At 37.3% G+C, this 142,482-nt stretch overlaps 3 protein-coding genes across 8 annotated transcripts; all 3 read right to left on the bottom strand.

The window, feature by feature from the left end:
- Positions 1 to 66,714: 66,714 nt before the first annotated feature.
- LOC106059491 (orexin/Hypocretin receptor type 1-like) lies at positions 66,715 to 67,743 on the bottom strand. Its single transcript, XM_013217115.2, has one exon. The coding sequence runs from the start codon at positions 67,741 to 67,743 to the stop codon at positions 66,715 to 66,717; it is 1,029 nt and encodes a 342-aa protein (XP_013072569.2).
- Positions 67,744 to 80,043: 12,300 nt separating this feature from the next.
- On the bottom strand, positions 80,044 to 116,044 carry LOC106059500 (myophilin-like). Of its 3 annotated transcripts, XM_013217135.2 has the most exons (6): positions 115,891 to 116,024; positions 93,112 to 93,261; positions 86,135 to 86,250; positions 82,520 to 82,610; positions 81,975 to 82,088; positions 80,044 to 81,087 (listed from the first exon to the last, which is right to left on the bottom strand). In XM_013217135.2, exons 2-6 carry the CDS (start codon positions 93,139 to 93,141, stop codon positions 80,902 to 80,904), a joined length of 537 nt encoding a protein of 178 aa, XP_013072589.2. In that variant the 5' UTR covers positions 93,142 to 93,261; positions 115,891 to 116,024; the 3' UTR covers positions 80,044 to 80,901. The 3 variants fall into 3 exon arrangements, with proteins under 3 accessions (XP_013072589.2, XP_013072590.2, XP_013072591.2); XM_013217136.2 differs by lacking the exon at positions 93,112 to 93,261 and having other exon boundaries at positions 115,891 to 116,044; XM_013217137.2 differs by lacking the exons at positions 93,112 to 93,261; positions 115,891 to 116,024 and adding an exon at positions 88,510 to 88,683.
- Positions 116,045 to 120,348: 4,304 nt separating this feature from the next.
- Positions 120,349 to 139,136, bottom strand: LOC106059504 (uncharacterized). 4 transcript variants are annotated; one of them, XM_013217140.2, is made up of 8 exons: positions 137,937 to 139,136; positions 134,653 to 134,808; positions 132,548 to 132,671; positions 132,305 to 132,392; positions 132,021 to 132,167; positions 131,690 to 131,757; positions 127,872 to 129,319; positions 123,415 to 123,524 (listed from the first exon to the last, which is right to left on the bottom strand). In XM_013217140.2, exons 1-7 carry the CDS (start codon positions 139,123 to 139,125, stop codon positions 129,112 to 129,114), a joined length of 1,980 nt encoding a protein of 659 aa, XP_013072594.2. In that variant the 5' UTR covers positions 139,126 to 139,136; the 3' UTR covers positions 123,415 to 123,524; positions 127,872 to 129,111. The 4 variants fall into 4 exon arrangements, with proteins under 4 accessions (XP_055890145.1, XP_013072587.2, XP_013072586.2 ...); XM_056034170.1 differs by lacking the exons at positions 131,690 to 131,757; positions 132,021 to 132,167; positions 132,305 to 132,392; ... (1 more) ...; positions 134,653 to 134,808; positions 137,937 to 139,136 and adding an exon at positions 120,349 to 122,918 and having other exon boundaries at positions 127,872 to 128,158; XM_013217133.2 differs by lacking the exons at positions 131,690 to 131,757; positions 132,021 to 132,167; positions 132,305 to 132,392; ... (1 more) ...; positions 134,653 to 134,808; positions 137,937 to 139,136 and adding an exon at positions 120,349 to 122,918 and having other exon boundaries at positions 123,443 to 123,524; positions 127,872 to 128,158.
- Positions 139,137 to 142,482: the final 3,346 nt, after the last annotated feature.

The following is a 142,482-nucleotide window of genomic DNA, read 5'->3' as shown; positions in this document are numbered from 1 at the left end:
GTGCCTAATTTCAATGAACATGTTGCTCATGATTCAGAGAAGAGACAGAAGATCAACTTAACCACTGAAACATATGTTGTGAAAAAGAGAGTTGGAATGTTTCTTCAGCTCTTAGTTCTTTTTTTGTTTCTTTCAAGTAACCCACTGTTAAGTTGTAGTTGTTTTTTAACTTTGAGGAACTGCATCTATGACTCCAACCCCTCTCCCATTTTTTAAAATCACTTTTCATGCATGCGAAATATTTTCTATTTCACGAGCCCCATTAAAATGTGAGCGGTACATGTAAGGTGTTGTAAGGTGTTCAAATATTACAATAAAAGAATTCAATATATTGACTCATTGGTGTCTGTAAATGGACCTCATTCCCCAATTGTAAGTAAACAACATTGAGCCACGTGTTTCCCGATCTCTTCTATACAAATTACGATGTAATTTTAATCAACAATGGTTATCACGTGACAATTATTTTGGCGTTGTTTTATCAATATTATCACGTAACCGTTCGTTTTGTTGAATGAGGTCCATTTAGGCAACGGGAATTTAGGCACCGGATATTTAAGAACCCTGAAATTAAGGCACCGATAAAATAAACACTTTTTATATCATGAATATGCTGTTTAAATCGTTATAGTTGCTATTTTCGATAACGTCACCAATAGACCATAGCTTAAGGATAAAATATACTTAAAAATTTTAAAATTATGTTCAAAATTAAGGTCCCTATTAAGAGTGCCTAATTTTCCGGTGCCTAATTTTTCGCCTTATTAAAAAGTGCCTAATTTACCGGTGCCTAAGTTTCCAAGCTCCTAAATATCCGGTGCCTAAATTACCGACGCCTAAATTTCTAGTGCCTTAATTTCAAAGATTCATATATTTCGGTGAAAAAGTAGAATAGACAGACAGAGAAAGCGAGATAACATAAAAAAAATGGAGAGGCCTGTCATTTAATGAAGTTCTATCCATGGCAAAAGACAGAGACTTACTTAGGACTTAGACTTAGGTCCTCCCGCGCCGTTCGGCGCATTGGGCGGCAAGCTGTCTCCATAATGATCTGTCACTGGCAATGTCTGAAGCCTCCTCCCATCTGGTGTCCACTGTTCTGAGGTCCTCCATGAAGGTGTGTCGCCAGGTAATACGAGGACGTCCCTGTTTGCGCTTTCCTCGTTTTGGCTTCCAGGTTATCGCAACTCTTGGTGTGCGTAATTCATTTTGACGTAGAACATGTCCCGCAAACCTCATGCGACGCTCAGTCACAACCTCACTAAGTGTTCGACTCCCAGTTCGGCATAGGATTTCCTTGTTTGAGATCCGGTCTGTGTAACTGACTCCCAAAATCCGTCTCAGCCATCTCTGTTGAGCCACATTTAGTCTTTTCTCAATTTTGACAGATGACTTCCACGTCTCACATGCATATGTAGCAGTTGGAATGACGATTGTGTTGAGAAGGTGTATTTTTGTCTCGAGTCCAATGGCTTGGCTAGTCCAAATAGGCTGCAGCCTTTGGAAAATGCTCCCTGCCTTTCCTATTCGACATGCTACATCATGGTAAGCATCTCCATCATTTGTTATGATGCTGCCAAGGTACGTGAACTTGTCCAGCTCTTCAAGCTTTGACTCGCCAAGTCTGATGGGGACACCCTTTGCCTTATATCCCACTCGCATACTTTTTTTTAAAAAAAGACAGAGAGGAATGGAGAAAGACCATCAACAGATTTTGTGTGGTGCCCCAACGGTTCAACAGACTAAGGCAGGGGTGGGCAACCTTTTTCTATCTAGGGCCGCATTAAAAAAAATTGGGGACTGGGGGGGGGCGCATAGATATATTGTTACGATCTCTCCTCCTAATCAGGCCTTCTGTAAACACTGCTAAACACAACACAACACATCAAGAACTAGACAGCAAGGCTCCTGTGACAAGTCAAAAACTCGCTGTCAGAGTCACTCAAATTTATCACAGCATTAATTATTATTTTTCATTATTTATTTATTTTATTTTAATTATTTCCCCATCCTACCTCCAATTTCTTCACCCGCCACACCTTTTCCTCTCTACCAGGCTAGACTTAGTCTACCACCTTGGAGAAAACTAGGCCAGTCCTTTCATTTATCTGCCCTTGATCGGGGAAAGGTAAACACACAATCTCTTTTGTCTTGCCCGCCGGATGTCTGAAGGACGGTCGCGGTTGACACCACCTTGGTTTGAATGCAAGCTAATCCTTCTCCCCCCCCCTTCTCTCACGTCTCTCTTTGATCTAAGAGATTACCCTGGTCAACACACCGCGTGATATTCCAAGGTGCGGCTCCCACCTCGAGTCAAATCCACCCACGTGTAAGATAATTCTTAGCCTAGGACATTTCCTGTGTCCGCCCGCACTTTCCAGGCTTATATAAAGTAAACCAAATCAAGCCAGACCCTTTCACTCCTCTATCGCTGTCGATCGAGTCTGGACTATATCACTTATTCTCACTCCTAGAGGAATACCTGGTGGTAAGCCGAACTTAATCACAAGTTCCATCTTAATTGCTCTGTGTATATTTCCATTGGATTTTATCATGTGTATTTTGCTTAGTTCATTTATATTTAATTAGTGCATTGTGTATTTCTCACTGGCGTAAGTAGAAAACATAAACATGTGCTATGTATATATTTTAGTATTGCATTAATCTATTAATGCTACGTTGCTCAATTGATCATTGATGCAACCATGTATATATTTGTACACCTTATTTTATTTCCTTTATCTCGGTTGATCGCCTTGATGATTTTACTATCGCACTAATACTGCGCTTAGAAAGGAGATATGAGTTATCTCCCCTGTATTGAATTATCTCCCCTTTACTCATTTTACTCTGAGAGTTGCGCCGCTTGAACGGACACACCATTCAAGCGCACTCCATTGTTCTCGACCCACGGTCATATGTAAACAATCATCTGGGTCGCTGACCACCGCCCAATTCAACCCCCCCCCCTTTTCTTTCTCTATCCACCTGTGTTGTTTATTTGAGATTATTATTTCCCCTTCTATGTACATTTTTATGTTATTATTTCCCCTTTTATGTACATTTTGATATTGCTACTATCAGCCATCTATTCTCCAAATCCCATTTGTCATCACCTCCCCCTTGTGCTCTAAAGCAATTTTACCAATCTGACGAATGCACCTCAGTCGAGGGCATCGATAAGATGTATGAGAGACATGTCCTAACTTGTCTTTATTTATCCGCAGCCTCCCTCAGGTGTCTGCCTATTGCCTATTCAGATGCTTAGTGCTATTCAGCACTGTATTTGCCATCGAGAATCACCTATTGCCTAGTTATTGGATCAACGATCTATTTGCCTGCATATGTGCTTAGTGCTATTCAGCACTGCACTTACCCACTGAGATCTACTCAACTCTACCACTTGGCGCTATCGGCATTGCCCGCCTATTCGACAGCCCACCTGTCAGGCTATTAGGCGCGACGTCCCTATAGAGGCAGATCCGTGCGAGACGTCATAGCTACGCCAACCCTCTGCAACCCACTGGACATATCCTGTCAACTACGCTGCCCACGGCAGATCAGCTCTGCCCGCAGTAACATTGTGCCCACGGTAGCCGGCCACCCGCCCTACTGTGCCCACTACAGATATTAGATTTTGGGATTGAAATTCCACAAGAACTATATCACCGGCGTCCCTCTATCCGCTAGAGCGCCACCTCCAGCTGCAGAACCTCAAGCCAGGACACAGCCAGCTGCGACATCAACAGGAATACCAGCTAAGTCAGAGGACAAAGTGACATACTCTCATTAGGTGCAAGAGTGATGATTAAACATAGAATATACTAGAGATAGATGCAAACCCTCCCCCTTTTTATTCTTATATGTATATTTATGTAAATAAATATTCTTAATTTTTAACTTTTGTATCTATCTTTCATTGCTTTGTCTCGTTGCGTGCCTGCTCCCGATTCATATGCTGATAAGTGGGGGTGTGATTGCTATCAAAAATAATCATCCCCTAGACATAAAACGTGCCAGACACACGTCACATTACCCCACCTGTCACATTTTGGCGAGCCCGTCCTGGATTTAACCCATTAGTACAGCAGGCACGAACAGGCAGCAATAACTAAATTCCATATCAATATTTTTTTTCTAAGAATATTTATAAGTATCATCACTTCGCATTATCAAGAGTGTCACTTTTGTCATATTTTAGTTATTATTATTATTGCATTTCATGTGTAATATTTTCTTGCAGGAACTTTGTGATTAACGTAGGCAGACACCACATTCCTTTTGCACTCTTTCCTATAACCAGCGACTCACTTTCGCTAACCCACTTTCTTTAATTCTAGCTCAATCCTATTATCCATTCTATCTGCCCCTCCACCATCCTAGTACCTCTCATTACCCACCCCTCATCACTATGGCCAGTGGCACATTCTCCAAAGAGCACTCTGACTTAATGCAGAAAATAGCTGAATTCAAAGGAATAGCGGCCACCCTATTTAATGATGAGGCAGAACGAAAAAAATATGTGAGAGAACGTTTTGAGGCACTTCAAAAGGAAGAAGAAAGAAAGGAAAGGGAAGAATGGGAAGCGAAGTTTAAGCGAAGAATGGAAGAGTTGGACAAAGCCCATGAGCAGAAAATACTAGAAATAAGAGAACGCTATAGACCGCAGAGATTGGAGCTGAACATCACACCGGCAAGACAAGACCAGGAAGCAGAGGAGAGCGGAACCACAGCTCATGTCCAAATTGAGTACACTGCCCAAACGGACTCAGAAGTTGCTGCTAAGGATGAAACTTTCATAACTGATATCCCTCCTCTCGACAATTCCACATTGTCCACCCAGCCCAACCCTCCTGCTCAGTCCAATAGTCCTGCAAACTGCGATGCCCCAATCCAGCCCATGCCTTCAAGCAAACCCCAACCTAGAAAGGCACCGATCCAACAACCAGCCTTGCACAAAAACTGCAACTACCCAGCACGTAAGCCTCGTCATAACCAGAACAATCAAGCCCACCGTGACTGCAACAACAGCACGCGTGGCAACAGAACTAACCTTGCCTACTGTGACTGCAACGACAGCATGCGTAGCCACAAACCCAACCGCCAAAAGCAGCAGGCCTCACAGCGCATTTCAGTAAAGACCGCGGTCCCCAAACCCTCTGTGTCTAATCAGCAACCACGTACTGATAGAACAGCGGGCGACCCATACGTCATATCAACACTGACTGTGGCCCCTGAACACACTGCCCTCGGCCCTACGAAAACGGAAGTCCTACCGGCACTTCCTCACCCTGTCTCTTCTTCCCCCGGGATAGAGACCATTCTGGTCAACGGGCGGTACGTCCGGTCCCTATTTGACACAGGCTGTGCGGTAAGCTCAGTTATCTGCAAAGCACTGGTTGATCCGGCTGATCTCACAGATAGAACTGTGACGATTCAGTCCCTTGACCGTGAGATTCCTCCAAAGATTCTTCCTATTGCTAGGGTCCACGTAGAATGCAAGTACGTACACGGCACCATTGACGCAGCCGTCATGGACACGCCAGTATATGACTTCATTCTAGGCTCCAAATATGTCCCTCTTGGAGTAGTCAACAAACCGTACTTCTCTCTGCCCGTCGGTAGATCGACGAAGCAGAGACGTGGCAGCAACCAGCAGGTTGGAAACCCTGGTCGCCACACTAACACGCCTAGTCCCGACTCATCAGCGAAGCTCAAACCACTCCGCCCTGGCATTGACACTGCTAGGAAGTCACGAGTTAAAGTGTGCCCGCGCACTCGTGAGGGTCTACTTGACCCAGGCTACTCAGCCAAAATTAAGCAACATTCCTCTGACATTGACAGTGTCAGGATGCCCCGAGGTAAGATGAACCCTTGCTCTCGTGGTCTCACTCCTTTTCATGGCTTCTCAGCCACCATTCCAAATCAACCTTCCCCTGGCATTGATAGTGTCAGGAAGACACGAGGTAGGCCGAACCCCCGCGCTCGTGAAAACACATCTCCCTATGGCTCCTCAGCCACCACTCAATATCAACCTTCCCCTGGCATTAACCGTGTCAGGAAGCCACGATGTAAGCCAGAGTATCGCACTCGTGGGGACGTTCCCCAGCAGAACTCCACATTCTTTATCAGGCCACTCTTCCCTGACATTGATCGTGTCAGACGATACCGAGGTAAGCTGACTACTTACTCTCGTGGAGAAGCGCCTCACAGCGGCTTCGGAGGTAAGCCCCAACGTGCACACGTGCCTTGGGCACCCCGCCTAAGCCCCAATCACACTCCCCAATCCGCCCCAGGAAGGAATGATTACTCACCCAATCGCCCAATCTACTCTCCCAAGCAACCCCAAAGGTTTCACCCAGGTGACTATATATTCAGGGACGGAAAGTAGACCACGGACAGACTTGGACAGACTCTCCTCCTGGCATGGCTACCCCTTATTTTGCCAGATTTTTTTTTCTAATGCTGTGATAACAACTGATCTTGAAGTTTGAGTGACATCAGTCTGCTCGCACTTTATGGATCTTTCTGCGATAGATCCATCTTGGCGGCGGCGTATGTGACAAGTCAAAAACTCGCTGTCAGAGTCACTCAAATTTATCACAGCATTAATTATTATTTTTCATTATTTATTTATTTTATTTTAATTATTTCCCCATCCTACCTCCAATTTCTTCACCCGCCACACCTTTTCCTCTCTACCAGGCTAGACTTAGTCTACCACCTTGGAGAAAACTAGGCCAGTCCTTTCATTTATCTGCCCTTGATCGGGGAAAGGTAAACACACAATCTCTTTTGTCTTGCCCGCCGGATGTCTGAAGGACGGTCGCGGTTGACACCACCTTGGTTTGAATGCAAGCTAATCCTTCTCCCCCCCCCCCTTCTCTCACGTCTCTCTTTGATCTAAGAGATTACCCTGGTCAACACACCGCGTGATATTCCAAGGTGCGGCTCCCACCTCGAGTCAAATCCACCCACGTGTAAGATAATTCTTAGCCTAGGACATTTCCTGTGTCCGCCCGCACTTTCCAGGCTTATATAAAGTAAACCAAATCAAGCCAGACCCTTTCACTCCTCTATCGCTGTCGATCGAGTCTGGACTATATCACTTATTCTCACTCCTAGAGGAATACCTGGTGGTAAGCCGAACTTAATCACAAGTTCCATCTTAATTGCTCTGTGTATATTTCCATTGGATTTTATCATGTGTATTTTGCTTAGTTCATTTATATTTAATTAGTGCATTGTGTATTTCTCACTGGCGTAAGTAGAAAACATAAACATGTGCTATGTATATATTTTAGTATTGCATTAATCTATTAATGCTACGTTGCTCAATTGATCATTGATGCAACCATGTATATATTTGTACACCTTATTTTATTTCCTTTATCTCGGTTGATCGCCTTGATGATTTTACTATCGCACTAATACTGCGCTTAGAAAGGAGATATGAGTTATCTCCCCTGTATTGAATTATCTCCCCTTTACTCATTTTACTCTGAGAGTTGCGCCGCTTGAACAGACACACCATTCAAGCGCACTCCATTGTTCTCGACCCACGGTCATATGTAAACAATCATCTGGGTCGCTGACCACCGCCCAATTCAACCCCCCCCCCTTTTCTTTCTCTATCCACCTGTGTTGTTTATTTGAGATTATTATTTCCCCTTCTATGTACATTTTTATGTTATTATTTCCCCTTTTATGTACATTTTGATATTGCTACTATCAGCCATCTATTCTCCAAATCCCATTTGTCATCACCTCCCCCTTGTGCTCTAAAGCAATTTTACCAATCTGACGAATGCACCTCAGTCGAGGGCATCGATAAGATGTATGAGAGACAGTCCTAACTTGTCTTTATTTATCCGCAGCCTCCCTCAGGTGTCTGCCTATTGCCTATTCAGATGCTTAGTGCTATTCAGCACTGTATTTGCCATCGAGAATCACCTATTGCCTAGTTATTGGATCAACGATCTATTTGCCTGCATATGTGCTTAGTGCTATTCAGCACTGCACTTACCCACTGAGATCTACTCAACTCTACCACTTGGCGCTATCGGCATTGCCCGCCTATTCGACAGCCCACCTGTCAGGCTATTAGGCGCGACGTCCCTATAGAGGCAGATCCGTGCGAGACGTCATAGCTACGCCAACCCTCTGCAACCCACTGGACATATCCTGTCAACTACGCTGCCCACGGCAGATCAGCTCTGCCCGCAGTAACATTGTGCCCACGGTAGCCGGCCACCCGCCCTACTGTGCCCACTACAGATATTAGATTTTGGGATTGAAATTCCACAAGAACTATATCACCGGCGTCCCTCTATCCGCTAGAGCGCCACCTCCAGCTGCAGAACCTCAAGCCAGGACACAGCCAGCTGCGACATCAACAGGAATACCAGCTAAGTCAGAGGACAAAGTGACATACTCTCATTAGGTGCAAGAGTGATGATTAAACATAGAATATACTAGAGATAGATGCAAACCCTTCCCCTTTTTATTCTTATATGTATATTTATGTAAATAAATATTCTTAATTTTTAACTTTTGTATCTATCTTTCATTGCTTTGTCTCGTTGCGTGCCTGCTCCCGATTTATATGCTGATAAGTGGGGGTGTGATTGCTATCAAAAATAATCATCCCCTAGACATAAAACGTGCCAGACACACGTCACATTACCCCACCTGTCACAGCTCCACATAATCTGGTACTTTAATAAGGGTCAAATAAAACAGCCAATATGACACAATAGGCAACACAATCAACTACTACAAGGTTAGACTGTATATCACGTACTAAACTCATAAACTCTACTGTCTCTTCCTGGACTCGTACGTTTCACTGGAGAACTGCACCAGGACCGACTTCATGGCCGACTAACAGTCCCGGTCTCCGGTCTTGAACTCCGCTTTCCTACACACTGTGTCTCTGGTCTGCGCAGGCTTATGATCAGATGACCATAACACGGGCGCTATTCACGTGCAAAGTTCATGCCAGTACTGTTCCTTGCCTTTCAATATAGCACGCTAAACTGTATTACTGGCCTGTGTCACATATGTCAGCTGATCACACACAGTTAACCCTTTTGCGTCGAGAATAGGGTTATAACAATATATTGCACTACAATGGAGGAATTACAACAAGAGTTAGCAATTTCTTGAACTAATTTTACGAACGATTTTTTTTATTATTTAGTTGTTGTCTGTTTAGATCACAAAAGTTCACCCAAAATATATAGTAGTACCAGTACCTAATAACATAAAGTATATAACTGTTTACTCTCGTGCATACTTTTCTAGAATCTTGGAACTAGCTAACTTGTTTTTCTTGTGACTGCTGTCAATTACAGTCAATGATCATCGATCTGTTCTAACACTTGACAATTTTCAAACAAAAAAAGGTTTGTTCACAGACGAATGTGGTTCCAAATAATGTGAAAGTTTCACAGCAAAGTTTTTTTTAAACTCCCGCGAAAGAACTGGCTGGAACTTCCTTTTCAGATCATAATTTGCTTGGAGGTATTTCCTCTGGAGCTGAATCAGCTTTTGCACTAGATGGTAAGCTGAGGGTATTGAAAACTGGTTCCAAGCTCTTGACGTCTCAAAATTTGCTTTCAAATTCCACAATCAAGGAATCCAAATATGTCTTGTACTTTTCAACCATTTCATTAGAAATACTTTCACCTTTCACCAATGAAAATAAGAAAACCTGATTTCACTTTCTGGCCTCAAGAAATGGAATAGCTTTGTTTGAAAAGATTTTAGACGCACACACATTTCATGTACAAGCATGTTGCAATGCTTCCGATGATAAACATAAAGTCTTCGTTAGAAATATTAATAACACAGTCCTTCAAGAAACCTAACAATTTCTTCATTGAGATTTCATATTAATCTAATGCTAGGCCAGTGGATGCTACTGTGTTACCGAACATCAGAATGTTTTGTTTCCAAATCTTCAATTACTTTTCGGAACATCCAGTCGGGGCCGGCTTTAAATGATTGGAGGCCCTAGGCAAAGTGAATTTGGTAGCACCAAATAAAATAGAAAAATATAAATTAACTGCAAAAAATATAAAAGTAAGCAATTTATTAAAAATCGAGTGTACTTCAACAATAACAGTCAGGATTGGTTTCGGTATTTCTTCTCTAAATTAGACACAAAAATGAGTCTTGTACGAGGCCGGCAGCTGCATAGTTTGCCTAGGCCAAAACTTCCTGCTTTGGTAGTATCCTTTTTACTTCATATTCAAAGCAGCTTTGTGTAAACTTTCCCGTTTATAGTTTATGGTTGGGAAATTGTTCTTTATTTTACTAAAATGCCTCTTTTTCTCAGTCTAAGCACGGGCTCCATCAGTTGTTACCCTTGCCATCTTGTACAAGTCAGTCCAACTCTTTCAACTGTTCTTCATAACATTGAATAAATACTGGCCTGAACTTGTGTCTTTGACTGAATTTTTCGAATTATTGACAATTAAAATAATCTTAATTTACTTTATAAACTTTTAGAATGACCTTTAGAGACATTGTTTCTTTAGCCTCTTCATTATAAGTGATAAGAATCAAAAGTTTTAATAAATTAAAGATATTTACAATTATTTATTTTAAATATATTTGCATTTTTATATTTGTGTAATGTGTGGGCACACCTGATTTCTTTAGGTGTTCGCGGGCCACATAAAACGCTTCGGCGGGCCGCATGTAGCCCGCGGGTCGTAATTTGCCCACCCCTGGACTAAGGGATAGTTGAAGATGAAGGAATCCTGTGTAAAGTTTCTCATCATGTTCTTGATCTACAGATCAGTTCTAAACTATTTCTCGTGTTTTTACAAAGATTATATCTGTTTATATCTCTGTCTGGTAAAAAGTGTGCACAAGTTATTTCTCTCACACCCATTCTCGGATCAAGCTGAAACTTTCACAAAATTATTCACTGGCATAGATAAGACATGAATTAATAAAAAAAAAAGTAACCAACTATCAATTAATTAATGGTAATTAATTTTTGAAATATTAAAATTAAGGTGGCAGAGTGGCAGACTGTGCTTTAAGGTACTAATGCGCAATAGTATTAGAAACAAGATGTTTTACTTCATTTATTCTATCATTCTGGCCAAGTAATTATGCACTTGGAGGCGCGATGGCTGAGTGGTAATTCGCTTGGCTTCCAAACCGGGAGTCCCGGGTAATAAGTAACATTCTGACATTAGAATTAGTACTTTTCCCTTTCACTACGTCAACAGCAGTGAGGCTCTTGTCTTCTCAGAGACCAGAATAGGAGTTAGGAAACAATAGGAGCCTTAGCAACAATGATAGTATAAGTTACCAAGGAAAAGGCACACGGACACGAAGTATAAGCAGAAACAAAGGACAAAACAAAGACGTCGTTTGCACTTTTGGGAGGGAGCGCTCGTTTCACTGGATAGATACAGCTACAAAGGCTTCAGTGAGTGATAGCATTCTAGCTGATGGAGGAACTTTGGTTGTGGTTAAATTGTGCAGATTACTTTCATCAACACGTTTCAATATCTTCGTTGAAAGGATAAAAGGCGATGCTTTTGAGAGTTACGAAAGTACCGAAAGTATAGGTAGAAGGAGAAGAATGACTCAATTACGCTTTGCGGAGGACACAGAAGGTCTGTCAGGGACACAGGGAAGCTAGCTCACTTGGTGATGTGCACTTGAAAGTATTGAAGAGTTGAACCGAAGGCTCTTAAAACTCTAAGCCAGCAAAAAAAAAAAGAACAGCTGCCCTCCGCCAGCTTGTCTGACCAAGTGTTTTGTTGTGGTGTAGCTATGGGCGGAAGAGGGGGGATAATTTGAAAATCCCCCGGGCTCCACTTAAGGGGGGGCCCCCAAATGAGTGTTTTTTCACTAAAAATTAATAGTTACGCAAAAAGCAGAAGCCCACAAAGAGGTCGAGTTCTCCGGGACCCCAAACGATGAAAAATTCCTAGCTACGTCCATGTTTGTTTAGGAGAGTTCCAAACATGTGTTTTGTTTAGGAGACGTCCAAACATGTGTTTTGTTTAGGAGAGTTCCAAACAGGTGTTTTGTTTAGGAGACGTCCAAACATGTGTTTTGTTTAGGAGAGTTCCAAACATGTGTTTTGTTTAGGAGAGTTCCAAACATGTGTTTTGTTTAGGAGAGTTACAAACATGTGTTTTGTTTAAGAGAGTTACAAACCTGTGTTTTGTACTGGAGAGGTCCAAACCTGTGTTTTGTACTGGAGAGGTCCAAACCTGTGTTTTGTACTGGAGAGGTCCAAACCTGTGTTTTGTACTGCAGAGGTCAAAACCTGTGTTTTGTACTGGAGAGGTCCAAACCTGTGTTTTGTACTGGAGAGGTCCAAACATGTGTTTTGTACTGGAGAGGTCCAAACATGTGTTTTGTTTAGGAGAGTTACAAACATGTGTTTTGTTTAGGAGAGATCCAAACATGTGTTTTGTTTAGGAGAGTTACAAACATGTGTTTTGTTTAGGAGAGTTCCAATCATGTGTTTTGTTTAGGAGAGTTACAAACATGTGTTTTGTTTAGGAGAGTTACAAACCTGTGTTTTGTACTGGAGAGGTCCAAACCTGTGTTTTGTACTGTAGAGGTCAAAACCTGTGTTTTGTACTAGAGAGGTCCAAACATGTGTTTTGTACTGGAGAGGTCCAAACATGTGTTTTGTTTAGGAGAGTTACAAACATGTGTTTTGTTTAGGAGAGGTCCAAACATGTGTTTTGTTTAGGAGAGTTACAAACAGCTGTTTTGTTTAGGAGACGTCCAAACATGTGTTTTGTTTAGGAGAGGTCCAAACATGTGTTTTGTTTAGTAGAGGTCCAAACATGTGTTTTGTTTAGGAGAGTTCCAAACAGGTGTTTTGTATAGGAGAGTTACAAACATGTGTTTGTTTAGGAGAGTTACAAACATGTGTTTTGTTTAAGAGAGGTCCAAACATGTGTTTTGTTTAGGAGAGGTCCAAACATGTGTTTTGTTTAGGAGAGGTCCAAACAAGTGTTTTGTTTAGGAGAGTTACAAATATGTGTTTTGTTTATGAGAGTTCCAAACAGGTGTTTTGTTTAGGAGAGGTCCAAACCTGTTTTTTGTTTAGGAGACGTCCAAACATGTGTTTTGTTTAGGAGAGTTCCAAACATGTGTTTTGTTTAGGAGACGTCCAAACATGTGTTTTGTTTAGGAGAGGTCCAAACATGTGTTTTGTTTAGGAGACGTCCAAACATGTGTTTTGTACTGGAGAGGTCCAAACAGGTGTTTTGTTTAGGAGAGGTCCAAACATGTGTTTTGTTTAGGAGAGGTCCATACAGGTGTTTTGTTTAGGAGAGTTTCAAACATGTGTTTTGTTTAGGAGAGGTCCAAACATGTGTTTTGTTTTGGAGACGTTCAAACACGTGTTTTGTTTAGGAGAGGTCCAAACATGTGTTTTGTTTAGGAGAGGTCCAAACAGGTGTTTTGTTTAGGAGAGGTCCAAACATGTGTTTTGTTTAGGAGACGTCCAAACATGTGTTTTGTTTAGGAGAGTTCCAAACAGGTGTTTTGTTTAGGAGACGTCCAAAAATGTGTTTTGTTTAGGAGAGTTCCAAACATGTGTTTTGTTTAGGAGAGGTCCAAACATGTGTTTTGTTTAGGAGAGGTCCAAACAGGTGTTTTGTTTAGGAGAGTTTCAAACATGTGTTTTGTTTAGGAGAGGTCCAAACATGTGTTTTGTTTTGGAGACGTTCAAACATGTGTTTTGTTTAGGAGAGGTCCAAACATGTGTTTTGTTTAGGAGAGGTCCAAACATGTGTTTTGTTTAGGAGAGTTCCAAACATGTGTTTTGTTTAGGAGACGTCCAAACATGTGTTTTGTTTAGGAGAGTTCCAAACAGGTGTTTTCTTTAGGAGAGGTCCAAACCTGTGTTTTGTTTAGGAGACGTCCAAACATGTGTTTTGTTTAGGAGAGTTCCAAACATGTGTTTTGTTTAGGAGAGGTCCAAACATGTGTTTTGTTTAGGAGAGTTCCAAACATGTGCTTTGGTTAGGAGACGTCCAAACATGTGCTTTGTTCAGGAGAGTTCCAAACAGGTGTTTTGTTTAGGAGAGGTCCAAACCTGTGTTTTGTTTAGGAGACGTCCAATCATGTGTTTTGTTTAGGAGAGTTCCAAACATGTTTTTTGTTTAGGAGACGTCCAAACATGTGTTTTGTTTAGGAGAGGTCCAAACATGTGTTTTGTTTAGGAGACGTCCAAACTTGTGTTTTGTTTAGGAGACGTCCAAACATGTGTTTTGTTTAGGAGAGGTTCAAACATGTGTTTTGTACTGGAGACGTCCAAACATGTGTTTTGTTTAGGAGAGTTCCAATTATGTGTTTTGTTTAGGAGAGGTCCAAGCATGTGTTTTGTTTAGGAGACGTCCAAACATGTGTTTTGTTTAGGAGACGTCCAAACATGTGTTTTGTTTAGGAGAGTTCCAAACATTTGTTTTGTTTAGGAGAGGTCCAAGCATGTGTTTTGTTTAGGAGAGTTACAAACATGTGTTTTGTTTAGGAGAGTTACAAACCTGTGTTTTGTACTGGAGAGGTCCAAACCTGTGTTTTGTACTGGAGAGGTCCAAACATGTGTTTTGTAAAGGAGAGGTCCAAACATGTGTTTTGCCCCTCACCTTCTTTTTTGTCTACCTATCCCTCATGTACACCCAGACCTTATTGGTAAATTGACCTACTGACCATCTGAACTTTTAGTTACATCAGAGAAAGAGTCTTAGCCTTTGGTGTATTCACTCGAACGACACAATTTCTTTTCTTTGTTGAAGAACCTGGCGATCGAAAGGGACACATCAAAGATGTCACTTTGAATTCAACAAAGAGCAGATTATCTTTCCCCCATTGAAATAATTAGCCCCTGTGATCAACAGGTGGGGTTTATCCAGTGGGAATAAGGTAAAAAAAAACGTAAAATGAGGGGTGCATAGGCGGTGTAAGGTGTGTGACACGTGTGCGACCGCCCACGGCTTCGAGGTTCAAATGTGTTCACTCCTCAAAAATTAATGCATTACTTAAAATTACATTAATTTCTTAGCCTCTTATCTGGCAATTATCTGGCACAAATCACAGTAAATGTATCAAAACATCAGGATTTTTGGTACTTTTATGTTTTTTCTAATTGATATCTAAATTTGTTCATTCGATACGGGAACACATATGATTAACAGCGTGTACACACTTATCTAAGCCATCACATTCAGAATGAATTGATCACTTGTATATCGGTTACCAAGTCATTTGTTTGGTATAAAGGGTAGAATGACAGTTCATTAACCTTTGGTTCACCAGGCCCAAACATCCAATTAGATGAACATTCAATCACCCCCATTAGGCCAGGCTAAAACTGAACCACATCTTCCTAACAATGACTTCGTTCATTCCTTCTGAATACTAATTCTCACTCCATAATGCAAATTTTGTGTGCTTGAAACAGATGTTCTGGATACAATTGGATTCTGCAAGTCTAAAAAGTGCAAATAGATAACGTGACGTTCAAATATAGCTTAACATAACTTAACTTTAGTTTGTACAACAGAAACACCACAACAAAAGCTTCCTTTTTAATGATTTTTTTTTATAGTTTTATCGCAAAATATCAGAAAATCCTATTTTAAATATCGTTTCTAGTTTTTACGATATTAATGTGACCATCGAACGGAGAGACCACACAAAACTTGTTTTTACGATATTAATATGACCATCGTTTCACTTGTCAACACAAAAGATACTTTGCTGTAGTTGTCTTATAAAGTTGATTTGTACCCTGGCTTTATATTGCCTATTATGTCAGGAACAAACAATTTTTTCTTTTTTTTTTTCTGAACTTTCAAAAAAAACTGGCTACATTTTAACGATCCCCAAAACTTGCTTTTTAAACCGTGATGTACTGGAGATGTTACAATACAATGGGAAATAGGCTCGCTCTCTTTAGGTTTCGTTATCTCTCTTTCTCTTTCTTTCACTTTCTCTCTTCTTCTTTCTCTTTCTCTGACAACCCCTATTTTTTTCCACCCTGCGCATCGTAATGTTCTCGGTAATACACCTTGGCTTGAATTGGAAGGATTTACTTTATAAGTCACCCCCGTCCCAATTGATACATACATGCACACATACTTTTTGGCCGTAAATTTTAGTATCACTTTTACTATTCCCCTTTCAACCCCCCCCCCCCTTTTTCCAAAAAATTAGTACTATGTAAAAATTAAAGCTCTCCTTTCAGAGCTTGCGATCTATACTGAAAATGATGTATAGGTCATCTGTATCTGATGACCCACGGTTAACGAGGATGTCACGTGGCCAGCACAACGACCAACCGCATTTACTTTTCCCCATCTAGTGTCAGGTACCCATTAGAGCTGGGTGGACTCGGAGGTGCCCAAGATCCCGAAATTAAAAATCCCAGTCTTCACTAGGATTCGAACCCAGGACCCACGATTCGTAACCCAACCGCTTTACCGCTCAACCATCATAAGCCTTCTTCGAAAGCCTCAATCAATGATCCATTTCCGGTTGCCCACAGATTTATTAAGGCAGATATCGATTAGTTTTTATTAATTGTAGTTGTCTATTGAACTTCTTTTGAATGCTTCCACAGTACATTCATTTTACCAAATAAATCAGTGGTCTTCATCCTTTTCTGGCCTACCGTCCCTTTTTCGTATTTTTTCTTTTAAAAATTCGCTAGCGCCCCCTCTAAGAAAAATACTTATAAAGAAGCGTGAGAAGCAAATTTGAACAAAATATCACCTATTTATTAATTTTTATGCTGTCAATAACACTTATCCCGCATACATGGAGACGACCGCATGCCAAAGGCGATCTTCTTTGGCGAGCTTAGAGTAGGACGGAGTTACAGAGGTGACCCCTCCCCCCCCCCCCGTAAGCGCTATAAAGATCCACTCAGGCGCCATTTCGCCCTCACTTGCATAGAGGAAAGCACCTGGCAGCAGGTGGCCCCTGAGAGAGACAGTTGGAGAGCTGTTACAATAGCTGCTGGACAAACATTTGAGACTTTATTTGAGACAGGCGCAAAAGGCAGAAAGAAAACTTAAATAGGCTGCCAGCAGACAACGGCTTTGTCTGCATAAAATTCGGGAAAATATGCAGGTCGCAACTACGTTTGCGTAGTTATGAGAAACACTGCACTCAGCCGTAAACTTCGGAATCGAAGGCAAAAAAAGTCAATATTATCAGTATAAAAAATTTTGTCAAATACATTGATTATACACCAAAATTAATCTCATTTTCATGACTGTTTTTTAAATCCTAGGAATAGTCCCCTTTTAAATTTTTGAATATTAGGGTCTACTATTTTTAGGTTTAATTGTAAATTTAGTTTTATTTTTTAATACAAATATTATTATTTCTGAATTCACTACAAAAAGAAATTAAGCTAATGGGAACCATGTGCCTCCCACAGTCTGACAATATTAGAAGTTTTAAGCTTTAAATTAGTCAAAGCAGGGTGAAGGTCTCCTCTAGTCGCTACATCCAGTCTATTTCTTTGCTTATTCATTAAGTTTGTTACGCACTAAATCTAGGTTAACCATGTATGTGATGGAAAAGCTAAAACATAATACCATTTTTGACCACAGTTTTGTAATTTTATTGAAACATTTAAATGCTGCAGCATCTCTGTTGTGCCTCCAGTAGCGTAGCTAGGATTTTCCCGGGGGGGGGGAGGGGGCTTGACCTCTTTGGGGGCCCCTGAATTTTGCGTAACATTTGAAAATTAATTTAAAAAAAGGCTCATTTGGACCCCTTCTTGTCAAGTGGGGGCACGGGGGATTTTCAAATTCTACCCCTTCCTCCCACTCACCCTAGCTACGCCACTGTGTGCATTCTATTTTTACATTCTTTTTTACTGAAGACATAATTTTGTAAATCCATTTTTTCCTTCTTCTCAATTTGAACATTAGTAATAGATGTTTAATAATTGTCATTTATATTTATTTTATTTTAGAAGCGAATCGTATTTTCTTCATAGAGCATTGTTATGTGAATAACATAGATATCGGTGGGTGACCGGTCATTTCATCCTTGGCCACTTCATCCCCGGTCATTTCATCTTTAATTAAATATTTTTTACTTATTCATTGTTTAGTTGTGTTGTTAAGGTTTTGATTATAAGACCTCATTTCATCTAATATATAAATAGGATTATGTAGAATGCCTTTTGATGTTTTTTGTCATTTTATTAATGCGTTTATAGTGTTTCCCCTTCCACTTTACATTCTTAATGAGAAATCTCATAATATATTGTTATAAACCTGTGGTGGTGGCACAGATGGGGGTAGTGGTGTGTGTGTAGTCAGCCGACTCAAATCGCCCCAGGCCAACGGTTGACGAGCGGTCAACCGTGACGAGCTACGACGGTCAACCGAGACGAGTGTCAACATGAAGGTTCGAGTAGGATCGGCGTCGTGAATAGAGCTCAGGAGCGTCACGAGGGATGTAGTCATATGACCACCCAGAATGGTCGAGCGACGTTCTGCCCGGTTCTAGAAGGCCAGCAGGGACCCTATATAAAGAGCGAAGGTATCAGAGACGAGTCAGTTACAACTTACCGATCTACAGTTCGTTACTACGGCTCAGTACAAGTCCGAGACGAGACAGAGAGACCAGTGCAAGAGTTGATACGGCGGCACGGCTATTAACTTGAGAGATATTTGTACAGTCTTGTGTTACGTGCTACCAATTGTACAGTATTGGCTGTTATTTTATGGACATTAAACTATTACGTTATTTGGAGCTCTGAGTTGTCAAGTTCTTTCAGTTGGTGGTGTCGTGTGGAGCAGTTTGCAGAGAGCCTGGATAGTGAGATTCGTAACAATATTGTAACTCTAGTTGTGTACTTACCTATAGCACTTCTATTAAATGTGGGGGATGTAATATTATAATATTACCCTGCCCATGACGTAATGATCAAAGGTCAAGGTGTGGTGGAAATAGTGGAAATTTTTTGAGAGATGAGAACGATAAGAATACTTATGATCATGCTGCTGATAACTCCTGACGACCATCTTTCACTTATTTTATCTTTCAAATGATCTTTCTTGAAAATGGGCGCGTCATTTTTAGCCTTGAAATAAGGTTTTATTTTATTTTTTTCTAATAAATGCTGACTTCATCCATCCTTAGGATATCATGTCGTCTATATAAGTTTTGCGTTTATTTCTTTTCAACATTAAAGTTATAAATTGTGCTATAGGCATTGTTAACAAAGCGAGCAATAACAAACCACTTTCGAAATCCAGCGAACTTCAGTTTACAACAGGAGTCTAACATCTTTGTCATTATTTGTTTCACAAAACTGTTGAAAGACGAAATTATTTTCGGCATGGGTTTCTATTTTATTTACAATTTTATAATTAGATTCAAATAAAAATGAAATTGTGAACTTAACTTTTCTTGTGTAACATATATATGAAAGCCTGGGCATTGTTTATGGTCGGAACGATGTCGCCCACACAGCAGTTCCCCCCTCTCCGCGCAACTGAAGTAAAGTATCATAACTTACAAGGTGAATAGTGGATAGATCTGTTCTTTATTCTACATTACTTAAGAAGCCACTGTAGAGTCCAACCACTGATGGTTCCCTATATGTCGTCATAAGCTACACAACTAGACAATTTTGAAATAATATTTGATCACTAACAAAAAAAAATCTTTTTGTGTAAGTGTCACATATCATTAGTCAGACATTTTAATTATTTTGTTTCATTTGGTTATTTAAAATGTAGCTCGGGTCGAGGTAGAGTTGCAAGACCCAGCAGACCTAATTAGCCGGGTTTTTGTCTGGAATTCCCAACCATGCACCCATTGTATAAGAGAGAATTTCTGATTGGTTGGAGATGTGAGCTAAAGTTTAAATATCGTGGTTTTGATTGGAAGGAAGACAGGAAGAGGTGTGGCTACGCTACGAGCTGAAAAGAAATTGAAATAATTCCCCAGTCTAGAGCCGATTCTCATTCTGTGTAGATCGTTTAAAATCCAGTAGAAATCTTTTGAATTTTTTTTTATCTTTTCCAGTAGAAATCTTGTGAATTTTTTTTATCTAAGTCACAATTTATTCATGTAATTTTTGTATATTGCTGGTTCAAGTTTTAAATTAAAAGTTTTCTGTATTTGAATTTAGAAGGATTTTCGCCTATTCATTTCTAGATTGCATTTAGATCTAGATATAACATACTCCTTAGCAAGTCACAGTAATTCTTCTAGACAGCTGACATCTTCTAATCCTCGGCATCACGGTTAGAGGATCTTTATCTAAGAGGTAAAAGTTCATTCAAGATCATTACTACTTCAAGAGCTTATTCATCGTGACATCTATCATCATCAAAGATCTTCAGTGATCGTGATAGAATGGCATTTTTTACTCAAGTCTTAAAGATCTATAGACCGTAAGACATGGCTCCATAAAGATCATCAATGACCGTGATAGTAACAAATGTTGTTGTTTGTTTTTTTTTTAAATAATTTTAGTTTTAATCAATTTTCAAAAAATATAAGACTTTTTTAAAAAAAAAAAGCTATGCAGTTTTCTAAGAGGCCATTAAAACATATCCTGCTTTGCCGTTTTTTTTGTTTTTTTGTTTTTTTTTAATTGTTTTAATAGTAGATTTTTATAATTGTTCAGGAATATTTTGAAGTTACTTTTGGATATTGCTCTATGTTCGTGAAGCCGACTTGGTTTCATAACTTCATCTGAAAATGACGTCATTCAAAGTAGAACATACTTTTTTTCTAGTGCGCTATTCACTAAAACTCTCGGTAATATTTGTTTACATACCAGTGAGTTTTCGTAACACTTTACCAATGTTTTTTGTTTTAAAAAAAGGTTAAATTATTCTATCAATGTTAGCTTTAACGTTTTTTTCAATTAACATTTATATATCAATATATATATATAGATAGATAAAATAAACTATAATCTAAAAGGCGCATTACCTACTTTGTTTATCAAATCTTAGCGCGCAAGATCAAAGTACACTAGATACCCTCCGATTACAGCAAAAGAATAAGAATTTAAAAATAGAAAATGGAATTCCCGAACTCAATTTCTAACGCTGTTTCGGTTCTTAAATTAGAAGCAAACATAGACATAAATAAATATAGACTGGCCGATTAAAGAGTTTTATGAAACGAAAATTTGTGACTTGCAATTTTGTGTACTTTATTATACAGCATTTATGAGCAGTATAAAAGTTTAATATTCATATCTATTTCAGCCATAACCTATATAAGTATTACATTATTTTCACAAGTGTTTTTTTTAATCTCTAAGAATGAAGATCATGCAATTTTTCGTAATTCGGAAATCCGAATACAATAGATATAGATGTTTTCAAGTTACATAAAGTTACTTCCTTCGGCCAGTCTATATTTATGTATGTCTATGGAAGAAAACTAACTATAATTTGTCAGCTTTAATTTTGAATAATTTTTAGATTTGTTTTGTTTCAGTGCACCTTTATGCCCAGCGCCCCCTTTTGTGCCCAGCTCCCCCCCAACCGCCCCTTTGGCTTCCAGCAACCCCCCTCCCCAAATCTCGAAAGCGTCCCCAGTGGGGCGATAGCGCCCCCGTTGAAGACCACTGATATAAATTATTAAACATGTGAATTTATAAAATAACACTAGTCCCATCCATGAAAACACATTTAATAACCCAACAGGTATGTCACTAATTCCTTACATTCATGCAAATTAAAAATAAGTTGACTTGGGTAAGAAGAAAGAGAATATGCTTTAAAAATACAGGAATAGTTAGCAAGGGGATCTGGGGGACTGCTGAGAGCTCCCCCAGCGCCCCGCCACCAGACACTTTTATGGTTTTTAAAACCAAAATAAAATGCACATTCTGAGGTCTCTACTGCTATTAAAATTTTTAGTTCAAAAACCTAATCTGCTTTTCTTACTTTCTTAGGACTTAGGGTTAGGGTTCGGCGCATTGGGCAGCAAGGTGTCTCCACAAAAATCTGTCACTGGCAATGTCTGAAGCCTTTTCCCACCTGGTGTCCACTGCTCTGAGGCCTCCCATGAAAGAAGCAGGACGTTTTGGCGCAGCTGTTTTTGCGCATGGCACGTTTTGGCGCGTAATGTTTTGGTCACATAATTTACGTTCAATGTATTATTTCTGTAAAAAGAATCTTACATATCTATGTTTTGTTTGTGTCGAACGTATTTTAACATGCACAGAACAGGAGATATTTTTTACCTTTTATTTTTGGTAATTAAGTTTGTTATTTATCTATTGTTAAATCACTAATATTACTCAAGATCAGGCTGCCATCCATACTTCACAGTATGCGTGCATGAAATAGACAAAGATATTAAGAGTTTTTTTTCGTTGGGGGGGGGGGGGGGGGTAGATGCAGAATGTATACTTTGTTTATCTTGGTATGATATAGTGGAAAAATCTGTTTATTATACATTTTTAAACACATTTTTATGCACAAAACATTAGTAGTTTTTGTACATTATATATAAGTTATTTAAGTAATTATTTTTTTTATATTTGCTAACAAAACTTATATTATGTGAACTATTAGAAGTCCATTAATCAATGTGACTTATTTACTGCATGTAAATGTGTGTTTTTGTTTCACATCATTTTCTTTAATAATCCTTGGGCCGCTCTCGGAATTAAAGTTTAAGATTATAAATTCACACCTAGTGATGTCAAGAGGAGTGCTAGAAACAGATTATCGTCTAACTCACGAGAGAGGGAAAGGGTGGAGGAAAGAGTATATACAAGGAGTGAAATGTGCCCAGAAGAAAGGGGGTGAGATAGGTGTCACAGTCCAAAAGAGATGATCGCCAGACGTAAGACGCCAACGACCAGTGATCTGTTCTGGTTTTGTCTTCATTTGTTGGAATTAACCTGCGTCAAGGGGAGATGTCCCCCAAATCACCCCTAACCCAATTTCTCAAAATATATTTTTAAAGAGTATCTCAGCTTGTTCGTATATTAAACTAACGTTAATTCATTTTGTTTAAATGTCTTTTGGAAAGAAATCGAAGAATGTCCTTCAGTGTGCTTAGTAGATCTCACATATAATGAAAGGGGAGGGGATAGCATGTCATTACTATTCAGGAATCTGAATTATTATATATTCATGAAATAAGCAAAACCTTTATATAAAAAAAAATAAAACATTCACTGGACGGTGTTAGAATTCATAATATACATACATTATAGTCTTACTTTCTTAGACTTAGGTCCTCCCGTGCTGTTCGGCGCATTGGGCGGCAAGCTGTCTCCACAAAGATCTGTCACTGGCAATGTCTGAAGCCTCCTCCCACCTGGTGTCTACTGTTCTGAGGTCCTCCATGAAGGTGTGTCGCCAAGTAATACGAGGACGTCCCTGTTTGCGCTTTCCTCGTAATTGCCTCCATGTCATCGCAACCCTTGGATTTCATTTTTTTTTAGTTTTTAATATTATAGCAGAGTGAACTAAACATTGTTATAAAAACTACGTGCTTATCAAATTATAATCAAACTAGACATATGTAACCCGCGACCCGCGGGTCTTTATTTGCGCATTACTTTTGATATAGTCACTGAGAGTGTTTTGTAAACAATTAAACGAAATAATAATGTAATAAGTAAAGCGAATGTGTCAATGTAAAAATAGTGTGAATGAAGCTATCAAATCAAAATAGCTAATAGGCTTAATTAAATCCATTTTTTTTTTCAAATTAAAACATTTGCTTGTAGGCCTACATATATTTGATTAAAATTTGAGATGAATAGACTAAATTTTGTATGTTCATGTGTATAAAGTATAAAGTAGATCTTGAGGTAGACGTAGATCTAAATCTACACTAATCTAGAGTTCTGTGCTGCGCATGCGTGAACTTTTTTTCATGAATGAATAAAGGCCTATCTCAACACGGCTACGCAGCTTTAGCGAACAGCGAACGAATGTATTGAAAATGCGTTAGAAAAACAAATTTGAATGTTAATTTGATTAAAATATCAAATGAATGGACAATAATTAGTATGTTTATGTGTTAAAGCATAAAACTATCTTTGCGAAAAGAAGTTTTATCATCTTAGAGTTCAGTAAGAGTTTTAGACCTAGGCCTAGGAATAGACTCAAACCTCAGAAGAGAGATGTGTTAATGTGTAACCATTTGGTAATGTCTAATGAAAGAATGTTCGCCAGGAAATCTGTAGATATCAGGAACTAATTTATGTAAAAAATGCTTTTGAATAATCTAGTGGATTGGATTTATATGTATGTTAAACTTAGCTAATGATCCTTTCACGTTATTTCTCTTTCGCTACGAAAATAAAATTAGTTTTGCGAAAATGGGTTTACCCGAAGCCGATACATTCATATCTATTAAAAACGAAAAGAGCGATAGCTTTGTTAAATGAATGGGATTATAAAGTGAACAATTAAACGAAATAATGTTTAGTACGCGATTCATGAATGACTATAGATCTAGGCCTATCTCAACTCGGCTTCGCAGCTGTCGTAAACGAATGTAGCTTTAGAAAACCAAATTTGAATGTTTATTTGATCAAAATATGAAATGAATGGACTTTAATTAATATGTTTATGTGTTAAAGTATAAAACTATCTGTGCGAAGAGAAGTTTTATCATCTTAGAGTTGAATTAGAGTTTTAGATCTAGGGATGGGATTATAAAGTAAACAATTAAACGAATTAATATTTAGTACGCGATTCATTACGGTATTGTCTAATGAAAGAATGTTCGTCAGGAAATCTGTAGTCACAGATATAAGGAACTAATTAATGTAAAAAATGCTTTTGAAACACAAAATTGAAGGTTAATTTTATTATAAAATGAAATCAATGGATCTTCTTTTGTATTTTCATGTGTCAAAGTAAAAAACTATCTGCGCAAAGTGTATTTCTTAAAATTAGATCTAGGTCTAAATCCTTTCTATCTTTTCTCATGTCAACATTGTAGACATGGCCTAGATCCATAAAATACTATAGCTTTAATAGAGTCGGACAACTTTATTTTTTTTGAGGGTCTTAAGTTTGTTTTAGGGCTACAATACATACACTACGGTCTAAGTTGGTACCCAAGGAACATTCCTGCCTAGTTTTATCAAGATTGGTCAAGCGGTTTTGATGTCTATAAGTAACATACATACATACATACATACATACATACATACATACATACACCTCACATTCTACTTTATAATATAGATTATATTTCGCGTCAAAACGTCACGTACCGCTCCATGAAAGTGTGGCGCCATGTTAAACGAGGACATTTCTGTTTGCGCTTTCCTCGTAATGGCCTCGATGTCATTGCAACTCTTAGTATGCGTAATTCATTTTGGCGGAGAACATGACCCGCAAACTCAAGCGACGCTCTGTCACAACCTCACAAAGTGTTCGACTCCCAGTTCGGCATAGGATTTCCTTGATTGAGACCCGATCTCTATAACTGACTCCTTAAAATGTGTCTCAGCCATCTTTGTTGAGCCACATTTAGTCTTTTTTCAATTTCGGCAGATGACTTCCATGCTATTCACAGCACTTTATTACTGGAGCCCAGCGACTGGTAGAAATGTGTAACCTATCTTGGAATTTTGGGGATTATCGTTTGCATTATTTATTTGTATAGAAGAGGGGGGGGGGGTTAACAGCAAACTCGCCGGGAAGGGAATTCTAAACTAACCCCCCCCCCCTCTTTTTGGCTGCGTTGGGGCAAGTGATGGTTTAATATTTAAATCTCACCTAAACTAAACAAAATCAAAGCAAAAAAAAAAAAAAAGTTATATATCCTCCATTCTCTCTCATTCTTTTCAGTGTCCTTCACCTTTCTTCCTTCCACATCTTTCTCTCACTCACACACACACACACACACACACTTATTCCGGCTTGCACTCGTGAGATAATAAAGCCAGTACAGTGAAAGAAAAACAATTATATTAAAATAGCCTTGAGACCAGAGATAAAGTTTTTCTATGCAAGCCTTGACCTTCTGCCGCCCACCCCCAACTTCTTTCTCTCTCTCTCTCTCGCACACTCTTGCTCACACATGTACACAACATAAACACATCAGCTTAAAATGACGCCATCAAAACAGAATGTCACTCTAATCTCGTGAGCCACATACAGGACGACCCAGACCTATATAAAGTACAAACAAACAAATTCCAGGCGTAGCCAGAAGTGCGCTATTTACTTCCTTGGGGAAACCAAATTAAGTATCTGGCTCCCAATCAATTCATCACTATGACCCTGCTCGTCAATCTGTTCCCCCCTCCCTCTGGTCGAGCATCTAAAACTTCCTGACCTCAAGTCTGAACACTTTGTTTGTGAAACCATAAACTTCTCAAGAGGCCGGACGTTTGTTTACTCATAATCGAAAATGAAAACAAAAATTTCCCCCAGGGTTGAAGACAAAATATAAATAAAAAAAAAGAAGTTCGACTTCAAAGACAGGCCGTAATGAATACAAACCAACAAGAAAGAACTATTATTGAGGCCATGTCGAAACAGACTGACACACAATCAAAACAAAATATGCGCAGTAAAGAAAGAGGAGTGGTGGGGGGGGGGGGAGTTCCACTCTTAAACTGCCAGCAATGCATATCATGAGAATCTGTAACAAACTTATTTTGTTTTTTATTAATTGAAAGCATAGTTTGTTTATGTCTCTCTACATCAGTGATTCTCAAAGTGGTCTATATACAGGGCCGGTCCTACAGGTTGCCAGGCCCTATGCGAAATGGATTGCGCAGGGCCTGGCCTGGATAGGGATAAGGATACTAAGGGAAAATTACGATTTTGTTTTGTTTGAAAATAAATACGTCTTTGCATTTTGTTCAAACTTTACTCAGAACAAAATCACGGTCAAATTAAATTACGAGCCATCTACAATAAGCCGATAAACATTCAGATCTGCCTTTTAGATTTTACTATCGATTAGCAAAAGATTGCTTTTGATTTTTTTAAGAGATCGAGATAGATTAAGATCTATATTTACATGCCACAGACAATTACAGTAAATAAAGTATTGGAACTTCTTATTTGGTTAAAATTCCCCTTATTATTTTTATTAAATGAAAGCTGACATTGCCGTTTTATTAATCGCGAGTAAGATTAGTGTTTTCATCTTAAATGGCACCCAAAATGACAACATTTTTCAATGTTTAGGACATTTTTATGAGTTTTCAAGATATTTTAATAATTCCAGGAGATTTCTAGGAGCTCATGGAAAATCAGGAGACAGCGGAAACCTGTTAAGTTAAAATGGTTTAATTTTATAATTTACAACTAGTGTTAGCGCGGGGCCCACTGCGGCCACATAGGTTGCAGTGCCCTAAGGCCGGCCCTGTCTATATAGACCCCCCCAGGGGTCTACGAAAGTGAAAAAATAAATTGGGGCTCTACTATAATAGATTTTTTTAAGCCTAGCAAGTCGTAACTTAATTTTTATATGCCATTTCAAACACTAATATATAATTTGCATCTCAGTTAATCCTTTAAATATTTATCCTGCAATTCGAAAAGAAACTTGTATTTCATTTCAAGACTTATTTAAGGAGCTTCATTTTGTCTACATGGAACTGATGTTTAACAAAAAAAAAATGTACAGCGTAGATTATTTAAAATTGAGATTCGTTCCTTCCTTGTCAAACAAGCGGTTACCTAACTGCCCTTTAATGATGATATAAAATTAATTACCCTGACAAAATAGATACAGATTTGAAAAACTTTCGAACAGTCAAAGATAAATTCATAATAGACCAACAAAATCTCTCTTCGACATCATATAGAGAGGATGGTGGTTTGTGAGCGTCTTACAAAATCTCTTTACTTACAGCGAAATACAAAAAACACTATAGATAAAACATTGAATTTACCAGTCTGATATTATCAAAAGAATTTCTTTAAGCAACAATACATCAGTTGCATGAGTTACAAAATTAAAAGCTTCTTATGTAATTCTTTGCAAATGACATATACTCAGTTTACAGTTTTGGATCAAGAGCGTCATAGGTTCTGTTCCAACAGGGTGTAGCGCTGTGTGTTGCAAACTACCTAAGGGTGGCCGGCTCCTTATTTTTCTTCAGAGTGTAATCACAAAACCTTTCCCATGTTTGAGTATAGTTGCAAGGCAGCAAAGTTTTGAATTCAGTTTTCCATCTGTTAGGTGGGTAGTAAGCCAAGGCTAATGAGCCATTTCTGATCGAAGCTTACTGGTTTAGGCGCCAGTTACTCGCCTTCGCCCCTTCTGTTAGGTGGGTAGTAAGCCAAGGCTAATGAGCCATTTCTGATCGAAGCTTACTGGTTTAGGCGCCAGTTACTCGCCTTCGTCTCTTCTGCTAGGTGAGTAGCAAGCCCCAAGGGCTAATGAGCCATTTCTGATCGAAGCCTACTGGTTTAGGCGCCAGTTACTCGCCTTCGTTCCTTCTGTTAGGTGGGTAGCAAGCCCCAAGGGCTAATGAGCTATTTCTGATAGAAGTTTGCTGGTTTAGGCGCCAGTTACTCGCCTTCGCCCCTTCTGTTAGGTGGGTAGCAAGCCAAGTGCTAATGAGTCATTTCTGATCGAAGCTTACTTGTTTAGGCGCCAGTTACTCGCCTTCGCCCCTTCTGTTAGGTGGGTAGCAAGCCCCAAGGGCTAATGAGCCATTTCTGATCGAAGCTTACTGGTTTAGGCGCCAGTTACTCGCCTTCGCCCCTTCTGTTAGGTGGGTAGCAAGCCCCAAGGGCTAATGAGCCATTTCTGATCGAAGCTTACTGGTTTAGGCGCCAGTTACTCGCCTTCGCCCCTTCTGTTAGGTGGGTAGCAAGCCCCAAGGGCTAATGAGCCATTTCTGATCGAAGCTTACTGGTTTAGGCGCCAGTTACTCGCCTTCGCCCCTTCTGTTAGGTGGGTAGCAAGCCCCAAGGGCTAATGAGCCATTTCTGATCGAAGCTTACTGGTTTAGGCGCCAGTTACTCGCCTTCGCCCCTTCTGTTAGGTGGGTAGCAAGCCCCAAGGGCTAATGAGCAATTTCTGATCGAAGCTTACTGGTTTAGGCGCCAGTTACTCGCCTTCGCCCCTTCTGTTAGGTGGGTAGCAAGCCAAGTGCTAATGAGTCATTTCTGATCGAAGCTTACTTGTTTAGGCGCCAGTTACTCGCCTTCGCCCCTTCTGTTAGGTGGGTAGCAAGCCCCAAGGGCTAATGAGCCATTTCTGATCGAAGCTTACTGGTTTAGGCGCCAGTTACTCGCCTTCGCCCCTTCTGTTAGGTGGGTAGCAAGCCAAGTGCTAATGAGTCATTTCTGATCGAAGCTTACTTGTTTAGGCGCCAGTTACTCGCCTTCGCCCCTTCTGTTAGGTGGGTAGCAAGCCCCAAGGGCTAATGAGCCATTTCTGATCGAAGCTTACTGGTTTAGGCGCCAGTTACTCGCCTTCGCCCCTTCTGTTAGGTGGGTAGCAAGCCCCAAGGGCTAATGAGCCATTTCTGATCGAAGCTTACTGGTTTAGGCGCCAGTTACTCGCCTTCGCCCCTTCTGTTAGGTGGGTAGCAAGCCAAGTGCTAATGAGTCATTTCTGATCGAAGCTTACTTGTTTAGGCGCCAGTTACTCGCCTTCGCCCCTTCTGTTAGGTGGGTAGCAAGCCAAGGGCTAATGAGCCATTTCTGATCGAAGCTTGCTGGTTTAAAGCGCCAGTTACTCGCCTTCGCCCCTTCTGTTAGGTGGGTAGCAAGCCAAGGGCTAATGAGCCATTTCTGTTCGAATCTTGCTGGTTTAGGCGCCAGTTACTCGCCTTTGCCCCTTCTGTTAGTGAAAACACTTCCGCGGACCCAATATTTGAGCCTTACGTGAAAATTCCTTTATTGGGGGGGGGGGGGTCTACCGAAAACCAGAAAACATGGCAAGGGGTCTACGAGTCAAAAAAGTTTGGGAACCACTGCTCTAAGTGATCAAATAGATGAACATGTTGTTTTACCTTTACCTATCCCTTAGTCTATTGCACCATTGGGGCACCATGCAAGACTAGTCGACCACCTTTCTCCATTCCTCTCTGTTTTTTGCCTAAGTTAGAACCTCTTTCAACGGCAGGCCCGTCCATTCTTTTATGTTGTCCTCCCATCGCTTTCTCTGTGTGTCTCTTCTTCTTCTTTCCCTGGCACTGTTCCCTGAAGGAAGGTCTTTGCGAGCCCCGATGATCTTGTAATATGGCCATTGATTTTTGGCTTGCGTTTTTTCACGATAGTTAGCAGGTCATCATGGGGTCCAATCGCTGCTGTAACCCTGTCTCTAATCTCTTTGTTTGTGATGCGGTCTTTGAATGTGACACCTAGGATCCTTCTGTAGCATCTCAATTCCATTGCTAGGATCTTCCTCTCTAGCTCTGCAGTCAGCGTCCAAGACTAAAATGCATATTAAAAATGTGGCCATCAGTCTGATTTTAGTACCGAGGGCTAAGCTTTTGTATTTCCAAATTATTTTAAGTTTTGAAAGGGATGCTGTGGACTGTGCTATTCGGGCCAGCAGTTCAGGTTTCGTTCCCTCATCTGAGTTAATAGCTCCGAGGTATTTGAAGCTGCTAACACTAGTTAGCTTTTCACCTCCAATACTGATGCCCCTTTTGGTTATTGGTCATAATTAGGGTTTTTATCGGCATTTATTTGCATACCATATGCTGCGAAAGTCTTGTCAATGCGGATCACCAAGTCAGTTAGTTCTTCTTCTGTCCCTGCTAGGCCATCAATGTCATATGCAAAGCGCTAGTTAGTAATTCTTCTTCCTCCAATGCTTACAGTACCTTCATAGCCACCGAGAGCATCTTCCATTATCCTTTCAAGGAAGATATTGAAAAGAGTTGGCATGTTGTTTATGTCTCTCTGAATGATCAAATAGATGAGCATGCTGTTCAACAGCTGGTTGTGTCCTTGCGGTAACTATAAGGGAAGAGCAGAGAACAAACATCTCTCTATAAAGCTTTTATCAAGTTGAACAAAGCTTTCCATCTGTCAGAGGATGTGGTCTGTTTGCCGTAGTAGAGACACCTGGCAGTCCAAATAAACTAAGGAAACTAGTGTCAGCTTTTCATGAAAACATGCAAGGCAATGTACAATTTGACATTTCCGCCTCTAGGCCATTCTCCACCAAGAGCAGGGTAGGAAAAGGATAGGTTTTGGCCTCAACTCTTTTCGCTTGGACTTGCAAGCGCATTTATATCACTAAAAGATGGTGTTAGTATCCCACATTTGGTACGATGGAAGGCTTTGTAAGCTGGGCCGACTTAAAGCCAAAACAAAGAGACGGCGTATTCTGACTTCGAAATCGCTGTTTGCCGACAAAAAAATGTAAAAGGCTTGTACATGTTATTTCCCCCACACACTGTCTCGGACCAAGTTGAAACCTTGGACAATTATTCATTGGCATAGAAAAGACATAATAAATTAACAAATAACCAATTAGTCAATTAATGACAGGTAATTTTTGTTTTGTTTGATACCAACAAGGGAAATGTATCCTTTAGTATTCACAGATACGGCTAAATATGTAGGCTTTGGTCCTCTTAGATACTTAAACAGTATTAAACACATTATCTCCCCCACATTCATTCTCGGATCAAGTTGAAGCTTTAAAACAGTGTTTCCCAAACTGTGTTCCGCGGAACCCTAGTGTTCTACGAACTACTGGAATACTTAACTTGTAGGCCCCCGCGTTAATTGTTCCGCTAACTACTCAGAATGTGCGAAGTATTCAATTAAGGAAAAAGTTTGTCCAACACTGCTTTAAACAATTATTTATTGTACCTAACAAAACATTAATCACTTTAAAAAGTTAACCAATTAGTTAATTAATTATTGGTAATTCATTATTTTGTTTGATATGCAATAAGGGATATAGCTTCTACATTTTTAAGGTTTAGTTGTAAGTATTTTTTTTTTTTTGTATTTTGCTTGTTTTACTTTATCTAGCCATATTTTTGCTGCTAAGCTGTAAAATCGTTTGCAGTCTGTGCTAAGGAAAAGCAGCTTGCTGTTTTTCTTTATTGCATTACAATGCCAAATTTTGGAGATAAAGAGGGTATGATTGGCAATTTTGTAATGCTGGGCTGTAATGCTGTAGTTTATAAAAAGGAGGCGGTATTCCTAATTTGTTAACTAAGGTGATAATAAACTTCAGAGAAAGACTCCTTAAAGTGCTTGATATTCAGGATATGTTACTTGTCTTCATATTGTTAACTTGCTGCCCTGCTAGACCCAGCTATTTTGAGATGCGGATGTTATTGTGGGCTATTGTACTTTGCAACTTTTTTAAAATTAAAAGTTTTCTATTTGGTAGTTTCTTGCCACGTTTAGTTTTACATATTTTTAAACCAATCTAAGACTTAAACATTTTTATGAACACTATATGTTTAATTTAAAATTAGTTTGTCTTCAGCTCCAATACAATATTCACGAACTTCTACAATGATCGGTACGTTATCAAGGAATAGTTCTGAATTCTCAACCAAAAGTACTGGATGAAGTACTAAGAGTAGTACTAGAGTGCTCAAAGGTACGGAGAAAAAATGAAAAACAACATTGTTTTATTTCAATAGATCATTTTAGAACCCAATGACTAATGAAATACCTGCGTTTGTTTTTGACTTAGATCTACGTTTTAAAACAAACAAAAAAAGTTAACATTTTCTGCTGAGTTGATTATCTATATATACAATTCTCTTCGTGGCACACCACGCCTAAGTCATGGAAAAATAACTCTTTTAGTTCTGCAAGTCGGAGTTATCCCACGTAACTTTCGCGGCGACCTAGACAGAGAGCACGGTTCAAAAAAAAAGAGGAGGGGTGGGGGAACAAGTAATTTTTCTCTTTACATTCTATATTTGACTGTATTTTTTACACACGTCAATATCTGGGGTCATTAAAATAGTTGCATGTTGTTTTTTTTTTTTGTTGTTGTTTTCTATAGCTTTGTTTTGATTTTGCCCCTTCGCGTTGTCCTTCGTTTCCTAACCATGGCCACTTCTTCACATATATTTCGTGGAGTCAACAGGATTTCAATGTAGTCAAAATTCCTGGATCAGATAACTTTTTATTTCTATCAGTCGCATATTTCTGGGAAAATGGCATCGACGAAACTATTGCTCTCGAATTTCGCAAGATGGCTGTAAGCTTTGTTTGCGAACATTGAGATAACTATGACGACGCCCTGTCCGTTGTTCTTACTCACGGAAGCACAGCCATGCACTCTGCTCGACAATACGCTTTCTACATGAATACTTCCCTCGTTTATGGTAGTGAGCAGTCGTTTGTCCTAACTCACACCATTTGGACTACTGTGTCTTTCAGGAAGTTTCACTCGTCACTAAATAGCGGCGTATGCTACGTCGTGGGTCTACTAGTACTGTTTAGAGATGGGAATCAAACCCAACTTTTAAAGTTTGGGTTCGGTTCGGTTCGGTCAGACTTAAGTTCGGGTTTGGTTTGGTTCGATGACGAGTTTAGTTCCGGTTCGGTTCGGTTAGGTCCAAAGATCGAGTTCAGGTTCGGTTCGATGTTATGAAATTAGGTAATAGAAAAACTAGGAACATGTAATAATCTTTAATTCAATTAATTATTAGATAAAACAGAAATGTAAAACTTTATACAGTCCATGGGCGTAGCCAGGGGGGGGGTTCTTGGGGTTCAAACCCCCCCCGAAATGAAATCCCCCCCTTGGGGGGGGGGGGAGTCGGAATTTAGTGACTGATTTTTTGCTTTGATTTTGTTTATTTTAGGTGAGATTTTAATACTAAACCATCACTTGCCCTAGCAACAACCAAATGGGTTTGAGTTTGGGTTTGAGTTCAAAACCCCCTACCAGGGGGGGTCGAGTTTAAAAACCCCTACCAGGGGGGTTCAAGTTTAAAAACCCTTACCAGGGGGGTTCGAGTTTAAAACGCCTACCAGAGAGGTTCAAGTTTAAAAACCCCTACTAGGGGTTTTGAGTTTAAAACCCCTTACCAGGGGTTTTGAGTTTTAAACCCCCTACCTGGGGTTTTTGCAGTTAACTCCCCCTCTTCTATAAAACAAAACAAAAAAAAATGCAAACGAAAATCCCCTAATTCCAAGAGCACAGTTAAGGAAGATTTTGATTTTAAAACCCCGTCTAAAATTTACGATAAACCCCCTCTTTAATATAAAAAAAAGCTAATTACGCACTCAAAATGTTATGAGCGTAGCTAAATGGGTTTTGACTCAGTTTTGAGTTTGAAGGTAAAAAATACCTCTTTTTAATAATAAAAAAAGCAAATTATACACTAAAAATGTTATGAGTGTAGTCTATGGGGTTTTGAGTTTAAACTCCCCTCCAGTGGAGTTTGAAGCTCAAAAGTACCTCTTCAATTTAAAAAAAAGAAAATTACTCACTCTAAAATCTATGAGCGTAGTCAAAGGGGTTTTGAATTTAAACCACCCGCCATCTTCAGTGTAAGAAAAAAAGCAAATTACGCACTCAAAATGCTATGAGCGTTGCCGAAAGGGGTTTTGAGTTTAAACCCCCATTCAGAGGGGTTTGGTGCTAAAAATACATCTTCAATATAAAAAAAAAGCAAATTACACACTAAAATTATTTGAGCGTAGCCAAGCCAATCGGGGGTTTTGAGTTTCTTCTACAGATGGCTTTTTTTTTAAAGTTTAAAACCGCTCCAGATGGTTTTGAGTCTAAGATCCCCCTACAGAGCATTTGAGGTGGAAAACCCTCAACAGAAGATTTTGACGATAAAACTTCTCTTTTCGATATAAAATCTAAAGCAGTTACAGTTACTTAATTCCAAGAGCGTATTCAAGAGAGGTTACTTATTTTTACCAGTGGCAGGGCTCCATTAATAAACTGCAGTGAATAGTCATCTACCGAAATCGAAAAACACTAAATATAGCTCAACAAAGATGGCTAATACAGATTTCAGGAGTCAGTTATAGAGATCGGATCTAAATCAAGGAAATCCTATGCCGAACTGGGAGTCGACCCCTTAGTAAGATTGTGAGAGAACGACGCATGAGGTTTGCGGGACATATTCTCCGACAAAATGAATTACGCATAAGAAGAGTTGTAATGACATCCTAGTACAACTTGACGCCACTCATTCATGGAGGTCGTCATGGTAGGTGGGAAGAGGCTTCAGACATTACCAGTGACAGATTTTTATGGAAACTGTTTGACGTCAAATGCTCCGAACGGCGTGGGAGGGTCTAAGTCAGTAAGAATAGCACATTAGGTTTTCGAAATAAAACTTTTTAATAGCATTAAAATGGACTGTAGATACCTCAGAACATGCATTTTGTTGGCTTTCAATACCAGAAATAGTGCTTGGCGGCGGGGCTTCGCCCCGCGCTAGGGAGCTCCTGGCGCTCCCCCAGAACCCCTTGCTAGTAATGGAGGGGAGTCCACAATTTTATGGAAACAGCTTGATGGCAAATGCGCCGAACGACGAGGGAGGGTCTAAGTCAGTAAGAATAACACATTAGGTTTTTGAAATAGAACTTTTTAATAGCAGGAAAATGCACTGTAGATACCTCAGAATATGCATTTTGTTGGTTTTCAATATCAGAAATAGTGCTTGGCGGCGGGGCTTCGCCCCGCGCTGGTGGAGCTCCTAGCGCTCCCCCAGACCCCTTTGCTAGTAATGTCGGGGAATCTACAATTTTTTCACTAACTCATGGAAGAACCTATTCTAGGGCACAATAAACGTCTTCCGAAAGAATGAAGGGTCAGAATGTAATTAAGATTATGTACACACACACCATGGGCGTAGCCAGGGGGGGGGTTCTTGGGGTTCAAACCCCCCCCCCCCGAAATGAAATCCCCGGGGGGGGGGTCGGAATTTAGTGACTGATTTTTGCTTTGATTTTGTTTATTTTAGGTGAGATTTTAATACTAAACCATCACTTGCCCCACCACAACCAAGGGGATTATGAGTTTAAAACCCCTTACCAGGGGGGTCGAGTTTATAACCCCCTACCAGGGGGTTTTGAGTTTAAAACCACCTACCAGGGGGATTTGAGTTTAAAACCCCCTACCAGGGGGGTTGAGTTTAAAACCCCCTACCAGGGGTTTTTGCAGTTAAATCCCACTCTTCTATAAAACAAAACAAACAAAAAATGCAAACGACAATCCCCAAATTCCAAAGCACAATTTACGATAAAACCCCTCTTCAATATAAAACAAGATTACAAAGAGAGTTTGTGTTACACAAACTCAGAGGCGGCCCCCGTCGAAGTCGGATCCCTGTCGGATCTGCATATTCGCAAATAATATTCAAGAGGTGATTTAATTTTGATGTAAAATGTTTTACACGTTTCGGATGTTCCTTCAGAGTTGAAGATATTTACTTCCTAGTCCAAACCTCCCGCAGGACGACGGGGGATGGGAGCGGGCAGGGTTTGAACCCTGGGCCATCCATAAATCTGAACGACAGTCCAGCGCGCAAACCGCACGACCAGGCAGCCATCCGATGGTCAAAAGTAATAATGTTTCAAAGATTCATTTGCCGTAAATTTAAATTTAAATTTAATAAAAAAAATAGTAGATTAGTTTTAGTATATTAAAACATTACAATATTGATCAAAACTTTTGGAAATGAAAATCTACACTTTTTTTTTTACACTTTAAGTTTAGAAATTGAAATTCTACATCTTAATCTAGTCTATTTTAGTCTAAACTAGATACTAGACTCTAAAATAATTTTAATTAGAATATAAATCCAGATCTAGATATACTGTAATAAAAATCTAGATCTAGTTTAAAAAATCTAGATTAGATCTAAATCAAGATATCATTCCTTTTTTAAACGCGAGTCACATAACGAGGCTTAATAAACATTACTATACCGAGTTCTTTTTTCATTTCATTTGAAGAATTAATTCCATATAACGTCAGAGGGAAAAAAAACACTACGTCACACGGCCTAGCTAGACTAAAAATCTCCTTCATCTATAAGAGCCATTTATCGAGTGTTCATAGACTTAGGTGCACCGAGTGCGCTCTTTAAGCATTTCATTTAAAGAATTCATTCCATATGACGTCAAAGGAAAAAAAAAACACTACGTCACACGGCCTAGCTAGAATAAAAATCGCCTTCATCATTACGAGCCTTTTATCGAGTGTTCATAGACATTGGTGCACCGAGTGCGTTCTTTTAGCATTTCTTTTAAAGAATTCATTCCATATGACGTCAAAGGAAAAAAAAAACACTACGTCACAAGGCCTAGCTAGACTAAAAATCACCTTTATCAACACGAGCCATTTCTCGAGTGTTCATAGACATTGGTGCACCGAGTGCGTTCTTTTAGCATTTCATTTAAAGAATTCATTCCATGTGACGTCAAAGGAAAAAAAAACACTACGTCACACGGCTTAGTTAGACTAAAATATGTTTTCATTAATACAAGCAATTTTTTCGAGGGTTAATAGACATTGGTGCACCGAGTGCGTTCTTTTAACATTACATTTAAAGAGTCCATTCATATGACGTCAAAGAAAAAAAATTCCATTACCTCACAATAGGCTAGTACCGGTACCATAAAAAAAAATGTCTTTATTTACACGAGATATTTAACGAGGGTTCATAGACATTGGTGCACTGAGTTCTAATAGATATTATTTAAAAAGGATCAAAGCCACATTGTTTTTGCGTTTTGTCTGTCAGTCGGTCTGTCCGTTATCTTGATATAAAAAAAACAACTAAAAGTTATTAAAAATTGATTAACCTTTATTTTACGTTTCAAAACATCGCAATAATTTTTAGGTATGAACACAATTGAAAAGTTTATATAATAGATTGTTCCGGATGTTTGTATAAATAGTAAAAGAAAAAGAGAATTTCAGATAAATGTAATACCGTTAATTAAATTTTTTGGATGGTCTCGTATAAAAATGAGATGTACTACAGCCACGTGGAGAGATTTTCATACCTTACTTTGGTGTTTGGATTCTGTTTTCCTTAAAAATCGGAACATAATATTAACGATAATTAGATTTTTTAATGTTTTAGGTAGAAAGTTAAATGTACTGTAAGAGAGTAGTGAGTTAAAATATTTTTCATAAAAATCCATTAAAACATTATTTCGTAAATGAGAAGATTATTTGTTTATTAATTAGAAGAGGGAGTTCAAACAATTATTTGGCGTTAGTAGATTTTTAAATAAATTCGGAAATTTCTGGCGACGATTTGTAAGAAACAAAATCCGGAACTTTCTTTATCGATTACAAAACTTCTATGTTATGTTTTACAAGAAAATTAAATGTCTAAAAAGTAATTTTCAGTAATCAATTCTAGTAAATTACTTTTTTTAAAAGCCTTATGCGATTTCAAACAATCATTAGGCATAATTCATGTTTTATAAAACAATATCCGGAACATTTTTACACTTAATGAAATATAAGTCAGTATAGAGATTATGATTTAGCATTAATATGCTATTTACATAAAAAACGGAACAACATATTATTGATAATGTGTTTTTGCAACGTTTAAGCATGGAAATTGAATGTAATATAAGTTAGAAGAGCAAACAAACATTTGTTGGCGTTGATTAGTTTTGCACAAAAAAATCCGGAACAATCAATTTTAGATACTTAAAACTATTGAGATGTTATGGGAGGAACATTAAAGGGTAAATCAGATTTTCAATAGCTTTTAGAGTTCTAGTTTTTTAAATCTAATCGTGACGGACAGACCGACCAACAGACAAAACGCACAAAAATAAGCTTCTTTTATTCGGATGGGGGCACTAAACAAAAAATAAATAAAATCTGATTTTTAAAAAAAGTTTAAGGAATTGGTTTAGCACCTGATCATGTTGCGACGTTACGCTACTGCACGAAAATCGCTGCATAAAAAGTCCATTTAAAAAAATGTGCGTGATATTTACATACAAAGTGCATTATTAGCCTTTATAAACAAACAGAAATGTTTTCTTTTAATTTTAGCAGCTAGTTGACCAGAAAAAACGTCTTTAACTATTATTTGTATTTGTTGTAAACATTTCCTGTACATTTTAAAAATATATTTGACTTAGTGATACTGAAAATACACAAAAATTGTCCATCTTTGTTAGCATATTGTAACATTGCCTCCCTTACATTTACGTAATTGTTTTAGAATTGGTGTATTTTTATGAAAAAATCGCTTGCATAATTAATTTTATAAATTAAACGGTTTGCTTTTAGAAAACCAAAAGTAGCCGTTGCACCTAAACTTTTCAAGCCGGATTTAATGATGAAATAATATTTTTCATATCTCTTCTAGTTTTTGAGATCTGAGTGTGACAGACGGACAGACGGACAGACGGACAGACGGACAGACGGACATTTTGCACAAACCTAATAGCGGCTTTTTCCCCTTACGGGGGCCGCTAAAAAAGCAAACTACACACTCAAAATTGTATAAGCGTAGCCAAAGGGGTTTTGAGTTTAACCCCCCCCCCCCAACCTCTCTTCAGCAGGGTTTGAAGCTAAAAAAAATACCTCTTTAATATTTTAAAAAAAAAAGCTAATTACGCACTCAAAATGTTATGAGCGTAGCTTAATGGGTTTTGAATCAGTTTTGAGTTTAAACCCCCCTTCAGCGGGGTTTGAAGGTAAAAAATACCTCTTTAATAATAAAAACAAAGCAAATTATACACTCAAAATGTTATGAGTGTAGTCATAGGGGTTTTGAGTTTAAACTCCCTCTAGTGGAGTTTGAAGCTAAAAAATACCTCTTCATTATATAAAAAAAAAGCAAATTACTCACTCTAAAATCTATGAACGTAGCCAAAGGGGTTTTGAGTTTAAACCCCACGCCAGCGGGGTTTGAAGCTAAAAAATACATCTTCAGTGTAAGAAAAAAAAGCAAATTAAACACTCAAAATGCTACGAGCGTTGCCAAAAGGGGTTTTGAGTTTAACCCCCCCCCCCTTGAGGGGTTTGATGCTAAAAAATACCTCTTCAATATAAAAAAAAAGCAAATTAAACACTAAAATTATTTAAGCGTAGCGTATTGGGGTTTTAGGTTTAAACGCCTCTCCTACATATGGCTTTTTGAAAAGTTTAAAACCCCTTCAGATGGTTTTGAGTTTAAAATTCCTCTACAGAGTGTTTTGAGGTGGAAAACCTCTATCTTCAATATTATTCTAAAACAAACTACAGTTACACATTTCTACCAGTGGCGGGGCTCCATTAATAAAGTGCAGTGAATAGCCATCTGCCGAAATTGAAAAACACTAAATGTGGCTCAACAAAGTTGGCTAAGACAGATTTTAGGAGTCAGTTATAGAGACCGGGTCTAAATCAAGAAAATCCTATGCCGAAGTTGGAGTCGACCCCTTAGTAAGATTGTGATAGAGCGTCGCATAAGGTTTGCGGGTCATGTTCTCCGACAAAATGAATTACGCATAAGAAGATTTGCGATGACATCCTAGTACAACTTAGCGCCACACAGGTGGGAAGAGGCTTCAGACATTACCAGTGACAGATTTTTATGGAAACAGCTTGACGGCAAATGCGCCGAACGGCGCGGGAGGGTCTAAGTCAGTAAGAATAGCAAATTAGTTTTTTGAAACAAAACTTTTTTAAAAGCAGGAAAATACACTGTAGATACCTCAGAATATGCATTTTGTTGGCTTTCAATACCAGAAATCGCGTTTGGCGGCGGGGCTCCGCCCCGCGATTGGGAAGCTCCTAGCGCTCTCCCAGACACCCTTGCTGGCAAAGGCCGGGAATCTACAATTTTTTCACTAACTCCAGGAAGAACCTATTCTAGGGCAAAATAAACGTCTTCCGAAAGAATGAAGGGTCAGAATGTAATAGAGATGATGTACACACACACATAAATAAATATATTTTTTTGTTCGTGGGGGGGGGGGGGGGGCTGGGCGGGGGGGGGGAGAAAAAAATACCCCCCAAAACCCTCCCCGAAAAAAAATCCTGGCTACGCCCATGACACACACACATAAATACATATAATTTTTTTCCCGGGAGGGGGGGGGGTCGGGGGGGGGGGATAAAAAAAAATTCACCCCCCAAACCCCCCCCCCCCCGAAAAAAAATCCTGGCTACGCCCATGATACAGTCAGTTGGTCATTTTAATTTCCAACACTCATGTCGCGGGCCACATCACAGAAAAGATGCTAAAATCATTATTACATAAACAAGATTACAAACAAGCTCAGAGGCGGCCCCATCGAATTTGCCAATGGACCAGAAAGATAGACTAGATATAGAATTGGAACTAAACTAGATCTCGATCTAGAATCTAGACTAGATCTAGACTTAATAGACTCTACATCAAGATCTAGAACTAAATCTAGAATCTTTACTAGAATCTAGACTAGATTTAATAATAATAATAATAATAATCTTTATTGTCCGTATGGAAATTTGTCTTACTATTTGTGCATAACACCAATGAAAAAACATTATAACTATAAGAAACCAAAGTGTACATTCACACCAGACTCACTTATAATTTACAAGTGACAAAGTTTATACCAGATTGTTTCTATTTAATCATTTGATTGCCAGGGGAACAAAAGAGTGTTTGTGTCTGTTTGTCTTTGCTATCGGTGTCTTGTATCTCTTTTGTGATGGTAAAATCCCAACAATTTCGAGGGGGGAGCGAGGGATGCAGACACATAGGAAATAATAATAATAAAATCTCTAGATATATATATTGGAGCAGTTGCGTCACTAGGGGGGTGCGAGGGGTGCAGTCCGCACCAGTCGACACCATTTTGGGGATGACAACCAAGTTGGAAAAATTATATCTTGACAATCTACAAATAGAATCTAGAACTATACTAGAACTCGTTTGACTTTACACTTTTAATCTTAAATTACTAGACCTAGAGCTAGACCAATAGTATGATCAGGATCAGTAGGCCTACTACTGGGTAATAGTACACTTATACTATTCGCATCAGATTCACTTCTTAAAGTGATAATACTACTTACATAATAAATAAATCTGCACCCCTAAGCTATAAGAAGATATGCTATTTCCTTAATAGATTATACATGTATTTTTTTTTCAAATTATTTAATACAATTAAATCTAGATCTAGTCTTGCCTGTTTTTGGTCTAATTTAGATTGTTGTCAAGTGCATAATGAGGATATGTCATAACTGTGCGCAATAAAAGTAGTTCGTTTTTTAAAACTTATCATTAAAACGAAGTTCGTATCAAAATTATAAAAAAAAAATAATTTCAATCAGTATTCTATTCAATGAGTTAGTTAATAAATGGAAAATATATTTTATAATGATCCGTTCACACTTTTTCCATTGTGACCTTGGAAGTAAATTATTTGTACCAATGCGCAAATCTGTGAATGAAGCTTAAGTTATTAATGAAGAAGTATGTGACCTTTTTAAAAAAAAACTTACCTCCCCTGAACTTTTTCATTTAAAAGTAGTGAATTTTTTTGAAAAATCTGGTTGCATATGTAATTTAAAAAATTGAATGGTTCACTTAAGAAAAAAGTAGCCGTTGCATCAGAACTTTGAAAGGTCTAAAATATCATGATGCCCGATTGTCAATATCTTGACATTCCACATAAAACTAATAGCGTCTTTTCCCCTTTCGGCGGCCTCTAAAAATAAAGCACTTTATTAGAAACCCATGGATATATTTTTTTTTTAAATTTTCCCTTTCAGACCTTACAATCTATAGGGAAGATGATGCAAAGGTCATCTATTTCTGTGGCCCACGGTTAATGAGGGTGTCATGTGGCCAGCACAACGAACTACCGCTTTTACTTTTCCCCAACTAACTACCCATTAAAGCTTGGTGGACTCAGAGGCGACCTTAAGATCCCGAAATTAAATTTTCAGTCATCTTCAGGTTTCTAACGTAAGACCCCTTGGATCGCAAGCCAAGCGCTTTACCACTCAGCCACCGCGCCTCCCACGTGAATATAATATTTACACTAATTCATGGGATGTAGGAACTTTATCCAAAACCAACTTCTGAAGATCTCACTGCATTGATGAGACACCAAGTTGAAGCACTGAATCTATCGTATGTTAGGCGATGACGCCACAATGGTTTAGCCCCTGCTAAATGAAGAGTTGCAATCTCATTTCGAAGGCGCGTATGTCAGACTGATTCAACTTCTTGCCACAGAGGTTCCGTTTGGCCTGACAATTTTTATAATAACTCTTGCTGCCAGTTTGTTGTGTCATCTAGATAGTAGTCACTCCCACTAATTTCTCCCAAAGAAAAGAAGCCTCCTACTCCATGATGTCTGAAATTTCTTTGTGCAGGTCTTTTCAAGTGGTGGCCCCATTGCATATTCTTTATAGCAGAAATCTTTTCTGTGATTTAAAAATTGCTTTTCGTACTTCGAACAAGTAGCAAGAGTTGAATGCTATCCGATATTTCGGCGCTAATGGTAAACATTTCCAACTCTTCTGCTCGAACTCCTAGTTTTTAATTGACATTTCTAATTGTCATACGAAAAAGAGTGGCGGCTTCAACTGCATTCTTATTTTCATGACACATTTCTTCCATCACTGATAGTAACGTCCTCTAAAGCATTTTTAGCGTCCCCGAAAGTGGAAAAGACGCTTTTAGTTTAGTGTGGAATGTCTGTCTGTCTGTCTGTTCATCCGTCCCGTTTGGATCTCGTAAACTAGAAAAGATAGTGAAATTCCGACATCATAATATTTTACACCATTCAAAGTTCTGATGCAATTGCTTTTTTTTTCTGAAAGCGAAAAATCTAATTTTTAAAATTACGTATGCAAGCAGTTTTTTTTTTTAATACACCATTTTTACAACTATTCACTACTAATAGTAACAAAAACGGGAATCTCCTTAGTAGGGGAAAACACTATATATCATATTTTTAACACATTTATGTTAATGGTTTGAGATTTTTTGTCGAAAAATATTTTTTTTACATTTGTATTGCTAAGTCAAATTAGTTCTTTTATACTAACTACTACATTTACACACAAAAAAATGTTTGCTATTATTTTTTAAGAGAAAAAATTTATTTAGTAAGCATATATGTTGGACATTATTTAAAGCAATAATAATAAGTAGTTTTTCATATTATTGCATTAACTGCAGCGTACTATACTATGTGCAGAACTTTATACTAACGGAATTATTTTTTTTACGGAAATGCTATTTTCTTGAGGAATAAGAGATAGTGTCTTTACAAAACAATTAGAGCAATTATAAGATATTAGTTAGGCTAGATTCACATCTAACCGCACATTCACTTTCACCTATCCTTTGGTCTGTGGACCGCTGGGGCACCACACAAGATCCGTCAACCTTCTTTCTCCATTCTTCTCTGTCATTTGTCTTGGATAGAATTTCATTCTGATGTTCTTTCTGAAAATATTGAAACCTGCCTTTTTACCTGCCTTCGGGGGCCGATTTTTTGCCGGTGAACAAACCTTGCTCCTCTGTTCTCTGGCATTCTTCAAGGTGACCTGCCCATTCTGGTTGATCAGATGACTACATTTCTCGTGACGCTCCTGAGCTCTATTTACAAGACCGATCCTTCCCGAACTGTTTTGGCTGACCGTCGTAACTCGTCACGGTTGACCGCTCGTCTAGCGCTGGCCTAGGGCAATTTGAGACGGCTGACAACACACCTACCACTACCCCCATTTGTGTCACCACCAGGTTTATTACAATATTTTAAAATGCATATGATAAAAACTCTACATAACTTTGCCCATGTTTAGATCGTTATCTTATGTAACCCCCATAATTACCAGCGATTCCTTTAAATTTTCCCAGCAAATACCAGGTACCCATTTAACTGGATCTGAATTCAGGCATCATGTCTAGAAAAAACATTCATCAAGATTCAAACTCACGACCTTCAACTCAGGAGTTGAACTCATAACCTTTCGGATAATCGGTCCAATTTTTATGTTTACTCCATAAAAAAGAGAATTTAAAAAATTCAATTAAGCTGAAAAAGAAGGTGTTTTGTGGTGTTTTGTGTGTGTGTGTGTTAAATTATAACTAGGTATAAAACTAGACTAAATTTGCGTTAGTTTCTAGAAATAAGATATCATCTTTCTTTCCAGCAGACATCCTTGTTAAGACTGCTTAGGTCAGCTGTTAACATCTCTTGGCGAGTTTTGTTGTTTAAAATACAATCCGTGCTATGTGATTGGTTGTAAGATAAGATTTAGAACTATTTACTGTCACTCCGGTCACATTGATTTATTAATAAACAGTGACCCACTGAAGTGCTCTTTTATTAGAGTCAGTCAGTCAGTCAGAACAGTTTCATTTTTTTTTCTTTTATGTATATCACAATGGTTGTTATTATTTTATTTCTGTAAATAATTTGTTGAACTTGTATTCACCCACACTTACGCCCTGACCTTTCCAGTCTATTCTAAATCCACCTGCATATCTATTAACCAATGTGGATTAGACAATATATAGGGCAGATGATGTTCAGGTCATCTGTTTTTTTTTGGCCAACGGTTAACGAGCAGGGTGTTATGTGGTCAGCACAACGACCAACCGCCTTTACTTTCCCCAACTAAACCCAGGTACCCACTAGAGCTATGTAGATTCAGGAGCGCCCTAAAAATCCCGTGTTCAAAATCCCAGTCTTCACCGATATTCGAACCCAGGACCCCAGGTGCAACCAAGTGCTTAACCACTCAGCCACCGCGCCCCGCTTGTCTGAATCGAGGTGACAATTTCAAGCCGGGAACAGTGACGTTGTTATCTGTGTCAATGAATGACTTTAGAAGAATCCATGATCAACAGGCCGTGTTGAATGAGATGTAAATCTGATATCTTCATCAATACATTAAAAACAAATAAAAAATAAAATAAAGAATAACTAGTTTAAGGAGCCCTAAATTCAAATGTAAAAACAAACAAACACCAAAAGTTACAAGTCTTCTCCCCCCCCCCCTAAACATAATGCGCAGCCTCTCCTTCTCCATCACAAAAAAAAACAAACATGGAAAGCAAGTTGTAGATCTAGAACTGTACAAAACAAACTGCTCTACAAACCTGTTTTTTTTTCCCTCTTGTTTCTGTACCCGAGATCTAAAAGTACATTGTCATCACGTGGGTCATCACGTGGGTCATCACGATGTCCTCAGGTTGTTTGGTCCTACGTTCTACTTTTTTTGTGTCAACTCTCCATTGTCTTATTGAGTTGACCAACATTTCAACGCGGACATTCACCTTTCCAGTCGAAACTAACGAACAGTAAACACCGCTGTTGGCTGTAACAGTTTACAAAGTTGGAGACACAATTATCTCATATATATATCTTATCTTCTTATCTTATATAATACAGACGTTACTTCAAAAAAGAAGATGATTACATCCTACGCGTCATGCATTTAGTCATGCATATTAACCAATGACTTAAATTCTGCCAAGTCACTGGTTTTCCTGGCTAGCTCAGGCAACCCATTCCATGCTCTAATAGCACTAGGGAAGAAGGAGTATTTGTACAAATTTGTCCTAGCATATGGGACGAGGAATGTGCCTTTATCTTTGTGTCTTTCAGAGTATTTTATTAAATTTTGTTTTTGTATTTGAAGATTATGGTTCAGTGTTTTATGTATGATTGCTACTTTACTTTTGAGCCTTCTGTCCTGAAGGCTTTCTAAATTTAGTGATTTTACTAAAGGTGTTACTCTAGTCAAATGTGAATATTCGTTTGTTATGAATCTCACTGCTCTATTTTGTGTCTGTTCCAGTTTCTTAATGTTTTCTTGAGTTGAGGGGTCCCAAACGGAGGATGCATATTCTATTATTGGCCTAACCAAGGTTAAGTAACATTTTAGTTTTATGTTCTTATTTGATTTATAGAAATTTCTTTTAATAAATCCTAATGCTTTGTTTGATTTTTTTGTAGTTTCATCAATATGTGGATTCCATGATAGTTTTTCATTTATTATAACACCTAGGTATTTTGCGTTTTTAGTCTGTGATACTGGTTTGCCATGAATAAGATAAGTGGAATTAATTTGTTTTAGTTTTTTTGTTACTCTTAACAACTGACATTTTTCTGGGTGGAAAGACATGCTCCAATTTGATTCCCATTTCTGTAATTCATCTAATTCTCTTTGTAAAATATCTGTGTCTTGTGTTGTTTTTATTGTTCTATATATTATGCAATCGTCTGCAAATAATCTGACTTTTGTTCCTGAACTAATGCAATTTGGTAAATCATTTATGTAAATTAAAAATAGTAGTGGACCCAAGACTTTACCTTGAGGTACACCTGAGTTTACTGTTATCGGTGTTGATTTAGAGCCATTTATTATTACAGTTTGTTCTCTCCCTATCAGAAAGTCTTTAATCCACTGATGCAGTGGACCATTAATGCCGAAATATTTTAATTTTTTAAGCAAACTATGGTGGTGAACTTTGTCAAAAGCCTTAGAAAAATCTAGTAAGATAGCATCTATTTGTTCACTATTATCTAAACCTTTTGAAAAATCATCAATTAGTCCTATTAGTTGTGTTTCACATGATCTATATTTCCTAAAGCCATGTTGGTATGGTGTGAGGACATTATGTTTGTCTAAGTGGTTTATGATGTTGCTACATATTATGTGTTCTAGGATTTTACATGTGATGCTGGTAAGTGATACTGGTCTGTAGTTCCCTGGGTCAGATTTTTCTCCTTTTTTAAATAGGGGGGTGACATTAGCTTCTTTCCAGTCCTTTGGTACTCTGCCCTGGTTAAGTGAAGCCTGAAAGAGTATTTTGAACACTGGGGCTAGCTCATTACTTAGTTCTTTGAGTAATCTAGCTGGAATACCATCAGGTCCAGAAGCTTTATTTGGTTTGGTGTTGGCTAATAGTTTTTGAATTCCATTTTCTTGTACTACTATATCTTCTATGTTGTCTACTTGGTTCAAATTCAGTAATATGTCTTTGTCTCCTGGGGCTGAGAATGCTGATGCAAAGTATTTGTTTAGAATGTTTGCTTTAGTTTCATTATCATTATGTATTATGTTATGTTCATCTTTTAATGGCGCTACGCCTGTTGTTTCCATTTTCTTAGACTTAATGTATGACCATAGGTTTTTGTTGTTATCTTTAGATATTACATTGTTTATGTATTCACTCTGCAGCTGTCTGCTTACTTTTTGGGTTAAGTGTTTAATTTTTATATACTTTTTTAAAACTCTTTCTGCATTAGTTTCTTTAAATTTTCTATAGAGGTTTTCCTTCTGTTTACAAAGCTTCTTTAGTCTATTATTAAACCAGCATTTATTTATTTTGTTTGATATGTGTTTAGTTGGTATATGATTTTCTATTATGCTTTTAAGATGGTTTTTAATGAAATTCCAGAGGTCATAGACTGGTTGGTTAATGTCTTTTTCTAATAAGAATGTTTGTTGAAAGTTTAGTGCAGCTTGGTGTAGTTGTGTTAGGTTACATTTATTCCAGAGTAAGATTTTTCTTTTGGGTTTTGTATTGGCTACTGCTTTTATCTGACTGTGTATTTTTATGATCTCATGGTCTGATAGACCAGGGATAATTTCATAATCAACTACTAATCCAGGTCTGTTGGTTAAGAAGAGATCTAATGTGTTGTTTAATCTAGTTGGCTTTTTAATGATTTGATCTAAACTTAGGTTGTGTAAAGTTTCTATGAAAAGCTCATTTATGTCCTTAAGGTTTTGGTGTTTATCTATGGTTAATGTTTTCCAATTTATATCAGGTAGTTTGAAATCACCCATAATCCAAAAAACTGCATTTTTATTTGTCTCTTTAAGTGTAGTAATCTGATTACATAGTTCCTGCATGTATTCTAAACTAGAATTTGGTGGTCTGTAAATGCTGCCTATTATTAGGGATGTTGAGGTGGTATTAATTTTACAAAATGTTGATTCTACATTTTTTGAGTTAGGTAAGGTAATTTCTTCTGCTATAAGAGTGTTTTTTATTGCTAAAAGAACTCCTCCATGATTATCAGCCCTATCTTTTCTAAAAATTTCATAATTACTATTGAAAATTTCTGCATTATAAATTTCAGGATGCAGCCAAGTTTCTGTTCCTGCAATTATGTCTGGTTTCTCACATTCTAATAAAATTTCTAAGTCTGCTGTTTTGTTCCTAATGCTTTGAAAATTTATAACTAAGGTTTTAAGGTATTTTGGTATTACTTCTTTAGTAGGTTTGTTTAGTGAGGCTGTTGTATTAATTTTAGTAGATTTAGGTTTAACAGGAGTGGATCTGGCTAGTGGTTGGTGAGTTTGGTTCGGGATGGTGTTTAGGATGTTGTATGGGTTAGAAGTGTCCGCATCAAAGGAATCAAACAGTCCTGATGTAAACTGAGGTAACCCACACGGTACACAGTGCCATGATGCGTCTTTGTTGCCTAAGGCATAATACACAGGTGTATTCATATGGAGACATGATGCATGGTACCATTCATCGCAGGTGTCACATTGAATGGCTTTCTGTTTCAGGGTGCATATTTTTTTGCAGATGTTGCATCTATCTTTAGATCTTTAGATTCAGAAGCGTAGCCACCAATTGCTGAGGGGCATCAAACTAAGGACACTTTTTCACAGTAAAAACTACACATTGTACTAACAACAAATTTTTTTTTTGCTACTTTGTTAGTCTCCTATATTCTCTATTAAATTAAACCAGCCGACCCATGGCGTAGCAAATGCTGCTTTTTGCAGGGCCGGCATTGGGCAACAGCAACCAATGCGACCACAGTCTGCCCCGCACTTTCCCAGAGCCCGCACTAATTCTAGATGTAAATTATTAAACAAAACCATTTTTAAACTTTTAACAAATTTCCCGCGGCCTCCTGATTTACCAGGAGCTCCTGGAAATCTCCTGAAATTACAAAAGATACGAAAAAGTCCTGGAAATTTCCGAAAATTATTAAAATCTTTTGAAAACTCATAAAAATCTCTTGCAATATATAGACAAAAATTGTCATTTTGAGGCGTCATCCAATATGGAAAACACCAATCCTACGCGCGAAAAAACAAATAACGGCATTATGCAATACCCGTAATTGTGGAATCTGTTGAAAGAAGTTTCTCGCGCCTCAAACTACTAAAGAATGTCCGGCTCTGCTTTTAAGTGACGGGTGAATACTATTAGTTTTCCCCCCTCACACCTTTTCATTTTTAGCGGCCCCCGAAAGAGGAAAAGACGCTATTAGTTTTGTGTTGCCTGTCTGTCCGTCCGTCCCTTTTAGATCTCAGAAACTAGAAGAGAAAGTGAAATCGGACATCATGATATTTTAGATCATTCAAAGTTCTGATGCAACGGCTACTTTTTTTTCTTTTCCGAAAGTGAACCAAGTAATTTTTTAAATTAAATATGCAAACAGATTTTAAAAAAAAATTACAACACTTTTCATTGAAAAACTTCAGGGGAGATATTTTTTTTCAAAAGGTCATGGACTTTTTCGTTAATACCTCAAGCTTCATTCATAAATTCGCATATTGATACAAAAAAATTGGCATCTAAGCTCACAATGATAAAAGTTTCAATGGTTCATTATAAAATATATTTTCCGTTTATTAACTAACTCTTGGAATAGAATACTGATTCAAATGTTGTTTTTAAAAAATAATTTTGATACGAACTTTGATTTACTTATAAGTTTAAAAAATAACCAACTACTTTTATAGAGCGCAGTTTTGACATATCCTCATTATAGGGGCCTACAATTGACAGTCTGAATAAGAACAAATAGAGCCCAGATCTAGAAATATTTATATTACATGTATTAATAATTTGAACACAATTTTAATTATTAAGGCAATAACTTACCTTTTGAAAGCTTAGGGGTGCAAGTGTATTTATTATGTAAGCAATAGTATCACATTAAGAAATGAATCGGATACGAACAGCATAGTAGGCCTACACCATTGGTAAAGCCATTACCGGTAACAAAAGGCCTACTATTCATGATCATAACATTGGCCTAGGTCTAGTATATTCTATATCAATATTCTGTATCTAGTTCTAGACCAAACTTAGACTTAGATCTATTTCTAGATCTAGACTTAGATCTAATTCTAGATCTAGACTTAGATCTTGAATCTATTTTGTATGACAAATGACAATGGAGATATTAATTTTTATTTTGCGATGGGAATGTCTGATCCAAGTAGACCCTTCAAGTCATTTCTAGCTTGTTTACTACCTAACTCAAATATGTCAAGAATTTTTTTTTTCGTGTAGCCCATTTATCTAATTTTGTAAGAAGAATAAATCTTTTTCAGTTTCTCTTTATTACATGTAACATGTTTCTAATTTTGAATGTATGGATAATGTTAATAATTATTTTTTATAGAAATATAAGTGTACGCAAAATGAATATATGGAGATGCTGTGGCTGAGTGGTAAAGCACTTGGAACCGAAGTCCTGTGTTCGAATCCTGGTGAAGACTCTAGATAGACCACTTCAGGGGCCGATTTTGAGTTTGTGTTTCCACCATGGGCGTAGCCAGGGGGGGGGGGGTTCTTGGGGTTCAAACCCCCCCCGAAATGAAATACCCCCCCGCAGGGGGGGGGGGCGGAATTAAGTGACTGATTTTTGCTTTCATTTTGTTTATTTTAGGTGAGATTTTAATACTAAATCATCACTTACCACAGCAGAGCCGAGGCAGTTTTGAGTTAAACACTCTCTACCAGGGGGTTTTGAGTTTAAATCCCCCTACCAGGGGGTTTTGAGATTTTAAATACCCCTATCAGGGGGTTTTGAGATACAAATCCCTCTACCAGGGGGCTTTGAGTTTAAATTTTAAACCCCCTACCAGAGGTTTGTGCAGTTAAATCCCCCTCTTCTATAAAACAAAACAAAAAAAAAATGCAAACAACAATCCCCAAATTCCAACAGCACAGTTGAGGAAGATTTTGATTTTAAACCCCCATCCAAAATTTACGATAACCCCATCTTTAATATAAAAATAGCAAATTACACATTCAAAATTCTATGAGCGTAGCCAAAAGGGTTTTGAGTTTAACCCCCCTCCCCCTTCCAGTTGGGGTTTGAAGCTAAAAAGTACCTCTTCAATATAAAAAAAAAGCAAATTACACACTATAAAATCTATGAGCGTAGCCAAAGGGGTTTTGAGTTTAAATCCCCCTCCTCCAGATGGCTTTTTCTTTAAAGTTTAAAACCCCTCCAGATGGTTTTGAGTTTAAAATTACCCTACAGAGCGTTTAGAGTTGAAAACCTCTCTCTTCAATATTATTTTAAAGCAAACTACAGTCACCAAATTCTATGATCGTAGCTAAATGGGGTTTTGAATTAAAAACAAAACAAACAAAAAAAAACCAGAGATTTTTTAATTTAAAACCCCTCAACAGATGATTTGACGAAAAAACTTTCTTTTTCGATATAAAATCTAAAGCGAAATACAGGCATGCAATTCCAAGAGCGTAGTTAAGAAAGGCTACAAATTTCTACCAGTGGCTTGGGCTCCATTAATTAAGTGTGAATAGTCTTCTGCCGAAATTGAAAATCATTAAATGTGTCTCAACAAAGATGGCTAAGACAGATTTTAGGAGTCAGTCATAGAGATCGAGTCTAAATCAAAGAAATCATATGCCGAACTGGGAGTCGAATCCTTAGTAAGGTTATGACAGAGCGTCGCATGAGGTTTTGCGGGACATGTTTTCCGACAAAATGAATTACGCAAAATAAGAGTTGCGGAAACAGCTTGCCGGAAAATGCGCCGAACGGCGCGAGAGGGTTTAAAGTCAGTAAGAATAGCACATTAGGTTTTTGAAATAAAACTTTTTAATAGCAAGATAATGCACGGTAGATACCTCAGAATATGCATTTTGTTGGCTTTCAATACCAGAAATAGTGCTCGGCGGCGGGGCTTCGCCCCGCGCTGGGGGAGCGTTGCGAACTCGCCCAGAGTCTACAATAAACAATAAACGTCTTCCGAAAGGGTCAGAATGTAATAAAGATTAATTAGGTACACACACACACACACACATATATATATATATATATATACTTTTTTTTCGCGGGGGTGGGGGAGGTCGGGGGGGGGGGATTCCAAAACCCTCCCCGAAAAAAAATCCTGGCTACGCCCATGGTTTCCACACAAAATGTCTTTGTAACCTTTTTTTTTCGACGCTTAGGTTAACTCTAGTCCGACTTGCAGAAATAAGAGTGATATTTTCTTTACTTCCTAGAGTCCAAACTGTTGAGCCATGAAGAGAATTATATATATAGATAGATGTAAGCTTGAATCAAATTAACTAGATTTGTTAGAATCTCTGAAAGCAACGCACTTTTGCACTTTCTTCATGGTACAAAAACTCATAAGGTATTGAAAAACAATCTGAGGGCATTCGGGTTATTTGGGTTTTATGAGAGGGCTGCCTGAAGGAAGAAATCCAATACCTTAATTACTGTTGTATATCTCACCTTCGCTCTTAAACTGGACAGCTTTTCTAAATTCCAATAAGCTTCGTGAGGACATAGTGAACCTTTTGAACTTACAGTTATCTCCCTTAGAGATCAGAAGCGTCAAATCATTAAGTGAAGTGTTCCATTTGAAATCTTAATGCACTAAACCAAGTTCACAGTACTAGTTTTTGTTCTTGGTAAGCAAGTTTATATAGGTCAATTATTTGAAGATACGGGAGAATGATTCACAAAGGTCAACAAAAAACTAGAGATAGACTTGCCAACAATGTTGCACATGAAATAAGTAGGTGGAAAGGTTAAGTTCGCATTGAGACCTAAAGGCTTATATATAATTTAAAGTACGTAAAATTTCATAATAGCCAACCCTTGACAATTGTATCGCCCAGTCGTTGTATCTCTTCATCGATGAATGGATTTTTTCCAGCCTCAAAATCGGCTCGTAAATTCTGTTCGAATTATTAGAAGACGAAGAACAAAAGGAGGAGTCCACAGATCTGAGATATTGAGGGAGGAGTCCACAGATCTGAGATATTGAGGGAGGAATCCACAGATCTGAGATATTGAGGGAGGAGTCCACAGATCTGAGATATTGAGGGAGGAGTCCACAGATCTGAGATATTGAGGGAGGAGTCCACAGATCTGAGATATTGAGGGAGGAGTCCACAGATCTGAGATATTGAGGGAGGAGTCCACAGATCTGAGATATTGAGGGAGGAGTCCACAGATCTGAGATATTGAGGGAGGAGTCCACAGATCTGAGATATTGAGGGAGGAGTCCACAGATCTGAGATATTGAGGGAGGAGTCCATAGATCTGAGATATTGAGGGAGGAGTCCACAGATCTGAGATATTGAGGGAGGAGTCCACAGATCTGAGATATTGAGGGAGGAGTCAACAGATCTGAGATATTGAGGGAGGAGTCCACAGATCTGAGATATTGAGGGAGGAGTCCACAGATCTGAGATATTGAGGGAGGAGTCCATAGATCTGAGATATTGAGGGAGGAGTCCACAGATCTGAGATATTGAGGGAGGAGTCCACAGATCTGAGATATTGAGGGAGGAGTCCACAGATCTGAGATATTGAGGGAGGAGTCCACAGATCTGAGATATTGAGGGAGGAGTCCACAGATCTGAGATATTGAGGGAGGAGTCCACAGATCTGAGATATTGAGGGAGGAGTCCACAGATCTGAGATATTGAGATCTGAGATATTGAGATCTGAGATATTGAGATCTGAGATATTGAGATCTGAGATATTGAGATCTGAGATATTGAGATCTGAGATATTGAGATCTGAGATATTGAGGGAGGAGTCCACAGATCTGAGATATTGAGGGAGGAGTCCACAGATCTGAGATATTGAGATCTGAGATATTGAGATCTGAGATATTGAGATCTGAGATATTGAGATCTGAGATATTGAGATCTGAGATGAAAGTTGTTGGAGAGAACGAAAGGGAGGCTCGCACAGTTCTATGTTCGTAATGAATAGATCAATCTGTTACTATCACATGTTACTCTTCCGTTCATTCAAACCGAGACTATCTTCTTGAAGCTTTTTTTAAACTAAGCTTTTATCACTCTGCTTGTTTGTCTGGTACAAGTTTGGCGAAGTGAATTTGGTGGCCTCAAATAAAACAGAAAAAAAAAAACAACTAAACAGTGAAAAAAATTAAATGTCAAAATGTCTTTCAAACCTAGTGTACTACACCACCAGTGAGCACAAGTCTCGCTCTTTCTTCTCTTTACAAAAAATGAACAAAAAAACAAAGAGTCCTATGAGAGGGCCTCACCTATTGGAACACCTAAACGGCTGCCTAGTCTGCCTATGCATAAGACCGGACCTCTTGTGGCACACATTGAACTATCATTCTGGAAGTTGGATGAATTTTTTTTCTTTTCCTAGAGAATTTTCAAATTGCTGACTATGTAGTCTTAATTCTGTAACCAAATTTTAAACAACAATGTCTTTTTAAATCATCATATAGATTTAGTCAATGTTAATTTTTATCACAATGTAGGCCTATCTGTTATAATTTTGACATTGACCTTAAAAGATACTTTTTCGATAATCCATTTCAATATCCTTTAATCATTTAGATAACTGTCAGAACTTTCAACTAACATTATTTCCATGGGTTGATACACAACTGGACAGTTGAATCAACGGAAAAAGAGTCTACTATTCAAAAACATTACTTCATTGTTTACTGAACTCCCAGCATTCAAAATGATCAATTAGCATTATCAAAAATATTCTAACTGTTCGCAAGATTACACTGTACGGATAACATTGGCACGCGGAAATGTCTGCAGGAATGCAAAAAGCAAAAAAAAACAACAAAAAAAAACCCTCAAAACTGATTTCTTTCTTCGTCGTAAACCTAACCCAGTATGAATCTCTAAGCTCGTTAGTAAACCTAACCCAGTATGAATCTCTAAGCTCGTTAGTAAACCTAACCCAGTATGAATCTCTAAGCTCGTTAGTAAACCTAACCCAGTATGAATCTCTAAGCTCGTTAGTAAACCTAACCCAGTATGAATCTCTAAGCTCGTTAGTAAACCTAACCCAGTATGAATCTCTAAGCTCGTTAGTAAACCTAACCCAGTATGAATCTCTAAGCTCGTTAGTAAACCTAACCCAGTATGAATCTCTAAGCTCGTTAGTAAACCTAACCCAGTATGAATCTCTAAGCTCGTTAGTAAACCTAACCCAGTATGAATCTCTAAGCTCATCAGTAAACCTAACCCAGTATGAATCTCTAAGCTCGTTAGTAAACCTAACCCAGTATGAATCTCTAAGCTCGTTAGTAAACCTAACCCAGTATGAATCTCTAAGCTCGTTAGTAAACCTAACCCAGTATAAATCTCTAAGCTCGTTAGTAAACCTAACCCAGTATGAATCTCTAAGCTCGTTAGTAAACCTAACCCAGTATGAATCTCTAAGCTCGTTAGTAAACCTAACCCAGTATAAATCTCTAAGCTCGTTAGTAAACCTAACCCAGTATGAATCTCTAAGCTCGTTAGTAAATCTAACCCAGTATGAATCTTTAAGCTCTTTAGTAAACCTAACCCAGTATGAATCTTAATGCGTTAGTAAACCTAACCCAGTATGAATCTTTAAGCTCCCTAGTAAACCTAACCCAGTATAAATCTCTAAGCTCGTTAGTAAAACTAACCCAGTATGAATCTTTAAGCTCTCTAGTAAACCTAACCCAGTATAAATCTCTAATCTCGTTAGTAAAACTAACCCAGTATGAATCTTTAAGCTCTTTAGTAAACCTAACCCACTATGAATCTTAATGTTTTAGTAAACCTAACCCAGTATGAATCTTTAAGTTTGTAAGTAAACCTAACCCAGTATGAATCTTTAAGTTTGTTAGTAAACCTAACCCAGTATGAATCTTTAAGTTTGTTAGTAAACCTAACCCAGTATGAATCTATAAGTGCGTTAGTAAACCTAACCCAGTATGAATCTTTAAGTTTGTTAGTAAACCTAACCCAGTATGAATCTTTAAGTGCTTTAGTAAACCTAACCCAGTATGAATCTTTAAGTTTGTTAGTAAACCTAACCCACTATGAATCTTTAAGTTTGTTAGTAAACCTAACCCAGTATGAATCTATAAGTGCGTTAGTAAACCTAACCAAGTATGAATCTTTAAGTTTGTTAGTAAACCTAACCCAGTATGAATCTTTAAGTTTGTTAGTAAACCTAACCCAGTATGAATCTTAAAGCTCGTTAGTTAACCTAACCCAGTATGAATCTTTAAGTTTGTTAGTAAACCTAACCCAGTATGAATCTTTAAGTGCTTTAGTAAACCTAACCCAGTATGAATCTTTAAGTTTGTTAGTAAACCTAACCCAGTATGAATCTTTAAGTTTGTTAGTAAACCTAACCCAGTATGAATCTTTAAGTTTGTTAGTAAACCTAACCCAGTATGAATCTTTAAGTTTGTTAGTAAACCTAACCCAGTATGAATCTTTAAGCTCTTTAGTAAACCTAACCCAGTATGAATCTATAAGTGCTTTAGTAAACCTAACCCAGTATGAATCTTTAAGCTCTTTAGTAAACCTAACCCAGTATGAATCTTTAAGCTCTTTAGTAAACCTAACCCAGTATGAATCTTTAAGCTTTTTAGTAAACCTAACCCAGTATGAATCTTTAAGCTCTTTAGTAAACCTAACCCAGTATGAATCTTTAAGTGCTTTAGTAAACCTAACCCAGTATGAATCTATAAGTGCTTTAGTAAACCTAACCCAGTATGAATCTATAAGTGCTTTAGTAAACCTAACCCAGTATGAATCTTTAAGTGCGTTAGTAAACCTAACCCAGTATGAATCTTTATTTTTTTTAGTAAAACTAACCCAGTATGGATTTTAAAGTTCAAGTAATAGCTAGAAAGGATTAAAAATACTTTTTTAAAAACAATAGTTGTTTCAATTTATTTGGATTAGTCATGTAATTAACTTTGTAATCATAGCACATTGAGGACGCTAAAGGAAGGAAATTGCGATAATAAAAACAATAGCTAAAAATATTTCTAATCGCACCGATTTATTGTTGTTTGTCTAGAGCTATTACAAGTTTAATTAGATGGATGATCCAAACTAATTGATATTAATTACATTTAATATTACACTTAACATAAGCTTCGTTTATTAAAGTTTTGTTTTCTTGTTTTAATTCTCTTTCAAGTGTAACTTTTGCTTTCTCTAGGCCAATGATTCTCAAACTATGGTACTCGGACCCTTAGGGGTCCGCGAGAAGACCGTAGTGGGGTCCACAGAAAGATGTAAGCGCCAGTTTAATCCGTTCGGATAATTTGAATAATAATCAACTGGCCCCTCACTACTGTTTAAGATGTCTATTACGAAGTATTCTATGACCATTGTTGACGCGATGGCATAATAACAATGTTATGTAATCTTGCTGTGATATATTAACATTTTGCGCAGGAATATTAGATTATTTTACAAACTAATCAGTGGTTCTGTCAATATCTCTGCTATATAACGCTGTGTAAAGAAGTATAGACTCCACGAGACACAGACATCAGTCTGGTTATTAATCATGCACATTGTATAAATAAGTGTTACATTTGGCAGCCGTACTTCGTGTTTGTTCAATTGTTCTTCGTACCGCACGTAGCTAACCGTTAGATTATAGATCAATATTTGAAAGGCAAACATCTGAAGAAGAGCAAGAGTGTAGTGGGTAAAGTGGCCATGAAGTTAGACACGATACCTTAAGAGTGTTAGGAAACAATTACGTCAATATGCTCCTGAATATTTACACTTTGTATTTCTACCGTACAAAGGCAACCGCCACAATGTGTCACATGTCTCACAATGTGTCACATGTCTCACAGTGTGTCACATGTCTCACAGTGTGTCACATGTCTCACAGTGTGTCACATGTCTCACAGTGTGTCACATGTCTCACAGTGTGTCACATGTCTCACAATGTGTCACATGTCTCACAATGTGTCACATGTCTCGATGCATTATCGAAGGAAAGCTTGATATGTCAGCAGCTTTAGAAATACGCTATTTAGGCATGTCGTGGGTTCGCTAAAATCGTATGGCTTGTAAAGGTGTCGCTGAACTAAAAAGGTTTGAGAACTTCTGCTATAGGCCACCATAAGTTCAGATAGTTTCAATTATGTTAAACATAAGCAAAATGTACTAACTAGACCTGATATCAACAGCTAAAACTACTAACAGTGGGGTTCAGTGCAAGGGCCAGGAAGTAGGTCATTCCAACTTGACCTTTATCTAAGAAATGTAAGTTAAAACAGGTTATGGGAGTCGACACGCCCCCCCCCCCCCAACCGCCAAATTCAAAAACCTTCAGCTGTTTCTAACACAATTGTTAATTATTCATGGGGACTTGTCCTAGAACTAGGTCATTCTAGTCAAAGCAAGTACTAAAGTTATCTGAACTGAACCAGGTCAGAGGGAAGGTCTGACCTCTTCGTACCTTTAAAAGTAAACATGGTGTGTTTTCGCGCCACCTTGACCCGCAGTAAGTCAAAAGCCCGGAGATTGTATGTTGACGTCAGTCCGTACGACTGTCCCTCTTTTTCCGCACGGCTTCAATCAATAACAGTTTACTATAAATAGAGCAGCGCGTGCTAAAAGTACGCCTGTTAATTTACATCAAATCTAGGTCAGACATTGACAACTTGTTACCTGTTGTCCGATTTGTAGATTTATGTCCAATGCGAATCAAGGCTAAACTTCTGACGTGAGAAAAAGGTTAAATGGTCAATAAAACTTGGGAAGATTAAAAATGTGTCATGGCTTTGATTTCAAGTATACCATCCCCCCATCCCCAAACACGGCCTTTTCGAAAAAAGATCGGGCGAAGTGTATCATATTAGCACTTCATCATATTAGCACTTCATTATATTAGCACTTCATCATATTAGCACTTCATCATATTAACACTTGAAGAGAATTATTTTCTCTAGCTTTTCAGAAAAGGAAGCACGACTCTTTATCGCTCTATTCCTTTCTTTCTTTCAGCTTCTCTCGTAGAACTTGTAAATAATTAAATCCCACCCATTAAGTGCTAGCGAACTTGTACGCCATGCTACACTGATGTAACGGAATCCGTTCTCTTGACCTGCGAGTGGACAGGTGAGATGACGCGGCGGGAAAATTTAAAAAAAAAATTCCATCGCTTATAATGAGTGACGGCCGTTGCGAAACTCCACAGAGAACATGTTACTTTTTTTACAAAGCTTCTATCAACTCACTTTGTCTGTCTGGTACATAGTTTGAACACGTGATTTCTCCCACACTCATTATCGGATCAAGATGAAACTTAACACATTTATTTGTTGTACCTAACAAAACATGAATCAATAAAGATATTTAGCCAATTAGTTAATGAATAATTGTTAATTAATTATTTTGTTTGATGTCGAAAAAAGGAAAGAAATTTATACATTATTGAAATATTTAATTTTAAATCTGGAAATGATGTAAAGGTCATCTGTTTCTATAGCCCACGGTTAACGAGGGTGTCATGTGGCCAGCACAACGACCACCTTTACTTTTCCTTAACTAATGTCAGGTACCCATTAGAGCTGGTTGGACTCCGAGGCGCCCTAAAGATCCCGAAAGTAAAGACATTGGCAAAGTTTAAAATAGTTTTGTGAGACAAAAAAGACAAGCAAGCGAGCTGAACGATCTTTTGACAGTAGTGGCAGTCAGTGTATTACCCTGGAGCGGGGAAACAAAAACACACAGATTAAAAGTGCTTCTAATAATTCTTTCCTGTTGATTTAAACCCGAGACATAAAGTTGTTTCGTTGATGCCATTCAGCTGAAACTGATCACCATAATGCCTCCTCCAATATTCAACTCTGCCTAGAAATCGGAGCGCCATGTTTAAGCGAGTCTCGAGTTTGACTCCTGATGAAGACTGGAATATTGAACTTCGGGATTTCGCCCCTGGGTCCACATAATTAATGGCTACCTAACATTCGTTTGGAAGTAAAAGGTGTTGGTCGATTTGCTGATCACATGAAACTGTAGCCCAAAGTCGACCTTTGAAGCATATGAGCTTTACATAGTTGCCTCCATAGGTCGCAAGTTTGGTTTACGTAGACTGGAATATATTAGATTCTAAAGATGAAAAATCTACTCCCCAACCAGGTACTTAGTGAGTTCGTATAACTCCTTGCCAATTCCACTCATATTGAAAGGGCTAAAACGTAAAATCGTTTAGCGTTTATATTGCTGTAAAAGATTGATCGATATAAATCAATGAAGTCAGCGCTTCGAATGGGAAGCTTTGCTTTGTATTGGTAGACAATGAATTGTATTAACAAGTTAACTTCCAAGTGATAGTAAGAAGACGACTAAGAAAGTTTGTGTTGGTAGACAATGAATTGTATTAACAAGTTCACTTCCAAGTGACAGTAAGAAGACGACTAAGAAAGTTTGTGTTGGTAGACAATGAATTGTATTAACAAGTTCACTTCCAAGTGACAGTAAGAAGACGACTAAGAAAGTTTGTGTTGGTAGACAATGAATTGTATTAACAAGTTCACTTCCAAGTGACAGTAAGAAGACGACTAAGAAAGTTTGTGTTGGTAGACAATGAATTGTATTAACAAGTTCACTTCCAAGTGACAGTAAGAAGACGACTAAGAAAGTTTGTGTTGGTAGACAATGAATTGTATTAACAAGTTCACTTCCAAGTGACAGTAAGAAGACGACTAAGAAAGTTTGTGTTGGTAGACAATGAATTGTATTAACAAGTTCACTTCCAAGTGACAGTAAGAAGACGACTAAGAAAGTTTGTATTGGTAGACAATGAATTGTATTAACAAGTTCACTTCCAAGTGACAGTAAGAAGACGACTAAGAAAGTTTGTATTGGTAGACAATGAATTGTATTAACAAGTTCACTTCCAAGTGACAGTAAGAAGACGACTAAGAAAGTTTGTGTTGGTAGACAATGAATTGTATTAACAAGTTTACTTCCAAGTGACAGTAAGAAGACGACTAAGAAAGTTTGTATTGGTAGACAATGAATTGTATTAACAAGTTCACTTCCAAGTGACAGTAAGAAGACGACTAAGAAAGTTTGTATTGGTAGACAATGAATTGTATTAACAAGTTCACTTCCAAGTGACAGTAAGAAGACGACTAAGAAAGTTTGTGTTGGTAGACAATGAATTGTATTAACAAGTTCACTTCCAAGTGATAGTAAGAAGACGACTAAGAAAGTTTGTGTTGGTAGACAATGAATTGTATTAACAAGTTCACTTCCAAGTGACAGTAAGAAGACGACTAAGAAAGTTTGTATTGGTAGACAATGAATTGTATTAACAAGTTCACTTCCAAGTGACAGTAAGAAGACCACCCTAAGAAAGTTTGTGTTGGAGACGGACACCGAACCAGAACGCACCGCGAATAAAACAAGATCTTGTCCAAAGTTTGAGCTGCACGACTTTCAGAAGCTGTGAAGTACAAACTATCAAACCAAATAGAGCTGGATCTTAAACCTAAAACCCTCTTGGCTGGGCTGGGGCAAGTGAGGGTTTAAAACGAAAATCTCACCTAAAATAAACAAAATAAAGAAAAAAAATCAGTCACAGTCTGGGGATTTCATTTCGGAGTGGGGTGTTACACCCATGACGTATTTGTCACGACAAACCTTTTCCGTGATGAATCGTGCGAAACTAATCGTCACATGGACGAAAATCTACAATTTAAGATTTACTGTCTCATCTATGCAGCCGAATATTTATAATTGGTTTGTTTAGGATAAACTTCTGAATCATTAATGTTAGTACTGAATTAGCGGGTTTCTAATAAAAATGGTTTATTTCCAATTTCCTTAATTGTTACCTTATTGTTTGGCCCGCGAAACAAACGTCTGAAATAAAAATGGCCCGGTGGCCGAATAATGTTGAGCATCACTGCTAATTTGTTTCTTGGTTGAGATAATCTACTTTTTACCCATGTTTAAACATTCCGATTGTTTCAGTGTAATTTTCTTTTAAAAATAGCAGTTCTCTACTTAAATAGATCTGATGTATGCTTACTAGGAGATCCAGAACATTTCAGTTTCTTTTTTGAGTCTTTCTTTAAATAATTGCAACCCATTCATACCAGTATATAAACATTTTAGAACATGAGGAATTACTTTTAAAATTTTAAAATCTAACTGTCCCGTTTGAATAGGCAGGGAAGGGGGCGACTAAATGCAAAGTGACTGTATGGATAATTTCTCGAAATTAGAAGATAATATATAGCATATATCACTTATATTAGTGACAGTTTTTTTGTGTGTGCATAATTAATGTAATTTATCCACAAAAGGAACAAGGAACTTCCTTCCTACGATCCAACCTGCTAACGACAAGCCGACACGTACCAATGGGTTCAAATATCAACAAGTAACAGATAGATTTGACTACTTTTGATCTCGAACTGTGATTTCTAAACCGTCTCTCACCCGAAGGGTGACAGTTGTCGGAGGAGGGTGCGGTAAATACAATCGCGCCCCCCACCCCACACATTGGGCCAACATACCAGAGGGGAGGATCAACAAAATAAGAAAAAAGATTACAATATCAAGAAGTAGCATTTATACTCTACAGATATTTGTCTTTTTTTTTTCACATTCTTTGATATCAGCACACAAGTTAAATCGCCTTCCTACTTGAGGAGTTATTGTGGAGGTGTCCGTGGGATCATTCGCCCCTATCCCAACCCCGGCAAAGTAGGGGGCGACATAGTTTAAAACTGGTTAAAATTGAAATAATTACTGTATGCTCTTAAGAAAAATGAACAATTTTGGACGAATAGTGTGCGATTTTCGGATAACAGTTGTCCCTCTTCGTTACTACCGTCTTTGATTTTAGAAACTGACCAGAAAGTTTGTTGCAGTGTCCTTTGATATTTTAAATTCTGAGACATTTCGCCGGAAGTATATCTCTCATTTTTTTTATTTGTTGTGAGTGAAGGAAGAGTTAATTTATTGCAAGCGGCCTTAAGAACAAGTCTTCCACCTTTAAACCTGAAGATCAAATTCAACATTGAGTCCAGATATCACTGAAAGCCCTGACTCATTCCCCTATCACATTGACGTCCAGATATCACTCAAAGCCCTGACTCTTTCACCTATCACATTGACGTCCAGATATCACTGAAAGCCCTGACTCTTTCACCTATCACATTGACGTCTAGATATCACTGAAAGTCCTGACTCTTTCACCTGTCACATTGACGTCTAGATATCACTCAAAGCCCTGACTCATTCACCTATCACATTGACGTCCAGATATCACTCAAAGCCCTGACTCTTTCACCTATCACATTGACGTCCAGATATCACTGAAAGCCCTGACTCTTTCACCTATCACATTGACGTCTAGATATCACTGAAAGTCCTGACTCTTTCACCTGTCACATTGACGTCTAGATATCACTCAAAGCCCTGACTCATTCACCTATCACATTGACGTCCAGATATCACCGAAAGCCCTGACTCATTCACCTGTCACTAGTTTTACCACTTGGGGGTACACAAAATACGAGATTCTAACCTATTATTACTTATCATCTACATGAGAGCAATTATGCACTTTTCACGACCCAATCCACAAGCGTTCTATTTCCCAGAATCGATAATTAGTTGTTTTTTTTCGTCACAATGCATTTTTATAAAGCGGAAATACAAATGGTTAATATCTCAACCATAGACATAAATAAATATACACTGGCCGAAGGAAGTAACTTCATGTAACTTGAAAACATGTATATCTATTGTATTCGGATTTCCGAATTATGAAAAATTGCATGATCTTCAGTCTTAGAGATTTAAAAAAAAACACTAGTGAAAATAATGTAATACTTATATAGGTTATGGCTGAAATAGATATGAATACTTAACTTTTATACTGCTCATAAATGCTGTATAATAAAGTACACAAAATTGCAAGTCACAAATTTTCGTTTCATAAAACTCTTTAATCGGCCAGTCTATATTTATTTATGTCTATGATCTCAACATGATTCTCCTTTCCTTTTTTTTTCTTTAGGAGCACTGAAAACAAATAATGGCATCTAGCTCGCATTTGTAGAAATTTAAAAAATTGCCTTTCTTCTTTCCATATAGTCTATAGCTGTGTAAACGCAAGTAGATGTGTTTTGTGTGTGCAAAGTTGTCAAAGTACAAATGAGAATAGTGTACACATTAAATATTCCTCAAGATATAGTGCTGAGGAGTCCAAGTCAGGGTTCAGGGTATGAAGGAGTCCAAGTCAGGGTCCAGGGTATGAAGGCATTTTTTTTGTGTGGACAGTAATGATGTGGGTGGGGGGGGGGTGTTAAAAAATAAAAGGACAATGGCGGAATGTAAAGTTCGTCTGTTTCTTTTGCCGAAGATTAAAGAGGGGTGTCATGTGACAAGTAACCAACAATCAACCGCCTTTACTTCCACAAGTAATGTCCCCATTAGAGTTGTGTGGATTCAAGCGCGACCTAAAAGCCCCGAATCAAATCCCTGTCCTCGGATGTACCATCACGCCCCATCTAGAGACGTCACCTGTTAAATGTTACAGGGAGTTAGCGATGAGGGTCGTAACTTTGGGAATCGGTATAAAGGGGTTCCAGCCAAGATAAGCATGTAGCATATCAACTGTTGTAATGTAGTTAATAGCAAGAATTACACGAGGGTCAAGCGTTTATGTGGGTGAGCGGTGTCTTCGATTCACACCTTCAAGTTTTCAATCACGAGTAAATTGTGATAAATTGGTGAACAACTAATCAGGGGGTAGAGCTAATTAAAACAAAAGATTAAACCTAATGGTCAATGTAAACCAATCACTCAACATATTGATCAACCCTTAGATTAAATTCGTAAATCTTTTTCTTTCAAAACAGAGACATTTTAAAAAAGAAACGCTCCTACAGCAAAAGAAACTACTTTCTAATTTAGAATACAAACATATGTGAGGCAAATAAATGTCAAGATTCTAAGAGACATTCACGTAGACAGTTCAAATGTCTCTTTAACATGGGCTATCATTTTCTTTTACGTAAACATGACTCTCACGCCTCTCTCTATATATATCACACACACACACTCTCTCTCACACTCTCTCTCTCACTCCCACACACACACTATCACTATCTATCTCTCACTCTCTATCTCTCTCACACTCTCACACACACTTTCTCTCTATCACTCTCTCACACTCTCCCTCACACTCTCTCTCTCTCACTTTCTCTCTATCACTCTCTCTCTCTCACAATCTCTCACACTCTCCCTCACACACTCTCATACTCTCACACACACTTTCTCTATATCACTGTCTCTCACACACTCTCTCACAAACTCTCTCACTCTCATACACATTCTCTCATTCTCTATCTCTCTCACACACTCTCTCTCTCACACACTCTCACACTCCCACACACACTATCACTATCTATCTCTCACTCTCTATCTCTTTCACACTCTCTCTCTCACATTCTCTCTCTCTTACACTCTCTCTCTCTCTCTCACACTCTCTCTCTCTCTCACACTCTCTCTCTCACACTCTCTCTCACACTCTCTCTCACATTCTCTCTCTCTCACACTCTCTCTCTCTCTCACACTCTCTCTCACACACTCTCTCTCACATTCTCTCTCTCTCACACTCTCTCTCACACTCTCTCTCTCTCTCTCTCTCTGACACACTCTCTCTTTATATATTCTTTTCAATTCAAAGCAAACAACATACAGAGTATCAGGAATTAAACCAGTGACTTTCAAGGAAGTCTTCAAGCATCTCCAACAAAAATGTTCCTTCATAAGCTGATGCGGTGGAAACGAAATTTCGTCTTCAAGCAGGCCACTAACAAGGTGAGCTCCTCCCTGTACCGGGTACTCATTGTGGCGTAGACAAAAATAGTGGCGCTGCAGTTGACTGTCTCTAGCAAGGTGGTGAATGAGTAGCAGACGAAGTACAGGCTGGCGTAGGTGCCGTCCACCTTCATCTCCCGGAACAGTCCCAGCGCCGTGTGCAGGATGGAGTGTGGGGTCAGGCACACCATGAACATGACGGACACCGCCATCAGCATGACCACCACCTTCCGCTGCTTGCTGGAGACGAAATGTTCAGCTCGCTGGGCCTCTGCGTTCTTCCTCCACTTGGACTGTGTCTTGAGCGTACGGATGATGACGGTAGTGAATAGCAAGAGCATGAGGATCGTTGCGTACGGGACGAACATGTCGGCGATGAAGTAGTAGATGGAGTAAACGCTCTCCCGGTTCTCTTTGAAAATCATGGATAGAATGGATCTGTTGATAGCAGGCGAGTATTTCCAGTCCACGTAGACCACCAACCACAACGGGATGAAATACAAGAGACAGACAAGGAAAAATGTTGCGTTCACCAAGACGGCGATCTTCGACGTGATGAAATTTTTAACTTTTAGCGGAAAAGAAACGAGGATGCAACGTTCAAAGGCGGCGAAAGCCGTGACCAGTCCGCCGATTCTGATGAAATAACCATGGGCGTAGATCATGAAAATGAACAGGTGGGTTTTCAGCATGACAAACTTCGTCTCGCGTATCCATGGGTCAACGAAAGTGTTGGAGATCTGCTGGGTACACAGGGCACCCAGGTCACTGATGGCCAAAGCGGTCAGTGTGACATTCACGCCATCTCGATAGCCTTGCCGCTTAAAGACGATAATGTTCACGATGTTGGCGGCGATGCCGAAGATCCCGATCAGCTCGGAGAGGCACAATAGATTGACAGTTAGAAATACGTTCTTGATGGCCGGATCGATCACAGCAGCCGCCAGGGAGTCGGAGGCGAAGGTGGTGTTCATCTTGACATAGAGATAATAGGAAGAGATTTATACGCAGCGAGGCGTCAACACAAAAAAGCGATCGTTGCTTCCAACTGAACGCCAAACTACAAGCAAAGTTGAAAAATGTTCAAACTAAAGATAGTTCATCGTTCATATTTAGTTTCGGTTAATTGTATATATCGTATAAAATACAGACGTCACTTCAGAAAAAAAAAAGATGATTACGTCCTACGAAAAAGTACAGGAGATAAAATTTAATGGATGATCATTTAACTTATAATTACAGACATCGTGTAAACATCCAACAAGTCTGATCGTCTCATAATTACAGACATCATGTAAACATCCAACTGCTGGTTTCACTTTTACTTACATCTGACCTTGATGCTCTTTGTGTGGTGAGTTTTTCAAACAATAAAAAGAAATAAAGTACAAAATCTTTTAAAAAGAAAAGGTTTATCTTTAATTTTAACATCACTAAAGTGATAGTATCTTTTTCTTTCTCATGGACACTTTCTTTGTTACGGAACAGCACTCAAATTTCAGGGCATCAATTTAATTAAAGCGGCTTATTTTAGGGAGATTTTAACTCTTTCTCTCCGTTATTATTTGTCCACGTTTCGAAGGAATTCTACATTCTGCACATTACTAATTCGATAGCTTTGATGTTTGCTATCAGAAAATGTTGTATTTTGGATAGAATTAAAGGAACATGCATGCCCTGTCTATGTAACACAAAGTCATGTCTATAAAATTAAACGTTTATTTCATTTAATGAGGTCAAATCAACGATGGTATCGTCGATAAGGAGAGAAAGAGTTAAAAGCACAATAGTCCACAAAAGTATGTTTCTTTTAAAATGAGATAGTAACGTCTTTAATGAATGACCACAAAAAAGATTATTAGAAATCGTCATATAAAATCAGTTAAGGAAACAATTTTAAAATCTTTATTTTTAAAATACAGGCTTTTTTAGTGTACAGAGACACTGGATTCATTTCTTTTTAAAGTTCATTCTTTTAATTGAAGTATCGATATTTCAATAAGTGTTAACATACTGACCGAATATGAGCGAGCTACTACTATAGTAATGTTGTCAAGATTAGAAGTCTTTCACTGTGCATATGTTTTCTATTCAAAGTCTATAAAAGTATCAGCACTCGTTACGTGTTCATCTAATCAAGTCTATCGGAAGTTTGCTGGAGGGTACTCTAGAGTTAACCCTTTACAACATACGAATGTGCTCTCAGTGTGCACACTATAAAAGATTTCTAGAATCAAGAAAATCTTTAGGACTGGATTCATCTTTTTCTGATTTTCCCCAAACTGAAGCGTAGTCGGTGATTTAATAATACAAATGTACTCCAATATTAGGTACATCTAATTATATTTAGCCCAGTCTTGGACAATCAGTTTGATGGTACCATTGTATTGTATTCATAAACATTATATATGTGTTCTGCTGTATATAAAGCAAACTCAACTCCTATCTAGCGGCAAGACTCGAGATGTTTATATTTTCTTCTGGGTATTTTATGAACTTCAAACAACTCACTACTTTATGTGGCTGAAATACTAAAGTCATTATTGAACATTAAAATAATGAAACCAAGCTAATTACCATGCCACTTGCAATATTGTTGGTAAGATACAGAAGTGAGTTGGCTGCAGAGCAGTTTGTAAGTCACGGATATAGTACTGATGATAGAATATCATCAAATCCAGGATTAAAGATTTATTTTGAGTGAATTAATGCACACCTTTGTGATTGACTTCAAAGTTTTCCCCAGCAATGAATAATGAATGCCACTCATTTCTGATTTGAATCACTTATGTTTGGACAATGAGTTTAGAAATTAGTGATACATATTTCTTTTACGCATAAGTGACTAACAAAATATTGTGATCCACATTATAAAAAGGAAAGCTAGTTTTTGAAACTATGAAAGCTGAAAAAGACACGAAACTAGTTTAGAAAATGGATGGAAATACTTTTGCATCTTTCATTTCGTTGAACTTTAAACCAATTTGGTATTGACCAGTCACATGATTTGAAACGTCCAATCAATACTCTTGCAATTTTCAAACACTATCTCAATGCCTTACGTAACTGTACCGGACACTCAACAGTCAACACCATATCAATGAAATCTGAAGTAAGAAAATCCTTTCTTACTTAAAAATGTATGAAGCTACTAAAGCGACAGAAAATATTCATTCTATTTCAGATCGAAATAAAAGATTGTCACTGTTTGAAATGTTTGGCTTTTTTTTTGTGTTTTTTTACTGTTAAAAAAATGAAAATGTTATTTTTCAAGATTCTTTTTAAAATCACATTTTCTTCAATAATTTTTATTTTATTTTATCCAAGTACTTGTCAAATGAAATCTATCACACATTCCAGAAAGAGTTGCAGATATCATAAATTTAATATACAGGGCCGGAGTTTAGGTAGGGCAGGCGAGGCCATTTACCCGGGGCCTCCACAAGAGATCGGCCCCCACAAAAGAGATTTTTAAAAATTTCCGAATTTTGACGGGTCAGAAACTTGTAAGTTTTTATTTGAACATATATTTTTTTTTCGCATTTTTTACTGAGTACGCTTTAAATGTTACGTTTGACTACACTGTCTTTGTTAAGAAATGTGCACTTTTTTCTCAGGGGGTCAAAATGTCGTCTTGATACAACAAATATCTTTCCTGATGGACTCAAAATGTCATTTCCTCTATGGCGCCCTCTTTGTTTCTCTAAATTTCAATAATTTTATCGTCAAGTTTTTTAAACATTGTTATTCTTGCGCGCTATTTATTACTTCGTTCCTGACGGCTGCCTGGTCGTGCGGTATTCGCTCTGGACTCTCAATCGGTCGTCAAGATAGTCCCGGGCTCATACCCTGCCCGCTGCCATCCCCCGTCGTCCTGCTTGGGCTAGGAAGTAAATTATCTTCAACTCTGAAAGAACATCCGAAACATGTCAAACATTTTACAAATAAACTATTTTTAAAAAGTCATTTCTCTCCGAGACACCCAAATATTTATTTTATAGATTATCGTCTGAACAGAAGCGTAGCAACCAAGGCGCGAAGCGATTCATTGTACCCAGACACACGACCAACAGGGGATCACAGAAGACCTTGAAAGAAAACAAAGCAAAATGTGTTGACTGTACAACAGTGTTTCTCAAACTGTGTGCCGCGGCACACTAGTGTGCCGCCGAAGATTTGCAGGTGTGCCGCGGGAGTTTTCAGAACTCCACACGTGCAGCGTTACACAGATCTGCCTACTATTAAATGTTTATTTTACGTTGCGATGACATACATCCCCACATGCAACGACCAGTAATAGAAGTGGAGCGCTCCATATTGACGGAAAGGGGTGTTAGCTCTTCAGGTTATTGAATTGTCAACTATACATATATTATTATTATAATGACTCAAATGTAGGCCGCCTTAGCAGTTCTTGAATTGGTAACGATAATAATAAGCGATTTGTTTCGTGTAAATTGTGTAGGTGTATACTAATAGTAACAAATTATCAATAAGCATCATTCATTGTTATCCATGGAGAAATACGTTAGCAAGAATGAAACTGAGAAAGCCTTAAATGAAAAGCAAGGAACCAAACGAAGGTACAAAGAAGATTACATCGAATATGGTTTCATATCTTCTGGACCTGAAGATGCTCCATTGCCATTCTGTCTGATCTGCAATGCAACTCTGTCGAATGAGGCGCTTGTTCCAATCAAATTGAAGAGACACTTGGAAACAAAATATCCAGCTGTAAAAGCGCAACCGAAAGAATACTTCGAAAACATCAGGGCTCAACAAAATAAACAAGCTAAGAAACTTACGAACTACCTAAAGCTGCCAGAAAAGGGATTGATTGTAAGTTATAAGGTTGCTCAGTTATTAGCAAAACGCAAGAAAGCACACACAGAGGCTGAATCAGTCATTGCACCAGCTTTAGCAATAGTTGTTGAAACTATCCTTGGACCCGATGCCGCCGAAAAAGTTAAAAAAAGTTCCTTTGTCAAATGGTACTATTTTGCGCAGAATTGAAGACTTATCGTCAGATTTACAAGATCAAATCTGCGAACACTTCGACGTAAGTGACGATGAAGTGTCTCTGCTGTGGTCTCTTCAAGTTGATGAATCCACTAACGTTAGTGGCAAAGCCCAGCAGCTAGCTTTTATTCGGTTCATAAAGAATGAAAAATGTGTCAACGAATTCTTATTTTGCAAAGACTTACCAACTACGACCAAAGGCGAAGATATTTTTAAGTGGTGAACGAAAACATTTTGCTATTCAAACTACAGTGGAAAAACTGTGTCAGCGTTTACACCGATGGCTGTCCTTCCATGCAGGGAAATAGAAAGGGATTCGTCACTCTTTTGCGTCAAGAAAATCCAAATGTATTAGTTGTTCACTGCATGATCCACAGAGAAGCTCTTGCCTTCAAATCTTTGCCGAAAGATTTGATGTCTGTTCTGGATCAAGTGATTGAAGTTGTAAACTTCCTCATATCTCGACCGCTTGATTCCCAACTTTTCTCTCAGCTCTATGAAGCAATTGATTCAGACTACAAATGTCTCCTGTATCACACCAACGTTCGTTGGCTATCCAGGGGGAAAAGTGTTAAAGCGTGTCATCCAACTCAAGGCTGAGCTAATTTCATTCTTGGGGGCTGAAACAAAAGACTTTGGATTTTCCATTCTTGACGAGATCTGGTGGGTTAAGGTGACATTTCTCTCTGACTTATTTGACAAATTAAATTCATTGAATTTGTCTTCAAGGACCATCGGAAACCATCATCATTGCATCATCAAAACTGAAATCATTTGGTGAAAAATTGATTGTCTTTGTGGCAAAGTAAGATCTCGAAAGGACTGCTTTCCAACTTACAATGAATGTGCTTCAAATAAAGAAATCACCCCCAAAATTCTGGACACTTTGAAACACCTGCAGTCAGCATTGCAGCATTACTTTCTAACAGTTGGAAGTCATGAATAGGGATGGGTCAGCTCTCCATTTGGAAACAATGAAGCTACAAATCTTACAACTGAAGAAAAAGAGCAGCTCATTGATTTAAAAAATGATGCAAATCTTAAGTCAAGTTTTGCCGAGAAAAGCCTGGATGTGTTTTGGATTTCAATCAGCAAGTTATATCCTGCAATCAGTTTAAAAGCAATCAAAATAATTCTTCCATTCGCATCTTCTTGGTTTTGTGAGTTTGGATTTTCAGCACTGACTGAAATCAAATCTAAGAAAAGAGAGAGACTTCTTACAATAGACGATGAAATGCGAGTTTGATTGTCGACTTTGGAGCCTCGATTAGATCGCATTTGCTCTCAAAAACAGGCACACCCTTCACATTAAATATAATACTTAAAAACAGGTCAAATCATTTTTTTTTTATTATAAAACAACTGTTGCTTTTCGTGGTGTGCCGCGAAATTTTTGTAGTTTGTTTACTGTGCCGGCAGACAAAAAAGTTTGAGAAACACTGCTGTACAAGTTGTAATGCTTTAAATTCTTTATATGTGCAGTATGAAATGTCACTTAATCTTGGTATATTTATCGTTATTACATTATTTTTTCTAGCCTAGATAAAAGAAATGAGTAAACCAACACAGTTCTTCTTCTTCTTCATCGTTCTCATTGTTATGTTGGAGTGTTCATATGACTAGACCAATACATGAGATGAACTGCGCAGTGGTTTCCAAATCAGGGAGCTCTCCATATAGTTTTCTTTCTATTGGGGTGATTTGGGGCCAATGTCTTATACGGGCCTCTTGGTAGAGAGAGCAGTTTTGGAGGACGTGGTCGGCATTTTCTGGTGATACTCCACATGGGCAGATTTCACTGGTTCCAATTTTGAGCTTCCGGAACATGTGTTGTCGCATTCTGTTGTGTCCGGTCCTGAGTCGAAAGATTAGACGCTGGTCTTGTCGGGATAGCTTATAGTAAGCATCATCTTTCTTGTGATTTGGATGGGAGCTCGTCCATTTCTCATTTATTTTATCTACAATTAATTTCTTCATTTCTTCTGGATAGAGAGCAGAGTTTACTTGTGAGTTTGTTCTCCCACTCTTGGCGAGTGTGTCAGCCTTCTCATTTCCTGCTAGTTGTATGTGAGCTGGTATCCATTGAATGACAGTTTTTTTGCTGTTGTGGTTGAGCTTTGTGAGTGCTGTTCTGAGGTTTTTAATATAAGGGGAATCAGAGTTTTGCAGGCTTTGGAGGGTTGTTTTTGCGTCTGTTAGAAAGACAATCTGACTGTGAGGGGAACTTGGATGATTTGCTAGCATGGTAGCAGCTAGTGCTAGTGCTTCCCTTTCTGCTCTGTGACTGTCAGAGAGCTCTCCAGTTGCAAAGGATTTTTCTAGTTTTCCTCCATCTGGCCATTCGATAAGTACCAACACAGTGATATGTAAGTCTTATAACACTAATATGTGTGTAGTGTGCGAGACGTCCCCGCCTCCATTACGTGGATATAAACAAACGGGACCTCAAAGAAATGAATATTGATATTAACTATATGGAAAACATAGTCTTAGATCACCCTAAGCGGCGAGAGACGGTGAACAAGAAAGCCGTAGACAGCGAAAAAAACATTGGCGTCTGCTCTGGAAAAAAAAAGCGCGCCAAACGAAAAATGACTGGCTTCTCTACCACTAAAGCGAAAGACACCTTAACCTGCGGTATATGTGGACGGGAGTGTCTCTCCAAAAATAGGGCCCCACAGTCACGTGAGGAAGTGTTCTGCGAGATGAACCGTCACGACTAAGGGAGGCCAACAATATGTGTAGTGTGAAATTTACTTAAGGATGGTAACTTTTAATTTGTCTATACGTTTTACTAAATACAAACGTGCTAAACTTAAAGAAGAGAGATAATATTTAATTAATTAATAATTAATTAATAAAACAAAAGTACTCTGATGGATAAAATTATTTTTTATTTTCTAGATTATTGTTATCTCCGTGATTAATATTATGATATTTGTCTACTGGTTGTTATATGTGAATTAATGTTATAAAAAAAAACACCTGAATGAAAAAATTGTGATCATACCGTGTGGTATTCTGTAATTGCATTCGCGTTCAAGTGGAACAATTAATTCCTGTAATTATCTTGCAAATGTCTGAATTAAATAGTGTCTATACCCAGGCTCCTTGGGTTAAAATGAAATATCGTAATACTTATTCCGTTATGTGTGTAGTGTAATGAAATGTAATAAAACTTAATACTAATTGCAGCTTTGCAAAAAAATGAAATGAAAACATCAATGGAATTAAATTGGACCTCAATGATAACATCAATTGAATTCAGATAATCTTTAATGAAAACAATGGAATGACATATACAACGAATGATTCTATAATCGACACTCAAGAAGCTGCATATTTCTAGACTTAGCTACAATATGTTTGTGTGTGTGTGTGTCTTTTATTTAGCTGGCAGCTTGTATACATGAGAATTTCTTAATAGGGAGAGCAAAGTTTAAATTACATTTTCAAAAAAGCTATGATTCAGAAAATTTGATGGACTTGATTTCAGGGACTTGAGATTTGATGGACTTAGGAACTTGATGTGAGCTGGCGCTCCTAGATCTAATTTTTATCTATTTTTATCTTTATTTTAATTTGTAATTTATATAGGCCAGGGCTATGATGTTTGTAATTTAGTGTCTTTTTAGTTTATATAGTTCAGTGCTGAGTATTTTGTAGTTTCAGCTATTTATAACTTTCTGCTAGTTTTAGTCTTTTTCTGTTATTTGTGTTTTACTCGTAGAGGAAAAGTAGTTTTTAAAATAGTTAACTAGCCTTAAAGCTGTGGATGTTCTTTGCTATTTTTTGTCCCTGGTTAGTTCAGCTTATTTTTGTCTTTGACATTAGTGTTGGATTGGTTGTTATTTTTTTAATTTCAGTTTAGGTGCAGGTCTGTAAACGGTATAGAGCCCCCATATGAGTTAAGAATAGAAATAACCTTTTATCTTCCTTTGTGTATTTTTGTAAAATTAAATTTTAAGATTTTCTTTTTAATGCTGTTTAATTTGGTATATAATGTTGTGTAGTCCGTGTCTTTAGTAATTTGCTAGATTTTATTATAGCGTACGGCTAGGTACAAATTAGGGAAATCAGTAGTCCAGTTTAGTTTTAGGTAATTAGCGTGACGTCATGCTCTCCGATATGTTCGCGCTGACCAGTTATAGCTAGCTTCGGAACCACGTTGAGCTCTCTTTTGCCTTGACCAGTGGTCAGTGCTGACAGTGGTGCCGTTATAGTTATTTAATTGTAGTGTAAATTTCAGCTGGGACCGCCTGTAAGTTGGAAAATGTTTTTATATTTACTTCTTTAGTTTGTATTTGTATTAGTTATTCCTACATCTATTGCTATAGTCTAGATGTAGACTGATTAGTGTAGTGGCATCACTGGCTAGTTAATTAGCCCGGATTACCTCTGATGGAACCGGAAGTTCCGTAGACTTGGGTAGCGTCACCCCCTTTGAGCCATCCTTAATGATCCCCTTATTGTTTTTCTATTGTTTGTCCATGTGTAAATATTTTATGTTCCCTAAGTATTTTTATTACTACAATATTGTTAGGATAATGGCTTTAACAAGTTGGCAGGTTCCTAATTTTAATTTTTTAATCTAAATGATGGCTGCGTCCTACTCAACGCTCCATGATGGCGGCTTTGTTCAGTTTGTTGAGCCTAGACTTAAATTTATGTTATTGTTGTCTGGCCCAATGTGTGTTGTGGCTTAGACTTTGAGTATGTATGGCTTTTATTAGCCAAATGAAGGTGATAGTTATTACCTGCATAGATTGTTTTGAGTGTGTGTTAGTCTAGATCTAGTCCATTATAATGATTATTTTATATATTTTTCATATGTCTTATGTTTGTTTATTTTGTATAATTGCAGGCTATAATTCCTGCCAACTGTTTGCCGCAGTTATTACTGTACTGCCTAACTGTGCGGTAGTACTGTCGTTACTTCTACTGCCTTACTGTTGCTTACTGCCTGTCAAGCCGCTAGTAGCTTACTGTTTAGTGTTGGGGTAATTTAGGTTGAGTGGTTTATTGTTTTGTAGTGGGTATATTTGTTTAATTACTGTTTTTTTGTGTCAATGTAAATAAAGTGTATATAGGTTTTGTTTTATAAATTTAGTTTAGTTTGTTCTTTTAGTTAGCTAGATTAGTTTAGTTTAGTTTAATTGTGCTGTCTGGTTGCTCAGGCGACTCCAGCCCCTTGGTTACTGTTTTTTGTGTCAATGTAAATAAAGTGTATATAGGTTTTGTTTTATAAATTTAGTTTAGTTTGTTCTTTTAGTTAGCTAGATTAGTTTAGTTTAGTTTAATTGTGCTGTCTGGTTGCTTAGGCGACTCCAGCCCCTTGGTCGCAGACCGAGGTGCACAGATTGGGCCCACCCAGTAGAGCTACCACCTGCCTACTGTTATAAATGAATAAATGTTGAGCAGCAGTAATTAAAAAGGCCTCACTCAGTAGCGCCACCCTGACCTGCTCACATTGAGATTTCAGGAACTTGAGATGTTACTCAATTTACTTTCTTTTCCTCTATGGAAAGATACGCCATCTGGAAACAGGCTCAGGAAAATTTTTGATTCATTTGATTTGTAGTTGTCATGTTGGCATCCTAGCAGCAAGAACTGCATACATCTCTGAGTCTAATGAAGAACATTTAGAATAAAAAAAGTGATTTGAGAAAAGGCTTTGAAATCGTGAAGATTGAAACAAAAGAAATAACTTGAACCACTGTTTCGTACCACGCAATGAAAACACAGGGATGATACACTACTTGCTTCTGTCATGAGAAAAGATACAGAAAAATAAGGTCCAGCTATTTTGCCGAAATCTGAATGTCATTGTTTTTCAGTTATGTGAGCTTGCGCTCCCAGAGCTATTTTTATATGTATTTTTGTTGTACAGGTTAGAGCTATTTTTATATACTTTATTTTTATAGGTTAGTGTCAGATTTTATAATTGTACTTCCGCATATTTTTATGTAGGTTAGTGCGGATAGTATAAAAAGTGATGTACTACATGCTGTCTTAAAACAGTTCAGTGCACAGCTGACCAGTGGTCAATACAGTATCTCTGTCTGGGTGACAGCCGAAGATCTTTGTGGTCTGTCGTGTAATTATTTTATTATTCTATACCTGGGACGGCCTGTAAGTTTATAACTATTTTATATTTTCTTTTACTAGATCTATGTCACACTATGTGTAAATATGCTAGATATATTTTAATTTAGTTTTTTTGGAATATTTTTCAAAAGAGTTGGTAGCTGTTCCCAACATGCTGTATTAAAAATGGCGGCGCCCGGCTTAGCCTGTTGTTCAAGTTCTAGATCTAATAGAATAATATATGATTTTGTATTTATAGTTTTGCATTTATGTATTGCAGGCTATTATTACTGCTGAATATAGCTGCTGAATATAACTGGACGACGGGGGATGGGAGCGGGCAGGGTTTGAACCCTGGACCATCGATAAGTCCGAACGACAGTCCAGCGCGCAAACCGCACGACCAGGCAGCCATTGTGATTTTGTAGTGTTGTCTTAGTAGGCTTAGATCTAGTGGCTTAGTCTGTTCTTAGTGAATAGTAAGGTACTAAGGTGTTCTTGTTTTAGTGTTAGTGTAGATCTAGGTCTACTCTAGTGTTGTAGTTGTAGTGATTTAGTTAGATAGTTGGTTTGATCAATTTGTGTTAGATATTTGGTTTGGTTAGTTTGATGGTGTTTGTAGTGGCATAGATTTAAAGAGTTTTAGTTAGTTGTTGGGTTCAGTTGTAGTGGTTAGTGTATGTATTATATTTTATTATTGATTTATTTTTACGTAAATAATGTTTCGTTTTGTTTATTTATCCTAAACTAAAGTTCGTTATCTTGTTTTCATTTAGTTTTGGTTCGTATGTCTGGTTACTTAGGTGACTCTAGCCCCTTGGTCGTAGACTGAGGTGTCACAGACTGAGCCCACCCAGTAGCGCTAACATCTGCCTACTGTATAAAATTTAATTTTGAGCAGAGAAAAGGTCTCCACTCAGAGCCTCCTGACCTGCTCACAGTTACATGACTAATGAACAAATAAATATGTTGCTAATGTCGAATGTCATTTCATGTGCAAACAACGAAGAGTTATAGAATGTCATCTGTATCTAGTTTTAGATTCAGGATATTATCATAGGATATTACTCTGAAACGCATTATTTAAAACTAAAACTTTCCTAGACACAATAAAGAATTTCAAAATCAACTTAGTAAGCCTAATATATGCTATTCTAATGGTCTTACACATAGGAGAAGAAACTCGTTTGAAACTTGAACTACAGACATTACATACATTAAGTCCCTTTGTTAATTCTATCTTCGGTTGAATGAATTTTAGAATGGATGGTGTTTTAACAAATAAAATATGAAAATACCAAAGCTTATTATTGAATGGAATAGCTACAATTATTTTGAATAAAAAAAAATGTGATTATTTAAAATAGTCATAGACTAACAATAATAAAGTTGTGCTACTGAAAATATTTTTATGAATTGTTTTTGTATTGCACAACTTTAGACTTATCAACTACTCAGTGCGCTTTAGTCCAATCACTGGAATTGATCATTTAAAAAAAAAGGGGGGGGGGTGTATCTGGGAGGAGGTTTCCGTGCTCTGATTTTTTCAAAAGCTGTACTGTAAAAAAAGAATTTAAAAAAATTTACTTGACTTCAAACTCAAGTCTCAAGCTTCCATGATGGTAGGCCGACTTGATAGCCACTGAGTTATTCGAGTACTTATTAAAATAGAAGTCTACATAGTCTAAAATGTTTAAAAATGTTTAGCAAACGATCTAATTCTATATTCTAAAACAAAAAAATAAAAAAATGTTTAACAAACGATCTAATTCTCTACGAAATGCCTATCTTCCCCTAGCTTAGTATGTTTTTATTTAAAACAAATTTATTTACGACTAAATGGTTAATTTTTTAAATTGATTTATGCGTTGTCATCGACAATGAATTATTGTGCAAAGTTTAAGCATGATCCAAGAATGAGAAATGTCAGGGTGAGCTGACATAAGCTCTGTGTCCATGTGTGCGCCATTTTTCAAATAGTATTAGCTGCAAAGTTATGTTCCTATTAATCATCACTTTCTTGGTTTTGACAAATCGTTGTTTTTTTTTTGTTCTCTTGTTTATATATGTATCAACTTGATACTGTTTGCAAAATCTTTTGAAAGATATTCTATTGGTTAGAATAGAAAGATTGATACTTGCATATAAAAAATGGGAAATATAAATCCTTTAAAAAAATGTGTAAATTTTATTGGAACGTGGTAACAAAAGACAACAAAAGAAAACTTTCAAATGCCAAACATCATGAAAGAGAGAAAATAATTTTATGAAAAACCGAATTGCATTCCAAATGAAACAAATAAATTAACAGAAATAAAATGCTCAAAACTTTGTTGCTTTCAGGGTGTACAAAATAAAACAACAAAACCAAAGTGTGTACATGTACAAGATGTAGGATAGAAGATGACTAGTTGAGTAGATCACTTGTAGAATACATACAGTCTACATAAACATTGACACAAAGAGTCTAACTACATCTACCAAAAAACAAATATAAGTAATCATACAGTATAAATAAATATATTGAATATTCAAAAAAACATTATTAATGTTTTGAAACCAATGTGGGTAAAATTTAATTACATCCATATCTATTTACTGTTATGATGGTACTATTACATTTGCTAAGAAAACTTTTATCAGATGGAGTTGGACTCATGGAAACTATAAGATGATTAGCAATCAGTGGGGTTAGGTCGTCCTGTGGAGATGTAGTTGGATGTTCATTTCCATTGACTTTTTAGAATTGCAAATCTAGACAGAGGTATTTGGTTTATAAATAGGCTTTATAATTACATTGAAAGCAAAGCAGTAGTGACTTTCAATCATCTAGTTTTTAAATAATTGAAAACAAATGTTTGGGTAAACTCTTTCAACTACTTATTAATGACATGTTCTCACATCTCAAATGAACTCTTCATATATCCATAGCTAAACTATCAATTTCTAAAACAACACTCTTAAATACGATATAAATTCTTTCGTTGTCTTGGTGCAAGTTTTTATCAGAGAAAATATCAGGTTCCTTAATCCATGATCGATCTCGGTTTTCCCATATTAATACCAGACTGATTAGCTCCCGTGTTGGTTCCATACTGAAGGCTGACTGTATTTTTGGCTTCTAGAAGCTGGGCTTCTGTGAATTGTCTCTCATTCTTCTCTGCCATTTTGGGTCCTAGAATTGGACCTTTGTAGTCTGGTCTCGTTTGGGCCTACGAGTAAGAATAAAAGGGTAAGATTTGCATACAAACGTGTGGAAAAGTAAGAATACAAGATAAAATAAGCATGACATGTTGATGTAAACTCATTTGTTTAGCTTGGTGTTACACCACGGTCACCAGCAATGAAAGCAGTCATAATTAGTTAGGGTAACAACAGTGATTTCAATGAACATTTAAAACTTGTCTCTGGCCATATTAGGGATGCAAAAAAATATTTAAAAATTCAGCTGACCACTCTGTCCATAGCGTGGATGTAAAAGTAAAACTAATTCAACTGACCACTCTGTCCATAGCGGGGATGTAAAATAAAACTAATTCAACTGATCACTCTGCCCATAGCGTGGATGTAAAAGTAAAACTAATTCAACTGACCACTTTGTCCATAGCGTGGATGTACAATAAAACTAATTCAACTGACCACTCTGCCCATAGCGTGGATGTACAATAAAACTAATTCAACTGACCACTCTGTCCATAGCGTAGATGTACAATAAAACTAATTCAACTGACCACTCTGCCCATAGCGTGGATGTACAATAAAACTAATTCAACTGACCACTCTGTCCATAGCGTAGATGTACAATAAAACTAATTCAACTGACCACTCTGCCCATAGCGTGGATGTACAATAAAACTAATTCAACTGACCACTCTGTCCATAGCGTAGATGTACAATAAAACTAATTCAACTGACCACTCTGCCCATAGCGTGGATGTACAATAAAACTAATTCAACTGACCACTCTGTCCATAGCGTAGATGTACAATAAAACTAATTCAACTGACCACTCTGTCCATAGCGTAGATGTACAATAAAACTAATTCAACTGACCACTCTGTCCATAGCGTGGATGTACAATAAAACTAATTCAACTGACCACTCTGCCCATAGCGTGGATGCACAAAGTGACTTGAGGAATATTCTTTTTCTCCCAGAGATCGACTGTTTGGAAGACCTCATTAGCGGGCACACCCCATTGTTTAGCAGCGGCCTGAAACAGAACACAATGGATTGTCAGAAATAATAAGCAAAAAAAAAGCTTATCGAAGGGAAAGAATTCCACACTTACAACTTTTATCTCACAATAATGCAAAAGTTATTTCCCTTATTCGATATCAAACAGACCTACTTAGATGTCTTCCTCAATTTAATTAATTTTCAATATCTTTTTTTTTATTTTATTACATTCATCAGGGCGTCAATAAAATGTTCATAGTGTTGATGAGAGCTGGGTGAAGGGTTACGGTTTGGAGGGCTCACACTTCTAGACAAACACTCTACAAACTCGTTTGTTTTTCTTTATTTCTCAGACCTATAAAAACATCGTGTAATATTTTAAAAAAGGAATGAATCGGCCCTTACGTTTTCCAAGTAGATTAAGATATCAAAATTAAGATAATCACATTTTGCATTTTAACTAACCTGGAAACGTTCAATGTTTTGCATCAGGGCAAAGCCTCCTCCCTTGGTGTCTATCTTCTTGATACATCCGGGCATCAGTTTGTTCATTAGTCTATAGAGACAAAAAAAGACGCATTAAAAACAATATTCAGTAAAATCCAGCTTTTGAAAAACAAACCACACTCACATCTGTTGCTTATCTAACTTATTTTCAAATGTAGGCGAATAAAGTCACTGCACTAGATGAAGCGTTGTTGGTGCACAGAACGCTCTGGTCTGATCTCTTTTGGCGGCATGTGGCTGAGGAGCTAAGAGAAGAGCATCTACAAGCGCTAAATGAACAATAAATTTACACTTATAAGTTTCAATACTATGCTCTCAAAAAAAAAGTGACGTGATGGTGATCGTAAAGATCTTCCTTCCGAGAACAGCACCAGGAAAAAAGAAGAAGTGGCAGAAGAAGTGGCAGACGGAGAAAGCTATGGGAAGACAATATAAAAGAATGGACGGATATGTCATTGAAGAGATTCTTCTAAGGGAAAAGACAGGGAGGAATGGAGACTGACGGACAAGAGAACTTCTGTGGCCATCAAAGTAGTCACAAAGAGGAGACAGTGTGAAAAATGCTTTAGTCACAATCTGGATTCAAACTTAAGCCCCACCCTCAGTAAGGCACACATCCAAACCTTTTTCATTTAAGAACAGTATACATGACACTATATGTATTGGAATTTGTCCTTATAACAAAGATATAAAGGAATAGTTTGCAGGATAATATGCAATTGCAATAAATGACATAATTAAAGGAGGACATTTTCATACTTTTGCCGGACGTGTGGTAACCTTTTCAGAAAGAGAAAACAAAAGCACTGTTGTAAGATAACTTGTTTTACATCCAGTAGCAACATTGTTCATGTAAATGGCAGTCAGACTGTACAAGTCAGAGTAATCACAAGTTTTAGTGTTTTTTTCTTTTTCTGTTAAGATGAAACAGAAGTGAAATATTTCATTTGAGACTGAGAACCACTAGCGGATCCAGAACTTTGGAGTTGAGGGGGGGGGGGCGATTTTTTTTCCAAACCCTAACGCCCAGTAGACCCTTACCCTATGCATAAACGCACATACAGCATGTATGTATATATATATGAGAATTTAAAAAAGCAGTGTTTCTCAACGCTGCAAGCTCCCCAAGTGGGGTTAAGTGCAGAAACACATTCTCCTGACATCTACAGCTCACTATCAATTCTTTTTAAAAAAGGATCTTTTGAATAATGTTTTACTAGAAAAATATTCTAATATGAATTTACAGACCCTTAATACATTGCAAATGCAATCGATTTTTTAATATTATATAGATATTCAACCAATTTAATTCAAAAAACTATGATTTCTCCATCAAAATAGGACCGCCCCCCCCCCCCCCCCACTCAGAGAGCTAGAGTGGGGAGGCCAGTAGATGCAATCGCCCCCCCCCCCATACCACCGAATCGACCAAGATACCTGAAGGGGAGCGACATAATATAAAAATTATATAGGCCTAGTAAGTCAACTAATTTTGTACACCAACTATGATTTCTCCATAAAAGTAGAACCGCTCCCCCCTCCCCCCCCCCCACTCAAAGGGTTTAGTTGGGAAGGCCCCGCCCCACCCAATCGGCCAACAGTGGAACGACAGAATATAAAGATAGGTTAAAATATCAATAATAAGGCTAGTCTTTGAGTCCGAAGATTAGTGAGGAAAGCAGTATCTCCCGTGGCTGCGCCACATCCAGGGCAAACATAACCATTGTCCGCAGGTGCTCGATTTTGATTTTCTTTTCGCCGTCTGCATTTGTCATCGGCAGCAGATTTTCTTTTGGTCTCAAATGTGTATCCTGCGGCCTTCGTGAGTGACCTCCAGTTGTCTCGTTCTGAGGTCGCATGCAAACAGGTGCTCTCTTCTATGTTAGCCAAGGAAAGTTGACGCCTAAGCTGGTCTTTGAAACGTTTCCTTAGCTCACCAAAAAAGACTGCCTTTGGCATACGTTCGTCTCCCATACGGGATACGTGCCCTACCCAGCGTAACTGTCGGACCAAAAGAAGTCCCTCTATACTGTCCATACTGGCATTCGCAAGGACATAGCTGTTTGTAGTGGGTCTTGCCACCGTATGTCCATGATGGAGCGCAAGCATCTTTTGTGGAAGCGCTCAAGAAGTCTTAGATGTTTCCTGTATAGTGTCCATGTCTCAGAGCCATTCAGAAGGGTTGAGAGAAGTTTTAATTATATAGATATTTAATTGATTCTGTTAACAAACTGTGATTTCTACAAATAAATTGGACATCCCCCAGACTCGAAAGTTTATTGATGCCATCGTTCCCTCCCCACCTCACCGAAATGGCCAACATACTAGGGGGGGGATATATAAATAATTAGTAAATATTATTAATATAAGTAATAAATTCCAATACAAATTGTGTGATTTATATACTAAAATTCGTCCTCCCCCCTCCCCCACATAAGGGGGCAGGGGTCGGCCGAGTGGGGGGGGGGGGCGATAGTCCCCCCTTCCTGGATCCGCCAGTGCTGAAAACGTTATTTCATGTTATGACTTGGACTTCAACAACAAGAACAAACATTTTAAACTGATGTTTTAAAGTCTGAAGTTTAAATATAAGCAAAAAGACTAACATAAAAAAAACTAAACAAGATTTTAAAGAATTGGCACGATATCAGGCGTGTGGAAAGACGCTAATACCGTATTGAAAGATTTTTTTTTTAGAACAATAAGAATGTAAAAGTTTTGAAGTTTTGAAGATTTTTTACAAATCAACTCACTCTGTCTTTCTGTCTATCTATCTGTCTGTCTGGTAAAAGATGTGTACACATTATTTCTCCCACACCCATTCTCATATTAAGTTGAAACTTTGCACAATTATTCATTGGCATAGACAAGACATGAATCAATTTTAAAAAGTAACCAATTAGACAATTAGTTACTGGTAATTAATTATTTTGTTTGATATACTTCAGTATTCACATATGTGGCGAAATTTGTTGGGTTTAGTCCCCTTAAATAACGCTATTTCTCCCTCATGCATTCTCTGATCAAGTTTTGATACTTTATACAATCATTAATTGTACTTGACAAACCATGAATCAATTAGTGAATTAATTATTGGTAATTAATTATTTTGTTTCATATAGAATAATGGCAATAGCGCGTACGTTATTGATAAATATAGTTGTAAGGGCGGAGTTATTCCTCGTCTGGCTAAGCTTAGTTGTTTTTTTTTAAGTTTTTTTATTTTTTTGTTTAAACGTTAAATTTGAAAAAAAAAAATTAAATTTTGTATTTTAATTTCTTTCTATATTTTGAATTTCTGTGAATTACAGTGTAAACTATGCACGGAGATGCCGTATAAAATACCAAGTATAATTAAACATTTCTGACGCTAAGAAGTGATAGATTTGAAACTCAATATATCCATCTGTTATTAATTGTTCTAAAAGATTGTATTTCCAATAGATCTCTTCATGGGCGTTTCTTGAGGCGCATCATCTCATAATTTAAATGCACTTTTTTAAAATTGAGTCTTTCCTGTGAAGCCTCTCGCCTCTAGGAAATGGATGAAGTGAAGAGGACATGACAACCTACTTGCAGAGAATGATTCCGTCCTTCAGCAGATCATCATATGGCTTCTTCCTGTCCAGTGGTTCGCCCAAGTTGGCCTCGATCCAGTCCAAGGCCTGGCTTTCCAATTGTGGATCTCTCTAGATAGAAAGAAAAATAATTGGATTAATGGAAGTTGTTTTGTGATTTTAAAGGAGACCATAAGACCGGTCAACACTTGCTAGTCACACAGACAGAAGATAGTAACACACAATCACAGAGCGAGAGAGAAAGAAAGAAAGAATGGGAGAGAGAAACAGAGTGAGAGAGAGAGGACGGAAAACGAGAGAGAGAGAGAGAGAGAGAGAGAGAGAGGTAAGACCGCCTACTCACAATGTAGACATATATGTAGATGTAGACTTAAGAAAGCAAAAGGTAATTGTAACCGTCTTCTAGAAAACAGTATTAGCAGTTGTCAGGGATTAAGATGTTCCGAGTAAGTGTATATTCTCGCTACCAAGGTCTGCTCAAAGAAATGTGTATATTCTCGCTACCAAGGTCTGTGTTCATGCCCTGGAAGTCTGAACTTTTTTTACAAAAAATACAATGTTCATTGTGATATAATGACGAGAAGTCCACAGTGAAATCACCTCCCTTTCACCACAGTGAGATTGCGTCCCTTTCACCACAGTGAGATTGCGTCCCTTTCACCAGTGAGATTGCGTCCCTTTCACCCCTCCTTCGAATTCTTGTACACCTTCTGTCTTTAATTTCTTTGTACTGACACTAATAACGCTCACCGCATTACATAATACATGTATTACTCAAACTATGAATTAAATGTAGTGTTAAACTTGACTCTAAAATAAATAAAAAAATCTTTTAATCAAAACATTGTTTCATACGGAGTACGATTATTTCATTGAAGCCCATGGTCTATTATTGAATGGGGCGTGAGGGACAACACTGCACGTGCAGCTAAAAGCGTGCAGTCAAAGCTTGCGTGCTACAAAAAAGAGCAGCTTCTGTTTCTTTTGATGTACTAGGTTGCAATAAGGCAGATGATGTAAAGTTAATCCATTTTTATCCACTTTTAAGGATGTTGTTGTGTGATCAACTCAATGTCAACTTACTCTTGAAATGTTATTTACTTCCAGGTCTATGAAACCTTCTAAAGTAATCTAAACTAAGGAATTAACAATCCTGCCCTTACCAGAATTTGATTCCGCCAATATCATTGAATAAAGTTTATACTTTGTAGCAGGGCCTTAGCCCTAATAAGACCCTAAGCTATTAAAGACACCGAGCCTCTTGTAATCAGAATAAGGCAAAAGGCATTTATTCTTTTTGCTTTTTCTTCAAATTATATTTGAGTGGATCTACAGGCTAGTAGCGGACTAAGCTAGAGCTTATATTTCCTATAGGTAAATCTCCTTTCTGGCAGCCTTTGGGTCCATGTTACGCATATAAACGAACTTAAAGCAGAGATTAGCACAACTGTAGGTTAATGTATAGGTCTGTCATCTTTCAAACCCTAACAAAAAGTTACTTCCAAAGAAAAGTGCAAGTTACCCCATAGGTCAATCAGAAAGTAGGGTGAAAGTGCAAGTTACCCCATAGGTCAATCAGAAAGTAGGGTGAAAGTGCAAGTTACCCCATAGGTCAATCAGAAAGTAGGGTGAAAGTGCAAGTTACCCCATAGGTCAATCAGAAAGTAGGGTGAAAGTGCAAGTTACCCCATAGGTCAATCAGAAAGTAGGGTGAAAGTGCAAGTTACCCCATAGGTCAATCAGAAAGTAGGATGAAAGTGCAAGTTACCCCATAGGTCAATCAGAAAGTAGGGGGAAAGTGCAAGTTACCCCACAGGTCAATCAGAAAGTAGGGTGAAAGTGCAAGTTACCCCATAGGTCAATCAGAAAGTAGGGTGAAAGTGCAAGTTACCCCATAGGTCAATCAGAAAGTAGGGGGAAAGTGCAAGTTACCCCATAGGTCAATCAGAAAGTAGGGTGAAAGTGCAAGTTACCCCATAGGTCAATCAGAAAGTAGGGGGAAAGTGCAAGTTACCCCATAGGTCAATCAGAAAGTAGGGGGAAAGTGCAAGTTACCCCATAGGTCAATCAGAAAGTAGGATGAAAGTGCAAGTTACCCCATAGGTCAATCAGAAAGTAGGGGGAAAGTGCAAGTTACCCCACAGGTCAATCAGAAAGTAGGGTGAAAGTGCAACAGTGACAAATGATTACAGATGCCCAACCAGTCACAACCTGTGACCGCAGCTATGTATCAGAGATTAACCTCTTTAGTCGCCTGAGAAGCTACAAAGGGAGGACATATTCTCTCGAAACGTAAAATGTCTCAAATATTCGCCTATTAGACAAGTAGGCGGGATGTTTTATGAGCTCTATAAGTACTTCACATCTTACCTTCAGTACCATAGTACTAAAACTTGATGGCTGGAAAACAAAATGGTGCTCTGGGATATAACGTTTTAAAATAATCACTAAGGAAGAAACAATAATTTTATTTCCCACAAAACTCAAGGTGTGTACTAACTTGACACACAACTTGGCCTATAAGTGATAACTTTAGTTAATGTGTTGTGAACTACTGAGACTGCAGCACAGCACTATGTCATCGTGCCAGCGTGATTACTTCCCTTGTTTAGTAATGATATTGAAGAAACTTTAGTCGTCAAAACAAAATCTATTAGGCTATAAATCTTATTTCAGATCTCGTTAATTAACGCAATCAAGTTCGAGAAACTTTAATGTTAGAATGAAGAGACAGGTCAGTGCGTCGTCAACTCTGTTGTGCTACTTGTCGCCTAGTGTTCTAATGTCTGCATTTCAGTTCTTTTAAATGCGTCACATGGACCCAAAGACTGCCAGCCAGGAGATTTTATAAAGACTTCAGATCTGTTTCGGTGAAAACCTTCAACTGGTAACATGGGGGTTCAAAAAAAAAAATAGGGACGTCTGATAAAGAGTACATGTAAGTCACTCACTTATTGCAAAATTGTGAACCTATAGCAAAGTTCATCGAATATTGGTCATCTACAGAGATATCTAATGTATGGTCCCAAAAATTTAACAATGTAACGCTGTAATACACACCGTCGCCGTCATAAATAGACTTTGGTACTAGATTAAAATCAGTCATCCGCTATCAATGTGCACAATGTTTATCTATCAAATAGAAGCGTGTCTAATTGTTATAGATGTAGTTTTATATATCTAGCACATGGTTCAATGTTTACAGTAGATGTCTCGACTTCTTTAAGTTTATACAACAAAGGCATAGAACTTATTCTATATTACAAACCTAACTAATTAAGCTATTCAGCTGAAAGCTGTGCGACACTTATGATCGTGGAAGGGTTTTAACTAATTGTTACTACCATTATAACTACATTTCAATTACATAAATAGTTTTATTGAAAAATGTGAAATCTATGTCTAGAACAAAACTTTTAGAACTTTGTTGCAACTCTGCAAAGACGCTTCAAAAGATGTCCCCAAAATACACAAAACACATTAAAATAATTCTCAAGTCCATGGATATACAAGATAAATGCTAATCTAAAAGGCCAGTTCTGTTGTATATTTCAAAGTCTCATTATTGCACTGAAACTGATAAGTAAATTACACTATAGTTTTACATTCCTAAAAGTATTTTTTTTAGTAGCGAGAAGCTAGGGAACAAGTCTAGAAACGTTTCGAGCTAATTGGCTGATTTTATTTGAATTAGTTTAGTTCGAGTTTTTTTGGTCACCCCAACGATTATACAATCTCATAAAACCAAATTTATTAACAACTTGAGATCATATGAACTTTAAGGCAAGAGAAAAACTGACTTACGATTAGAGTTGTTTTTGTGCCGATGACAGACGAAAAAGGGCGAAAAGAGAACTTAAACGGTTATGTCTGCGCTGGATGTGGAAAATATGTAGGTCGCAGCTAGGACTGCGTAGCCACGTGACATACTGTCTTCGTTATTTATCTTCGGACTCCCCCAAAATCTGACTCTAAGTTTTAGTGCTGGCCTGTGGTCACTCCATCACTCTGTGTTTTGTTGGGTTTGCATGTTTCGGATGTTCCTTCAGAACCAAAGGTTATTTTATCATAACCCAAACTTTCAGCATGAAGGCGGGGGAATTAGGGCTGGCAGTGTTTGAACCCGGAACCAAGGAAACTACAGACCAGAGCGCAGGCAGGTAGCAAGTCTATATATAATGCCGAGTTTAAAACATCAGCCACCAATGCATGGGCGTAGCCAGGGGGGGGGTTGGGGTTCAAACCCCCCCCCCCCCGAAATGAAATCCCCCCCTTGGGGGGGGGGTCGGAATTTAGTGAATGATTTTTTGCTTTGATTTTGTTTATTTTAAGTGAGATTTTAATACTAAACCATCAATTGCCCCAGCACAACCAATGGGGTTTTGAGTTTAAAACCCGTTACCAGGGGATTTTGAGTTTAAAACCCCCTACCAGGGGTTTTGAGTTTAAAACCCCATACTAGGGGTTTTGAGTTTTAAACCCCCTACTTGGGGTTTTCGCAGTTAACCCCCCCTCTTCTATAGAACAAAACAAAACAAAAATGCAAACGAAAATCCCCTAATTCCAAGAGCACAGTTAAGGGAGATTTTGATTTTAAAACCCCCTCCAAAATTTACGATAAACCCCCTCTTCAATATAAAAAGTTAATTAGGCACTCAAAATGTTATGAGCGTAGCTAAATGGGTTTTGACTTAGTTTTTAGTTTAAACCCACTTTAGCGGGGTTTGAAGGTAAAAACTACCTCTTTAATAATAAAAACAAAGCAAATTATACACTCAAAATGTTTTGAGTGTAGTCAAAGGTGTTTTGAGTTTAAACTCCCCTCCAGTGGAGTTTGAAGCTAAAAAGTACCTCTTCAATATAAATAAAAGCAAATTACTTACACTAAAATCTATGAACGCAGCCAAAGGGGTTTTTAGTTTAAACCCCCCGCCAGGGGTGTTTGAGGCTAAAAAATACATCTTCAGTGTAAGAAAAAAAGCAAATTACGCACTCAAAATGCTATGAGCGTTGCCAAAAGGGGTTTTGAGTTTAAACCCCCATTCAGAGGGGTTTAATGCTAAAAATACCTCTTCAATATAAAAAAAAAAGCAAATTGCACACTAAAATTATTTGAGCGTAGCCAATCCAATCGGGAGTTTTGAGTTTAAACCCCTCTTCTACAGATGGCGTTTGTTTAAAGTTTAAAACCCCTCCAAATGGTTTTGAGTTTAAGATCCCCCTACAGAGCATTTTGAGGTGGAAAACCCCCAAAAGATGATTTTGACGATAAAACTTCTCTTTTCGATATAAAATCTAAAGCAAACTACAGTCACTTAATTCCAAGAGCGTATTCAAGAGTGGTTACACATTTTTACCAGTGGCAGGGCTCCCTTAATAAACTGCAGTGAATAGTCATCTGCCGAAATTGAAAAACACTAAATGTGGCTCAACAAAGATGGCTAAGACAGATTTTAGGAGTCAGTTATAGAGATCGGGTTTAAATCAAGGAAATCCTATGCCGAACTGGGAGTCGACCCTTTAGTAAGATTGTGAGAGAGCGACGCATGAGGTTTGCGGGACATGTTCTCCGACAAAATGAATTATGCGTAAGAAGAGTTGCAATGATATCCTAGTACAACTTGACTCCACTCATTCATTGAGGTCCTCATGGCAGGTGGGAAGAGGCTTCAGATATTACCAGTGACAGATTTTTATGGAAACAGCTTGACGTCAAATGCTCCGAACGGCGTTGGAGGGTCTAAGTCAGTAAGAAAAGCACATTAGGTTTTTGAAATAAACTTTTTAATAGCAGGAAAATGCACTGTAGATACCTCAGAATATGCATTTTGTTGGCTTTCAATATCAGAAATAGTGCTTGGCGGCTAGCGCTCCCCAGACCCCATTGCTAGTAATGGCAGGGAATCTACAATTTTATGGAAACAGCTTGACGGCAAATGCGCCAAACGGCGCTGGAGGGTCTAAGTCAGTAAGAATAGCACATTAGGTTTTTGAAATAAAACTTTTTAATAGCAGGAAAATGCACTGTAGATACCTCAGAATATGCATTTTGTTGGCTTTCAATATCAGAAATAGTGCTTGGCGGCGGGGCTTCGCCCCGCTCTGGGGGAGCTCCTAGCGCTCCCCCAAACCCCCTAGCTAGTATTCGCGGGGAATCTACAATTTTTCCACTAACTCATGGAAAAACCTATTCTAGGGCACAATAAACGTCTTCCGAAAGAATGAAGAGTCAGAATGCAATAAAGATTATGTACTAACACACACACACACATAAATACATATAAAAAAAAAATTCGCGGGGGGGGGGGGAAGAAAAAAAATCCCCCCCCCAAACCCCCCCCCCCCGAAAAAAAATCCTGGCTACGCCCATGCACCAATGTTATGTAGGCCTATCAAATGGATAGAACGCTTCCAAGATATCAGCTATTAAACTTAGTTACCAAACTTAATGATAATAACATTGAATTACCAATTATAAATTAGTATATTTCACTACTGTTAGAATTCACCTATACACTGACCGACTAGAACTTGAGTTGTGCATGTAAATATAAAAATAGCAAAAGACATCGACAATGAGCTTTAGCTCAGCTCTAGCTAGAGAAGATTAGAAATAAATGAGTACACACAAGCCATCACATGTCTCTCGGACCCATCTCAGCTTTTTTATTGTACGTATTGTAAGAGCATCAGTGAATGTTGTCAGCAGGAAGAGCTCATGCTAGGAGCTAAGGATTGAATAGATTAAAAAAAATATATTTATATAGCTCCCACTGAATTTATAAATATTAATTACAAGAGTCAATGTCAACTTTGATTTACTTCTTTACTAAGCAAATACACAACAAAAGCGCAACTAAACAACAAAAGCTGAATGGTTAATTTAAAAAAAAAACTTAGAAAACAACTAGATCTAAGTTTAAAACCACAAATCACAAACAACGTCAAAAAGGGAAATCAAACAATGCCCACCGATTGTCTGGCATTAAGCGCTGTAAACATGTCTGGAAATTAAGAGAAGACTTGAAGTTGTTACGACTTGAAGTGTGTAGAGAAGTGCAAAGACTAGTTTCAGCTCTTTAGTCCTAAGTATACGTATTTTGTACTTTGGTTTTACAATAGCTGAAATGTAAAGGTCAAAGGTCATTAACTAGTCAATATCGTAATGAACTTCTCAAATAGGTCATGACAGCCCATACGTATAAGTTTGTGTCCTGGCATTTAGTAACATGAAGCAATTTAATGTGAAGATAGCAAATAAAGAAATGCTACATTATAAGAGGACGTCTAATGTTGAAACTTGTTAGTTCTTAGAAATGTCTACCAGTTGACAGCCTATCTGAAGCTTGCCATGAATGTAAACCGTAATGTATCTTAGAACAACCCGATTCCTGCCACCACGGGCAAAGCCGGGTATTTTAGCTAGTTGTAATTTAAGAAAAGATATATAATCTCAAAAGATATTACTAGGAGGCAGTTGCGTTGCTAGGGATTCGCTATCATTTGGGGGCCCTGGGCTTGACCTCTTTAAGGGCCCCTGCATTTTGACCTTCAACATCATGACACGAGATAATAGCGTGATATTTAATATTTAATGTAAAAAAAAATAATTTCGAACACTCATTTGGCGGCCACCCTCAAGTGGGGGCCCGAAGGGATTTTCAAATTCTACCCCATTTCCCACCCTAGCTACGCCACTGCTAGGAGGACTTTGTATTCTGAATGTGTAGAATCAGTCAAAGTCTTGGCTTAAAATGTTGATTCTTACAAACAAGTTGTAAACACACTTGGTTTTTAGAGCGAAATGAACAACAAAAGCTGAATGTCACGAATACTTCATGGCACGAGCTGAGACAATTCAACGAGCAGTGTGCACTTCTTGACAGAAAACATCAACCCATCTCTTTGTGATACAAAAGGGAGGTAGCTGTTATTTTTACGCCGGAATAGCAGCCTTTTTAAAACCGATTTTTATATAGTGAATATGTCTTAATTAAGAGCAAGATAAATTAGCCACAAACTATATTATTAATTTCTTTTTCACTTATTTATATTAAATAGTATTTTATATATCTTGTTTTCTTTTAATACAGTTGATATATGTTAGCTACTGTTGTTATGCTAAAACAATGTAGACACAATTCGACAATTTCATTTTTCTAATGTTGACCCTCAGCTCTTCAGACAGAATGAACAGAGCAAGACTTCCTAAAGCATTGCTATCAATGGAATGCGTACATCAAAAGATAAGAGAAACACAGCGACTCACCAGCACGCTCGTTCACTCATCTTCCCCGCCCTAACTTTCCTGAGATTAAGCACATAGATCGGTTCCTTGTTTCCAAGATCTCGTGATGTTTCCGTCCTTAAGATAGAAAGAATAGTCACAGGGACTGATCTACTTAGGTCTACACTGGATTCGTTTCACCATTTCTATAAAAACCACCAGACAATGAGAGACCAGTTTCTAAGGACATTGACCTTATATATATATAAGATGTGTATATTATATATATAATATATATATGTGTGTGTGTGTGTGTGTGTGTGTGTGTGTGTGTGTGTGTGTGTTTATCTTTGTGTGTGTGTGTGTGTGTGTGTGTTATATGTATTACAATGTTTAGAGCTATAGTTTCTAATCTTGTTGACTGCACTTTAGAGGATAGCTATCAATTCTTTTAGAATACCAGCCCAAGCTAAACATGGACTTCAGTGGGTTCACCTACTTCCTGTATTTAAAAAAAAAATGATTTTCGAAGCAATCGAGATATTTTCCCTTTAATGAAATAAATAACAGCCCTGGCCTTGGTTAAGCTCCTTGCTGATAGTCTGAGTTACACTACACAGAATGCTGCACTCTAATGTAAACTTTCTACTTGTGGCTTGTGTTATAGATTTAAGTTCTCACCTTTCCGCAGGTCTTCAATGACAACATTCCCGTTCATATTGACCTGGTTGATCTATGTGTTGTAGGCTAGTTTCTAATCACTAGCTGTTCATCATACCATGTACTCAAATATATCTACCACATTTCTAGGGTCATGGTCTAAAAAAATCCATTCCGGCCCTCAATGTCAACATTTTCATTTATTTTTCATGAACTCAATCTGTTGTTGTTTTTTTGTTTACAAAGTTTATATTAACTCACTCACTCTGTCTGTCTGGTAAATTGTTTGTACACGTTATTTCTCCCACACACATGCTTGAATCTAGTTGAAATTTTGCAAAATTATTTCTTTTATCTGACAACACATGAATCAATTTAAAAAAATGCTTAAATGTTGTAATTCATTATTTTAATTGGTATCTCAAACAAGAGAAACAAATCGTACTTGACTGAACTGGTGGTATAAGTTGAATCCATTTTATAATCCCCATTAGCTGTAAGCGTGAAATAGCGCTAAACAAAAATAATTGGTAAACATATTTCTAACATCATGTGATCATCCACAGCGAGGTTCTATTGGTTTTGAAAAGGTCTCCGGGGACAATATGTAAACAGTAAAAGTGTAAGAGTCAATTCACTTCACACATTTTCGCTTCACGATCGAGAAAGTCAAGATTCAAGATCTAGTGCGGTACAGTCAGTCAAGTATGAAGGTAGTCCTGAACAGAGAATCAAGTACAAGTCCGCGACGTGTCAGAGACCAGCAGAGTTTGGTACAGAAGTAATAGAGTTATCTAAGGTAAAGCATTTGTACACTGTTTCGTGCTGCCAATTGTACAGTATTTCCTGCGATTTATTAGACATTAAAGAGATTAATTATTTGGAGCCCTGAATTGTCAAGTTCTTTGAGTTGGTAGTGTCGTGTTGTGTAGTGTGAGCATGAAGGCTGGAGAGAGTCGTTACATTATTATTAACAGCAATCGTGATCTTGTATGCTTGACCTTGGAGCTAGTAGTATCACGATTGGAAGGTCTCGAAGCTTAAGGGGAGGACTTCCCCTAGGCCCTTCACCCTTTAAGAGAAAGAGACACTATACAGCCTTTGAGGCGGGACTCTAGAGCCACAGTTAATCCATTAATTAATGGTAATCAATTTTATTATTAATTTTATTGTTTGATATCAAATTAGGGAAAAAGTACTTCATACTTTCCTATACGCCTTCAATGTTCTACAGTATTGAGAGATATAGTTGTAAGTGTGGGGTTCTTCCCATTAGATAAGCTTTGTATTTTTATCACTCGTAGCTGAATGGGCTCCACAGCCTCATTGGTAAGCCTAATACTCCACAATCACAATATGACTCTTCAGCCATAGCAACTGTTGTAGAGAAACGTCGGAAAGTAATCTTAAGATATATCAAGAAATATTTTGGACGTATTGAAACCCCTTATTTAAAGAAAAAAAGAAAGAACATTACTTCCTCATCTCCAGTGCTCTCCCACTCCCCTCACCTCTCTCTCTCTGTCTCTCTCTGTCTCTCTCTCTCTCTCTCTCTCTCAATAACAGTCCCAGGCACAGGGTGTGTGTACAAGATGCTCTCCTGGCGTGGGTTGCGTGCGCTCGTGTGAGTGTTTATCAGGAGAAAGACGAAATGACTCGAACAAATTGAATCTGAGAAAATGTGATCGGATGAGAGAATGACATGGAGACATTGGGACTCAGATGGAGAGACAGATGTCAAGTAACTAAGTCAAAGTGTTACAGGATCAACATTTTGTACATCTGATAACATACACATCAATACATTTCACATATAGATCTAGGGAGTTTACCAAACAGAGTGAGTGGATCTAATGAAAACTCGTGGTTGACTGTTGCAGGCTAGTAGAAATCTTCAGCTATGCACTCTGCAGGCTCGAACATTTACCTGTATAGGAAATCTTATCTTAAAATACTAAAGTGCACGTACACCTATGCTATACCTAGGTTTATACTAATTAAATTAGTAATGCCACAAAAACAAGTTGAAAATTGTATTTCAAATTTGAACTCTGTAAGACTAGACTTGCTAGACATTGATATTTTTATATTTTAATAAAATAAATTCGAGGTAGTGTTTCTGAAGTAGTGAATGAATGTAGTTATTTCTGGTGCCACGTTGCTCCCTCAAAAGCTACGATCAGCGGGCTTTTTCAGTGCACGGACCAAAGGTTTGGAATTGATCTCAGACAGACAAGCTACACCACTTTTAAGAAGAACATTAATACCTATCTGTTTAAAACTTTTTTATATTGTTATTTTAGCTGTCGTGTTTGTGTTTCTAATGTTATTACAGCGCCTTGAGCCTACATTTTGTTTGTTAACAGCGCTTTATAAATACAATTATTATTATTATTAAAGGACGTTGTCAAACTTCCTAATCGCAATACTTGTATTCAATTCATCCTCATATTTCCAGTGACAGTGGCGTAGCTAGGGTGGAGAGAGACTGGGTCCAAATTTAAAAATCCCCCAGGCACCCACTTCAGGGGGGGGGGGGGCCAAATGAGTGTCAGAAATTAGGTTTTACATAGAATGTTAAATATTAAGCATTATTCATGATATCATTCGAATGTCAAAATGCAAGGGCCACTAAAGAGGTCAACCCCAGGCCCCCAAATCCCTATATACGCCACTGCGATCGATTAGATTTCTAAGGAACAAATCTTCAAATAAAATTCAATTAATTTTTTTTTCTCTAACGATTCCCATCAAAATGCAAAACTTAAATTGATTCCATGTTTCTGAAATTTCAATTTTCATTCTCATAGAAAAAAACAACAAAAAACAACAGAACAAGAAAAAAAAAATGTATTTGAATTTATATCGAAATAGAAATTTTTTTGTTGTCCTTTTTAAAGCATTGATTCTTTTGTTGTTGTTGTAGTTGTTGTTGTTGTTGTCGTTGTTGTTGTTTAAATTTATTTCTTTGTTTATTTGGCTCTGTACTCGTGAGTTGCTGCTTTTTTAAAATCATTTTTCGTACTTCTGTTTCGCTCCCCTGAAACTTTCATTTGGCATCACGTTGGGAACTTTAAATTAGTTACAAAATAAAACAAGATAAAGTTCTATACACTACTTTCACACTAGTGAGCGACATTCAACACTAATTACACACTGACAAATAGTACTATACACTAGTTACACCCTGGCTAATGGTTCTATACACTAGTTACACACTGGCTAATGGTTCTATACACTAGTTACACACTGGCTAATGGTTCTATACTCTACTTACACCCTGGCTAATGGTTCTATACACTAGTTACACACTGAGAAAAGTACTATACACTAGTTACACCCTGGCTAATGGTTCCATACACTAGTTACACACTGAGAAATAGTACTATACACTAGTTACACCCTGGCTAATGGTTCCATACACTAGTTACACCCTGGCTAATGGTTCCATACACTAGTTACACACTGAGAAATAGTACTATACACTAGTTACACCCTGGCTAATGGTTCCATACACTAGTTACACACTGAGAAATAGTACTATACACTAGTTACACCCTGGCTAATGGTTCCATACACTAGTTACACCCTGGCTAATGGTTCCATACACTAGTTACACCCTGGCTAATGGTTCTATACTCTACTTACACCATGACTAATGGTTCTATACACTAGTTACACCCTGGCTAATGGTTCTATACTCTACTTACACCATGACTAATGGTTCTATACACTAGTTACACACTGGCTAATGGTTCTATACACTAGTTACACACTGAGAAATAGTACTATACACTAGTTACACCCTGGCTAATGGTTCCATACACTAGTTACACCCTGGCTAATGGTTCCATACACTAGTTACACCCTGGCTAATGGTTCCATACACTAGTTACACCCTGGCTAATGGTTCCATACACTAGTTACACCCTGGCTAATGGTTCTATACACTAGTTACACACTGGCTAATGGATCTATACTCTACTTACACCCTGGCTAATGGTTCTATACACTAGTTACACCCTGGCTAATGGTTCTATACTCTACTTACACTATGACTAATGGTTCTATACACTAGTTACACACTGGCTAATGGTTCCATACACTAGTTACACCCTGGCTAATGGTTCTATACACTAGTTACACCCTGACTAATGGTTCTATACACTAGTTACACCCTGGCTAATGGTTCTATACACTAGTTACACCCTGACTAATGGTTCTATACACTAGTTACACCCTGACTAATGGTTCTATACACTAGTTACACCCTGGCTAATGGTTCTATACTCTACTTACACCATGACTAATGGTTCTATACACTAGTTACACCCTGGCTAATGGTTCTATACTCTACTTACACCATGACTAATGGTTCTATACACTAGTTACACACTGGCTAATGGTTCTATACACTAGTTACACACTGAGAAATAGTACTATACACTAGTTACACCCTGGCTAATGGTTCCATACACTAGTTACACACTGGCTAATGGTTCTATACACTAGTTACACCCTGACTAATGGGTCCATACACTAGTTACACCCTGGCTAATGGTTCTATACTCTACTTACACAATGACTAATGGTTCTATACTCTACTTACACCCTGGCTAATGGTTCTATACTCTACTTACACCATGACTAATGGTTCTATACACTAGTTACACACTGGCTAATGGTTCTATACACTAGTTACACACGGGCTAATGGTTTTATACACTAGTTACACCCTGGCTAATGGTTCTATACACTAGTTACACCATGACTAATGGTTCTATACACTAGTTACACCATGACTAATGGTTCTATACACTAGTTGCACACTGGCTAATGGTTTTATACACTAGTTACACCCTGGCTAATGGCTCTATACTCTACTTACACCCTGGCTAATGGTTCTATAGTCTACTTACACCCTGGCTAATGGTTCTATACTCTACTTACACCCTGACTAATGGTTCTATACACTAGTTACACACTTACTAATGGTTCTATACACTAGTTACACACTGGCCAATGGTTCTATACACTAGTTACACCCTGGCTAATGGATCTATACTCTACTTACACCCTGGCTAATGGTTCTATACACTAGTTACACCCTGGCTAATGGTTCTATACACTAGTTACACCATGACTAATGGTTCTGTGACAAGTCAAAAACTCGCTGTCAGTGTCACTCAAAATTATCACAGAATTAATTATTATTTTTCATTATTAATTTATTTTATTTTAATTATTTCACCATCCTACCCCTAAATTCTCCACCCGCACCACCTTTTCCTCTCCAGACTAGACTTAGTTGACCACCTTGGAGATAGCTAAGGCGCGTCCTTTCGTTTATCTGCCCTTGATCGGGGAAAGGTAAACACACAATCTCTTTTGTCTTACCCGCCGGATGTCTGAAGGACGGTCGCGGTTGACACCACCTTGGTTGGAATGCAGACCAATCTTTCTTCCCCCCCCCCTTTCTCCCACGTTTCTCTTCGATCTAGGACATCAATAGAGTCAACACGCCTCGTGACGGTCCAAGGTTGCGACTCCCATCTCAAGTCTAATTCACCCACGTGTAAGATAATTCTTAGCCTAGGACATTTCCTGTTTCCGCCCACATTTTCCATGCCTATATAAAGTAGATCCAAATCAAATCAAACCCTCTTATTTCTCATTGTCGCTGAACAATCGAGTCTGGACTACTTCATTTATCCTTTCTCCTAGAGGAATACCTGGTGGTAAGCCAAACTTAATCACAAGTTCCATCTTAGTTACTTTTGTGCTATTTCCATTGGATATTATCATGTGTATTTTGCTTAGTTCATTTATATTTAATTAGCGCATTGTGTATTTCTCACTGGCGTAAGTAGAAAACATAAACATGTCCTATGTATGTATTTAAGTATTGCATTAATCTATTAATGCTACGTTGCTCAATTGATCTTGATGCAACCATGTATATATTTGTACATCTTATTTTATTTCCTTTATCTCGGTTGACCGCCTTGATAACTTTACTAGCGCACTAACACTGCGTCTAGAAAAGAGGTATGAGTTATCTCCCCTGTATTGAATTATCTACCCTGTAGTCATTTTACTCTAACAAGAGTTGCGCCCCTTGAACGGACACACTCTCCATTCAAGCGCGCTCCATCGTTCTCGACCGACGGTCATATGTAAACAAACCGTCTGGTCGCTGACAACCGCCCAATTCAACCCCCCCCCCCCTTTTTCTTTCTCTATTTACCTGTGTTGTTTATTTGAGATTATTATTTCCCATTTTATGTACATTTTTATATTATTGTTTCCCCTTTTATGTACATTTCTATATTGCTACTATCTGCCATCTATTTTCCAAATCCCATTTGTCATCATCTCCCCATTGTGCTTTAAAGCAATGTTACCAATCTGACGAATGCACCTCAGTCGAGGGCATCGATAAGATGCATGAGAGACATGTCCTAACTTGTCTTTGTTTATCCGCAGCCTCCTTCAGGTGTCTGCCTATTTATTGGATCAACGATCTATTTACCTGCCTATTTATCTATTGGATTAATCACCTAATTGCCATTTGCTGTTCAGAGTCTACGCGACACTACTCAACTCTACTACTTAGCGCTATCGGCCTTGCCCGCCTATTCGACAGCCCACCTGTCAACTTGTTAGGTGCGACGTCCCTATAGACCCAGATCTGTGTGAGACGTCATAGCTACGCCAACCCTCTGCAACTCACTGGACACATCCTGTCAACTACGCTGCCCACGGCAGATCAGCTCTGCCCGCAGTAACCTTGTGCCCACGGTAGCCAGCCACCCGCCCTACTGTGCCCACTACAGATATTAGAACTTGGGATTGAGACTCCACAAGAACTATATCACCGGCGTCCCTCTATCCGCTAGAGCGCCACCTCCAGCTGCAGAACCTCAAGCAAGGACACAGCCAGCTGCGACATCAACATGACAACCAGCTAAGTTAGAGGACAAAGTGACATACTCTCTTATTAAATGCAAGAGTGATGATTAAATCTAGTATTATTTAGAGATAGATGCAAACCCTCCCCCTTTTATTCTTATATGTATATTTATGTAAATATTCTTCATTTTTAATATTTGTATCTATCTTTCATTGCTTGTCACGTTGCGTGCCTGCTCCCGATTTATATGCTGGTTCTAATGGTTCTATACACTAGTTACACACGGGCTAATGGTTCTATACTCTACTTACACCATGACTAATGGTTCTATAAACTAGTTACACACTGGCTAATGGTTCTATACTCTACTTACACCATGACTAATGGTTCTATAAACTAGTTACACACTGGCTAATGGTTCTATACACTAGTTACACACGGGCTAATGGTTCTATACACTACTTACACCCTGGCTAATGGTTCTATACTCTAGTTACACCATGACTAATGGTTCTATACACTAGTTACACACTGGCTAATGGTTTTATACACTAGTTACACCCTGGCTAATGGTTCTATACACTAGTTACACCATGACTAATGGTTCTATACACTAGTTACACACTGGCTAATGGTTTTATACACTACTTACACCCTGGCTAATGGTTCTATACCAGGGGTCGGCAACCTTTTGAGTCGAAAGAGCCAAAAATTACAATTTACCAAATTTTAAAGTTTTTAAAGAGCCACAATTTTTTTTTCTTGCCAAAAATAAATAGTACTCACACAATTAATTTTTTTAATTAAAAAAAAAAAGAGTATATTAATTTATATATACGTGTTTCTCACACCAAATTAGATAATATATATATATGGTTTTATTTGATAATTATTTTTTCTTTCGGTAAAAACAAAAGTAGTTAAACATTTACTTACAACACTAACTTGTACTTCAATAACAAACAATTGAGGAAAATCAATGGGAGCCTTTGATTTGCATGGTTCTAGAAAGTTCGGATACATTTGGCTCATAACTTGTTTTTAGTTTCAAACACGACACTAAATTTTCATTAGTTAGTTGACTTCTTACTGTACTTTTATTTATATATGAATATAACACTTGCTCGCACGAATATGTCGATCCGAAGATAGTCAGTAGGCCTACTTCTAATGCCAACTTTACCTCACTCTAGCATTCTAGAAGACTATTCCATGCGTCGAATATAGGCTAACTGCCTCAACCCGAGACATTTCTTTTAAAGTTGTCACATTTGTTGAGTAATGTACATACATTTCTGGACCTCCAACTTTTTCAACTTGCTTTTTGACTGTAAATTTTCCACTCCGCAAAGCTTTACCTTTTAAATCGATCAATCGAATTTCTAGAAATCCAGTATCAATTTCAAATGGCTCAATGTGGATTTCGTTATGATTTGTGTTGAGAGGATTTATTAGGAATGCTAGAATAGTTTTGTTGAACTGCTCAAATCTGTCAAGAAATTCATCTTTGATTTTTTTATAACTGTGCTGAAGTAATTTGTGTCAATAGTTGCACTGATTTTATCGCGATACTACTTTAGACATTTAAAATGAAGTAAGTGCATATCTTCTGCAAAAAAAAATAATAATAAGTTTTCTTCAAAATAAACTAATTCTTCTACCAAAACATAGGCTGGGTTTTACTTTCCTTGTAGTTTTAGATTCAGCTAATTTCCTTTCGCTGTTATATCCACCATAAATTAATGATTAATGCTTGTTTCATTTAGGAATGTATTTATTTCATTCAAGCACAAAGCAAAACGTTTCAAGCCATCGCACTTCATTGTAAAGAAGGAGCTTGGAATACTGTCTCCATCTCGTTAAAGAATTCTTTTAAATGAAGATGGTAGAGTGCTTTTGATAAGATGATGTTTACTATCTTGATTATCAAATTTATAACTTCAACTATTTCGACCATAAATGTTTGGGCACAAAGCGCTTCTTGGTGTATGTGAAATGTAAGAATGCGGTGGTTTATTTGGCTCGAAGAATCGTTGTTGCTCCTTTATTTTTCCTGTCATACTTCTGGCTCCATCAGTTGCTGTTTAAACAATTTTATTTAATGCGTCTTATTGTCTTCAAGGCATTTTTGCACGGCATTCGCTCTATCTTCCCCTCTAGTTTGTCATGAGAGTAGCAATCCTGGAAGATCTTCTTTTGGACTTTGGGAAGACCTAACAAAACTTGTGCCGAGCATTTATGCCGCAAGACTAGCAAGTGATAAGGCAGAAGAAAGTTGAATATCTTCCACCTAGAAATATGTTACATTTGAAGATATTTTAGCTATTCTATCTTGTACTGTTTTAGCGGATATTGGCAAATCTTTTTTTTTTCATACTCACCATCTGAAAATGATTTATTTTTTGTGCAATTTCTATTGGTAACGCAAGGCTTGCCAGATTAGCATTACTTGTTGATTGCTTCTAGCTTTGAGAAGATCATTCGCTTCAAACTCATTTACTTGAAACAACAAACTATACGTCACAGCCAAAGCACGTAGTGAAGATGCCGTTTCGTCTTGCGTCGAATGCGAATTAAAATCTACATAGAAAAACCCGACGACGACGTCATTTGAGAGCTTCCGACGACGCGTGTAATGGGGGGGGGGGGGTATAAGGCTGAGAGATGGAGTCGGTGCCTATTCTTCATTAAACGATTCAGAACTATATTGAAAAATATTTCGATAAAATAAATAATATTTGCGTATGGAACTAAAGAGCCGCAGCTTCACACCCAAAGAGCCGCATGTGGCTCGCGAGCCGCAGGTTGCCGACCCCGGTTCTATACTCTACTTACACCCTGGCTAATGGTTCTATACTCTAGTTACACCATGACTAATGGTTCTATACACTAGTTACACCCTGGCTAATGGTTCTATACTCTACTTACATTCTGGCTAATGGTTCTATACACTAGTTACACACTGGCTAATGGTTCTATACACTAGTTACACCCTGACTAATGGTTCTATACTCAACTTACACACTGGCTAATGGTTCTATACACTAGTTACACCCTGGCTAATGGTTCTATACTCTACTTACACCCTGGTTAATGGTTCTATACACTAGTTACACACTGACTAATGGTTCTATACACTAGTTACACCCTGACTAATGGTTCTATACACTAGTTACACCCTGACTAATGGTTCTATACACTAGTTACACACTGGCTAATGGTTCTATACACTAGTTACACCCTGGCTAATGGTTCTATACACTAGTTACACCCTGGCTAATGGTTCTATACACTAGTTACACACTGGCTAATGGTTCTATACACTAGTTACACACTGACTAATGGTTCTATACACTAGTTACACCCTGGCTAATGGTTCTATACTCTACTTACACCCTGGCTAATGGTTCTATACTCTACTTACACCCTGGCTAATGGTTCTATACACTAGTTACACCCTGACTAATGGTTCTATACACTAGTTACACACTGACTAATGGTTCTATACACTAGTTACACCCTGGCTAATGGTTCTATACACTAGTTACACCATGACTAATGGTTCTATACACTAGTTACACCCTGGCTAATGGTTCTATACACTAGTTACACCCTGGCTAATGGTTCTATACTCTACTTACACCCTGACTAATGGTTCTATACACTAGTTACACCCTGGCTAATGGTTCTATACTCTACTTACACCCTGGCTAATGGTTCTATACTCTACTTACACCCTGGCTAATGGTTCTATACACTAGTTACACCCTGACTAATGGTTCTATACACTAGTTACACACTGACTAATGGTTCTATACACTAGTTACACCCTGGCTAATGGTTCTATACTCTACTTACACCCTGGCTAATGGTTCTATACACTAGTTACACACTGGCTAATGGTTCTATACACTAGTTACACCCTGACTAATGGTTCTATACTCAACTTACACACTGGCTAATGGTTCTATACACTAGTTACACCCTGACTAACGGTTCTATACTCAACTTACACACTGGCTAATGGTTCTATACACTAGTTACACACTGGCTAATGGTTCTATACACTAGTTACACCCTGACTAATAAATCCATGCACTATTCACAGTATGGCTAATTATTTTATGCACTATTCACACAGTGGTTAATAATTCTATGTACTAGACCATTGTTTCTCAAACTGTGATCCGTGGACCCCAAGTGATCCACGAGACGACTGAAGGATGTCCGCAGTAGATGAAAATTGTATACGATTAAAAGACCTTCTTTGCTGAAAGCTTTTTTACTTAAGGGTCCCTGGGCAGGTTTTGACTACCGATATCCCCGGTTTAAGGAACATATGAGAACATCTGTACTAGACGAGCTATGTTTTTCCTTGCTTTAGTGACCCGTCACAACGTGTCGATTTCTTGTATTTGACTAATACTTGCATCATTAATACCCTGAACTTTTGTTCTTTCAACACCAAATTTTATACAGCTAGATGTAGTTCCACTATCGTTGTTTATACTTGGCATGAGACAGCCATGAAAGAAGTCTACAACAAGGTCAGACATGTCTACTTCGCCCATAGACTACGTCTGACTACGTCTTGCGGAAATGAGGCTTTTGTTTTATCATTACCTGGTGGTGGGTGAGATTAGGTGGAACATGGGTGAATCACGTGACTACAGGTACATGTTGTCGTGCTTTTTCTTACCGTATGCGTTGGCTGGGTGGGTTGGGCTGTGTGGTTGGGACAAGGAGAAGTGTTAATGCTGAAAACTTAAGAAGAGTGACGAGCGGTCATCGCTGACGTCACTAAAACACTTACATTTAAAGGGGAGACAAAACTGTTCGAACGAAAGATCTAGAACGTGTGTTACAACACATCACCTCTAATGTGTGTTACAACACATCACCTCTAATGTGTGTTACAACACATCACCTCTAATGTGTGTTACAACACATCACCTCTAATGTGTGTTACAACACATCACCTCTAATGTGTGTTACAACACATCACCTCTAATGTGTATTCAACATGTTTATTTGTGTAGGCGTCATAGCATAATTTGTGTACCAGTGATTTGAAAGCATTTTTTTATATTTCTGTTCATTTTATAGTTCCATACAACCTGGTTTTGTTCTATCAGACCATCTATTTCGTGATAGCTTCTTATATTGTTCCTGTATTGCTATCATTTATTCTTTTCGTTTCACAGTCTATCTCTCTTTCTTTCTCTCTCCCTCCCTCTCTCTCTCTCTCTCACACTTTTTAGTAAAAGTCTTAGATTGTAATTATGATTTTGCTGTCATTTTTTAAAACTTCTTCCATTACCTCGTTAGGAGCATTGGAACCAAAAAGAGAAAGAGAGAAGAAAGTAAAAGGAAGAGAAAGAGAGAAGAAAGCAAAAGAAAGAAAAAGAGAGAAGAAAGCAAAAGAAAGAAAAAGAGAAAGAGAGAAGAAAGTAAAACGAAAAAGAGAAAGAGAGACGAAAGTAAAAGAAAGAAAAAGAGAAAGAGAGAAGAAAGCAAAAGAAAGAAAAAGAGAAAGAGAGAAGAAAGTAAAACGAAAAAGAGAAAGAGAGACGAAAGTAAAAGAAAGAAAAAGAGAAAGAGAGAAGAAAGTAAAACGAAAAAGAGAAAGAGAGACGAAAGTAAAAGAAAGAAAAAGAGAAAGAGAGAAGAAAGCAAAAGAAAGAAAAAGAGAAAGAGAGAAGAAAGCAAAAGAAAGAAAAAGAGAAAGAAAGTAAAAAGTAAAAAGGAAAAGGGAAAGAGAGAAGAAAGTAAAAGAAAGAAAAAGAGAAAGAGAGAAAGTAAAACGAAAAAGAGAAAGAGAGAAGAAAGTAAAAGAAAGAAAAAGAGAAAGAAAAGAAAGTAAAAGAAAGAAAAAGAGAAAGAGAGAAGAAAGCAAAAGAGAGAAAGAGAGAAGAAAGGAAAAGAAAGAAAATGGGAAAGAGAGAAGAAAGTAAAAGAAAGAAAAAGAGAAAAACAGAGAATGTTTAAGAAAGAAGGCTTGTGGAAAAGAAATGGGGAGTCAAAAATTTTGAATTTTAAATGAACAATATTCAGTATATCAATGATGCCAAATACATGATCCGTTTAATTATGAGCTCTGGCACATGTGATCTAACGAGACTTTGTCGGACGTAAAGATTTGATCTAGCTGCTGCACTGAGCATTTTAGGCATTCGTATTTTATTAAAATGATTCGACCTTTTAGTTTTAATCCAGGATTCAATGTGTTGTAAGTTTTGGTTACAATCTGATAGAGTAGAGTCATCTAAATTAGATGGAAAAATAATTCTTAAACGATACTACGTGGATATTATTATACTGTACCACAGGTATTGGCATCAGACTTGAAGATTCTGTCCTATGCTCTCTTTTGAACATATGTTTCTGGGAGGCCACTATCCTGTAAATGTCATAGCGCAAGCTACTGGGGCCAGAATGCTTGATCCACGCAGCGGTGAAAGGGAAGTAAGTAAATGTCACACCATGACAAGGGAGATAATGTCTATCAGACGGGGAAAATATTATTGAATTCGGAAATAAAAAAAAAAGAGAGGTTATAAACCAGAAGGTGATCCTGCCATCAATATTGGAGGTTAATTGTCATATTGCTATACATACATACAGTAGATAAAGATAAGCTGCATTGTAAAGATAATTTTCTGGCCGAACTATTATGTAATGTCGAATAGTTTTAGTGACTACAAGAGACTAGCCTAGTTGCTTCCTACATTAGTTCGATATTGGTTATAAGCAGATATACGCCACCAAAGAAATAAAGTAACGGCGGTTGGTCGTTGACACCCACGCCAACAGTGGGCCATAGAAACAGGTGACCTTCACACCATCAACCTATAGATCGTAAGGTCCGAAAGGGGAGCTGAACCTTACTGTATAAGCCGAGCCCCTATCTCTTCCCTTAGATAAACAGATTCCCTTATATACACATTACGTTAAGTAACTGGGCAGTTCATGGCCAGTGGCACCATATTAGTAGGAGTGTAGGTAGAAAATCTGCCTTTTGAAAGACCATTGGACATTTTCGTGATAAACTTAACTTGAAAATTGCCAACCAGGTAAAAGTAAAAAAAACAAAATCGCTTAAAAATTTGATTCTCCGGTGCTAAAATGTTCACAACTATGATCATGTCTTAGTGGAGACATAGCTTAGCAACACTGCCTTTAGTTTGTACGCCGGATACACCAAAAAGCTTGCTATTTAGAGGTTTTCCGCCATGTATGAAAATCCCCAATATTAGGCCACTACAGATACATAGATGAAATCGAATTGAAAACAAGGTTACCAAGACAGTTTGTGGGGAAACACAAACTCAAATTCGACCCCCGAAGTGGTCCACCCAGGCAGGTAAAAAGGCAGGTTTCAATATTTTCAGGAAGAACATCAGAATGAAATTCTATCAATGACAAATGACAGAGAAGAATGGAAAAAGAACGTTGACAGATCTTGTGTGGTGCCCCAGAGGTCCAGCAGACCGAAGGATAGATGAAAGTGAAAGTGAATTTAGATGTGAACCTGGCCTAACTAATGTCTTATAATGCATATCTAATTGATCTAATTGTTTTGTAAAGGGTCAATCTCTTATTCAAATCATCAAGGAAAAAACATTTCCATAAAAAGTAAATTCTTATAGTTAAGTATACTACCATTGTCGTGAGACACTAAAGTTCACGTGATAATATGAAAACCTACTTATTAATTGTTTTTTTAAATTATCTTTAACTTATATGCAAACTAAGTAGATTTTTTCTCTTTAAAAAGAATTTTTTTTTGTGTGTAAATGAAGTAGTTTGTATGACAGAACTTACATAACTTAGCAATACAAATGTAATAAAACATTTTTTTACAAAAAATCTAAAACCATTTGCATAAATGTGTTAAAAATATGGTAGTTGGTTATCTCTCCTTCTAAAGAGCTTCCCATGATTGCTACTATTAATAGTGAATAGTTGTAAAAATGGTGTATTTTTATGAAAAAAAACTGCTTGCATAAGTAATTTAAAAAAATTAGAGATTTATCGCTTTCAAAAAGAAAAAAAATACTCGGTGCATCAGAACTTTGAATGGTCTAAAATATTATGGTGTCAGATTTTCAATATCTTTTCTAGTTTACGAGATCTAAACGGGACGAACGGACAGACATTCCACACAAAACTAAAAGCGTCTTTTCCCCTTTCGGGGGCCGCTAAAAAACGCTTTTTTGTTTTGGTCTCTAAACGAGACATTCAGACAAACTGACAACCAGTCGGCGTGACAGAAAGATATAACCAAGGTAATAACGATATGACCCCACAGAGACTACCAGAAATGAATTATTTTGTCAAATATGACTCTATAAAGTTTTATGCTGATAAGGGATTCAAGCGCGTAGCTAGGAATTTTCCATCGCTTGGGGGCCTGGGGAGCTTGACCCCTTTGAGGGCCCCTGTATTTTGCGTAATATTTAATTTTTAATGTAAAAGAACACTCATTTGGTGGACCCCCCTCAAGTGGGGGCCCGGGGGGATTTTCAAATTCTCCCCCCTCCTCCCCCCCCCTAGCTACGCCACTGAAGGGATAAAACTCAGTACATTAGTTTCAAGTTATTTTGTTGAAGCCCACGCTTTAATTTGTAACATATTCCAACTATCTCCAAGCTTAAACAATGAAGCAGTAAAGAAGAGGGTTGTTTAATGATCAACATGATCACTGAGTCCTAATTTTACGTTATTTCCTGAGCATGGGGTGATTCATAAGTAGCCCTCTTGCCAAATATCCCCCGCTTCTCTCCCCCCCCCCCCCCCCCTAAATACACGAAGGGAAGTCCATCTTTCCTCTTGAAAAGCGAATTTGTTTTGAATTCTCCTGAGTGGTGCACTAATTTTAGTTTGAGAAACGCTGGACCGGAGGTATGTTACAGGTAATTATCTGAAAGCATTTAAGCTGATAGAGTATGGCTCGGTTAAAAAGAAGCCTGAGGGAGGGGGGAGCTGACGAGCGACGAATGGTTACAGAGATTACTGTGGACGGCAAGTGGAAAGGTAAAAGTGATTGGATCTGTTTACAGTTGTACTAGGATACACGATGATAGAGTTCAATTAGACGCGCACAACTTCCTAGTACGTTGTGCTTCTATAGGGCCGTGCAGGGTTTAGATTACAAATAAGAGTATCACGTCTTATTTGTACAACAAAATGATATTCCTTTAGCGAAGTAACAGTGGTCATTGTTCCTAGTGGAATAGAGACGATGAGAAAATGCGACGAACAAGTGGACAGACAAAATAAACACTATCAGTAATGTTTCCCAAACGAGGGCAGCTACAAAATATAACGTTCTTTATACGCATATTTCTTATACCAGTTGACTTTCAAGAAAACATTAAGACATGCGTGCACGTTCACCTTATCTTGATAGGACCATCAGAGTTAAACAACAAGAGGCTGTCCTGGCTCAAGCAATGATAGTTAACATTGCAAATGTCAAATCGTTCACACCAGTGATGCCCAACCTAATTCGACCAGCGGGCCGTTTTAATTTCCGACACTCGTTTCGCGGGCCACATGACCGAAAAGTTTCAAAAACGAAATGAAATTGTTCTGAAACTATTTTGGTAGAAATTGTCGATTTAATACTTAATTAATAGGTTATTTGACATATTTTTTTTACGCGTCAGAAAACAGCTTCATTTCTCTACTTAAAATGTGATAGTGTAGATAGCTTTACAACAAACTCATTTTTTTGGTCTCGCTTTGGTAAATATTCACATGGATCCTCCAATCTCTACGCGTAGTTAACACTCTTTTATTCGCGACTCAAACCAAAAATGCCGCGATATTTATTTTAAAATGCCGTTTTTATGTTGTCGTTTTATTAAACAGCCCACACTTTCTTTATTCAATAAATATGTTGCCTTATTAACATATTCAACAAAAAAGATAAAGATAGGTTCACTTTTCCTGGTAGATTCTACATTCAGAGTTCCAATTCACAAACAAATGTTAAAGGTCATGGTACCAATCTATCAGAGAAAAAGTGAGGACCCAAACGTAGGTAAAGATACTTTTCTTTTCAACTTTTTTTTTGTTTGGAAGGGAGATTTCTACACTTTGTGCCGACGTTACGGCGGCCTGATGGTACCACGACGCGGGCCGGATCTGGCCCGCGGGCCGTATTTTGGGCATCACTGGTTCACACTATTGTATTCATCAGTTCATTATTTCATCAACGAATGGGAATTTTAAATATTTGTTTATATTTCGACTGGGTTTTATAGTTGATGAAAAAGAACTCTTCTGGATTAGCAGTAAACATGAGTACACAAATGTTTACTTCCATCTATGTTTGACTGAAACAAGAGCAAGATACACGTGTCTTTGTGTCTGTTTAACTAATTTACTTTGGATTGGTGTGCTTGATTGAGTGTGTGCTGTGAGTGTGCAATTTAATCACGAAGTCATTATAGTAAACTAGAGCAGTGTAATTTTGTTACAGGTCCACTAAAACTATATTTTACTCAAATAATGATAGAGAATGATCTCTATAGTGTTTTACTTGTGGGAAGATATTATGTTGGTATTTTCCATACAAAAGGCCCCCCCCCCCCCCAAAAAAAAAATCATCTAATTGCTAAACATTCATTGTTCAAATTTTTCTCTATAGACCTGGGCATTGCTTTCTCTTCTTTTACTTCTAGGCATACATAGACTCAAAGTTTCTAAATGTTAAGCACGGGCAGATAACACGGGGGTGTTGAAAAAGTTCATGCTATCTCCAGGAATAGCTTCCCCTTCTCTTTTTTTTTCCTTGTGCTCTCCTAACCTACCCCCCTTTCGTTCGTTTTTTTTTTTTTTTACCTTCAAAACTTTTTTGCGTAGGTCAAACTCTCCCATCCCTGCTGTTGTAGAGGTGTTGGCTTACTCAGATATCGTTGCCACCACGACAATCAACATCACCAATCACCACCACCAATATAATGACTTCGAATGTATAAAAAGGCATTATGTGGTCTCATGTTTGCACACCCTTAGGTAAAGCTATCATCACTGATGAATGCTCTTCTAATTTCTTTGTATAAATCGCCTAAACATTTTACAATGTTGAAATGACTTGTTACATGAATTAATTTTCTTTAGACTAAATTAAAATGTGCACTGTTTTAAACCTGGAGGCTGGTTGGGTGGGAGGGCGGACAGCTGATCTGAAAAACGGCTCTAACAATTTTCCTAGAAATTTAACAGTTGATTTATATCACTAAGAAAAGAATTACTAGCTCGTTGGCCAATAGTTTGAGTTATAATTTTTCAAAGTAAAAAAAAAAAATATGTAAATTTGGCTGGAGACTCTATCTAGGTCTACAGAAAACATGGCGTAGTCAGCCGCATTACCATAATTATGCGATAACTGAGTAAATGTAAATGTAAAGTTTTTAAAATGTTATTAACGTTTATAAACGTTGCTAATATTTTTACGTAAATCTTATAGAGATTAGATCTAGATTCTAGATTTAGAAGTAGACTTAGACTAGATCTTAAGAGTTCCAAAGAAAACTTGACGTCTAGTGCTAGATCTACATGTCCATAGAATGAACAGACCAAGAAATCATCGCACATGCCTTCCTCGCCAAGTCAGAAAATGCAAATGTTGTAGCCGCAGACACGGTGTCACAGTTTCGATACCCAAATGTAATCAAACATTGTTTTAAAATAATTTTTATAATTATTTTATTATATTTGAAGTTTAATAATGAAGGTGTTGTCTTTTTCAAATATATGTTAAAAATGTTTTTCTAGTTTTTAATTACGTGATAGGAAATGGTAATTGTTGACCAGTGTTGAATTATATATAATACAGTCGACGAGTGTAATGACAAATGGCGTTTTGAGAATAGGAACGTTCAACGATGACTTAAGAAAAACGTGAGTCTGATTATTGTATCTTTAGGGCATGGCTTAAAAATAGATCCACGTGCAAAGCACGGAGAACTCAATACTCCATGGAAGTCGCTTAACGGGCTTTATATAGCTTAACCTCATGACCTTTCAAATATTCGAGATAGCAGAACAAATAAGCACCACAAAATGTCATTGTATTTCTAACAGAACCAATCAAAATACACACTCACTCGATGAATATGTAATCTTGAACCAATGTTAAAACTTTCAACTAAATTTTCATTTTAATTCGTTATACAGAAAGAAAATGTTATTTAACATCCAGCCACAAGGCGACTGTTGAGAAAATAGGGAATAGAAATGTATATAACAGAATAACAGGTTTATCATAAATCTTGCTTGATTCCTTTAAGATTAGCTTAGAATAATTAACATGTGCCGTATTTAGTTGATCTTTGTGATTTCATCTTTGTGTGTGACTTGATCTTTGTGACTTGATCCTTGTGTGTGACTTGATCTTTGTGACTTGATCTTTGTGTGTGACCTGATCTTTGTGACTTGATCTTTGTGACTTAAAATATTTGCAGCAATGGTTGCTGAGCCACGTTCAGTGAAATAGAGGCATTTTATGAAAGGCTTCCTCCCCACCCTATCTACCAAAACCGAGTTTTAATTGCTTTTATAATGTTAAATATATTTTATACATAATCATTATGATAAGTGGTAGATATCCTGAAAGATATCCAAGTAATCATCTAAAACATCCTCATAATTTCAAAGTAGTTTAACGTGTGAAATTTAACATTTCAATCATTTTCAGCTTGACTATTATATACACAAATATTGACAACACCTAATGATATGTTGGGGCCGAGCAGGGGACTGTTTACAAAGACTTGCATGTAACTGAGTGATAATCTATTAGTAGAGACATTTGGCACTCATTAATGTCCTTAAACATGCAAGGCCTGATTTACGACAGCGCAAAACTGTGGGGCCGGACGCAGGGCATCGACCTTATAGGAAGACACCACATATATAAAAAAGACAAAAGTAAAAAATAATATAAAAAATACTCGATAAATATGACATGAAGAGGCTCGGGAGGCGTCCACAAAAATCCTACCCAGGGACTCTACTTACTAAACTCCGACACTGAATGTGAAAGACTTAGATAAGAAAAATCGCGGGTATGCAGCATTAAACCACGCTTTCTATATTGCGACATTTGATCCAATGTACATGTTTGGTCTAAACTGCGATGGTCAACTCGGTTGAAAGAAAAAACAAATTTAGGATTTTGGAGATTGTGGTCAAGCTGACCTAATGATAAGTGTTGAAGAAAATTGTTTATAAATAGATTGCATGTCATTTTCAGCTTGTCAGCAACATTTGAGTTCGTTTTATTTTATTTTTTTAAAAAATAAAAATAAATTTGGCAAAAATCCTAACCGTGCTAAACTACATAGTTAGAAAGGTAATTAGTCAGCATGGTGTGTACACATGTAGTTATTAGCTAGGGAACATTGAATATTTTAAAAAAAATTATTTAATGCCTAATGACACATATCTATCTACCTATGTATCAATCTTTCTATCTATCTATCTATTTATCTATCTATCTATCTATATATCTATCTATCTATCCATCTATCTATTTATCTATCTATTTATCTATCTATATATTTAAACAAATAGAAGCAAGTAAGATTGTAAAAATCTATCGATATATATGTTATTGTAGGTTTAAAAAAAAGGAAATATTAGGTCAGTCTATTTAAGCCAAGACACGGATTAATAGTTACTTATTACTTACAATAAATAAAAAATAAAAAAAAATAAAAAAATACGGTACATCTCAAACCTATAAGGAATTGTCCATGCAAATGTTCTTTAAATAGTTCGTGACTCTGATGATTCTCAGTCCGTACGTATTAAAATTTAGATATGTCTGTTATTGTGTTTGATGTTGTGTTGTATGCTATGTGTCAAATGGTGTGTGTATGATACTTGGTATAGTGTGTGTGTAGGAAGTATCGAGTGAATGACGTAATGTACTTACCACTGGAGGCATGCTGAGAAAACACTTTGAACACACAGAACCTTGACTCTGGCACCAACAGGAAGAGAAGACTCCGAACGAACAGTGACTGACTTTACCCTGGATGAAATGGGTGGGGGTGGAGGGGAAACGCCCGTGAAAGATAACCATTCAGACCAGATTCTCACAAGATGGGAGCGGGCGGGCGGGGGGGCGGTTGTTCCAGTATGATTTGTTGGATGGGAGCAGGGGGGGTGGAGGTATCTGACGTCAGAGCAATAGAAATAAATAGTCAGGTGTGTATTTAAGGAAAGAATTAAAAAAGGAATAAAGGGTGGTGTTAAAAATAGAATTGAGTAGTTCTGGGAGAGATGGGGGTGTAGACTTGCACACTGTGATGGGGGAGGGAGTGGAAGGTACACTCGTGCATGTCGAAGAGTCGAGATTGGCACTTTGGGGAGGGAGGGGTGTGTACTACCTACGATTGCCTGCAACTGTTGCTCACGAGTGACTTGCCAAAAAAGTTTTCATGAGAGTGAGTTTGCCAGAACAAATTAGAACAAAAGACTTGTTAAGAACAGATAATTCTTGTTTGGGAATGGTTCAGACAATAGAGGCATTACACTTCAGTTAAGTACAATAGAAACCTTGAGTTAAAACAAAAGAGAGATTGTTCTGCAGCTGCAACAATAGAAACCTCTCACTACAGCTAAAAAAATACAAACACTTCACTAGAGTTAAAACAACAGAAAGATTTCACGACAGGTAAACCACTTCAACTAAAACATTATACATTATTACATCGTATCCGAGACAATAGAACACTGTATTAGAAATACTATGAGTATTATTCTACAACTTAGATAATGGACCCTTGCACTATAAGATAAAATGAGCAAAAAAAATATGAGTGAAAATGAAAACATAAAATGGAAGAGCATACATTCAGGTAACGTTGAAGAAAAGATTCACATATCTAATCGGAAAGTAAGAAGCCAATACGTTCAATCAAGTCAATGAAGTAAAAGAAACTCATGCGTTGCTGTTGGGTTGAGGTCAAGATACTTTTTTTTTCATTCATATTCTAAACATAGTAAAATATAGGACTAGATCTAGTCTAAACTATTTGATATATAAATCTAGAATCTAGTCTCTGAAAAATATTTCTTTAATACTTAAATCTATCTAGAACTTAATTTATGAGATCTAGACCTGAGTTTGATATTCTCATTGTGTATGTAAGGTAGATTTTCATTTTTGCTTGACCTAAGTGCGGAAATGCTTTGCTATTTTGATTTCTTAAAATCACGGCTAATCTCTATTATGGCATCAAAACTACCTACAGCAGATATTTAAAAGTACGTCCAGTGGGTCACAGCTGGTCAGTCGTATCTGGCCGCTAGAAACATGTCCACAGAACATAGTGAAGGTAAGATTCCGTTGTCATGGTGCGTCACGTGACAAATATATGGACCCTAAGCCAAAACAAAAAAGGGCAGTAATGACCTAAATCTGAATGAAAAGTGATAGCCAAAGGTCACGTGTTACCAGAGTGTGCATAACAAAAGTAACCATCAAATGAAAACAAGAGCGACAGAGTGGATTGTCTTTTAGTGCTCATCACAATGGGTTTTTCTTGCTCATCACAATGGGTTTTTATTGCTCATCACAATGGGTTTTTCTTCCTCATCACAATGGGTTTTTCTTCCTCATCACAATGGGTTTTTCTTCCTCATCACAATGGGTTTTTCTTCCTCATCACAATGTGTTTTTATTGCTCATCACAATGGGTTTTTCTTCCTCATCACAATGGGTTTTTCTTCCTCATCACAATGGGTTTTTCTTCCTCATCACAATGGGTTTTTCTTCCTCATCACAATGGGTTTTTCTTCCTCATCACAATGGGTTTTTCTTCCTCATCACAATGGGTTTTTCTTGCTCATCACAATGGGTTTTTCTTGCTCATCACAATGGGTTTTTCTTGCTCATCACAATGGGTTTTTCTTGCTCATCACAATGGGTTTTTCTTGCTCATCACAATGGGTTTTTCTTGCTCATCACAATGGGTTTTTCTTGCTCATCACAATGGGTTTTTCTTGCTCATCACAATGGGTTTTTCTTGCTCATCACAATGGGTTTTTCTTGCTCATCACAATGGGTTTTTCTTGCTCATCACAATGGGTTTTTCTTGCTCATCACAATGGGTTTTTCTTGCTCATCACAATGGGTTTAGGTTTTTCTATCGTCTTTTAAAGCAACTGCTAATTGAAGCTCTGATGTGACATACTATATTGTAACTATACCAACCATCACTGCCCTTGCGCAATGCCGGATTTTGGTGGGGGAGGGCGGTCGAACTATTATATAGAAATCACACTATTTGTGTACAAACTTATTTACTTAGAAAATATATTAAATTAATTATATTAATTATTTAATATCATGCTTTCCCCACCGGAATGTTGGCCGATTCTGGGGGGTAGAGAAAAGTGCGATTGCATCTACCGCCCCCCCCCCCACCCATAATACTTAGGAGGGGGCTGTCGGTTAAATTTGTGTATAGAAATAAAAGCTTCTGTACAAAAGTAGTTCAATCCATTATATGTTACTTATTGATATTTTTAATCCCTTAATACCTTATGTCGCATCGCACTCAAAATCTCAAATTCAATTCTTAGTCAATGTAAAATGTAAGTGGGTTGTCAGTACTTAGTATGACCGTATGAGGGGGGGGGGCGATAAATGCGATCGCCACACCCCCAACAGGTCCATTTCGTTTTAAAAAAAAAAAAAAAAAAAAAAAAAAATACCACAAATATAATCTACATCAGCTATAAATTACCTTGTTATGTCAGGTCCCACTCTAGTTTATGTCAAATGCAATTATTAGTTATAAATCAAAACAAATAGAGAGAGGACCAGGACTTGATAGTTTTCATTCTACCGCCCCTTCCCCTCTTTCCGACAATAATATGATTTTTTAAAACAGGATAGTCAAATTTTACGACAGTTTTTCCTCAGAGCATTGTACTGACCGCGCAAAAAGTATAGATCCGCTAGGGTTCTTGCCCTTGTTATTGAGATTACAAGTCACAAGAGTTACTGGACCTAAATCTATTGGAATCATTCTTTCTCAGCAACTCAGTGTAGGACTCTACGAGTAGGCGGTTGTCTATGTCTTGTTCTCCTCCCTTACCTAGATATAACTTAGTGAGCTCAGAATTCACAAGAGGGCAACATTAGACCTAATGACACTCAATGACACTCAATGACACTATACACTCAAACATGGTCGTGTGGAACCCAAGACAAAAGTCATTCTAGTGTTTGCTAACGTTGTTTTTTTGTTTTGGTTTTAAAACAAGAATAGGGAGGAGATTTGATTACAAGCATGATACTTTTTTTATGTGATTGAACACAATCAAGGAATGTGATTGAAGTCACTCAAGGAATGTGATTGAACACAATCAAGGAATGTGATTGAACACAATCAAGAACACAATCAAGGAATGTGATTGAACACAATCAAGGAATGTGATTGAACACAATCAAGGAATGTGATTGAACACAATCAAGAACACAATCAAGGAATGTGATTGAACACAATCTAAGAATGTGATGACATTGTGAAATGTTGACTATTAGTACATCTGCAAGACGTGACATAAAAGTGATTGAGACAGAGTTTATTGAATGTACTGTGTCCGTAACCTTTTCATTTCAGACATCAAAATGTATTTGAAAGTTAGAGGAACAAACATACAAACAGTTGTCTGCCTTGACATTTTGTCTGAATACACTATCTATCTCTCTAAGGTCATTAGAATTACATCCCAGTCACTTCCACCATTTTGTTTTCCTGATAGTTATAGATTAGAAAATATTAAAAAACTTTTTTTTAATTCTTACTGTAACTTCATAAATACTATTAAATACATCGTCACATTATCTACTGAGGCAGTTTAGGTCTCTCCGGTTTATATTCCCCCTTTGCAACTTCTTTTGTGACTAAAGAGGCCAATCCTTGATACACACATGTTGGGCATATGTAATCACCAGGCGCCGTTGCATTTTCGCCCTTCTTTCTGCTGCTGTTGTGTATGGCATCTGCAATCTGGGACCTTTCCTTTATACTCGCTCTCCATGTGGATCTATCCAGTGCTACTTTTTCCCAGCTGCTATTGTCGATTTTGAAGAGCTTCATGTCGCGTTTGCATACATCCGTATATAAAGTGAAATAAAGAGAACTTATAGTGGCACATTTGCAAGATATAATGGAGTACCTCACGGACTGCATCACTTCAAAACTTAACTATTAATAAAAATAAAACTTTTTTAGAATATAAAATTAATTTTAACCAAGACATTTCAAATTCCACCTAAAAAAAGACATTTAACGTGACCCTAAAAAAAAGACAACATTTAACGTGACAACCCTTTCAAGGACAAAATGTAACGACCAAGACGAATATCAAAAGAGTCAACATTTTAATGATGACCAGCGTAGCCCACACGTTTCAAACAGAATGATTTTTATACTATCAATCTGAATTAGATGTTTTTCTATTATAAATATAAACTACAAGAAAATCAATATGATCTTGAATTATTTATATGATCAATCTGCATGAGACGTTTTTTTTTTAAACATGATATTGAATCCCGTGGTATTATAACATTGCTAAGTCTCTGATTTGAGCTTCAATCTGAATTAGGCGTAATTTTGAAGCTCAGCTTATAAGCAGAGAGCGATGCCCCATAGAAAGCTTTTACCAACGCTGTGATGTAACGTATCTGCCGAGGCCGGAGAGTCACTTTGGCTGGAAGCGGAACAAGGGAAATAGTGTCTATGAGCTCTGCGCTCAGAGTCAGTTGGTACGTTGCTCCATCGCAAAAGCTGCCGACCTCAAGTATGGCACTGTCTGAGAACCTGGTTGTTATAAGTCGCAGGCATGGGACATGAAGCGGTTTGACCTTTGCCTCGGCTCCAAAATGCCCGAAAGAGGGCGTCGTAGTATCGTTTTGCGTTCTCAAAAGATTTTGATGCTTGATTTCCAAAGACGGTCGGCAGACTTGTCTCTGAAACATTTGAGATTTGGCGTCTTTCAGTTGAAAGAGCTGGTGAGATTGTCCAGGCAGAGCAATCCATAAACTGAAATGCATTGTAGTCCCTGCAGTGTACTTTAAATGTGTGTCCAGGGTGATTAATTGTCCAGGGCTTTTGTTGTACTGATCTCGGGTTAAACTCATGGTGGTGATAATGTAAGTACTATTTCCCAACAAAACATGATATACATTGTCAAAGTAGACACCGGTCAGCTGCTCGCAAATGACGTCATTGTCTTTTCTGTCCGAAAGGTCAAGAAAATAATTATTAATAGTGCCAACAACGTAAGCCGCGAATGCAGATTGAATGCTGTCGTTTGAGAACCGAACTCGGTTACCTTCACATATACACTCTACCGGACCCTGAACTATAATCGATACCTGGGAACTACGCTTCTCATTCGGTGGCTGCCTCGTTTGGTCTGCGCTTTCCGCTTCGATGCTTGAATTCGATGTCAGCAGAGTTTTCAATAAATTAGAGACGCCGGATACTCCCATAAGCCCCAGGATTTGAGCGCTGAATATTCGATTTCCGGGTTCGATGTCTAATAAAGAATAGGACAAGTTAAACTCTTTTGGGAAAAGAATGAAAAGAAATGGGTTAAAGGTTTGCTGTCTCAGAAATATACTGGCGTCGAGGCGCGAAAACTTTGGATCGCCCACGTCAGACATAAAAAAAAAAATTGAATCGGTAGATCGTCGAACTAATGAAGACATGGCAGCAGATAACTCAGTGTCAAGGTCGGCGCTGAAATATATGTCTGGAACATTTATTATAGTAAAGCTAAAGGTGCTAAGCTTTGCGTTCTCAGCCCTGAATATATTTGAGAACATTTGGCGCACCTCAGAGGTTAGATCGTTGTCTAAAATATCTTTGTCTTTCCCACAGGAAGTGACGTTAACACTGAGCTCCGTGAAATAATTTGAAGTTAGACCAGCGCAGTTGTGGATGTTGTCTGGGGACATGATCAACTTATGGATGCTGTCGTATATCTTAGGGTGATGGCATCCGAGGGCGTTGAACAAAATACAGCGGCCATGGAGCGTGGATAAGTTTAACAAACTCATCGCATGGTCCTCACTGAAGTCTTTGTCTAAATTTCCAAGCAGTAACTCCAGATTGTGTTCAAGAACTAAACTTGAGCTCTGGAAGTCTTCAGCTGAGTGCACGTTCCAATCAGAGCTATGTTTCATCAGCTCAAGTACGGCGTGCCATTTTGGAAACTTTATATAGCTTTCCCAACGTGACAAGAACCGGAAGTAGACAAAGTGTACATTTACTGATTGGCTAGCGGAGACATTATCACCCTCTGATAGATTCTTTTTCTGGGTATCTAAATAGGGCAAAGTGGTCGATTGGGTTAGGGTTAGGTTAGTAAGTTGGAGTTGTAGTTTCTGTTTAAATAAAAGAGAGTTGGAGTCGACACATTTTAAGGTTACAAGATCTTGAGTTTTGGTTATATTAACATCTTTTGAAAGTAACTCATTGATCAATGTTTGAAGTTCTCCTAAAGAAGCTCGAGGAGATGAAGTTATAGAACTTTTGCTAAGTCCTTTTTTAATATATATGGTAACTAGCTCACATACTTTGCTAAAACACGAAGTCTCCATCATGGCGGAATGCTTTGTAGACGCTTTGACTTGAAACACGCATTGAACGGCGTCACATCTTTCACCATGGCACAGCTTCTTTACGTCTGCTGATGAAGGCTGGTGTCTGACACACTTTCCGGTGACGCTGTCGTTGTGGTTATTCCCTGCCGACACAAGAAGCTTGTTGGTTGTCGGACGGGAAGCCACTAGAGCCACGTCCATGAAAGCACATTGACTGCACATTGTTTCTCTAAGTAAACTGAACAAAGCTAGAATGCAAAGACTGTTGAAAGACTGACCAACACAAGTTGTAAGCCCCATGCTGCTTCATAGATCCATCGATGTTTTATCTGCAAAAATAACAAGTGTACCTTTGTAGAAGTAATTGATCAAAACATATTATTGAAGAAAAATACAAAACATATGTTTTTTACTTTGTTAAAGCTTTGCTTTTGGAGAGGCCAAAAAAAAAAGGATGGGGCGGGTAAATTAAGTTTGTTTCGTCAAATGTAGACCGTGGAGCTAGGCCATCTTTTCCCTAGCTGGATCTTATGTGACAATAGAAGAGACCAGTTTAAGATTAATATGGCATCAGAAGGTGTCTAATCTATATGCGTTATCATCGTGATTTGAAATTCATTGCGATTCTATCAAAACAAAGTTTATTCTGAACGTATAACAATGGACGTTATATCCAAGTGTAGCCCAGGATTCTTGAAGAATTATCTAATGAAAACTAATCAATTTCTGAACATTGTATGCCTAGATCTTCATTCAAAAAAAATTGTATCTTATAATAAATAAGCATAAGCACTTTATCTTGTATACAATAAAAGTATGTCTCACATGAAATACTAAGACCGTAGACATTTACATTTGTGTTCTCCTTTCTATACAAGTGGATCATTGGCTCTAGCACGTTTGTAGGAACTTATAGTTCTCTCTCTCAGTAAGCTCTGAAATAAATATGTAGAGAAACAGCTTGTTATATTGCGTTTCACTATATAGGACAACGTGTGTATTGGGTCAAGTATCTTTGATTATTAATAATGGTTTTAAAATAATCATGATATAAATAAGGTGTCGGCTAGTTTGTATTCCTTTCAATGCAAGATTGCTTGTTCAAGAATGGGAAAGGCTTTTCGTTTCTTTCTTTAAGAGTCTTCACTCTCCGAAGTTTAAAATTTGAACCAGTCTTTTAAAAGCATTTCATTTTTTTTTCTTCCACTTGTATTTCAAAGAAAAGCCGTCTGACGTAGCTCATGGTGACCTCATTTCCTGTCCCGAGGAGAAGACTGTTGACAGTGCTGGCTCGTGATCTTAGAAAGCCAATAAATGAGTTCTGTTTTTTTTTAAACGAGATTGGGCGACGGTTAACAAAATCGCCCACGGGCCCAGACAGTAGAGCCGGCTCTAATTTCATGACTTATTGTTTCACGTATCAAAGAACAATTACCATTATTAAAAAAAGGGAGTGATTAAGGTTTGTCACAAGAGTAGAGTTTTTAGTAATGATTAATTCTAGACATCAAATAGAAATACTGGTAAGGCTTTACTTGAGACCATTCTGTTTTTACTTCAGATTCAGCCATTGTTTGATATTTAAAGTTTTTTTTATTATTAGATTTGTTTCTATATAAAACAAAACACTCGCGGTTCCCCCTATAATTATCCTCTGAAGTGCCACATTATCAATCAAGATACAAATCTTGAAGTGAACTGTAAGTACGGGATGTGCCCAATAAATGTATTTCAACCATCTTTACTTCTACATTACTTTATTAATATTGAGTCTAGAAATGATAATACATGAAAAGTTATTACTAAAAATGTTTGATTAAATGAGCATGGTAAAAAGTGTTTGAAAAGAACCAACAAACTTAAAAAATGCTACATAGAATTCATTTCGTTTTTATTATTTTCTCTCTGAGCACTAACCAAGTATACAATAAAGGTTATAACGAGGTCATGTGTATCTTCCATCTCAGGTTCTACAAGCCAAGCACAGTTAGTTTCAGTTATAAAATATTAACTATGAAATACAAACCAATGTAAATATTGCCTTGAGATATAAGACTGACACAATTAATAAAAACTATTGAATTATATATACGAAAACAATATAAGTAGTAATCTTGTTGAACGTTTTTAAAATATCAGTTTTCATTGCAAGACATTTGACTTTAAAATGTTGAAATAAATTCAAGACACAATAGTAGTATATACAAGATAATAAATGGACTAAGTCACACATATTAATATACAAGATAATAAATGGACAAAGTGACCCAGAGGCGGAGTGGCTATATGGGCATTCGGGCAAATGCCCTGTGGGCCGGTACCCAATGGACTGGTAGGGCCCTGAGAGGGACGCATGAATGCCAGTAAATTGTTTCAAGATTTATATTAGTCTCTTTTAAAGCAACACTTTGAGAGTCGTGATTATAAAAAAAAATACTTTTTAAAATTTTAAAGTCTAATACTAATCTAAAGCATTATCGTGAAAATTCTGTATCCGTAGGCCTATATAGTGCTTCGAGTAGACGTCACTAAACGATAAAAAGTTCTTTATTTCTTATAGACATCGACGTCAGTGTGAATATATTCGGATGTATCTGTAAAGGGAACAACAACAATGTCCAGTCAGATACGAATTCTTATTGGTTTGGTGGAGTTGTCGTATGATCTCCAGTTGGCACCGCTACGAAGTCCTTCCTAAATCACAATTAATATCTTGAACAGTGTAGAAATATGTTAATTGGAATCAAAATGCAAAAGAATCGAAAAAGAAGGAGCAGAAAAGATAAAAAGCAACTATTGCTGTAAACCTGTGCCAAAAAAAAATAAAAAAAAAATGTATTCATGTTTTCTCGCAAACACTAGAGATTCACCAACGTTGTGGTGACAGGCTCAACGTCATAAGTAACACTAATGACGACAAAGTTATTGCCTTAAGTCGAAATACAAAGAGGCTTTGCTACAATATGAGATGATCTTGACAGCATTTGTTTTACTGAAGGTAGAGATATTAAAAAACAAGTGGATATGATCTATTGTGTGTGTGTAGCCAGCTCTAAGATGCAGTCAAACTAGGATTCCAGGTTATTGAGAAAGCTGTATATGTGAGTCAAGTAAAGTTCTCTTTTAGACCTTGCAATCTTTCCTAGCCAATTGTTTACGAACATCTCAGCCAACGCGACCCAGGACTGTATGAGATGGGCAGTTCAATAATTGAGGATGAAGATTTATATTTGTAAATTGAAGTCCATATGCCCGAGACAATGGCGAGGAGTGAAAGTGACTTCTAAACAATGTGTTCGTTAATGGAAGAGCTTCAGATGTCTTGAATGTAAATGTGAATATTTCAGAATAAAAGATTCCCGATTTCAGAGGTTATACTTTATTCATTTATTTATAGTGCTTATCAGATAGTTTCAAATCATCTAATAAACTATTCATTTACTAACTACTTTCGACTTTCGAGACATTATTAAAATGTACACAATGCTTTTGAGGACATGATGATTGGACGCTTATCGTGTGCATACAATTTGTGGGACGGATTGTATCGAAATGCCCGGGCCTATTTTGACAACCAGTCCGCCCCTGACTAAGTCACATATATTAATTTGCATACTAATAGTCAAGAACGACCCATGTGTGTTTGTATTATCTAATTTTATGTCAGTTTTCTTTTTTTTTTAATTCTTAAAAAAAATTATAATAAAAAAAAGTTCGCTATCAGAAGAAAAAAGTAAAAGCTATATTTATTTTGAGCTCTATACAAGCGATGGAGAAATTTGATTTTTAATTGCGCTTTTAGTTTCTGAGATCTAAACATGACAGACATACTGACGGACTCAAAATTGCAAGCAGTTCAAACAGAGTAGGGTTTAAAATACACACAAAGTTTTCAATGAATGTCAGAGGGAAGGACAAACAAAAGGACAGACTAAATGCTTGTGACGTACAGACCAATGGGCTGATGAACAGGCCGCTTTGTTTCTGACGTTGTTCCTCGGAATGCAAATGTTCCAAACTCTTACAGTCCTTGCCAACATTATAAACAACACTCAACACAACAATGTAAAACAGTTGTTAAAAAAGGATCCGGTTGAAATGCATTAAGAAACAAAAAAATCAAAAATCATTTTTATAAAACAAAGCTTACCAATGGGGAAAAGCTCCGCAATTACAACTACATTTCTCTATTATGTAGAAGTTATTTCTCTTATTCGAAATCAAACAAAATAATTAAATATCAAAAACTAATTGACTATTTAGTTAATTTTCTAATTGATTCGTGTTTTGTTAGGTACAATAAATAATTGTTCAAAGTTTCAACTTGATCCGAGAATGGATGTCTGAGAAATAACGTGCACAATTAACTAAGGACAAAAGTCTGCATATTTAACGATATCTGTGAACACTGAAGCATTACCCTTGTGGGTATCAAACAAAATAATTACTTACCAGTAATTGATTGACTAATTCATTTTTTTTTCTTGAACTGGGTGTGGGATAAATAACATGAACAAACCTTTCACCAGAGAGACAGAATGTTTTGATATAAGTTTGGTAATTAAGAAAACCAGGACAAAAGAATACGGTTTCCAGTCCACGTGCCCATGTAAAATCATGAGCTGGGCAGTTAATATAAAGCAACAACTTGATTGTGCAAAGCTCATTACGAAGACGTTTGTGCAATAATGAAGCACTCCAAGAAATATCTAGAATTAGAAATGAGAGACAATTATCTTAAAGTAGAGATTGACGTTTTAACTTTAAACACGCACTGAACGAAGTCACACCTTTCTACGTCTGCTGAAGGCGGCTAGTATCTGACACACTTTCCGGTGACGCTGGCGTTGTGGTCATTCCCAGTCGACACAAGGAGCTTGCTGAATATCGGACCGGAAGCTACATAGCAACGTCCATGAAACCACACAGAAGACGCATTGTTTTTCTAAGTAAACTGAACAAAGAATGCAAAGACTGTTGAAAGATTGACCAGAAGATGTATGCTCTGAACATTAAGTGTGGTACTGCTGCAGACCTGCATCATTAGATGAACTTTATCAGCGGACAGGAATCTCGATCTTGATAGTATCAGAGAATGACTATCAGCTTAAGTTTTCAATAATACATGTAATAATAATAATAGACAATCTCAAAGGGAGTAACATTTAAATGCGTTTCTATTTAAAGACATATAGCCATGACATTGCTTCACAAAAGAGTAACAGTAATCTGTGAATGAAAAACAAAGTTATTAAAAAAACAACAACAGAAAAACCATTTACCTTTACTCTATATACTCATCATCACACTTTTAGAATCACTTTTGTTTGAAACTAAAGAATATTAGATCTTAGAGTTGCCTTGCTGAAAGCGTGAGTAACTTTCTGGTAACACGGAATAACTCAAAACAGAATCAAAATGGAATTTGTTTCTATCTTACACACACACACACACACACACCAGTCGAGCCTTCTCGAACGTCTGACAAATCCAAACGTTAAAGACAGTCTAGTCTTTGATAGCAGACATTGCTCGTTGAGACTCTCTTGTGACATGGGCTACATCTGGTACTGGGAGGGGGGGGGGGAGGGGAGGAAGCGAGAGAAGGGGGGACGGGGGAAGAAGAAAAGGAGACATTGATTTCCTTGGGAGCATTGGTGTTTGATCAACCCTCAGAGATCAACACGCCTCCTCACCCCATTTCATGGCTCCCGAGTCCCTGTGATCCTTCACAGAACAGAAATGAGAATAATTGTGAATAATGGTAGATCTAGTAAGTATTCCAATTAACTTTATTTGACCCCAATTTTAAATACAAACTCTATATTTTATATATTTTTTGTTGCATATCAATTAACTACAGAAAAAGAAAAAAAAAGCATAGAAAACGATATTGTACAATGTGGTGGCTTTGGTAGAGAAGACAAAAAGGAAAAGCGTAAGAAAATGAAAAGACAAATATCGGGAGTGACTTTGAAATAGACAATATAGACACTAGATCAAGGACGCTAAAATAAAGGCAGTTGCGTAGCTAGGGGAGGGGGGGGAGAGAGAATTTGAAATTCCCCCCGGATGAGTGTTTTTTTTTTACATTAAAATTTAAATATTACGCAAAAAAAAGCAGGGGCCCCCAAAGTGGTCAAGCCCCTCTGGGCCCCCAAACGATGGAAAATTACTAGCTACGCGCCTGAATAAAGGATAACTGTTGCTAACTAAATCACATAATTATTCGCCACAAGCGACGCCTCTACTTATATTATCTCCAATGAATGAGGTCGGGTCTGTTATAATAATTACAACTATAAATATTATTTTTATTTTCATTATGTGTTCTCTGAAAAAGGGTGAGATTATTGCTGTATATTTAAAAATAAACTAAGATTATTTTAAAAAAAAATGCCACTTTTTCCAACTACTAGGTATCCCGTCGAAATACTAATGCATTTGTTTCTGCCCTTCGACAGTATGTCATGGTCATATTTGTAGTTGAGAAATGATGTAACAAATACATAGTTTCAAGTCTCAAGTCATAGTTTTCTCCCCTGCCGCTTTGCCGAGAATTTTTCTGTTGTTCATCATCTTGACGAAGTTCTGCATCCTTGTGAACTGCTGGAACTCGCCGTTAATGACGTCATCGTAGCGCCGCAGCTGGACCACCTGTTCGTCAAAAACCATGTCGCACCCCGCCAGTCTGTTTCTGCCCAATATGGAGTTAGTGGTGATGATCCATCTATGGGGCAAGGCGTCCATGAAAAATAAGAGAAAATGAGAAAAAAAAATGTAGAACAAACAAGATTACAGAGGCGTCCCCCGCCATGGTCTTGTTTTCGTCGTTTAAAGTAATAAAAAAAATTTAAAATCATTTGGTGTTATTTTTCACTTAAAATCACACAGGACGACGAGTCATCAATAATAAGACTCTTCTAACTAATCTGGAATAAGCATTTGAAATCGAATTCCCTTTGAAAGCAGAGCTGCGTGAACTGATCACGTGTAAACAGAATGGATACCTCCCAGATACGTACCTCTCCCCAACTATTTTGTTTAATAGAATGGTGTAGCCCAGGGGTGGGCAACATTTTTGTATCGAGGGCCGCATTAATAAAAGTTTGGTAATGGCGGGCCGCATATATATATATATATATATATATATATATATATATATATATATATATATATATATATATATATATATATATTTATATATATATATATATATATATATATATATATATATATATATATATATATATATATATATATATATATATATATATATATATATATATATATATATATATATATATATATATATATATATCTTAGAAAGATAAGCTTGCTGTGTAGATTGTCTTTTAATTCATATATACACTGTATTACGATTTATTAAAATTGCTGTTGTCTTTTTATATCACAATATCCCCACAAATATACAGTTGTACTTAATGTGCAGTATTTTACTTCTTACATTCGTGCATAATGTTCCGGAACTGTGGAACTAGCTTACTATTTGTTACCTCTGTGTGTGACTGCTGTCAAATTACAGTCAGTCAACATTGACCTGTGATTATACTTGTTTAGTTTCCACAAAAAAATGCTTGCTCACTGAATGAGACAATTTATGTTCCGGAAGTTAAATGTCGGGACGAGTGAAGCCTTCCCTTGTGGAGCATCACCAGAGAATGCTGACCATGTCCTTCAATGGTGCATACTACATCAGGGGACCCGAACAAGACTCTCCAAAGATTATTCGGAGAACTGCCTGATCTGGAAACCACTACACGGTTCATCTCGGATATAGGATTACTGATCTGAGCCCTCCAACATGTAAAATGAGAACGAAGAAGAAGAACAGATGAATGTGTACCTAAATAGTGTGAACAGCAGCGAAGATTTTTTAAGTGTGGAAATACAGCTTCTGGCACCCATAAGGCTCCCATGGTAGTGCTGACTGGAACTTCTCTTTGCTTGAGCTATGTTCTGGAGCTGAATCGGCTTCTCTTAATAAGTGTTGTACTTTTAATCATTTCACTAAAGATAGTTTCACCTTTCAGCAAAGGAAAATGACAAAAACTTTTTTTTTTGCTTGCCTTTAGAAATGGGAAGGCCTTGTTTGAAAAGATTTAATATGCATTTATATTTCATATATAAACAATCAATTGCAATAGCAATAATAAAAACATGAAATTTTGTCTTCCACTCTTCATTAGAAATATTGATATTATATTCTTCTCCTTTGCCTTGCCCATGCTAAACTAGCGGATACATTGGTTTATTTATTCGAAATCAGAACTACACGTGGTTAACTCCCCTATCTCTATATATTTCATTACATTATTAGATTCCACTACTTAATGTTTAAATTATATGCAGTTTTGTGCAAACTTTCCTGTTTCAAGTTTAAGGTTCTCAGTAAAAAAATCGAGCTCCATCAGTTGTTACACTTGCCATCTTGTTCCAATCCTACCCAACACTCAAACATTGTGTCTTGAATTAAGTGTATTGATGTATAGCCAATAAGCATAATCTTCGTTTACTTAAAACTTTTTATAATGAGACAGTTTCAATAATTTGTATAGATTTTTTTCAAAAATATTTGCATTTTTATATACTGTGGGCACACCTGATTTCTGTAGGTGTCGGCGGGCCGCATAAAACACCTCGGCGGGCCGCATATGGCCCGCGGACCGTAATTTGCCCACCCCTGGTGTAGCCTACTGCGCACTCAGCATGCATACGAATGAAAGTTGCGCTATATAATGGATTTTAAAAAATTCAATCTTGATTCATATGAAACGCACTTTCCAATTCGATCACACAACTCGCTTTATAATTAGTGAATTCTATTTCGTATTTTCACGAAACCTAATGCTCTAGTTCTTTACATTGTTTTATTCCACCAAAAGCTTTGTTTGCATGAAACGCAAAGCATAGATAGATAGATAGATAGATAGATAGATAGATAGATAGATAGATAGATAGATAGATAGATAGATTAGATAGATAGATAGATAGATAGATAGATAGATAGATAGATAGATAGATAGATAGATAGATAGATAGATAGATAGATAGATGTTGAAAGTAGATAAAGTTATACCTGTTAAACATCTCTTTAGAATTGTTATAGATAGCTCTGTGGTCAAACTTGATACTCATTATCCTTACCTGTTAGTTTAATAGAAACAAAGAGTGGCTGTAACATCCATATGAAAATGTTCTTGTATGTATCTTTTATCTTTGTTTTAAATTACAATTAATCAACTAATTGTTTTCTTTTAATTATTCTTGTTTTGTCAAGTACAAGAAATGATTGTGCAAAATTTCAAATTGATTCGAGATTTGGCGTGGGAGAAATAATGTGTACATACTTTTTACCAGGCAGACAAACAGACTGAGTTGATATAAGCTTTCTAAAAACTACAACAGACCTCTGGGCAGGTCTTCAGTAATCTCTCCAGCTGAAGTTTGACCTCGTTGTGCGTCTGGTTGCTACCTAGAATCTCAAAGCAGACGGCGTTGGGCTGCGGAGCTGGTTTCTCTAGGAAGTGACCCACGTTTTTGTTCTTTTTGCTGACCTTAAAGTGACCAAAACAAACAATCATTTAAGCCTGGGATTTCTGGTCATTTCATTTCAAAACAAAAATACTCACTGGTCATACTCATACCAATGATATCTAATTAAAAGAGAGTCAGGGACTTCTGACATACTTACCTTTATCAATAAAGGATCCTCTTTCAGATTGATCTCTATTCTTTGTGGAGCAGCAGATTCTGTGTCCGCTTTCTTTTTTTCACTTTTGCTTGAAAGATAAATGCATCAATTAATGTATTGTTACAGTTTGAACTTGCAAAAAAAAACCAAAAACAGGATTAAGACGAAACAAATCAACGTTAGATAAAGTGCATTAAGTACAGCTTAGTTTTTAATTGAACAACTTCAACTTATAGTGTTAACCTTTTCTTCTTTTTGGTTTTTGCAGGTTTTCGAAAGCCAAGCTTGAGAAGCTCTTCCTTCTTCTCTTCGGGCAGTTGCAGAACTTCTTCTTTCCACGGAGTAGACTTCTGCACCATCAGGCCATCTTTATTGTAAGAAATAAAGAAGTCTTCTTGGTAATAAGTAACTTTCTGATTACAGAAGGCTCTAAATAACTACAGGCAGTACTGTTCAATGTGACCACAGTGTTAAACTAAGAACATTCGACATTTGAAAGGAAGGAAGTGTAGCTAGATGTATTTAAAGACACATTAACAGGGTGATTTTTGTTTTTTTAGTTTTGTAGAAGATTAAAATCTTGGTAGCTCCGAACAGTCTCTTAAATTTTTTTAAATTTTCAAAACCAATTAAACTTGGCTGCATTCAGCAATGTCCCTAATTAGAAATTATATTCTGTTTTCACTGTGATTTGAACTCTAGATCTTTGAGTAGTATCATTCCTCTAGCACCTTCCCAAACTAGACAAAAAGTAAACTGGTAATACGCTCTAACATTCTTGTCTTCGTGTCTCATTATGATAAGAATACATGTGTGAGTCTTCTATGTATTAGTTACATTTACATGTGTGAGTCTTCTATGTATTAGTTACATTTATATGTGTGAGTCTTCTATGTATTAGTTACATTTACATGTGTGAGTCTTCTATGTATTAGTTACATTTATATGTGTGAGTCTTCTATGTATTAGTTACATTTACATGTGTGAGTCTTCTATGTATTAGTTACATTTATATGTGTGAGTCTTCTATGTATTAGTTACATTTACATGTGTGAGTCTTCTATGTATTAGTTACATTTACATGTGTGAGTCTTCTATGTATTAGTTACATTTACATGCGTGAGTCTTCAATGTATTAGTTACATTTATATGTGTGAGTCTTCTATGTATTAGTTACATTTACATGTGTGAGTCTTCTATGTATTAGTTACATTTACATGTGTGAGTCTTCTATGTATTAGTTACATTTACATGTGTGAGTCTTCTATGTATTAGTTACATTTACATGTGTGAGTCTTCTATGTATTAGTTACATTTACATGCATGAGTCTTCTATATATTAGTTACATTTACATGTGTGAGTCTTCTATGTATTAGTTACATTTACATGTGTGAGTCTTCTATGTATTAGTTACATTTATATGTGTGAGTCTTCTATGTATTAGTTACATTTACATGTGTGAGTCTTCTATGTATTAGTTACATTTACATGTGTGAGTCTTCTATGTATTAGTTACATTTATGTGTGTGAGTCTTCTATGTACTGGCTAATGTTGTTAAATGAGTATATATAACAATGATATAATAATAATAATCTTTATTATCCGTAAGGAAATTTGTCTTACAATTTGTGCATTACACCAAACAAAAAACATTATAACTATAAGAAACCAGAGTGTACATTCACACCAGACTCACTCATAATTTACATGTGACAAAGTTTATACCAGATTGTTCTTATTTAATGATTTGATTGCCAGGGGAACAAAAGAGTGTTTGTGTCTGTTTGTCTTTGCTATCGGTGTCTTGTATCTCTTTTGTGATGGTAAAATCACAAAGTCCTGACACAAAGGGTGATTCTTTATTTCGAGGTCATGTCTTGGACTTCCAAGAATAAGGATGAGTGCATTGTGCAACACTTCACGTCACCACGAAAACCCCAATTACGACCAGCATAATTTACCACATCAAATGCAGACAAAGCCTTTGTAGCGGGGGTTGGAGGGGGGAGGTCCACTTAAGCTGTTTTTTTGTCGTCTTCTCCTGTCTTCGTCAAGGGTCCTTCTTAGAGTGTCCACTGTCCAGTGTGTATGCACGACCTTCAGAGAGCTCTCCAGCCGTCTCTTTCACAGACAGAATAAAATGTAGGTTTTCAATTCGAAAAAGAAATCTTGTTTTTTTAAAGCCAGTGGACACAAATAGAAATGTCAGGACAATGACTTGGACGAGTTAGTATAATGAAAAGACTATGTATGAGACACGCAGATACTTAAAGCATTCATACTGAAACGGAAGCTATGTCATCTTACAGATAATCTACTTTCCAAACTATGTGTGTAACATCCTACTTGTTGCCATCTCTGAAGCAGAAGTTGGTCTCTCTACGACAATCGCTTGTTTCTCGTTGGACCATCGGTGGATTTCTAAATGGTTGATTCTTAAACCTGAGACCTCCGGCTCCCTTATTTCGGAATCATCAGAAGGAGATCCTTTGTTTTCTGTACCTTAAATGGAAAAAATATGTACGTGTTTATATTTCAAACTTGAAAAAGGAAGGTGAATTCATTTTTTAAGCACAGTTGCATACACCCATGCAGAAAGTATATGTACTTAGGGTGTACATATAACACACTAAGAAAAACTTTCGAAAGAGTTAGCTCCATGACTTAATGTCAAGTCTTTTTAAAATTCAAATAGTTTTCAGTACAACTTTAAGATACGGAATGCATTTAGATAGGGAGGACAGGAGGAGGGCTACAGCCCAGGGACATTCACAAAAAAGGCCCCCACAAAAAAAATCATATTTCGATCGGTTAATAACTTAACGTTTTTTAAATCATACTTTAAATCTTACAGTTGGCAACACTGTCGTGGTTCAAAGGTATTCTCGTAATATACTCCGGATTTACTTCATTGTGTCAACCCTAAAAAGTATTTTTTTTTGTTACTAAAATATACATTGTAAATAATTTCATTTTTTTAAACGAAAAAAAAACAACAAAATATTTACAAGTACTCTCTTTTATAATGTGGCATGCTTTTAGGTATTACTAATTGTTTCTATTACTAAGTGCTCTCTTTCCTTCTTTGACGATAGAACTTCCGTCTTCCGAAAGAATGAAGGGTCAGAATGTAGGCCTAATACGTACACACAAACACGCACGCACACATACTTTTTATTTTGGGGTGGAGGGAAATCCTGGCTACGCCCATGCCTCCGTCCAACCTGAGTTTCGGTCGACTTCTAATTTCTTATGAATGTCATAAATTTATTTTACATTAAATATTAAATATAAGGCCACTGCCATGTAATCATGTTATTACTCACGTGGAGTAAATAATACCAGACAGCATTGATCTAGATATTCTAGATGATGTTATAGATGTCTTGGCTGCACAGAAAGCACGTCGTGAGGTGATATGAATTGAGATGTGTCACTTGTGCATTATCTCGCCAATAAACAACGGTATTATTCATTAAAAGAGTCTTTATGAATAATTTATTTTCTTAATTTTACTTACATACTGTACCAATAGGAATTAAGACATATTTATTAAGCACATTATCTCATGTCATGATGTCGAATGTCGAAATGCAGTGGCCCGTAAAAAGGTCAAGCTCCGCGGGCCCCCAAATCCTTAGCAACGCCACTTAAATAATTGCATAAACTTTCAACCGACTTCCAAGATAGTTTAAATACATGTTGTTATCAAAAGATAAAGTGTCCAGGTTAATATGCAAGCACTGAAGTGTGTTCTATGGGAACAGGACATGAATTTAACTTTTAATACCTAGATCTAAATTGTTATTAGTGTTTCTCAAATGTCAAGTACTATTTTTAAAAATATTTTTTAAACATATAGACTGTATTTTTTTAAAGAATAAAATTAAAGAATAACTCTAACTTATTCTACTTGTAGGGAAGGAATAAAACAAAAAATTCGGCCCACAAAGTAATCTTTCTGTGTTTAAAAAATTAACTTTACTCACAGATTTTCCTTATTAGAAAATGTCATTGTAAATTTATATAAGTATGAAGTTAAAATTAAAATATGTCGGATAATTAACGTTTGCTAAAATGTCTTTTGTTGGATCAAATCTGTTTTGAAGTCAGGTTATTGTTTTTTTATTATTGCTCCAGAACTTATTAGTCACTGATTTCAAGGGATGAAACTATTGTGAGTCTCGATTTGATTCAGTCAACAATATGAAAAGGGGCAAGAAAATGTAAAAATTAATAACACTTTTAAATGACACACAACTTTGAGGGTATGAAGAACAATGCAATAAGGTCGAGACACAATCTTGAAACTGTTTTAAGTCCAGGTAGATGCATAGAAATATGTTCCTATAAAAAAAAAACATACTTTACGTGGGTGACTAGAAGAATGAAAGGCACACACAGGGATAGAGCTGTTTTCAAAAGACCTAGGGAAGTAGTCAACACTAAAGCACGTACGACAAATTTCTTTCCCCCCCCCCCTGCCCATTCTCAGCCACGTCGCTGGTAACAATGGCTACAATGTAGATGTGTTGACAAAACATGGGCTTCATATTTTGTTCCGATTATCTGGTGTGTAGGAAGTGTTCATCATAGTTTCGTAAGGATAGCTTGCCTTTACTGTTGTGTTTTATACAGAAGTTTAACAAATGTGTCAGGGATAATTGTTGACACTGGTCACTTCCATGCCAACACGGCTGAATACTTCGATAGATAGTAATAGCTAGCATTTTGTTTTTCAATAGTCAAAGCGCAACTTGCAAAAAAAAATTGTTTGCATATTCCCAACAACAACAACAACAACAGCAACAACAACAACAGCTAGCAGATGGTACGTGTAATGATACAGGAAATAGAACTCTTGATTGATAATTTGTACAACCAACAAATCTTATTTTTAGAAGCATAGATTTTTACGTATTACACATTTCACAGCCACTAGGGGCTAGCAAATATAGTGTATTAACAATGTTATAGGCTATACAAAGTAGGCCTATTAAAGAATTAAGTGGTTTAGGATTAGTGTTAGGGTTAGTGTTCTGCTATGTATTCCTGAAACTTTAAACCTAAACTTCATTGTTCATTTTAAACATTTACCATTAAATATTCATTTGAACACATGAATATTAATGTCCGGTTTTAGCTATTAAAAATCACTTGAACAAAAAATTGACAGACCGAAACCGGGAAAATCCTTCTCAACCTCGGCGTGACGCTCGGGTGGAAAAGGTCATTAGAGGAGATTATTACGCCAATAAACAAATCAGAATCCCCTATTTTGTATGGGTACTTAAAGATCAAGTTCATTGTACTGGCGGGGATGGAAGAGAGCCCCAACAACCATGTCACCGTGAACACACCGTTCATCAATGGAATCTTTCAGTGCGGACACTCGCAGGGCTGATGTAGTACAGAGAACCAAAATGTCGGCCCCACCACTAACACAAACGGAGTACGGATCAAACGAACAACATCAGGCATAACAGACAGGCCGGTGGAGAGGAGATTTCATGGGCCTATAGTTTCAGGAGTCTTTGACTCAATTCTCAGGACAATCACAAAGACAGACCGAAATGACACTTTAATGTTGGGCTTCTTAAGAAGGTTCTGTTGATTATTGGTTATCTTACTTTTCATCCTGTCTTCAGATTCATTGATGCCACCGTCGGTATCTTCTTTAGCATCTGAGAAATCAAAACGTTTCTTGGCATCTTTAGGAGACTCTAGAGAGTTAAGGTTGTGCCCCATTCTGTCTCTCCTGATTAGTCTGCAGTTGCGAATGATGTAGACCTCGTACGGTTCTAAGCCAAGATCTCTTCTCTCCGAGTTGATAGCGTTGCTTGAAAAGAGTGTCCTATTGATGACGCTTCCTCGTCTGACAGAAAAGAATCCCCAGAAAGAAAACCTAGGCAGGAGAGGGAGGTTTTCATAGCTTGGGCGTCGGTTGAGATTGAAGCTTCTACGGCGTTCAGATTCCGGGCGCTGAGACTCAGAACTTGCTGGGGAAGATCTTTGCATAGCTGGGCCACAGCTTGAAGGTCGGTTCTGAATGGATTCCCTTGCTTGTTTTCGTTCTGTTGACGCTGTTCTTTCTGTATCGGTCAGAAACACGTTGTCATCGCTGTCTGAATCGTCGATATCATTGTGAATAGTCTTAGACGTACCAGCAATGTATGGAAGGGAAAAGTCCGACTGGGAACTGTTAAGGCTTCTTCGACCAAGATCACTGAAAACACTGTAAGGTCTTTCAAAGGTCACACTTTTACTTCTGCTCTCTGGTCTTCTGATGAAACAGCTGTCGCTTCTTTTTAAACAAGGTTTTGTAGGAGTTCTTTTGAAAGGTCTCCCACTGGGATCGTTTTCAGAGTCTTGTAAAGACACAACGTATGGCTCGCTGTCTAAACTGGCTACCTCCAAAGGTGAATTGAGCTCCTTGTCTAATTCAGCCTTTTCTTCTGGCACAGAGACAGAGCTCGTTTCCGAAGACACCGCTTCGTTAGTTTCTACTTCCGGAACTGCGCCCATCTTACAGTTCTCAGATATGCTTGTATATTTCGAAGATCTAATGCGTTGTTCTCGTGGCGTGTCAGATCTGATTGTGTTGCTTGATGTGTTACTGGCCACCTCTGCAACTTCAACTGCACTTGAATAAGCCTGCTCTTCCTCTGTAGATACTGGTCTAGAAACTTCTTCCTGTTCCTGGGGTTCAGCTTCTTGGTCGTCTGCTGCTGCGCTGTCTCCTTGACTTGCTAATGCCGTTGAAACGACTAGTTTAGATCTTAGTCTACTCAAAATGTTGTACTGGCTTAAAGTAGGCATCTAGGGAATAATTTTAAAAAAATATATCGTCAAATCTATATTGATAGGTTTAATTTTTTTTTAAAATTGAATTATCTATTATAAAAATAACATCACTCTACCTACATCTGCATATGGTAATTAGGGGTAGAATTTTAGATATTTTAAAGTATTTTGATATTTTCAATCATAGTGGTTTATAATATAAATAGCTAGATATATTTATAAAGCTTATATCAAGTCTGTCTTTCTGCCTGGTAAAAAGCTTGTATATTTCACCCACAGGTCAAGTTGAAAATTTATACAATTATTTTGTGTACGTGATAAAACAACAATCAGTATACAAAATTAACCTATTAGTTAATTAATTAATGGTAATTAATTATTTTGTTTTGTATAGAACAAGGAGAATAGATGCTACTTTTTTAAAAAGATATATAGAGTTTTTCCCCTTATTACATTTCGTAGTTATTTTGTGTTTTTTTTTTTTTTCCTACTTCCCACTTTTGGATCAAGTGAAATTTTTTTTATATATTTTTCATAGTCGATGACAACGCTTGAAACAATTTTTTTTTAAATTTGACCAATCAATTTGTGGTAGTCAATAAAAAACAATTATTCATAGTCGATGACAACGCTTGAATCAATTTTTTTTTAATTTCACCAATCAATTTGTGGTAGTCAATAAAAAACAATTATTCATAGTCGATGACAACGCTTGAATCAATTTTTTTTTAATTTCACCAATTAATTTGTGGTAGTCAATTAAAAAAAATATTTATAGTTGACGACAACGGTTGAACCAATTTTTTAAAATTTGACCAATCGATTTGTAGTAGTCAATAAACTTTGTTTTATATAGAAAGAAGTGGGGTTTGTTCATGTAGTCATAAGATATATGGCCCTGATTTTAGCTATTATTCCCCTAACATAATCAATGACTTGCAGCTAAGCTAGTTGTTTTTTAAAGATTTAGATCTATAATAGTATTGTTTCAATTTTGAGCACTGCAGAATCATTTTACTAAGCTCTCCGTTGTTATCTCATTGTTCAATATACAGTATAATTTTGCGTCATTGAATTTTATTTTTTTTTAGTTTAGCATGACAAAAAAGTTTTTTTTTTGTTGGTCTTAATGATCATGTATTTAATGACCAAAACAAATTAATCCTCAAAGTCCACTTCCAATATGGAGCATTTAGTGGTCCACCAACTATAGGTCTAAGTGACTAATTAACATTACTTAATGATTTTATGATATTCCATTAATAAATAAAATACATATATAATTTACTTTCACTAAACATTACTATTAATGGCTGTTGTTAATATTATAGATGGATGGTAGAAGATGGTAGATCTAAGGTTAGTCAAGTCAGCTGCTAGTCTAATTTTTAGTTAACATTTTAAATACATGCGCTTATATTGACCATTTTTACAAAGCCTATATCAACTCACTGTGTCAGTAAAAAGTTTGAACATGTTATTTCTCCCACAACTATTCTCGGTCTTAGAATCAACTTTGTACATTTATTAATTTGCATAGCCCCCTCCCCCAGTAGACAATACAATAATCAATAATGAGTCAATTAATTACTGGTATTCATTATTTCGTTTGATAGAAATTAAATGCTTCAGTATTCACAGATATGGCTACATTTGTTGGGTTTTGTTCCCTTAAATAATTGTAGACGTTATTTCATCCACATCCATTCTCGGATCAAGTTAGATTTCTAAACAATTAATTATTGTACCCAACAAAACATGGATCAATTAAAAATTAACCATTTAGTCAATTAATCATTTATAATAATTTTGCTTCAGGTCAGAAAAGGGAAATAACTTCTACATTCTTGAGAGATATAGTTGTAAGTGCGGAGTTCTTTCCCTTACAAAACTTTTTTTAAAATGATTTTTTTTAAAATTTTGCTTACTTCATATCCTTAGTTTAGTGTTTGCTTGTTTCAAAAGTTATTTGCTTGATTAAAAAGAATCAATAAATTATGACAACTGATATTGAAATCTAACTGAAACAATTAGTTCAATTTCATGTCTAGACAAAAGCTTACTGTTTGTAAGACCAATGTTTCTTTTGCGTTGGAAAAAAAAAGGAAAACTTAAATGAACTATGAAACACAGAAATACCTTACCAAGTGATGTGTGACGCAATACTTGCTTACCTTGAACTTTGTCTGGTCCAAATGCTTTGTATTCAATCGTCAACACAGACTAACACAATATTTGTGGCCAATAGAAAGAGAAGTACATCTTCATTCTGATGCATTTACTTAAAAGAAAATCTCTAAACACTTCTGTGTGTACCGAATATCATTTGGTGGATCAATGTTCGATCTTCTTGCTGACTAGATCATTGAATAATTAAAACCGGTGGATTTGTGAGTGTCGAGGTAGACTTGAAACGTTAGATCACATTCAAGTGAGAGCTATCGTGAGCAGAAGAATACATTAGACAATGTTTGACGAGTAGATAAATGATTTATTGTTTGTGCAGACTTCGAATGTAGCTCCCTGGCACACTGTTGACTAAGTCTTTCACTCACTTAATAACTATACGCATGTACTAGTGAATCGTTCAACTAATCAAATGACTTAGAACTCACTCAATTAACAGTCAACTTTTCAGTAGTCATTCATCACATCACAGCTCTCTCTGATTCAAAAACACTCACTTAAATATACACTCACATTTATGTTACTTCTTTCATCTCTCTCTGTCTCTCACTCTCACGCTTGGTTCCTCGCTCTCTTCCTCACCATTGGTATCTCTAACTCTCTCTCTCCCACCATTGGTCTCCCCCCTCTCTCTCTCACGCTTGGTCTCTCTAACTCTCTCTCTCTCTCACACCATTTGTCTCTCTAACTCTCTCTCTCTCTATCTGCCTCTCTCTCACCATTGGTCTCTCTAACTCTCTCTCTCTTGGTCTCCATCTCTTCTCTCTCTCTCCCTTTCTCTTTCTCTCCTCCTCTCTCAATCTCTCCCTCTCTAATTCTCTCTCTACTTCTCTCTCACTCTCCCCGCTCTCTATCACTCACTCTTCTTAGTCTCGTGGAAACAGAAAATACAATCTTTCCTCTAATATTTGGAGAGTATGGGGAGGAGAAAGAGAGAGAGAGGGAAAGAGGGATTGACGAACCTTTATTTGAAACTCTTTTCGATTTCAGAGACTGATCAAAACTTTCTTTTTATATGTTTAAACATCGTCTTTCTCCCTATTACAACCAGACCACAATGAGTTGAAGAGAAAAGAAAGGTCCCATATATATTAGAACGGTGGATTTCGGACATGTTATTAAGTTTTCTATTGATATGAAATTTTACAGAAAAAGGAATTCTATAAAAATTGTGTAACCAAAGAT

Source organism: Biomphalaria glabrata, chromosome 6 (genome assembly GCF_947242115.1).
Source record: "Biomphalaria glabrata chromosome 6, xgBioGlab47.1, whole genome shotgun sequence".
NCBI classification, from domain to species: Eukaryota; Metazoa; Mollusca; class Gastropoda; family Planorbidae; genus Biomphalaria; species Biomphalaria glabrata.
This window is presented reverse-complemented; position numbering and strand designations above follow the sequence as displayed.

What these genes read in the sequence shown, in the direction of transcription:
- LOC106059500 (XM_013217136.2), bottom strand. Translation starts at nt 116,040, where the DNA reads ATGGTTATCTTTCACGGGCGTTTCCCCTCCACCCCCACCCATTTCATC. An exon ending in GACGGAATCATTCTCTGCAA is followed by an intron (nt 82,611 to 86,134) that starts GTAGGTTGTCAT and finishes TTGTCTCTATAG; the next exon opens with ACTAATGAACAAACTGATGC. An exon ending in AAAACATTGAACGTTTCCAG is followed by an intron (nt 82,089 to 82,519) that starts GTTAGTTAAAAT and finishes GTTCTGTTTCAG; the next exon opens with GCCGCTGCTAAACAATGGGG.
- LOC106059491 (XM_013217115.2), bottom strand. Translation starts at nt 67,743, where the DNA reads ATGAACACCACCTTCGCCTCCGACTCCCTGGCGGCTGCTGTGATCGAT.
- LOC106059504 (XM_056034170.1), bottom strand. Translation starts at nt 122,889, where the DNA reads ATGGGGCTTACAACTTGTGTTGGTCAGTCTTTCAACAGTCTTTGCATT.